Raw genomic sequence first — 143,766 nt, forward strand, 5'->3', positions numbered from 1 at the left:
TTGCAAAATTTAAATTTGTTTTCATGGATTACAAGAGCTTATAAAAGGGGATTAAACGAGTGTCTCCTGAGACCTAAGTAAATAATTTGACAGTGCTACATAACCCATACTTACTGATATTCCCCCAACCCTTCCATCAGGCACAGGTATCACTCCCTCCTTTGTGTACCTGATGTACAATATAAATTCAACAAATGTTGAATAAATACACAAAAAAATGCATCATATATAAACCAGGATTTTTAGTTAACTTTATCCTAGGCTGTTTACTCCATTTAAGATTATGAACTTCGGGGCTTCCCTGGTGGCACAGTGGTTGAGAGTCCACCTGCCGATGCAGGGGACGTGGGTTCGTGCCCCGGTCCGGGAAGATCCCATATGCCGCGGAGCGGCTGGGCCCGTGAGCCATGGCCGCTGAGCCTGCGCGTCCGGAGCCTGTGCTCCGCAACGGGAGAGGCCACAACAGTGAGAGGCCCGCGTACCGCAAAAAAAAAAAAAAGATTATTAACTTCTTGAAAATCAGGATCATATCTTTTACACTTTTATACCTTTCTTTTTACCTCCTATTGAGAACATAGAAAGTGCTCAATAAATATACTGAATCAATAGTTTTGAAATAAAATACACATCTATAGATGATTAACCTCAAATATTAACCAGTAATATTTATATTTTAAAACTATTTTATTAAAGAAAAAATTTTAAAGAGAGAAACAATTAAAGAACAAGTCAGTAATATTCCAACCACCTAAAGACAACCAATACTTGGTTTCTTTTTTTGAGAGGCCACATTTACATAACTTTTATTACAGTACATTGCAAAAATTATTCTATTTTATTATGTTATTAATCTCTTACTGTGCCTTAATTTGTACATTAAACTTTATCATAGGCATGATGTATAGGAAAAAGCATAGTGTATATAGGATTCGGTATTATGCAGTGGTTCAGGCCTCCACTGCGTTCTTGGAACAGATCTCCCGAGCCTAAGGGGATGACTGCTATATTGACTTTAGGCCAGGGAACAGTCTGAGCAGATTTGATTTTCAGAAAAATCACACTGGAAAACAATAGGGGGGAATGAATGGAAGGGATGAGTCTGGAGGCAGGAAGGTCAGGCTGGAGGCTACTGGGATACCACAGGGGAGATGTGCTGGTGCCCTAGACCAAGCAGGGTTGATGAGAAGGAAAGAGAGCTCCACAGCTCACACTGTACAGCAGGGCTAGCCAGTGACATTGGTGCCTAGGGCAGTATGACAAAGCAGCATCCCTTCAAACAGCATCCATTTTTAAATGGACACATCTATTTAGTGGACATGGAAAGAAACAAAGTATCCATTATTAAAAATTGCATGTCCATTTCTTTACTTTTATTATGTGTATCAAAGAGAACATTTCAGGGACTTCCCTGGTGGTGCAGTGGTTAAGAATCTGCCTGCCAACACAGGGGACATGGGTTCAAGCCCTGGTCTGGGAAGATCCCACATGCCGTGGAGAAACTAAGCCTGTGCAACACAACTACTGAGCCCGTGTGCTGCAACTACTAAAGCCCGCGTGCCTAGAGCCCGTGCTCCGCAAGAAGAGAGGCCACCACAATGAGAAACCCACGCACCGCAACGAAGAGTAGTCCCCGCTTGCCACAGCTAGAGAAAGCCCTCACACAGCAACGAAGGCCCAATGCAGCCATAAATAAATAAATAAATAAATTTATTAAAAAAAAAAAAAAAAGATAACTTTTCAGATCCTCTGGAATCAGAACCTCTCACATGGTGACTCACTTTGTTACCCAGCCGTAAGTGATGGAGAAATTGTGCAATACTTGCTTTTTATGCTTTTTTTTTTTCCTATTCCTAAGTTTTGGTTTAAAAAAATAATTGTACTCATGCATAAAATTTGTGTCCTGCTTTTTTTCACTTATTATATGTAATAACAATTTTGGTATTGTTGTGATGAGTTTTTATTTTTAACACTGTATAATGGTGTGTCCAGAGGATAGCTCCAGCTGCTAGGATACTGTGATGTTGACTTTTTGTGTCAACTAGACTGGGCCAAGGGGTGCCCAGATTAAACATTATTTCTGGGTACGTCTGTGAGGGACAGATGAGATTAGCATTTGAATCAGTGGACTCAGTAAAACAACTCCAGTGGATAGGCATCATCCAATCCACTGGAAGTCTAAACAGAACAAAGAAGCAGAGGAAGGAGAAATTCAGGCCTTTTGCCTCCTACCTGACTGCTTGAGCTGGGACATCTGTCTTCTCCTGCCCTTGGACAGGGATTTACACCATGCACTCTGGTCCTCAGGCCTTTGGGGATTCAGATTGGACTTCACCACTGGCTTTCCTGGGTCTCCAGCCTTCAGACAGTAGATCTTAGGACTTCTCAGCTTCCATAATCACGTGAGCCAATTCCTCATAATAAACCCTACATATAGATATATACACATACACACATACAATTAATTGTTTCGCTGGAGAACTCTGACTAATCTAGACAGTTCCTGCCACATAGTGGGCATTCAATAAATTAATAAATGAATGGCAAATATTAAGAATTACACTTCTAAAATATTTACAATTTTTATAGGCGAGAAATGGAAACTTCTTTGATGTTTGAAATTTGCATTGCTTTACTATGGAGGATGAATATTTTTATGTGTTTATTGATCAACTGTATTTTCTCTTTTGTGATTTTTTTTCATACTTTTTGTGCATTTATCCTTTGGACACTTCATTTTAAGGAACTCATCACAACTTTAATTTATTAATAAAAGTTTTGTGACTTTTGTTCCTAAAATAGATGTCATCAAATTAAGGAAAGAACTGGCAAAATAAAAGCAAATATTTGTAATCACAGAAAGAAAAGTACAAGCAGGAATAAATGTTAGTTCAAATATTTGATGACGCCATCTAGTGGAAAAGTGATTTTAATTTCTCTCTCTGAATCAGAGATTCCCAAATTCCAATGCCCCAAATTTGGTATTCATGGGACTTTATTAAAATATATATTCTAGCCTCCCCTCTACCCGGAGATTTCTAACTCACTTAATGTGTATAATAACCCAAGAGTTGTGTTTCAATATTATCCACATTGGAAACTCTAAAAATTCCATGTCACTTAAAATTAAGGTTTCCAGTGGTACATTGTGCTTTCCTTTTTCATCAGAATCTTCTACAGCTTCACCACAATAAGGAATTTTGCTGCTCTGATAACATTCTTTAAATGTGTACTCTGTGCCAGCCCCTAGGCTAACTGCTTTACTTGTATTATTTGATTTAATCCCTTCAACAACTCTAACAAGGTAGGTACTATTATTATACCATTTTACCGATGAGAAGATTGAGGCAGAGAGTTTCCCAAGGTCACAGAGCTAATACGGTGTGAGCCCAGAGCTCTGTGATGGGAAAGATCACAGCCCTGCCAACAGTCAAGAAAGGACTAACGGTTTTACAATTCTACCCTGTCACCTACATTCAGCTTAGTATACTACATGCAGAAATGAGTTAGATTTCTTAATTAGCGAGGGCTGTGTAGGGACATTTTGCAACTTCATGCTTATATGGTTTGGACTAATACTTCACACACTCACATGTTCCTTAAAACTTGGATGTTGATTGGGGCGTTATAAATTTGAAGATATTTTCCGTATTTTGCTGTTAGTCTCCATTTTTCCCCAATACTAATATAAATTAAACTGATCTGCTTCAAACCTTCTATGTGGATGCAAACTGAAACTAATTTATTTATAACTTGTTAGAAAACCCAGTTGATACTCATCTATCAGCCAGGTGAGGTGAGATGAAGCTAATGAAGCTTGTCTTAAGCATGCGTGTCTGGCCCTACCCACAGGGGTCCAAGGTTCTGGCCTGCGCAGCCTGGCCTGGGCCCACTCAGTGCCAGCAGAAGTTCAGCTCTGTGTCCCCATACCTCGCTGAAACTTACCTTTCCTACAGTTCACTCCTTCCCTAGGTATCAACTAACTACACCTGAAAAATTAATTCCTACTACTGCCCTAGTAGGAAATAATGTGAAAGTAATGTAGGAACTTTACAATAGACCCTCTTGAGGCTACATTCCTGACAACTGCCTATGCTGAAATCTTTTCAGCATTAGTAAACAAAAAGCATCAAATAACGTAGTGGATTTTTTTTTAATAGAGTGAACAAATAAAATAAAAGTTTCTCTACTTTTACACTGCTGAGTGCAAGAGAAATTTGAATATATAATCTTGTATTTGTACCTCTATATTCCTCACTCCCATCCCTATCTCCGAGGAACACAAAGTGTGAAATGATAAAGACCAATGAGCGAGAAAAGGTTCAATATTTAGCGAAACAAAGGGAAAAGAATGATGACTAACAAAGAATCTCCTAGTATACTGAACTAGGAAGAATAGAGAAAATAAAAGTAGATAACATTAACTGAGCATTAATTTGTCCCAGGCACTTTTCTAAATGCTCTTTGCGTGCATTAGCACATTTTAATCCCCAGGAGGGAATTTCATGGGGTAGGTACAATTATTAATCTTATTACACAGATAAGGAAACTGACTAGTTAGGTCATTTGCTGGAGTTATGGAACTGGTAAACTACGCACCCCAGAGCCCTAGCACTTATTTACTACACTATAATAAAGAGATAAAACGTGCATCATTTTCTTGGAGAGTCAGAGGCAAACCGGGGGCGAAAAACCCATTGAATGGATCACTCATTTAACTAACAGACGCAGTTATTGAGAGTCCTTGCTGTTTCCAAGCTCATTTATAAAAGCAAATCAGGTGTGCTATTATTATTACGCCATCGAGTTCACGAGGAGTCCCACAGGGTAAGAATCTGCACATCTTAGAGGTAAAGAGGACTAAGTCATTCTTTTCAGGTCCTTAAATGTTTTTAAATGAAAGGAGAAGAAAAAAAAAAGAAAAAGTCCAAACGATGCTACAGGAACTGTGGTATAGTAAAGATTTACATAAAACAAAGTAACGTTTTTAACATACCCAACAGGACAGTGTGTTTGAAACCTCATTTTGGTGATAACCACGTAGGTCCAAGTGTAACACTGTGTGACTCTGAAGTAGGCCACTGGCTTCCTGGCAACCCTGCGATAGGCTCTGGTGAAAACTCAAGACACCCGGCCCCCCTCCCCGCCTTAAGCACCGGTTTTGTTTGCAACGCAAACGCGCAGGAGAAGGTGCACGCCGCGCTCTCAACTACCGAGCGGTGTCGCAGCAAAAGCAGTCGGGTCCGGAGGGTCCTCGGAACCAAAGCGCTGGCCTCCACCTGTCGGGGGCAGCGTTTCCGGAGCACCGGGTGGGCGGGGCCTGGCCGCTGGGGCTGGGCTCCCGAGCAGCGCCTGCAGCGGCGCGGGTGGTCACGGGCGTGCAGGGCCCCGGTCGCTGGCTGCCAGGCCATGCCGCGCGGAGTTTGCGGCCGGCTCGCCTCAGCGCTGCGGGGGACACGCGCACAGCCGCCCGCGGTCGCCCAGAGGTGTGTGCACTTGTCGGTGTCGCGGCCGTCCCCAGACCAGAGCGAGCGGACGCGGAAACCGCCCCGCGCCTTTGACCCAGCGCTGCTGGAGTTCCTGGTGTGCCCGCTCTCCAAGAAGCCGCTCCGGTGAGGTTCGCCCGCGGCGGGTTTTCCGTCGCGGCCTCCCGTCGCGGGGAGGGGGGCGGGTGGACCGCATGGCCGTGGACCGCCGCCGAGCAGCCCTGGCAGGTCACTCCGGGCATGTTCTTGGCTGCCATTCCTTGGCCCCGGGGTCTCCCGCGGCGTGGGGAGGGGAGGCGGGAGGCCGGCGGCGCGCCGAGCCCCAGGCCTCCCAAACCGAACCGCCGACTCGCCGGCGCGGGCCAGAGCGCGTGTCGGTTCTCCCCCGGCCGCGCCTTAGAATCGCCAGGGCCCCTTTTTTTAAAATGCAGATTTCCAGGCACCCCAGGGCGGGTCGAATCGTTCGGAAGGCTCGCGGGCGGGGCTTGAGCAATGGCGCATTTTCTTAAAAGGACGCGAAGGGTTTCTCACGGACAGCCGGGTTTATGAGTTCGTAGGACTCAAGACTAGTCCACGGAGTTCCGATTTTTAAGCCAAAGCGATGAAAAATGCAGTGGCCTCCAGAGTCTTGTGAAAACGCCGTGTACGGCCTTAAGCATGTAAGCGAGGGGTGCCGCCTTTTTTTGGCTTTCAGTTATTGACTAGATGGCTTTTGTAAAGGCCTTCTTAACCTTTAACGTAGATCGTTAGGGTGAACACTACCGTTCCAGGCTGCTGACTCGGAACCCTGACACCAGGAAACACCGAAATGGCATCAGCGGTAGTCTTGGGGTGGCAGATTGCTAGTAATCTTTACCTTCATCTTTTTCATTTCTCTTTCAGGGCTTTTCTCATAACGAACATATGACTCACTCAGTTTTCTTAAACCTTGAAATTACCATTTGATCTCCCATTTAGCTAATTGTGTAAACAGCTCACTTGCAGATAACGCTGCGTTCCGGAGTCTCCTCATTTCTGCGCTCTCATCTCTCTCAAACTTCTGTGTTTCGATTTTTCAGTGGTTTTCTTTCAATGGATCGATAAGGCTGCTCTTTTAAGCATGTACTATAAAATAAAGAAGCTGAAATTTCCTCTAGGGTCTGTTCCAGTAGTAAATGAAGGGGGATTGTTTTGGGGTTGAAAAAAGTAATGAAGGGAGATTTGGATGAAAAGGGCAAATCTTTTCTGACTGGTATTTTTAAAAACTGAGGCACGGCTTGGGAATAAAGTGAAAATGAGAGAAACTAACTAAAATGGGAACAATTAAGAGACTCATTTTCTAAGAGAAATGGTTCGATGATCTATTACTGCTTTTAGAATGAAAAGCAGTCTAATTCTGCTTTTCTGGGATTAACTCTTATGTTAAGAACTGGATAAACGTTACTGTTTATTGAACATCAAGCTCTTCCAAGCACTTTGTTCTCCACGATTCATTTTGTTTTTCTTTCTCCCCCCTCAGATATGAAGCATCGACAAATGAATTGATTAACGAAGAGTTAGGAATAGCCTATCCAATTATTGATGGGATTCCTCATATGATACCACAGGCAGCTAGGATGACACGTCAAAATAAGAAGCAAGAAGAAATGGAGCAGCAGTAGATCATACTTAAAAACGACCACACACACAACTAAATCTTCTCAATACCACTCACCTTTTAAGAAGTCAGAGTGGCGGGTAATAAGTGGAGGAGAAGAATGTTTCTGTCTCTTCCTACGTTGACTGTCCTCATTCCGTTGGTCTCGTTAGCAGGGCTGTTATACTCGGCCTCTGTGGAAGAAGACTTCCCACAGGGCTGCACGAGCACAGCCAGCCTGTGCTTTTACAGTCTGCTCTTGCCGATTACCATACCCGTTTATGTGTTCTTCCACCTGTGGACTTGGATGGGTATTAAGCTCTTCAGGCACAATTAATACAACCAGAGCCAAGATGGTGTATCCTAATAATATACCTGAAAGCTGTCTGTCTCTGAAAGCCCAACTACATGGAAATACTGGACACCCACTTAATTTGCAAGAAAGGTGCTTTGCCTAGCTTCTGTCAGAGGTTTAGGACTCGGGGAGGCTTAAGCTGCAGAGGCTTCTTTATTGTACTTTGGTTCTGCCCTTGTTTTTTGAAGGTTCTCATTTATACCTGGGGTATCAGGAGAAACATTTCAGCAAAGTGTCTTGTTGGAAATTAATAGCCCCAGCCATCATCTGATGGCTTTATTTCTTATCCCATTCATAATTAAAAGTTACTAATTCGAAATCTTATACGTTTATGTTACATTCAGAGTCTGGTAAAGTCACGTGTTAAGGATGACTGAAGTAATTCCAGAGGCGCTCTGTTGGGGCAGCTGTAGAGAAATGCATTTGAACTAATGTGGTATATAAAACTGTAATAAAATGGAAACCATGTATTTGCCAAAATTTGGAGTTTGTAAAATTACCTTCATTTCTTTGGTATCACATGCTTACATTAATAATAATATATTGACATTTCCCATAAAACAATTTGTAGTTTTGTGGGGTTTTTATCCCCTTTGGTCACTAGAGTGTGATTCTAAGGAAGAGAAAATGTAAAATATTCTAAATTTTAAACTTAGAATTTTAGAGAGACACATAATAGCCAAAATAGAATAATTTCCCAGGAAAGTATGTGCCTCTGGAGGTAGAGGTGGGGTTGAAAGATGTGCAGATAGCTGATTATGTCCTATTGAGTTGAGGGCTACGTTTTGAGGCACATTTCAGTTTATTTTCCTGCCACAGGAGACCTATCTAAACAGCACTACTGAGGGCATGAGCATTTTACACATTAATAGTTCCTGATTTTCCAGAACTTTCAACAAGATTAATTAGTACAATAACTCTTTCAGAAGTGTAACATAAATATTTCAGTAGTTACCCTTAAGAAACCTAATAACTGAATAGAACCTTAACTGATTCTTAATAGAACCTTAAACAGAACCTTTAGATAGTGATTCTTCCCCTCCAAAAGACAATTAAAACAAGAGGTTGGATGTGTTTCCTGTTGGATTAATTCAATGTATATACTGTAGTACAAGTCATGTTTTAAAAACTATGGCAAGGACTTCCCTGGTGGCACAGTGGTTAAGAATCCGCCGGCCAATGCAGGGGACACGGGTTCGAGCCCTGGTCTGGGAAGATCCTACATGCCGCGGGGCAGCTAAGCCCGTGCGCCACAACTACTGAAGCCCACCCACTCTAGGACCTGAGTGCCACAACTACTGAGCCCATGTGCTGCAACTACTGAAGCCTGCATGCCTAGAGTCCGTGCTCCACAAGAGAAGCCACTGCAATGAGAAGCCTACGCACCGCAATGAACAGTAGCCCCCACTCACTGCAACTAGAGAAGGCCAGTGCGCAGCAATAAAGACCCAATGCAGGAAAAAAAAAAAAACAAACCTCCTCTATGGCAATATACAAATAACACGGAAGACAATAGAGGTACCCATCATTTCCTGAAATGGCATTCTTTTTAATTTGCCCTAAATCTCACTGTGGTCAGAGTGTAAATGAAAGAATCTTGCTGATGAAACAAGCACTGTGTTCTGAGGTCGACTGTGGCAATGACTGCACGACTCTGTGGCTGCACTAACCCCACTGAGTGGCACCTGTACGTGGCTGAGTCATATGTTACGAGACTTGTACACCAGTAAAGCTGTTACCAAAACAACCCAGAAAAAAACAGTATTGTACTAAACCCATTGAGTGGCGCCATGTACGTGGCTGAATCATATGTTACGAGACTTGTACACCAATAAAGCTGTTACCAAAACAACCCCGAAAAACAGTATCTGTATGTTCGGCATAAGGCTCAGCGGTTCCAAGTCACTTGCTGGAGTCAAATGCTAGTCAGAGACACGGACAATAATGGAATATAGGTCTTAAGCCTGCTGAATTTTGTCTACCATATTATGCTGCTTCTAGTGACCCCCTGAGATATGACACACTTTCTTGGGAATTCTCCAACAGTTTTCTCACGATCCTTTCCTAAGTTCCTCACGTTCCTTTCCTAAGTTCCTCACAAGCACATCATCCTTGCTTTCTGTCCGTTATGGGGATTCCTGCACCAGCTTCCCGCTACAGAATGCCACGCACATCATGACACTGACCTCACCACCTACAGCTGTCGCAGTGTAAACCCACCGTGAGAAATACGGCCTGATTCTTTCACTAACTGGGACTTCTCCCCACTCTTCCTCCCCAATAATTAGCCGACTCCACAGTGGCAGGGACCTCCTGCCTCTCCAGAGCCTCTCGGCAAGACTACCTTGCCTACTGTCCTCACCGCATCACTGTCGGGGACCATCTTTAGCCACCTTGTGAATAAACTCCTTCCCACCAGCTTTCTAAGCGGGGGTTTTCCACCCTGAGGGAGCAAGAAAGGACTGGTCACGACCTACTTTCCCTCTTCATTTTCTTCCGTTCCTGCAGAGTGGGCTTTTAAGGAAGGCTCTTTGAACTTCAGACTCTGCATCTGTGACATGGAAGTTGTCACAAACCTGGTGGGAGTTTTAAGTGAGGCAGGAAATAAGAAATTACATGGTACAGCCAAGAGCCATAGTAGAGTCTCACTACTATGTGTGGAAAGGGGACGGGAGTTTTGTGCCACTTAATGGAATGCTCCATTTGGAAGTGACTGCTATCTTCTGCACAAGCCACTAGGTGGCACTTTCAGCTAACTCCTGGGGCCACGGGCAGCTAAGCTCTGGGAAGGAAACTGAAAGAAGACTGTAGTTGGGGAATTCTGAGCTAGGTAGCCATATTCCACAAACTTATTAATTCACTCTCATGGCATCTACTAGACAGGCCTGACAGCTGCAGCGAATCCTGAGAAACGACTGGGAATAACCCAGACAGAGGAGGAGGTGGAACTGAAGACAGGAGGTGAGGAAGCAGGAGGGGTGCAGGTGGGGTGAGCAGAGGGTTCCAGGCAGAAGAAAAACCATGTGTGAAAACACAGGAAGGAGACTGCAGCCTGTTCAGGAAACTGAGCTGGTTACAAACGACAAGAATGGGGTACACTGTGTATGCAGGGCCGTGATGGGAGACCACGAGGCACGTCGGGATGGATTTGGGAACTAGAATAACAGTGTTAATGAGATTGGACGTTATTGCTTGATTTGAAAATTGTTTTGATATATGCAGCTGATATGGCTCTTCTTCCCAGAAAAAGGAAATAAAAAAGCACATGCAAACTTGCAGAGGTTTCATGTGTCATGGACCCCTGGGGTGACACGTGCTCATATCTGCACCAATACAGTAGCCACCAGTCACATGTAGATACTCAGCACTTGAATTTTCAATCTCATTTTAGCTAAATAGCCATACATTGGACAGCACAGTTCTACACTTTTTCTGCCACTACTACCAACGAGTTTTCTCTCTTCAAAATTCTTCAACAGCTAAACCTTAACTACAGCAGGGGTCCATCTTATTCAACGGTGCAGATTTAGATTTCTAGCCTCATGGAAAGTTCTACTGGACAGTGTTGGTCTAGATACAAGGAGACCAGTTGAGAGACAACCGCAGCGATGGGAGAGATGGTGAGAACCTCAACTAAAGCACTGGCAGTGGGCTTAGAGGGAGATGAGAATTAGAATTATCAAAACCTGACTGATACTTTTAACGTAGGGAGGGAGGGAGAGGGAGGAAGGGAAGATGGCAGTAGGAGGGATTGGTGGTACCATTCCAAGCTGAGTACAGGAAGATGGCCATCTTCTTCTTGAACATGCTGCGATGAAGGAGCTGAGAGGCATGCAGGTAGACACAGGCCACGCAGAACGATGGCTGCAGTGCTGGACTCTTATCAGTTCCTGTCAGGCAAAGAGAGAGAGAGATCTGGGTACCATCAGCATGGAAGTCATAACTGACTCCATGGCGACGACGAGCACGTGCAGACTGAGAAAAGACGCCCACGCTAGAACTTTAGGCTTTAGGTCGAGGGAGTGTAAGAGAAACATGCAAAGGAAATGAGGAAGCAGCGAAGAAAAAAGAAAGCCTAGCAGTTCATGAGAGTTTTGAGGAGAAAGTAGTCAACAGTTTCAAATGCAATAAATACCTTTAAGATGGAAATGGGCAAGTTTCCATTGAAATTTGCAATAAGAAAGTCATTTGTGACTTTTACTAGAGCAGTGTGAGAGGGAGAGCCACCACGTCAGCCCCTGGACGCACCACCCAGACGTTTATGAGGTAAAAAAATCCCTTCCATCTCACTTGATGCACTGGGTTTCAGGGTCACCTTGTTTTCACAGCCTAATCTGTATCACTACTAATACATCTTACATGTAAAAACAGCCATTCCAAAAAAGCAGGTAAACACACTGAACAGTCAGCAAGACTTTTATGTTCATTTCTGAGTTAACTTTATTTTTGAAAATATGTCCCGAAAGGGGGAAAGAGAGGTACAGTCAGCCAAACCCTCTGTTGCTGTTGATGGCTACTTGCAGCGCTTCTTCTACTCTTTCCATTGTAGAGTATTTAGGGAGGTAGAGGACACTAAAACACGTCTGTGCCCTTATGGGATCTTTCTCATTCAAATCTTCAGGACAGCGAAATGTTATTTTCATGTTCTTTAAGCCTATTAATTGAATTCTGTCCGTTCCTGTAAGAAACGCTACAAAAGAAGAATCAAAATGAGTGATCTGCTTCACAGAGACCAAAATTTACAGAGAGAAAAATGTGTTTGTTCAGAGACACTAATTGAGGGCCCCTGTGCAGAGTCCTACATTGGACTGCATTGGGGACCACTGTTAGCACAAAGTCTGACACAGTCACTGCCCTCAAGTAGCTTACAGTCTGGCTGGGAATATTGATTCTTGAGCAGGAAAAGACAAACGGCAAGAGAAAAATAAAAGGGTGTAAGACAGCAAACAAGGTGCCATGGAGTTAAGTACATTCTGAGTGTAAATGCTGTGGTTCAGAGCAGGGAGAGAGAATCAGGCTGGGATGACCGGGAAGACTTCCGAGAGTTCGGAATGAAGTTGAACCTTTAAAGGAGGGAAAGGTTTAGAGAGGCCACAAGGAGGCAGGTGAAGGTTCAAGGAACGGATGGAGAAAGCTGGAGGTGGGAGGTGCAGAGTAGGCTCTAGAATGTACAGACAAGGGGACTGTTTGGCACAAAGATTTCCTGTAAGCGTTAAGACTGGAGAGTTAGGTTGGGCTTCTGGAGAAGTCTGAATACTTTCCAACACCCATGTTATCCACAGAAAAAAGTATGAGCAGATAAACGTTTCTCAAAAATAAGCTAAGGAAGTTGAGTAAGAAAATGAGAGAGGAAGTCTTTAGACAGGTCTCAGGAAAAGCACCGAGTAGGCATAAAAGTGAGCTCAAAGTCTGAAGTTGAGGTAAAGGAGTGGACACAAATGACGGTACACAGCCTGGCTCATCCCACAGGGCCTGGGTAACTGAATGGTGACTCAACTACAAGAGAAGCCTCAATATTTAGCTCAAAGAAAAGAAGAAAAATTTAGAAGCAAGGCAGAATTGAAAATGACAGGAGAAAGACCTATATTAACATTTGTTTTTTGATGTTGGGACAACCTGGCATAAAGGACATTCCACTGGGCTAGGAGTGGCTCTGACAGCCTGATTTGTTGCAGATGGTACCCATGACACACAAGATTTCCTTACCTCACAGAAAAGACACGAGATTATAGATCTCCTCCTGATGCAATACTCACCAAGGAATTTTTTCTTTTCCTCCGAAGTCAATTTGTGTAAAGCCTTCCAAAACATCACTATGGTGGGATGTGAACTGTCATATCCTTGTTCGTAACGTGCATTCTAGAGAAAATGCAAAAAAAAAAAATTCAGGAAACAAACAAACAAAATTGTAATTCAAACCACTTGGCCTTTATGATGTACCTTTTCAAATGTTTCCCAGTCATAATCTGTATTTCCAATAATCACATCCTTGAGTTCTTCCGGATGGAAAAATTCAATAATCTCCTTGTCGCACACTTTGTAAAATCCTCTTTGAAACTCTTCATAAACCGCCTTTACAGAGATGTTGAAGATGTAACTGACATACTTAGAAACATAGTCTCTCCTTTAATGAAACAAAAGATGATTTCAGGTTACTGCACTATCCTGAACAAAACTGGGGGAGGGGGTGAAAAGGATGATAGAAATAAAGTAAGAAACAGTGGCCTTGGGGTCCTCCTGGCAGCTGCTGCAAAACCTTCCCCAAACAAGGGGAAGGCGGCCACCTGCGCCATCTTTGCACAGTTGCCGGTGTGCAGCCCCCTGATTCTCGAAGGAGGGTCTGCAGTGCCACGAGGGGGCTTGAGACATCCACCGGCGTGTTAGTCTTGAATAAAGCACGAGAGCTTTGGAAGTCCAGCTGGGGCAGTGCCCCTTCACAGAGATTCAGGGCTAGCCTGGTGACTGAAGGCCTAAGGTTTGGAATTCTCCTCTTGGAGAAGTGCTGTTGGGATGGCTGGTATGCCCAGGTAATGGGACAACAGGCTGGGACAAGAGGTGGAGAGCAGCGTGCCTTCTACCTGGGTACTCTGAATTTTGCTGACACAAAGGATGTCCTCCATCTGGTGTTGGACAGATCCTAGGAACTTTACATCTTTCCTGCATGAACCCAAGTGAGCAGCTGTCAGCCTCTGGGGGATGGGGGGAGGGGACTGCCTAGAAATTTGGGGGCCAAAATGAAGTAGGTGGCCTTTACTTGGTCTTATCAAAAGGATACCAATAAAATATTCTAAAGCAGAAAAAAAAAAAGAGCTAGAACATCTAATAATTGGGTGCTTACCATGTGTCATGAACTGTTAGAGCTGTTTTTTTCATGTATTGTCTAATTTAATCTTCGTAAAACTCTGCAAGGCAGGTTCTTATGGCATTTTGGTAAAGAGGAAAAGAAACTGAGACACAGTGAAGGTACGAGATTGCTCAAAGTCACACAGTTAAGAGAACTGACAGATAAGAAGAGAAAAATTTTCGAAGAATAAAACCATCCCTGTTATCTCTGGAGAATGGGCTTGGGAGACAGGAGAAACCTCCTATTTTATACTCTTTTGTATTGTCTGAATTTGTCAGAGTGAGTAATTATTTGTGCTTAAACACAAACAAAGAGGGGATTTATACATCTAGCTATGATGGAGTAGCTTGTAGCAAATGTTCCCAGCGATAAGAACGAGAAAAACCCAGGTAATATACAAAAGCACATCTAGCTCCACGTTTCCAAATCTAAGTCAAGACTCAAGAGGGCCTTTGGACTAAGAGACAAGGGAAGCTCCCCGAGGTGAGCCCAGCACTTAGCTTGCAGTTTCTGCCTTTGGGCACATTTGCCAATTCTTTCAGGGAAAGGGGCCAGGCATTCAATAATACTATGGACAAATGGGGGTATCGTCATAAAATACACCACAGAGCTAGAAATGTTCCATTTCTTGATCTGAATGCTTCTAATTTTGAACTTGTCTGTATGTTATAATACCAAGTTTTTTAAAATAAAGAATGCTCACTAGATACTTCTTTGCCACTCTGACCAACTATCAGGGGAGCGTTCTATAATCGCAAACTCTATGGCTCTAAATGGCATCCCATAAAGTACTGGGAAGTCAAGATACCACGGCAACATCTAATAATATTAACAAAACTAAGCGCCTGCTGTGGACCAGACACCACTGTGGACAACTCCAGGCACTGGATAAACAACGGTGAGCAAGACAGACCAAGATCCTGCCATCACGCAGCTCCTCAGAGCTACGGAGACACTGATAAGGAAACAAGCAAAAATCCTAAAGGTAGGTAACGTGTGACGTGAAAAGGAAAAGTAAAACTGGGTAAGGGGATAAAGAGAGAGAGCTCAGTGGTATAATCCTAGACAGGAAGATGAGGGAAGGCTTCTCCAAGAAAGCCATTTCCTTCCCAGCCAGCATACAAACCCTAGGAGACACACACATACATACAACATGAACTGACTCTCTGCCTTTTCGGAAAATGATTGAGAAAGGAAAATAATAATTACAAGGAATTTTTAGAGCCCAGTGAAATAAATGCAGTGTACAAACAAAACAAATACTTCACTTCTTTGTACCTACTTGTTAGCGCGGTCGACAGTTATGTGACTTCCATTAGGAATTAAGTCTACATCATTTTTGTCCCAATGCACCTGTAACCACAAATGAACTCAGTATCTCCGAGAGAATCCCGAAAAATATACTATCAACAAAAACACTTTGGAGCGTACCTCTTTTCCTCAAACCAGCAAGGTGGTAAAAAATTACCACCTTTATCATGCAGAACGAAAAATAAGTTTCTAAAAGAACTTGAATTATCTATTTTAACTGATCATATTGAATAAATTAATTGGACAGTTGCCGTAGCTCAGCATTCACTTTACATACTACAGACCTAGTATGGTCGATTTGCAAAACATGGCCACAGATTCCTCCCATCCTGCTATTTACGCAATGTGATTTTGCAACACCTCCCATCAAGAGGGCAAGTCTATTTCTTCGGCTCCCGAGTCCGAGCGTGGCCACGTGAAGTACTTTAGCCCACGGGACCTGACAGGAGCAAAAGCTTGAAAAGCAGCTGGTGTGCCGGGGCTTGCCATCTCCTACTCGCCATAACCCTGCAACCACTCGTGAAGAAGCCTCAGCTAGCCTACTGGAGGATAAAAGGCCACTAGAACAGAGACAGCTGTTCCAGCTGACACTCCCTCAGCCAACCGGCCTGCTGGCCACCAGGTGTGTAAGCAAGGCCACTGTGGGCCAGGCAGCCCGCCAAGTCAGCCCAGTCCAGACACCCACAGAATCGTGTCTGCTGCTTTAACCCACTAAGTTTAGGCGTTGTCTGTTACTTGGTAAAATCTAACTGATACACCCAGCTCATGAAAAATGAGGAAGAACACCTTCTGTACTAGCTTAATTCAGTGTGGTTTTTTATTAAAGGTAAGTATAAAAAAGGTTAATCAGATGAAATATGAGCTGTAATTTGATTTTTACTGTTACTCACATTAAAATGGATGTGAAATACTTCTCCAAAGTCATCGCCTTCATCATCCAGAAGTGTCTGCAAACTCCTGAAGAACAAATGATTTTATCCTTTAGATGTCAATAATCATGATGGCTAGAAACATCACCTAAAATAAATGTCAAGGGCACGCTTATTCCCAAGGTGGGAGGTCAGGTTCAGTTCACAGAACCTGCTTCTGTGTACTGAGAGTCTAACTCGGGCCTGACCTCAGCCGAAAGTGTGAGATTTGCAGGCTTATTTGCAATTCTGCAGGCTCCTCACACAATTCCCAGCTCTCTTCCCTCCACCCTATCTGGCTCAACCCAGTGACAGCAGGTTCCTAATTCAGAAAAGGATCACCAACATGCTTATTGATTCTGAAACTCATTCACACTGGTGTTACCTTTCTTTAAGCTTTTAATAAACATTACTTACAGAATAATAGATTTCCTTTTAATTATCAGGTATCACTTGAAATTTTTAGGACTGGGTGGGTCAAAGGACCTTCTCTATACCTCCTGTCCCAATATCTTCAAGCTTAAGACAGACCTGAAATTTGACCACCTTAACTGTGTCAAGGCATCTGTGAGAACAGAGGTTACATCAGAATGGAGAGCAGCCTGTCTTTATATTTCCACCTTTTTTATTTTTCTTAATTTTTTATTTTTTGGCCAGGCCATGCAGCATGCGGGATCTTAGTTTCCCCGACCAGGGATCGAACCTGCGTGCCCTGCACTGGAAGCGTGGAGTCTTAGCCACTGGACTGCCAGAGAAGTCCCTATAAATACTTTTAAAGTAATACAAGGCATACTATATTATGTGCTCCCTCACTCAGTTATTCATTCAACAAACATTTATTAAGTATCTGGTATGGCAGGGATAAGGGACGTAAAGCTGAGAGTAAGACATTATTATTGATTAAATCCTGAGACTTACAGGTAAGATATGCTGATAAAAATCTTACTACAGTGCTGTCAGCTATGTGCAGCTAGGAACGATGTAAATGGTACAGGTACAACTTGGGAGAGCTTGGTTAACTCCTTCTGAAGGGATGCGTGTCATCGGGGAAGACCTCTGGGAGAAGGTGGAATCCAAGTTGATTCCTTTTCCCTGCTGGATTTTTTATTACCATATTGTGCCAAAATGTTGGATCCTTTTCTTCTTTTTTTTGGCCATGCCACGTGCCACATGGCTTGTGAGATCTCAGTTCCCCGACCACGGACTGAACCCAGGCCACGGCGGTGCAAGTGCCAAGTCCTAACCACTGGACCGCCAAGGAATTCTCTAAAATGCTGGATCTTTTATTATGGTATCATGATAAAAACAGACCATGTTTTATTGTGCTTTGGGGGGGTTGAGGGAAAGTAATGGGAACTCAGCTGACAAAACTGGATTCATCATAAACTTGGTTCAAGATACTCTGTCTTTATATGTCCCTGTACAGCTCGTTTGCTTATCTATGGGTATGTTTATGAAGAACACCTGTGAACCTGACTCCCCAAACAAGAACTAAAACATTGCCAGGATCTTATACCTACCTACAGGGGGTACCTCCCTTATCCCATTTTTCTACCACCCCCAAAATGTTATACATATATCTACAGTTTGAAGAGTATCTTTTGTCTTTGCTAAGGTATCTCTTGATGAACAGAGAACTTCTTTCATCTTATTGCACTTAAATTTATCAGTCTTTCCTTTAACGTTGGTATTTTTATGTCTTGCTTGAGAAATCCCAGTGGTGAGAAAGATAACTTCCCGTATTTTCATCATCGTTGCATTCAGTATTTAAGTCCCTTATCCACACAGAGTTGATTCTATTATGTGATGTAAGGTATCTGTTCTCCTTTTTTTCCCAGGTGCATTAATTGAACAGTACTTCTGTTCCCACTGATCTAATATACTACCTCTAACAAACTTCCATGTGTATAGGGGTCAGGTTCTATGCTCTCCTGTACCATTGGAAAGCTTGCACCAATATCATACTGCCCTAATTAATACAGCTTTCTAATGACTCTTGATATCTGGTAGGCCAAGTTCCCCATCCTTATTCACCTTGCAAATTATTTTTGGCTATTCCTGGCCCCTTGTTCATCCATATACATTTTAAATAAGCCTTTTTTTTTTTTTTTAAAGCCTGCTGGGATTAAAATAGGAGTTTTGTTGAATATAGAGATAAGGGATTCTGAAAGCATAACCAAGACCAACAATTTCTGGGAATCCCTGAGGCCTTTACAGGGGGGTCCACAAGGTCAAAACTAATTTCATAATACTACTAAGACGTTACTTGCCTCCTTCACATTCTGTCATGAGTACAGAACAGAGTTTTCCAGAGGCTATATGACAGCTAACAGAATGAGCATGTATTCCTGTATTTAAAACATTTATCACTTTTAATTTCTAATATTATAAATACTGACAAATGTAACCGATATAAGTAAAAGCTCTTTGGGGTCCTCTCTTAATTTTTAAGAGAGTCTTAAGACCTAAAAGTTTGAGAAATGCTAATATGGATTTAGTGGTCTTTATTCAGTTTATGTATATTAAGTTATTTAGTTTATTAAATCTTCTTAGGCATAAGCATTATTTATGTCATTTTCAATGTTTTCAGTAAAAAATGACAAACTTATCTACTCCTTTCCAAATTTGGTGCTTTCAATATCTTTTTCCTTATCTTGTTAGTATAATAAGTATAACGATTAATAGCTGGATTCTGGAGCCAGTGTCTGTGTTCCAACCATAGTTCTGTCACTATGGGATCTGGGGCAAGTTACCTAACTTTCTTCCCTTTCCGTTTCCTCATCTGTAAAATAGGGATAATGATAATAACAGAATCATACTACTGTTGTCATTCTTTTAGAAATCCCCCTAGTATTCCATTGCATAAATATACCAAAAACATGAATTCCCTCACTGAAGAGCATTTAGGTAGTCTACATATTATAAACTATCTAATACAATGGGCGTTAGGAGACATATTTGCACGATTGCCTATTTCTAAATGTGAAATGTCTAGAGGTAGAATTGCTGGGTCAAAGCAGCAAACATGTTTTTTTTTTATTCTAAGCACAGTAGTCCCCTCTTAGCCATGGTTTTGCTTTCCAAAGTTTCAGTTATCTGTGGTCTACTGCAATTTGAGAATATGAAATGGAAAACGGCAGAATAATTCATCAGCTTTAAATTGCAGGCCGTACTGAGGAGTATGATGCAATCTCACACCATCCCTCTTTGTGCGGGAAATCATCCCTCTGTCCAGCGCATCCCACCTGTTGGGCATTCAGTAGCTGTGCCTCATGACCACTGTGGTATCACAGTGCCTGCATCCACGCAACCCTTATTTTACTTAGTGACGGCCCCAAAGAGCAAGAGTAGTGATGCTGGCAATTCGGATGGGCCCAAGAGAAGCCAGAAACTGTATGTTTTAAGTGAAAAGGTGAAAGTTCTCAACTTAATAAGGAAAGAAAAAATCAGACGCTGAGGTGGCTAGGATCTACAGTATGAAAGAATCTTCTATCTGGGAAACTGTAAAGAAGAAAAAAGAAACTCATGCTGGTTTGCTCTTGCACCTCAAACTGCAAAAGTTATGGCCACAGTGCATGGTAAGTGCTTAGTTAGGATGGAAAAGGCATTAGATTTCCTCAGTAAGACATTCTGAGAGAGGGAAACCACATTCACATAACTTTTATTACAGTATATTATTATAATTGTCCTATTTTATTACTAGCTATTGTTAATCTCATAGTGTGCCAAATTTATAAATAAAGTTTTATCCTAAGTATGTACGTATAGGAAAAGACATGGTATATATAGCATTCGGTACTATCTACGGTTTCAGGCATCCACTGGAGGGCTTGGAACGCATCTCCTGCAGATAAGGGGGAATACTGTACTGCCATACTGCTCTCTGACAAGGAGTTACCAAATTTACAATTCCACTCACAATTCTTGATATCAGAGTGAACCTTTTCCCAAATCCTTGCTGACACTACACAGCATCAGTATTTCCAACCACTGTCAATGTGAAGTCCGTATTAGCCTCTCACTTTAATATGCATTCCATGATCACTTAATTTATGATTATCCATGATCAGCTTAATTTATGAACCATTTCTATTGCTTCTTTTGTAGGTTACTTTCTTGTATACTCTGTCAATTTTTCTCATGGATGTGCAGGAACACTTTATTCAGCAGGGGTATTAACCCTTTCTATTATATGTTACCAATATGTTTTGTGAAGTGGTGGCTTGTCTTGTAACTTAGAAATAAGTTTTCATTTTAAAGATGATGACATAAAACAACTTTTAAAATAAACATCAGGACTTCCCTGGTGGCACAGTGGTTAAGAATCCGCCTGCCAATGCAGGGGACACGGGTTCAAGCCCTGGTCTGGGAAGATCCCACATGCCATGGAGCAACTAAGCCCGTGTGCCGCAACTACTGAGCCTGCATGCCTAGAGCCCGCGCTCCGCAACAAGAGAAACCACCACAATGAGAAGCCCGCACACCGCAAGGAAGAGTAGCCCCCGCTCGCTGCAACTAGAGAAAGCCCACGCACAGGGACGAAGACCCAACACAGCCAAAAATAAATAAATTTTAAAAAAACCAAAAAAACAACTTTGGAAAACATGTCTCTTTAAAATAAATAAGTAAATAAATAAATAAAATGAAATAAAATAAGCATCACTTGCAGGTTTTGCACCAAGGTGTAACCTGTGCTCTGTCATGACTGTCTCTACTCAAATAAACCAAAGGTTAATGAAAACGGTGAGAACTGACTATACGAAAAACCAACTTTTCTTAATTTTAGAAAGTTAAATTATTATCTAACAATTTGACAAAGTTAGAATCAGTTTAAAATACCCAGAATGCTACTATTGAACATGAAAATACTACTGGAATGTGTGTGTTTAATTATTTATCTAAATATATGTTCGATAGGGTTCTGAAAAAGGAACTGTGTTAACTTACTTTCCCAAAACAGGACTGAGTTCTTTCAAGTCTTCTAACGATGGCACTTGGTCCAAAAGTTTCTTAAACAGGGCCAGTGGGAAAGGGATGTTGGCAACATTGCGACTGAATAGGCAGAGTCCACACAGAACCCCAAAGAAGAAATAACTCTTCTTCTCAAATTTAGGCTGAAAAGAGGAAAAAAAAAAACCTTAACGTATTATGAATTTTTACCAGTACAATGGAGTGTTTATATTAGGTAAACCATTTCTCCCCTTTCACAAAATCAAATCACAAATTAAAACGAAAAATCTTGAGATAAGAATACTTAGGGTTTATATTCAATTATTAAGTCAATTTAAATCCCTGCCACAGTTCTGGTTACTGAAAGCATTAATAGTATGGGGGTGAGGAGATAGGAGAGATGTTGTTTAGGCGGAAAAGCTGCAATGAGTAGCAAATGAATCCTAGAGTTCAAATGCACAGTATAGCGAGTATGGATAACAATACTGTATTACAATCATCAAATTTGCTATGGCGCTAGATCTTAAATATCCACCACTAAAAAGAAATAATGATGAGATGTGATAAAGGTGCTAATTACCACTACAATGGCAATCATACTATAATATAAATATATCAAATCAACATGTGGTACACCTTAAATTTATACAATATTATATGTCAAATATATTTCAATAAAAAATAAAAGTATTAACAGGAATAGAAACACATTAGGCTCAGTAATCCTTATAAACAAAGTTTTTGCAATTTCTTTTCATAGGCTTTATCTTCAAATTCATTGGGGAAACAGAACAAAGAATGAGTGCCTAAGAAAGGAAGGGTTCATTTTTACCCATACATTCTAGAAATGGTCAATACATATATATTGCTTAAATTCTCTTGTGTGGACTTGGGAACCCAGGGCAAGAGGACCCCCATTTTAGAGAAAATAATCACTTTTTTAGAATTAAAAGTTACCTCCATAATTACATCAATAATTCCTCTCTCATAATACAACAGTCTAGACAACCTAATTTTCTATGGTATATCCCCATACCTCTTCTCTCAGGAAATACCTACACCAAGAAAAGAGGACTTACCTTGACAGGAAACCACATGTAGGAAGCCTCTTCAGGATATGTGAACATCCCATATTCTGGCCGGGTCATTTCTTCAAAGAGACAACGGAAAAACTCTGCTCTGACTCCTCCAGAGTTATATCCAATTTCTCCACTAAATGAAACCTAAAGAAACAGAGCAAATAATGCATCACTTCCAGAGCTCTGTGCTGCTACGCATTAAATCTCATTTAGTAACTATTTGTGGACCCAAGTATTTGGGAGGTACTGGAGTAAGCAAATTACTTGTGTTAGCGCACTGAATTTTCTTACTAATTCTAGGAGGCTCATGAGGCTTCAAGAATTTAAATAACTTTCCCAAGGTTACACAGCTGCTAAGACTTTTTTTAAAAATAAATTTATTTTTATTTTTGGCTGTGTTGGGTCTTCGTTGCTGCGCACGGGCTTTCTCTACTTGCGGCGAGCGGGTGCTACTCTTCGTCGTGCTGCGTGGGCTTCTCATTGCGGCGGCCTCTCTTGTTGTGGAGTACGGGCTCTAGAGCGCAGGCTCAGTAGCTGTGGCTCGCGGGCTTAGTTGCTCCGCGGCATGTGGGATCTTCCTGCACCAGGGCTTGAACCCGTGTCCCCTGCATCGGCAGGCGGATTCTTAACCATTGCTCCACCAGGGAAGTCCCCAGCTGCTGAGACTTAATCCTACGGGTGACAAACCTGAGAGCCTGAAGTCTTCACCACTAAACTGACCTCAATTGGCATCATTTTTATAATCATCAGGTACATTAAGTATAATGAAAATAAACATAAAGAAATCATAAATATCAGAATTTTCAAACAAACTGAAAAACCAGAGCACATGTATTTATTGGCTTGGCTGTTGATTCCATAAGGAGGCAGCAATCCCACCTGTTGACACCAATCCCTCCTCAAGATGATTCTATTATAACCCATCTTTGCTCCTTCAATTACTTGCTCTGTTCTCCTTTCTGCCTTTCCTTCTTGGAATCCTTCACTTCAGTTTACAAATATGTTAAGGTCTCCCTTATCCTTAAAAGAAAAAAAAATCTCAACACCATTGTTTCCAGTACAGACAATACTGGCTTCCTCTAATCTAGGTTGCCAAATTTTGGGGATTAATGTACACCAACTTCTAAACTTGTTTCTCTACTTAAATGCTTCTCTCCAAGAGGACCAAGAATCTGTGAATCCCCAATTCCAAGGACTTGAGTTTCTTACGTCTCATCCTGATTTCCCTCACTCATTTTACACTTCTGGCCACTTCCTCTTTCTTCACACTCTTTTCTCCCTTGCTTTCTCTTATGAAGCGCTATTCAAGCTTTCATTTCTCTCTTCTTTTTCATGCTGCCTTAATACCAGAAATTCCTGCGGCTCTATGCTGGCACTTCCATCCTTTCTCTTACCCTGCCCTTTATATGGGCAAGCTCCTTAACCTCACAAAGTGTTTTCCCACGAGATCATCAGAAAGATTAAATGGGATAACGCAGGTAAAATGTCTCACACAGTCTGGAAAATAGTAGCTGCTTATCAAATGTTACCTAAATTTTTTAAATGGATGAATGAAATATAAAAGTGGAACTAAAATAACTGAGTGGACTGGCTGGCTGACACAGTTTAGAGTCAAAATGAGTTCACTAGATTTTGTTTGTTTGTTTTGTTTTGCGGTACGCGGGCCTCTCACTGCTGTGGCCTCTGCCGTTGCGGAGCACAGGCTCTGGACGCGCAGGCTCAGCGGCCATGGCTCACGGGCCCAGCCGCTCCGCGGCATGTGGGATCTTCCCGGACCGGGGCACGAACCCGCGTCCCCTGCATCGGCAGGCGGACTCCCAACCACTGCGCCACCAGGGAATCCTGAGTTCACTAGATTTTTAAAAATTATCTATGTGCACAAATACACAGAAATGCCAACTCTAACTGCAAACTCATACTTTTAAAATAGTATCTTGAGTTTGGTCAAGTCAATCATTCTTTAATCTGAGTAGGACAAGTGATAAACTAATGCCTCTAATCAAAAACACTCTAATAAATATTATCAGGAAAATCCTGACTTGTCTTGATTAACTGGAGAGTCTAGAGCCTGACAGTTGGGCTGAAATCCTGGCTCTGATACTTATCAGTTGTGTCACCCTGGGATAAGTTACCTCATGGTTCTGCACCTCAGTTTCCCCATCTGTAAAAGGAGGGAAATACAGAACCTTCTACACAGTGTGGTTCAAAGGGTTACAAAAGTGTAAAGCTTTTACAGTAGTTCCTGGCATAAGGAAAACATTCATTAGATCTTCTAGTCATTATTATTCTGTGTCAAATATCTATTAGTGAGACAATTTATATAGTAGCTAAACCAAAGATCATTATTAATGAATACTCAGGACATGGTGATATCTACAATTATACCCTCAAAAAACTATGTAGTCAATAAAGAGAATGTTCTCTCTTCAACGAAGCAATCTGGGTTCCTGCAGAAGAGCAGAAACAAACTCTCAATTCTCCTCTGGGTCAACCCCATCTCACTGGAACCTTTAAAAGGTGATGACCAGCCGGCTTGGTCAAGCCTCATGAGGGGATGGACCTCTTAGGGCTAGTACTGGGCTATCTACCTGATCAGGTTGGGGGGAGGACGACCATTTCACCTGCTGCTCGTTAGCCAGACTGTACTGACAGCTCTCACCTGGAATTCACAGGTAACTGGGGAAACCTAGGGGAACTCCAATACAGATAACCCCAGCGGAAAAGGGAGATAATTCCCTCTCTGTAAGGCCCGTTATTACATTCTTTTATGTTTTCTGTCTTAGCGGCAAAAACATTAAGTAAGAATTATATTTTACCTGTAACTCCCTCCTCAGATCTTCATTCTCAAACTGATTTAGCTGATTCAAAACATCCTCAATCAAGTGACTCCTTCTGACTGTTAGATGAAAGGTGGGCAGTAAAGCAAGTTCAGACCTTTCTTGTTCCACAATGCCAGCCAAACTCACGAAAGCTCGCCATCGCTTCTCCTGGGAAAAGAAAAATGTTTCACTCCATTTCACCGTTTGCTCTAAGTAGAAATTTACAAAGTAGAATAAACCGGTTCAGTTTACTATACGCGCGTGCCACAAACGTTTATGAAAAGGGCCCCACATACACCCCTGGAGACAGGCTATATATTCAGTATTCACCCCCAGTGAGCAGAAGACACGAGACATAGGAAATGAAAAGCTCTGTGGGGCTGATTTGGGTGAGCAGGAAGGTGACCAACCGCGGGCTCCTCTGGACCACTGTATCCCGTAAACACAGTTGTGAACACTTCAGGGACCGACTAACGATCGTCAACAGGCTAAGAGACTGACTAGCGAGGCCGAAGCAGTGAGCTGAAAGCTAGTATTCTCATCAGGAAGAGAAGTTCAGACGTTTAGAAAAGAAGCCTGCCGCAGGAAAAGCACAGGATGAAAGACCTCTCTAAAGATATCCTTTTCTAGGAGGAAAACTCAGACAAGAGATTTTAGGGGACAGATAATCTACGAAGTTACCATGAGAGAGACAGACCCACAGACGGACAGACAGACACACAGACCGTGCACCTGGAACCAAATGGCAATCTGGGATCATTAACGTCTGTGTCTCTTAGCAAAACAGAGAGAAATCAAATGCCATTTCTATAAAAAAATTACCAGAAGCTTGTTTAGAATCAAGAGAGAATAGTTACAGGGTTGAAGCAAAATCAAGTTCTCGTATCTTTTTTCTTTCCATTTTCCTTTGTTAAATATTTCATTAATGGTCTTACTTGGCACTTATAAATCAATTTCCTATTTTGTTTTATCATGGCAACTGCATTAGGTAAAGGTATCTACTTTTATGACATAGATTTGAATATTATTCATGCATATAGATATACAGATGCATATATCAGCATAAAAGTGACAACAAGCGCTAACACTTTCGGGCACTTTGTGAGAGGCACTGTTCTAAATGCTTTACCGATATCAACAAATTTAATCCTTATAATAATGCAATGAGGTACATTTTCTGAGGCATTTTCAAGTGTACAGTTTTAAGTTCAAAACCCCTTGCTGGATACGCTGACAAACAGAACCAAGTCAGCCGATGACAGTAAGCACATCTGCAAGGGAAATACTTTTCACAAACCTTTATTATGGCATGATCACAGAGTACCAGCCATTTCTTTGGGTCTGAATTTCAAGAATCCTCTGTCACCTCTATTCCCACTACTATGTTTTCCCATTAGATTGGACCTTCTTATGTACTGGTGCTGATCCCAGTCAAGCCCACGTCTGCCATGCGTCTTTGAGTACCGTTCAGAAGACTACCGGCACCAACCTCAAGGCAAAAGCCCTACAGCTAGGCCCAAGCTCTGTCCTTTGCTACTGAGGCCCTAATATGCCTCAAGGCCAATCCAACTCAAATTGTGACAGCCTCTCTAGCCTTCTATTTTTTTTTTTTTTTTTTGCGGTACGCGGGCCTCTCACTGCTGTGGCCTCTCCCGTTGCGGAGCACAGGCTCCGGACGTGCGGGCCCGGCAGCCATGGCTCACGGGCCCAGCCGCTCCGCGGCATGTGGGATCTTCCCGGACCGGGGCACGAACCCGCGTCCCCTGCATCGGCAGGCGGACTCTCAACCACTGCGCCACCACCAGGGAAGCCCATAGCCTTCTTCGTTAGAGTATAAGCTTCTTGAATGCTATGACCACCACTGGTTTCACCAGTGGGTGGCTCCCTTATCACTCCTCTATTATACACTGGAAGAGGTACTCATCATTTGATTTGCTAATGAAAACAAAGAAATAGGCACGCATACCTGTATTTTTAAAAGTGAGTCTGCATACAGTAGCTTAATTTTCGACAGAATATTAAAGATAAATGGAAAATGACTGAATATGACAGGATAGTGGATGTCCACTGAAGTGCCCTAAAAATGGAAATGACAACAATTTTGATAAATGAAAGGACAGAGAAATCTTACGCCTTACTTCCTAGCCTTAAAGCCCTGATGGTTTCAGGTCTCAGTACTTATAGCCAAAGCAATCCAAAATGCTGGTCAGTAGGGCTCAGATATATAAAATTCTAAGGAAATGTTTTATGTCTATCAGTGAAAGGTATATAAACCTAGTGTTTTCAGTACTCATTTGATTTCACCATTAATTATAAACTCTGGACATTTTCCCAAAGAGTCTGTTCTGTGGCCACCTGCACTTCTGAAACGTGAAATTAGTTCAGATGCATTCGGTCAGCAGGGGACTGACAGAATGTAGATGGCTGGTTAGCTCAGACAAGACTCTTCCCAGGTAAAGGATGATGTGCTAGGAGTAGAATTAGAACCTTCAGGGAAAAGGTGAAAAAAATCTCAGATTACCTGCTGAACTGGCAGCAAGAGCCCTTTAGCTTTATTTTAAGAAAATGAAAAAGGAGTACTTATACCCAGGGAACCCTCCCCAAAGTTACAGCCCTATCCTGCTGGCTCCTGGTGAGTCACCGAGCCTCCTATACCTACCTTAAGAGCAAAGCTCCACTCCCGTAGGTGTTACCTCAGTACCACCGGTCCTCTAATCAGGGTGTGGAGAGATTTCTACCCTTCGGTTTTTGTGCATTTCTCATCTCGCGGCGCTGTCCACAGCCGCTTGCCTGGTTGCTCTGAGCTATCCCCCCAGGTAGGAAGCACTTTTCTGTCAGTGTTCTGGCTACAAAACTGCATCGGTTTTGAGGGGTCTGCCTTGCTTTTCCCATAAGCCCTGCTATTTCTATTGGGCAGCTCTGCAGAGTACAGGAAGTTTTGGAAATTCGTACAAAGTTACAGAACGAGTGCCTGTATTAACTTACCGACGATCAATACCCTCTTTAAATATGCCACACTTACTGCGTCCATTTTCCAGATGCTCCTTCTGTATGCATCTTCATAAAAATCAAGCAAGTGTGTGAGTTCATTTACTTTGAAGATATTTTCAGGCAGCTGACATTTAGTCTGGTTTACCTTAAATAAAACACCACCTGTGAGAAAGTTCTTTATATAAAGACGATTTTGCTTAATGGCTATAAATTAGATTATCAGAATAAACAGCAAGTTAAACATACTTTTAATGACCAGAATTAAGTTCTATCCAATTCCCCCACTGCCAAAGCCCCAAACTTTCAGGAGCATAAAGAATACCTAAGGTTTAATAGTAGAAATTGATGGTATGATGAAAAACTTCTACTTTTAATCCATAAAAAAGTTTTAAAGAAACTCAAGTGCAAAGAAAAATACAGTGTAATATGAATCCAAACTACTCTGGGGCCCAATACTTCATGTCATGTTCTTTCTTTCTCTTAATTTGCGGGGGGCGGTTGCCGCACAGTGCAGCTTGCAGGATCTTAGTTCCCCGACCAGTGCCACTGCACGGGGATGCTGTTTCATCCCTGTGACTAGGATCCTCAGGACCCCGCTGATCTCAGCCTTGCACTGTCAAGAGCCTCAGCAGCCTCAGAGTCATGGAGAAAGAGGGTGCGTCGTCTTCATGGATTCTTCCGGAGGTGTGGGGGGGGGGAGCTTGACAAACATTCTGACGTTGCCTGTTAAGAGTCAAAGGACAAAGCAGGATCCCTTCAAGATTTCTTCTGTTGCTGCTTCAGTATTTCTAGGAATTCTCTTTGTAAGTGGCAAACTCATTACAATACACTTTCCCTGAGCTCTTCAGTAAACTGCTCAATTTTTCAAGACCTGGAATTATTTTTTTGATTGATCTTTCACTTTTATATAAAACCTTTAAAAACAGCCAAGAACAGGCATCACTTTTCAGCAGTAGGGCAGACCTTTTTTTAAAGCAGTTTGATAGATTAGGCACTTTGATTCACTGAAAACAACCATAAATACAGGATAAACTGTAAACCAACATTTTTGGATGGAATAATCAGGTCAAGAACTAAGGGAAGGTGGCACTTCCCTTGAGAGTATCTGCCAAACCTGGTGAACCTGAACTTCAGTTTCCATGGCTGAGACTGAGAAAAGGAGACAAAGCCCAGACTCCGCTCAAATTAGGGAACCTTGCTTCATAAATCTGGGACCCAAAAGGGCTACCATTAGAGTGAACCAGGGTAACCTAGAGATGAACAAGCTCTTTCCTCCACTCCTGCATCAACCCATCCCCACCCTGACTCCAAGACCATGAGGCAAACTGTAGTTAAAATGGCGCTGGATGTTAACAGTTTGCATCTACCAACCTGAACCCCCCAGTCTATCCCCCCTCCCCCTTCCCCTTGGCAACCAGAAGTCTGTCCTCTACGTCTGTGGGTCTGTTTCTGTTTTGTAGATAAGTTCATTTGAGACTGGCACAACACTGTAAATCAACTATACTTCAATAAAAAAAAAATAATAAGATACATAAGTCACAGCCGTGTAAGGTACACAGGGAAAATAGTCAATATTTTATAGTAACTTTGTATGGCATGTAATCTATAGAGGTATCAAATCACTATGCTGTACACCTGAAACTAATATAAGTCAACTGTACTTCAATAAATAAATTAAAAAATTTTTAATTAAAAAAAAAATGGTGCTGGCATTGGGGGAAAAAGGTCACCTACAGAATTTGTCATTACAAAAGCACTCTCCCGAAAACTCACACACCAGATTCATACCACCTGGAGATCTAAAAAGCCTCAAGCCAAAATTTCAATCTTTATATTAAATGCTAATCTTTAAAAACTAATTTAATAGTACCAAATTGCTGGTGTCGCCAGGAGCCTGGCAGAAGCAAATTCTCCCTGAAAAGACCCAGCCCTCAAAGAATTCCAAAAGATAAAAGTTTCAAGGGAAATGTGCGCGCGCGCGCGCACACACACACACACACACACACACACACACACACACGAGTCACAAAATACATGATAATGAAGGAGCCATGAGGAAGATTCAGCAGAAACTAAAGACAGCAAAAACTGACCTGCAAAGACTTCAGATACCCAGAAATTATAAATGACCAAGAAAAAAAATTTAAAGAACCAATGAGAACTTCCAGAAGTGAAAAACATACTACTAGAAATAAAACTCAAAAGACAGTTTTTGTTCTTTTTTTTTTTTTTTTTTTTGCGGTACACGGGCCTCTCACTGTTGTGGCCTCTACCCATTGCGGAGCACAGGCTCCAGACGCGCAGGCCCAGCGGCCACAGCTCACGGGCCCAGCCGCTCCGCGGCATGTGGGATCCTCCCGGACCAGAGCACGAACCCGCGTCCCCTGCATTGGCAGGCAGACTCTCAACCACTGCGCCACCAGGGAAGCCCAAAAGACAGTTTTAATAGCAGACAAAAATCACTGAAAAGCTAATTCATGAACAGGAAGACAGGGCTGAAGAAATCATCCAGAATGGGGTAAAAAGAGACAAACAGATGGAAATTATGACAGGACGATTAAGAGACATGGATGACAGAGTGAGAAGATCTAACATACAAAATAAGTAGAATTTCAGGAGGAGAGAGTCAATACTTGTTTTGAATTAAAACGTGTAACAACTTGGAAATGGAGGGAACATCCTTTTACCTAGAAAGATTATTTTACAAAACCCCATAGTAAAAATGTTATTTAATAGTGATATTCAGAATTTTCCTTTAAAATCACCAACAAGATTAGGCACCTACTATCACTATGACTTCTAATCAACATTCCTCTTGAACAACTAGGGGTAGGAAGGCCTAGCCAGTGCAACAAGGCAAAGGAAAATAATAAAATGCCTAAGAATTGGGAAGAAAAAAACATTACGTTTTTCAAAGATATGATTGCACAGAAAACGCAAAAGTATCTACAGTTAAATTACTAGATATAATGCGAGAATTTAGCAAATTCACTGGCTATTAAAAAAATCAACATTCAGGGACTTCCCTGGCGGTCCAGGGGTTTAAGACTCCGAGCTTCCACTGCATGGGGCCTGGGTTCGATCCCTGGGTGGGGAACTAAGATCCCACATGCTGCACAGTACGGCCAAAAAAAGAAAAAAGAAAAAAAATAAATATTCAAAAATCAATGCATTCCTATAATCAATGCATTTATCTGCTGTTAAACCAACAACAGATAATACAGTTTTTAAAAGATACCATTTACAAAAACTTAAAAAAAGTTCAATACCCTGGAATAGATTTGACTAAAGATATCCAAGACTTTCATAGTAAAATAACAAAAACTCATTGAAAAACTTAAAACATAATCTCGTAAGTAGAAGAAACAGATACCATGAAGATTCACGACAGTAAAGATATCAATTCTCCCCAAAGCGAAGTACAAATTAAATGCAATTTCAATCAAATTCCCGGTAAGATCTGTGTATGTGTGTGTAGAACCTGAAAAGCCAATTCCAAAATTTATAGGGAAGAACCAAATGCCAAAAATATCCAAGATTCACTTTAAGAACAAGAGAGGAGTATTCCTTTTAGCAAAAGTATGAACAATATAGAGCCACATAAAATGATTAACAGTACAGAAAAGAGCCTGTACGTGAACCCCGCACACAGAAACTTGTTTTATGACAGTTCATATTACCTATCAGTGCAGAAAGGACAGAATTTCAGTTAAGCGGCGCTAGGTAATTGTTTTCATATGGAAAATAATAAAAATAAATTTTCAGTTGGATTAAACACCAAAGTGTGAAAGGCAAAGCTAACCTCAATACTCCCTTTAGACCTTGGCAGGAGTTGACCTCTGCCCTGGGCCTCTGATTTAAAGGTCTTTGCTCTGGGCTTCCTCCAGCCAAGCCCCTTCCCACAAGGGGTCTGCAGGGTCAACGGGGCCTGTCTATATGGAGCCCACTCATCACACATCCCCGTCTAGACTGAGCTCCAGAACCCAAGACCCACAAGTCCCTGCCCAAACGGCTCCAAGCCAGCCCCAGGAGCTACACAGGTTTCTCCCTCCACTTGCCCTTTGGCGAGTGGAAGTGTCACAGGAGACACACCCCAAGGCTCCAGGGCCCCAGGGTTGGCTAAGGAATGGCTATTGTGGGAGGTGGGATGGAACACAGAGACGTGGGCTGAGGTGTCCACACACGGCCACGTGACAGCCCTGGTGTGGGAGAAAACCAAGGAAGGAAGAGAAGCGCAGAGGACCTGGGGTGGGAGCGGGGAGGGTCCGTCGGAGCCTCCCCTTTCGCTGCAGAACTCTGTAAGGAGCCAAGGTTTCGAAATTCAAACCTGGCTTCCCCTGTCATTAGGAAGGTTTATTTGTCAAGGTGGGAAGATAGAGTATATTTTATTTCATTTAACACGTTGTTAGCTAGATTTCTAACCTTTTAAACATTAGACATATGGTGTATGAGCTTCTGTTTGTACTCCTCCTCTGGTCCCAGCTATCATCTCTGTTAGAAGACTATCTAGAGCAGCCCTCGATGCCAAATCAGGCCCTCTGCTTATTCTGTAAAGTCTCACAGATGCCTGAAATATTTACCATCTGGTCCTTTCCAAAAAGAAGCCCTCCAGATCCCTGATCCGGGTAACAATTTAAAACCCTGAAGGAAAAAAAAAGTTTAAAACAAAACACATGGAGTAAAGATCATAAAGGAATAGACTGACAAATTTTTTTGGCCATGCCGTGTGGCATGCGTAATCTTAGTTCCCTGACTGGGGATCGAACCCGTGCCCCCTGCATTGGCAGCGGGGAGTCTTAACCCCTGGACCGCCAGGGAAGTCCCCAAATTTTATCTACATTAAAATTAAGAACCTGAGTTTCGGACTTCCCTGGCGGTCCAGGGGTTAAGACTTCCCGCTTCCAGTGCAGGGGGCTCAGGTTCAATCCCTGGTCGGGGCACTAAGATCCCACATGCTGAGGGGTGTGGCCAACAAGTTAAAAAGAAAAAAGAAGTGAGTTCATCAAAAACCACCAAGACAAGCTATAAACTGGGACCTGATATTTGCAACACATATAATTGACAAAGGACTAGTATCCAAACTAAAAAGTACTGCTATAACCAATAAGAAAAAATTAAACAATACATTTAAATTGAGCAAAAGGACAGGTATTCTATAGAAGAGGAAACAAGTACTGCAATTTTAAACATGAAAATATGCTCTAATGCATTAGAACCAGGGAAATACAATTAAAATCATAATTTGGGGCTTCCCTGGTGGCGCAGTGGTTAAGAATCCACCTGCCAATTCAGGGGACACGGGTTCGAGCCCTGGTCCGGGAAGATCCCACATGCCGCGGAGCAGCTAAGCCCGTGCGCCACGACTACTGAGCCTGTGCTCTAGAGCCCGTGAGCCACAACTACTGAGCCCACGAGCCACAACTACTGAGCTCGTGTTCCGCAACAAGAGAAGCCACCGCAGTGAGAAGCCCACGCACCGCAGCGAGGAGTAGCCCCTGCTCGCTGCAACTAGAGACAGCCCACGCGCAGCAACAAAGACCCAACTCGGCAATCAATCAATCAATAAAGTCATAATTTGGCACGATTTCAATATGGCACTAAAACTATTTTCCAAATTTTAAAGTCAGACATGGGGCAACAGAATTCTCATCATTTCCTGGAGAGGATTTAAATTGGTCCAAACACTTTGGAAGACTACCCATAAATGACAACACAGGCATATCCTCCAACCTATCAATGCCAGAATTAGGGATGGAAACTAAAAACTAACTCTTGACACATGGACACCAAGAGATAAGTACAAAAATGTTGACAGTAGCATGTTTTCTCATAGGGGAACCCTCCCCCCAAAAAAGAGTTGCAAATAGCACATACTGTATATCCATCAATACTGGAATGGATAATTCTGGTAGAGTCACGCTATGGACTATGATACAGAAGTGAAAATGAAGTACAGACCTAAGTATTAATCTGGATGAGTCTAAAAAAACCAAACATGTAAGCAGCATGTATTTGATTCACATGAAATTTTGGAAACAGCGAAATTAAACAGCATCGTGTCAGGAGATACTTATGGTTATGAAAAAATAAAGAAGCGTAAGTGAATGATTAACGGAAAATCCAGGATCCCGGCTACCTCCGCGAGGTGAGGGTGTATAATCTGTGAGAGACACACAGGCATTTCTAAAGCACTAGAAATGTTTTCTTTTTTAACATGGGTGGTAGTTACACTGATGTCTGTTTTACTACTTTTCTTTAAACTGTATACAGATACTAGACACACTCCTTTATATGCACGACTTAATTCACAAAAAACAACATTTTAAAAATAACGGTACCAACCTCATGTTTCGTAGGAGTCTGCTTAAGTTTCAAGCCAGGTGAAACCAAGGGAATTTTTTATTGCAAAATGGAGATATATGGGTTTCTAAAACAGCACTTACCCTGTGCAGCTTTTTCAACATTTCTAGGAGAGTTTTAATGTGACAGTTGTTCTCAGCGGTCCCAGCCCAGTAATTCAGCTGAGCAATGACAGCTGTCTTAAACATATGCACCAGTCTGATGAAAGCAGATCCTTGCAGAGACGCCCAGTATTCCTCTGAGAGACACGGAGGTAAGTAACTGTCAGCATGTAACATTTCTCGGATTCTTAAAGGTAAAAAGTAGTCAATATTTTCTGAAACTGGTAGGATATTTTCATATATATTGTAGTTATAAAGACACATTTGTAATAATTTCTTTCAGTAAACACAATCGGAATTGAAAGTGTAGAATTTAATGTTCTCAAAAAAAAATGCCTTGACAGTAAGAGAGCCACAAATCTGATCTAATTAATTTGTTGGGGGGGAAAAAAAAAAAACTAGACAAAATTAATCAGTCACATTTTTTTGCCCAGAGGAAATAGCATACCGTATTAAAAACCAGATTAAGAACTATTTGTGATTACACGACTCTATTTTGCCCTCTCAGCATGAGTTTTTAACTCTTAAAAACCATCTTTCCGCATTGTATAAAAGAAAAATGCTTTAAACCAGCTTTTCATCGCTTACAGTGTGACAAAACATAAGAAAGAATGGACTTTCTTGGGCTGAATAGTTGTGTCAAAAACCTCATTAGAATAAAATCAAGCCCCTAGACCTAATTTCCAGTGTACTGGAAATACAGGGACAGGAGGAAACAATCAGACAAATCTAGATGTGAGACACTGAACAGGACTACTGACGCACGCTCTTTAAAAAAAAAAAAAAGCCTGTACAATACTTTTCGGGACAAGTGCAGAAATCTGAATATGGCCTAGATGTGAGGTAATATTATGGAATCACGGCTAATCTTATTAGCTGTGGTAACAATGTTGAGGTAATACAGGATTCCATATCCTTAGGAGATGCATGCTGAATATTATGGGTAAAATGTCCTGATATCTCCAACTCACTTCCAAATAGTTCAGCAAAAATAAAATGTAATCTGTACATCAAATGTAATCTGTACACACACGGCAACATGTTAACTGCTGTTGACTCTCAGGTAGAGAGCATCTGGGATTCACTGTACTAGTCTTTCAACGTCTGTGTATGAAGTTCTTCATAATGAAAAGTAGGGGGCAAAGGACCTCATGACCAAGCCACACAGGTATCATTACAAGAACGCTGAAAAGGGACTAGAACAATCCATCTTGGATGAACACAGTAATTATTGCAGCATGTTAGAATATGCTAAGACTAGGAACTAAAAACCATGAATGTGTTCACAATCACCTAAGTTTTGCCGTAACTTCACTAGGCATGTGTTTCCATTGAGAAGACAGTCATGTATTTTCAAATGTAAACCATCAATCTTACCCAGAACCTCTGACGACTGGCCACGCATTTTATAAAGAGCCTCTGCAAAAGGAATCACCAGGCTCTCCCAGTTGTTATAATCATGCATCACAGGACATTCTGGGAGAAGGAAGAAAACTCCTAAAGCTTCTTGATGTGGAGAATGAAATGGAAGATTTTTGAACAGAGTATCCCTGAGACATGTGGTTATCTGTGGTCAAAAAGGATCCAGGAAAAGACACTCAGAACACAGCAATTACTGTAATAAAATAAAGTGTGGAACCCGGAGTTTCATCCCACAGTGAAATTGGAGCAATCACTTGGTCTCTCTAAAACCCATGTTCACAACCCATCTCATCTAGCTTCCCCAATACCTAGGTGTGTAAACGTGTGACAAGTATCCTCTCCGTCCAATTGTTGGGGTTCATGAAGGAGATCAAGAAGAAATCACATGTGCAAGATTATACTGGATAGACTCAGAACTAAAAGGCAGCCCTCCCAATGATGGTCCACATTCTTCCCTCCAGTTCCACTAGCCCATCTCATTTTTTAAAGAGGATGTGTCAGAATCTCCCAAAGCAAAGCAAAAATAAAAAACAAACAAAAACAACGAAAATCCGCATGGTTTCCTGTTACCTTCTCACAGAATCACCTGTCTCATCACAAACTCTCTCCACCAAACTCTAGTTTCTAGCCCTTCCAATCTTCTTAGTTTCCCCAATTCAGAATGCACGTGTTGAAGAAAAATTCAAATGGAATTCTGAATGTTTATGTGTTCTGTGGGCTCAGATAATGGTAATAATTTGCCTAAAAGCCCGTTAAGAAGATAATCTAGTGTTTACAAGGTTCTTATTATTTGTCAGAGACTGTGCGAAGTAATTCACATATATAAGTTCATTTATCCTTGTCGTTTCTCTGTAACATAGATGGTATTATTAACCCCGATTCATAAATGAGAACTCCTCATGTTAGGGAAATTAACCTGCTGAGGGTCACAGAGCTAAGTGAGAATCTCTCCTGGATCTTTCTGACTCCAAAGCTCAAACCCAATCACTAAATTATGAGATACTAGCTAAATGATATCTCTAAATGGACAAAATCTTACAATTATCTATTTTCACATCAAAACATTCTATTGGGCTCCCACCACGAGGTTCAGTCTTCAGAGTCATATGTACAACTGACGGCTGCACGTGTCCCCCTCCTTCCTCTGGGCTCTTCACCATCCACAACCCCAAACCTCCCAGCCCTTTAGAACCACCGTACCGCTCTCAAGCCAGTTATACTGTTTCACATCTTGTGCCTTGGTGCACACCTTCCTGACTGCCTGGAATGTCCTTCCCCTGTAGGTACCTGGTAAACTCCCCTCCCCCTGGGCACCTTGTTTTGAGCACTCTAAACAGAGCTGACCGTTCACTGCCCAGGTAATGAATCAATTCATTCATCTAAAAATATTTATTAAACACCCAGTATGTTCTAAGCTGGAACTAGGGAAGACAACTGACACCTGCACATAGGTATCCGTCTCCTTCAGTAAACCAGGAGCCTCTAAAGACAGGGGTCTCACCACAGTTCCCTACGCATAGCAGTATTCAAATATTTGCTGAATAAATGAAGGAAGGCCAAGTCTGTGGGTCCATGTCACAGAAATCTCAAAACAGAAACATTACAGGTCTTCTGATCCAACTGTCCCATCTGAACCACTGGGAGACTGCTCTATGATTATGTTGCTTGCACTGTATATGATACTGTTCTGGCACAACTAAGGTATAATTAGCCTTAGTGATGAACTGGTCCAACCTCTTCCCTTCACAGATGCAGACATGGCTTTCTGTTCTTGGTGATCTTTCTACTAACTGCTGCAGGGTCCTGATAAAGGTGCATAATTAGGGATCCATTTTACATCAGACTCCTCATTGGGCAATGGTTCTGCCAAAGTTAACATAGTTAAATTTTCCATCTTCCCTTGAGAAAAGAGTGCGCGAGACAGAACCTGCAGCTAAGATACAGAACGCTGAGTGTGACAGACAGAGCAAGAGACCAGGTGAGGGAGCTGAGAGCAGGAAGAGAACAAGCACGAGACAGACAGAAGGAAAGAATAAGAGCCACAGAAGCAGAAGGAAAGACCAAATGGGGGTGGGGGGAGCCAAGAGAAGTGAAGGAGGGGGAGGGAGAGAGAGCGCGCGCAAAAACGAGCCAGAGACCCAGAAAGAAACAGATTGAGAGAACATAGACAGTACCACCCCTAGATCAATCAGTACAGTAGAACAGGGAAATAAATTAATAAAAACTACATTAGGAAAGGCTACCTTCATAAAGGAAGCATGCCTGAAGCATCCCCAAGAGGGAAGCCTAAAGATAGTAGTAACAGTGCTGAAACGAAGAAGCAACAATCTCAGAAAGGACAAGAATATTCTAGAACCTACAGAAAAGGAAGTGCAGACCAGGCAGTCCTTGGTGAGGGGGACATTCATATCAGAAAAAGTGTTTTCATTTCTATACTTATGTTTAAAATAACTGCAAATAAAATGTTGTTCTTATCCTAGTGTACCAGTCTCACAAATATTTTAATTATCTTCCTAAAGCCCTAAATTGAAAACATTCCCTCTAGGGGAGTGCCTGTACATACACGTGTATGTGTGTGTGGGCACCGATGAACTAGTTAGATTATTTGTAACCTAAGTGCCTCCTCTACCAGTTATTTCACCCTAAGTGGGGAAACTCCTGAATGGTAGCTGAGTTTAACTTAATCTGTATATGCCACAGGGTCTCAAAGAGTATCTGAAAACAAGATATTTCTTCTGAAATTTTGAGTTCTTATAAAAATGTTCCAGTGTATTTTCTTTTTCCAAGTAACAATCTGAAGAATACCACCGTGTTAGTAATCCAGTCCTTTTGGGTTAACTCCTTAAAGGTGTCCCTTGCTGCATTTAAGTCCAAATGAAGAGACATCGTTTCTTCAGCTATTCTGTGGAAGGAAGGTAAATGAAAAATGGATGAATAAGTAAATGGAAACGGACACTTCAAAATTAAATATTTTATTAGATTATTTATCCAGATGAAAAGTTTCTTCTCAAGCTTGCTTCATTTTAATAAAATTACTTTTTTCCCACCTTTTCAATAACTATAAAAATTTGACTGAATACAAACACAATTGAAAATATTAGTTGACAAAATGTGATTATTTCTGAAATGTCAAAAAATATCAAGGCTGCATTAACTATACATACGCTATCGGACTTTACATCAGATACTGTCTTATCTTAAATGAGTAATCAATAAATATTTATTTTCCAGTACAAAAAAAAAAAATAGCCACAGGAAAAAGGTAAAGGTATTTCTTGTTTTCCAGTTACATGAACTACAAGCAGGAACCAAAAAAGGGGTTTCAGAGCAGTAAATTTTTAGTAATCAAAGAGAAAATTACTAATGAAATGTCTATCTTAACTCAAGAATTACATTTATACTGGACTGAATATATTGTCTAAAAATAGACCCATTCTTTGTGAAATAATACATATATTTAGTGTCTGAAAACAGAAAAAGTTCTTTTAAATAAATATTATACCACTATTTAGGAAAAGAAGTACAAAGTCATTATTTCATAATACTTAAAAATTCAAAGAAACCTCAGTATCTAGTAATAAGGAAGTAAGTAAATTAAGGTACGCCCTTCCCATGGAATACCATGCAACCATTAAAATGATGTTATGGGGAAATACTGAATAATATAAAAATGGAATAAAATGGAAAAATGGGCAAATGTATTCAGTGCGAAGAAATGTATAAAACAATATAATCCCCTTTTTTGTAAAACTACAGATTTGCATAAAAAATATTTATACAAACACTAGCTATTACGCTTAAGTGGTGAATTTTGGCTGATTTCCATTTTCTTTTTGTTTCATGTCTTTTTTTTTTGACATTTTCTACAGCAAGCATATATGTGCTTTTGTAGGGAAAAAAAAGGTACTTTTTAAAAAGAGATAAAGACATACATAATTATTTTACCCTCAAACCATTTTCTTTACCATCTATCACAGTTTCTTAAATTGAGATATAATGGACACATAACATTATATTAGTTTCAGGTGTGTACAACATAATGCACTGATATATGTATAGCATATACTGTGAAATGATCACAAGTCTAGTTAATATTCATCACCACACACACTTACACATTTTTTTTCTTGTGATGAGAACTTGTAAGATCTATTCTCTCAGCAACTTTCAAACATACAATACAGTATTATTAACATAGTCACCATGCTATCTATACATAGTGTTTTCAACAGAATTTTAAAGTTATTATATATATTACCTTTCCCTTAAAAAACTTCCAGCCAGACATGCAGGAGATGAAAATATCTCTCTGATTTCCCTGTATTAGGAATAAGATGGTGGTTAAAACAAATCAGAATATGCCTCCTTGTAGCAGGAGACATGATAAATTGTCCTTCAAACTCCTCCCTCCATCTCCAATTTATCTGCATGTGGCCATGGGCATCTGAAAGTCTCATTTGCGAAATCTCAAAGTTTCAGAGGCAAACATGGGAAATAAAAAGATACGTACTCAGAGAAGCCAGAGGGGAAGAGGATAAGGCTTGACCTAGGATATTTTCTTGGACAAATAAAACACTCCCAACCCACCCAGCTTTCCAAGCCCTACTTATTTCTATTCCACTGGAGTAGAAACAAAAAAAATTACCAGAAATGAAAGGTGGGGATGTATGTTCAGTTGTGTCATAGAAGTACCGGCACCAATAGCTCCTGACCATTTGTGCTCTGCACGATGCAACTATTTGGTATAACTACTTTCCAGAATTAGGAAGCCATACCTAAACATGTCTCTAAAAGGAAATGCCTGTATAAATGAGTATAATTTGTACAGATGGTAGAAGTTCTGTCGTTGAGAGTAAGGTTGCCTAAGCTGTTCAGCTGTGAATAACAGCTCAACAAACAAGAGGCTCTAAAGTCAACGAGGGTTGAGAAACTGTAGACTATATTTCCTGCTCAGTATCACAATTAAACATATCAAAGGCCCAGAGAAGTCCTGCGATAAAGAAAGACGCCCCCATGGAGCTTACATGCTAAATTGTATGTGTCAACTTGGCTAGCCCATGGTACCCAGAGATTTGATCACACACCAATCTAGATGTTGCTATGAAGGTATTTTTTAGATGAGATTAACATTCAAATCAGAAGACTGTGAGAAAAGCAGATTACCCTCCATAATGTGGGTGGGCCTCATCCAATCAGTTGAAGGCCTTAAGAGAAAAAGTCTAAGGTCTCCAGAGGAAGAGGGAATTCTGCCTCCAGACTGCCTTGAGACTCAAGCTGCAATATCAACTCTTCCCTGGGTCTCCAGCCTGCTGTCCTGCCTCAGAGATTTTGTACTTGCCATCCCCTACAATTGCATGAGCCAATTCCTTAAAATCTCTCCCCACCACCCTCAAACACACCCTATTGGTTCTGTTTCTCTGCAGATCTCTGACTAATGGACCACTAGTGGACCACAAAATCTCACATCTCTGTATTGTGCAGAACCAGTTGGGGAAACACTGCTTTAGAGAGCTATATGAGCAGACAGACACTTAGGGTGCACCTTTTTGTATTCTGCCACTGTTTAGTCCCCACATCAGCAATCCATCTCTTTACAGTGCCTTCATTCAAGGTAGGAATTCTCCTCCTCAGATTAACATAGGAATTCTGTAAACAAACAAAATAGTAAAATACAGTAACTTAGACACCACAGAAATAGGTATCCAACTCTTAGGCATGTTCTAGGGATAGAGAGTAATACTAAGCATGGATAACATAGCTCTGCAAAAATCATACAGTAAGATTCTACCAAGGAACAATCCATCATTTGTCTGGTTGCCAATTTCTTGTCCAAGGGTGCTTAGATCCAAAGTAAGTTTCTCTGAATGCCCCAACACTGAACACTTTATACGGGTATGATCAGATTAAACTGAACATCAGACAGCTTTGAGTGGAGAGATCCTAAAAGGACTGGGTATAGAAGTAGCAGGAACTCAGTTGCCTTGGTGGAGTAGGATATGGAGGTTACGGACTGATTATTCATAAGACTATAAACCTCGGGTCTTTTTTAGTATTGGCTGGCAAAGTCACTTCAGAATATCAACCTGTTGGTTCACAAGCACCCTGACCAAAATGCTCTTGGCAAGGAGCCTCCCGAAAGGTAAGCAGAGTCTAAGGAAATCACACGTATCTGACATACACTAAGGGCACATCTGCTGACTTTTGTGAGTAAATACGTATGTAGTTTAGACAATAAAGGATCGATAACGTCTAACCATCCCCCAAACTCAGCCTAGTAACCTGATGATTTTGGAATTCACCAAATCTAGATTCTAGAACCTTCAGTTTTGCTTAAAATACCAAGTTATAAAACTTCTAGAGATCTATTTTTATTTACCTCTTTTTCCACCCAAAGCAAAATGCTTTGATCTCCTCCAGCAATCATTATTAACTCCTTTTCTGAGGAATGGCTTTCTGAAAGGGATTTACAAAAAATAAGAGTTTAGAAACTCATCTGATACAAATATACACATTCAGCCTAAATAATTTTAGATTCTTCTTAAACTGAGTCCTTTTACCTTTCTGACAGACAAAGACTCAGTACATTTCCTACCAATAAAGCAGAAATACACATCTACTTCAGAGTAAAGTCTAGTTAGCAAACATAGATGATTCGCAAGGTCGGCAACGTGCTATCGGTTTAACACACATAATTAACATAAATGCTTATATATACAACACAGTCAAACAAATACTTGATTAGTTAGCTGTTCCCTGGTTTAATTCAGCGCCTCTTACTAAAAACCCTATTTATTATTCTACAACTCAAGATTTAATCAACGACTACTGGCTGTGAAGGATGTAAGTACTTCAAAAGCCTATGCAAGTGGTTATAAGAAATCAGATATAATACTTGATCTGCTTAAGGAAGTAACCCGACTGTTCATTTCCCCAGAAGAACTGAGAGAATTCTGGTACTTCCGGTCACCACTAAGCTTTCAGAAACAAGTGACCCAAGGGCTCCGAGGCACTTCTACAGTGGAACGTTTCAGAGCGAAGGCTCTAAAGTTACACAGGGCACAGTTCACGTGTCCAGCCACAACCCTTCCCGGGCTAACCTTCTGCCCTCCAAGTCTCTGCACCCTCCAGCAGAAGACGACTGAGAGTACACATCTCCTGGAACTGTTTAAGGGCCGGTGAGCTAGGCACAGTTTACACTGCCTGGCATATGTCAGCTGCTCATCATTCTGAGGGTTTTATATGATTATGAGTCAATTTAATCAGGTAAGAAGAACAATCACTATGGAATTAATAGGTCCCTTGAAAACTGGAATCAGAGGCCGCATAGGCCTCTGAACCCATATAGTCTATTTTATGTTGTATCGTTTTAAATCCACATTAATCTTAACCTGAAGGGCTAAGGGAAAACTAATGGTTATTTCGACTTGATAAATTAGATTGGCTGTGTTACGCTGGTTACAAGTAAACGAATGAAAGCAATGTTTAGAAAACCTCCCTTCACAGTCAGACATTTCTTTTTTTGCCCACATTACATACTTAGAACAATCAGTTTCTCAACCAAGGTATTCATGCCGAATCCTGTGCTCCTAAAGAACTTACCAAATGTGAGTTCTTCATTTGATGACAATTTCATGGGACATGGTATCAGCTGATTATGTGTTCCACCGTTCCCTAGTTGTCCTTCTTTTCCAGAACCAAAAGAAAAGACCTTCCCCAAATCAGAAACATAGGCAAGTGTGTGCTGCCTATTAAATGAAAGCACATATGGTCAATTCTCAATTATCCACAATGATTAGAGTATGCAGCAATCCGGTAAACTGAAGAGATTATGCTACTCAGAGAAACAGCTAACCAACTTCCAATGGATGACATTAGCCACCTAGAAACTAAGAAACCTCTAATGTGTGGCTGAGATGATCGTGGAACCCCTAAGCGTGCTGAAGGCAATGATGCTGCACCCTGGCAAAGGACGTTCCCTTCATCAGAACAAGCACCACCTCTTGCCTTCTACTCCTTCTTTAGGCCTTGGCTTGAGTCACCACCTTCTGGAAGACATCTGAGTCCCTCCCCTCCCCATCCTAGAAGATAGCATTAGGTGATCCTCCCTGAGCTCCTGCTCTATTTCCCAAAGACCTTTATCATGCTGATTTTCTTACTGATTTGCCTGATGGCCTCTCCTACTATACAGATGTATAAGGAAAGAATCTGGCCTTACTCCGAGGTCTGGCTTTTGTCCTCACTTCCTGGGAGGTAATGTCTAAACCCTTAGAATTTTCCAAGTGATAGGAGTGTCTCTGTTATTCATGGTAGGCCCGCCCCTAAGACCACACCTAATAGTTTATCCAGGTGGCTCATGGAAGCCCCCCCAGCTGTATGTAAGCCCAACCTCTCGATACACAGAGGCTGGAGGCTGAGTTCAACCACATGGGCAATAATTCAATCAATCATGACTAAGCAATGAAACCCCAATAACAACCCTGGACTTGGGTGAGCTTCCCTGGTTGGCAATATACTTCAGTCGTGTAGCAGGCTGGGAGGAGGTAACACGGCCCATGGCTCCAAGGGGAGTGGACACCAGAAGCTCCTCATTTGGACCCCTTCTAGACTCTGTCTTATGCATCTCTTCCTTTGACTGGTTCTAACTTGTATCCTCCTCTTGTAATAAAAGTGACCATCAGTGTAGTAGCTTTCAGTGAGTCTTGTGTCTTTCCAGTGAATTTTCCAGTGTTAGTAGGGGTACTGCCTGGTTTGCAGTAAGACATTTCTAAGATGAGGACTCCTTCTGTAACACATGCTACTCGGAGGAATGTATGTTACGAAAAATCCAAAGTGGTGACAATGTTCCTTTGGTTAATGCAGAGATGGAGTGATGATATCAATGGATAAACCTTTCTAACTCATGTTTGTTCATTTTTTTCCAAATAAATAACTTTTTTTTTAAGATAAAAGTGCATTCGAACAGTTACAAAGGTATTTCACTAAAGGACCAACAGAAAGTAAATATATTTACACATTAAAAAAAATCAATGAAAGTAAATATCTATAGTAAAATATTTATTATGATTGTCTAATAATGTAAAATTAACCATCTTCACCTATCTGAAAATGTCTGATACCTTTATTTCAATCAAAGAAACTTGATGGAAATTTTATTAAACTACCTATCTAAATTTACTGTGCATATCTTACCAATTTTCATTGACACTTTACAACTTACCTTCCACATGCTATCTGGGTCACTCTATTCCCAACGAGTCCAGTTACCAAACAGGGTCTTAACTCATTCTGTGTTGAATTGTGACCGAGTTGTCCATACTTTCCAGCACCAAAAGTAAACACCAGCCCACCCTAAAGAAAGGGAACTTCATATCAGATTCTAGAGAAATATGACACAGAAGTAAACACTCACTGATGCAAAGGCATCAGTGAAAAATCAATAAAATCACCATCAAAGCAAAGCCCCCCAGTGATCAGGACAGTGCTGCATGTGGGCAGTGGTGACCTTTCTTTCCTGGGAAACGCTAGCTGCCCACATCTCCAGGTTCTAGTGCTTTCTCCACTACAAAGTGCTCTCCTGGAGTTACAGTCAGAGAGACAAGGGTAACGCACCTTTGTTAGCAGGGCAGTGTGAGAGCCACCACAAGCGAGAAATTCAACTTTCTGATTGTCCAGCATTTCAATAAGGGAAGGAGAATCTTTATCTAGGCAAGGGAAAGAAGAGTTCAAGTGACCCAAAGGAAATGGTGAATTTCACACTGGAGTTCCACCTACTGATAAAATACCCAGACCACTTCCTCTAGGCCCATCACAACAGCTCCTAACACACTGACAAGAAAGGCTCTGTGTTGGTACCTTTAGGTCTAAAAGCAGAGGTAGGCAGTGGTCAAAGGGCCACAGTCGGGGGCCCTCACCTGTGAAAGTGTCACTTTCACTTCCCAGAGCCCATTCTTCTCTTTTGAACCTGACCTGATTAGCCTTCATTGAAGCATACCTGGTATTTCCAAGTCCCATCTAGCATTACCCTTTTAATGAACATAAAGCTTCTTTTTTTCTTTCAAAGTCTCTACTACACTGTCCTTCCCTTACACTACCTCTTCTCTCTTTCACGATTATTTTCTTGTCCAGCCACTTAGAGATTCAGCAAAAATAAGTTCAACTGTCCTTTATTCCTTTTCCTCCTCTGAGTATTTTTCTAACACTGACTTAAGGGTTCTCCTGAGTAACTAGCATTGGACCATGTGAGGCAGAAATGCAGTTATCTGATCAGTAACTCTGGGGGGAACGTGTACATCACCACAGCTAATAAAGCAGCCGAGTTTGCCACACCTGAAATCTCTAACAAGGTGTTTGGGGTAATCAGAAATATTGCCATCTGCTTTGCAGAGGTAGCTCAATAATGCGAATTGTTTTGTTTTCGTGTGTGTGTGTACAGATGTAATGAATATCTTATGAGACTAGGACAGGTGAGTTTCTAAATAGAATTTTAGTATCCTTTTGTCCTAATGTAATTGGAATAATAGACATTTAAGTGCACAAGTACCTTGAAGGTCACTTCATCCAAACTCATCACTTTACAGAAAAAGAAAATAAGACCTAGAGAAAAGTAAGTGACTTGGGTAGGCCCTGAAATTAGTTAACTTCAAGTGGGAATCACAGCCCAGGTATTCTGATCCCCAGTCTGATGCTCTTTCCCTTTTTCCCACTTGGCCCTGACACACATCTCAGTTACAGCCATGACCTGCACACTGCACATGCGTGTCCTTTAGACCGATTCTGCCCTGAAGTCAGAGGGATAACCGGGGAGATCAGTGCTAATGAAAGTGGGGACCTGAATCATTTTTGCCAGGGAAGTCTGTGGTACATTCATCTCTTGTATGACAAACATGTATTTGTTTAGAATATGAATTTGAAAATATGTTTCCATACTGTCGGTGTGGCCCAGGCCCAGCTGTCCACAATCATTTCTTCCCCATGAGTAAATGTTTCCCGACATGGATAAGGCCATGCTGTGGGCTTCTCCTGCAGAAATCTGAACCAAGGGGACTCCTGAGAGGTGCTCCACGATCTGCGGTGTAGGGACCGAGGCAAATATTCTTCCAACTCCAAGCTGGCCGTCTGAGTTCTGTCCCCACGCAAAAAGCTCACCACCTTGACGTAAACAGAGAAAACGCTGTCTTAGTTAAGTTTAAAATGCAGCAGATATCACCCTAGGACATTATGTGCTATCCATACTATACCATCATGATCTCCTCCATTCAAACTGACAAGGCTGCCCAGATCCTCTCATGTCTGGGTCAGAAAAACCAGAACCTTCTCTTTAGCAATGACAGTTACAATTCCTTACCTCTTACCTCAAAGGGTAGTGCTATGAACTGAATGTCTGTGTCCCCCCAAAACTCCTACGTTGAAATCCTAACCCTCAGTGTGAGGGTATTAGGAGGTGAGGCCTTTGGGCGGTGACTAGAATTAGATGAGATCGCGAGGTGGAGGGCACACATGAATGGGGTTAACGCCCTCATAAATGGGTCCCCAGAGAGCTCCCTCATCCTCTCCACCTGTTAGAAAACTGGCCCTCACTAGACACCGAACCTGCTGGAACCCTGGCTTTGGACTTCTACCTCCAGAACCGTGAAAAATAAATTTCTGCTGTTTAAGCCACCCAGTCTATTTTTGTTATAGCAGCCCGAACGGACAAAGAATAAAGCTATCTGAATATATTATAATCAAATTCAAGAAACACTTATGTTATAAATCCCACAGGATGGGCCCATGAAAGATAGAAACATTCTACATTTGGGAAAATGAAACCTAAAACTACTTTTCTTTCTTTCCCTCTCCCACGTGCCTTAAGATGCCAAATAAATACCTTAAAAATACATTGAAAACCGCAGCACAGTATTTTGAAAGAGTGAGCATCTTCTTCCATTAATTGAATATATGGAACATATTTTTATTTTACTTATTTATTTTAAAAATTCTTATTGGAGAATAGTTGACCCACAATGTTGTGTTAGTTTCAGGTGTACAGCAAAGTGAACCAGTCATACCTATACACATTGGATCATACTTTTAAAGAAAAGTTCTTAGATATTATCTAATAGAGGTGACAGTATCTAATGGAGTCTAAAAAAATATACCGGAGATTTAACGTTTACTGAGCAGGACCTGGTGGGAGACAGAGGTTTTCCTTCAAACGTAATTATCACATGCCTATCAGCCACCAGGAATATTATGATACCACTAAGAACGATCAGTAGTTCCCTTTCTTGCTTTCCCAACTTTCATTCTTCCTAGATTGTGATTTACCAATTACAAACCCTGAACAACCCCTTCGCCCCACATCCCTAGATCCTGGGCTTCTTGAAGGCACAGTGTGTCTGTCTCATCTTCACCACCTCAACATGGTAGATACTCAAAATGAAAGATCCGTTCATAAAAGGATGAACTCAAACAACCAGTTTTTTCCAATACAAGTTTTATACACTCAAACCTTAACAGGGCCTTCAGTACAGGTCAAATACTTGATTACTTACTTCCCTTGAATTCCAGCTTTCATTCAGTTTATGTTTATATCTGTCCTACGTATTTAAAACATTTCTTTGATCCTGAATTCCCCCCTCTATCGCCTTCCTGTCTTAATTAGGTCAAGTTTCTTCAGGAAATACTCCATATTCACTACTTCCCTTCCCTACCATTATGGTATCCGATAAGAAACAGGAAGTAATAAAGGGCTGGGGAGAATCTCTGAATTCAAAAGGTAATGTTAAAACACGTCAGAGGCCTGCAAACTGGTCATAAAAGCAGACCCAAGGGATTCTGAGCTCCTATCATGGGAGCTAGAAGAGCACTAGGAAAAGGGAAGAAAGTTCTGGAAAAGGGTGGACCATGCCTGGTCCTGCTTCCAGAGAGGAGATTTTGATTATTCAGAATATTTTCACTGTTTCATATTTGAAAAATAAAAAAACATGGAACTTCTGAAATAAAGCTCTAGGCCCAAGAGGTAGCCCAGGTTCCATGTCACCAAACCAAACTTTCATGCCCCTGTAAATGCTCCGCTTGACCAGAAACACAGCATATGCAGTCAGCCAATCCCCAAACACCAAGTCTACGCTGCGCTCTACACTTATTTCCTTGTTCCTTGATCTTTCTAAACGTCAGCCAGGCAACCTTAGCCAATCATGCCCGGTTTCCGCGTTGAGGCTTCTAACACTAAACTCGCCCTTGCCCGAAACCCCTCGGGAAGACTGTTCCACTGCTTGTGAAGCCCTATACACTCTCAATCCATGGGTTCTTTTCCCTTAAATAAAGGACATCAAACTCGTTACCAAATTGTTTTAGTTTTGTCATTTGACAGAAGAAAAGGTAGGAATAATAATTATGAAAACCTGAAGATTTTATAGGTTCAAGAATTCTAATTTTGTATCTCCTTTAGTAGTGCTCTAGACCATATCACATTCAAAACCATACTTCTGTCCTCTTACAAAGTGAAGCACATACATTCTACTAGTTCTATACACACACACATTTGCTCCCTCTAAGAAACAATTTAATATTCCAGAAAAGTACCTTTTGAGAGTGCAAGCGAATGATAATCTCCGCATGTGATCTGAATTATATTATTTTTTTCTTGTAAAATGCACTGAAACCTGATGAAAGAAAATGTTTTATATTGATCACATAATGGAAGTCACAACATTGATGTAAGAATTATTAACTGTATTTAATTAGGATTGAAGCTCAAAACATTAAATTTACTGCTTCACATTCAGCACATCTAAAATTATTATAATAATAACATGCTTTAATTAGTGGCTTAAAAAGAAAATAATGTGCATTACAAAACTGTGGTAAGATGATTCTAAGACACTTTTGCAAACAATAATTTTATGATGCAGGAATAATACAAGATGAAAATAACTTCTAATTCACATGATCTACTAGTAAAAAGTCTCACAAATCATTCCATGATAATTCATTTTTTCCCAAGGTTGAAAACTATTTCTGTAAATATAACTTATAGTATTATTATGAGGGTTAAATGAGTTAATGAACGTGCAAGTCCAGTTTGGGGCTACGTGGACTGAGCAATCATTTCCTTTAAATGCCAAAGCAACACATGGTGCATGCAATGGGAGACATAAATTGATTTCTAGTTCATTGATAGAATTCACTTGTCCAGAATTCATCATTTACTTAAGATGTCACTGTATAAAGCAGGCGACAAGGATCATATAAAGTAACATCTTCCAACAAAAATTATGATTGCCTTTTGAGTAAAATTTAAATAATTTTTAATAAAAGAAAAAACCTTCCTTACCTTGCATGTTTTATGCTATAGTTGTACTCAAATGGTTTTCCATCTGAGGAGAGAACCAGCATGTGCTCTGCTCCTTGGTCCATGGAATGTATCTTCATTTTTTTCCCTAACTTAATGCACTCTGCAGAGCAAATCCAACCAGGAGCTGTCACCATTCTGTTACCCACTATTATTATGCATTTCATCATAATACACTTAAAACACCTGGAAAAAGTTTGCTTTTAGATTCCTGTTCAAGAAGTTCAGAAAGAGAAACTAAATTTGAAGAGCTAGAAATGAAAAAGGCTGTAAGAAAATATATCTTAATTTTTGGACAACACAACTCTTTTTTTTTTTTTTGGTACGCAGGCCTCTCACTGTTGTGACCTCTCCCGTTGCGGAGCACAGGCTCCGGACGCGCAGGCTCAGCGGCCATGGCTCACGTGCCCAGCCGCTCCGTGGCATGTGGGATCTTCCCGGACCGGGGCACGAACCCGTGTCCCCTGCATCGGCAGGCGGACTCCCAACCACTGCGCCACCAGGGAAGCCCCCACAACTCATTTAAAAAGTAAATATATTGTGTATTCTGAGATACACTCTTTCCAAAAACAAAACAAATAACAATAATAAACCCCTCCTGACGCTCCATCTAGAAGCCAAGGCCTATATTCTTAAAAGGAGACATTTGGTTTGGGGGGACGATTTTTAAAAAGGATGTTGTTAAAAGAACTGTTATTGGCATCAGTGCATATTTAGCCCTTTATAAAAGTTAAAGATTTAAAATTGTCCACTATGCCATTTACTCTTATTTAATTTGTTCACAAAAAGTAGGTTAGATTTGGGACCCTGTTTCAGTTTTCAGTTCTAACGAAAAAAAATTTATTCATGTAAAAATATCAAAGCACAAACGACTTCATAATAAAAATGCTAAGAGAACCAAAACAGTTTGGTAATAAAGAAGAAATCGCCCAACAGACTAAAGTTTTTTAGAGACCCAGCATTTCAAATCAGTTGAAAAAAGGGAGGGTTTATTCAAAAAAAGGTATTGGGACATCTGGCTAGCCAGTCTGGAGAAACAAATCAATCTAGATCCCCCTACTTCATTCCTTAAGTCAAAATAATTTCCAAGTGTATCAAAAATTTTAGGTTTAAAAGTAAAATCTTAAAATTTGTATAAAGATGAGAACATTAAAAAAAGAAACTGGATTGTGAATAGCTTTCTAACATAACACAAAATGCATACGCCTCCGTAAAAGACTGATGAAGTAGACAATAAAATAACCTTAGCTAAAGGCAAGTCGGGGAAAATTTTACAACATATATGACCGACAAAAGGCTCCTCTAACTCAATATTCAAAAACTCTTCGAAATAAATACGAAAAAGATGACAACTCAATTTTTTCTTTTTTTTTTTTTTTTTTTTTGTGGTACACGGGCCTCCCACTGCTGTGGCCTCTCCCGTTGCGGAGCACACGCTCCGGACGCGCAGGCTCAGCGGCCATGGCTCACGGGCCCAGCCGCTCCGCGGCATGTGGGATCTTCCCGGACCGGGGCACGAACCCGTGTCCCCTGCGTCGGCAGGCGGACTCTCAACCACTGCGCCACCAGGGAAGCCCGACAACTCAATTTTTTAAAAAGCCAGGCAAAGATATGAATGAACAGGCAGTTCACCAAAAAGAAATGCGAATGACCCACAGAAAAAAAAAACCTCGACTCCGCTCAAGTTAAAAGTAAAACGAACAAAAGTAAAATATCATGTTCTTCACTCAACAGAAGGGCAAATTTTTAAGTGTGTGGCCATTTGCTTTCCCGCCCACCTGTAGAATGGGAGCTACGGACACCGGACCTAATCTCTACAGAGTTTACCACGGAGAAGTGCAACTGAAAGCACTCTTTAAAATGCCTGCAAACATCGTCACTGAGAACAAGATAACGCGAAAGAGGTTCTCCAAAGACTCCAAATAGGAGCGGACCGAAAAAGGGGTCAGTGAGAAACACACTTGGAACAGAAACCAACGACAGAGGATGGCTGGCTGAGATTAAGATGCTGCCGGTACACTCCCTCCGTGCGGTCGGCGGACGCAGCCGACTACTCCTCGCCACCACCCCGCCAAACTCCACGCCCACCGGGCTCGGGGCGGGGAGAACTCAGGGATGCTGCCCGAGCCAAGCGCGAAAAGCCCCCGGGCCGAAGCGCGTCTGCGGCCTCCGCCGACCGCTGCGGCGTCGGGTCCCCTTCTGAATGTCCTTCGCGGTGAGAGAAGGACTGCACACCCACAAGTCGGGCCACTCTGCAGAGAAGCGTCCCTGCTGGCCCCGACCGCGACTCCGACCCCGCAGGCGCCGACCCCGGCAGCCCACCGCACTCACACCCCCAGCCCGCGGCGGGAGCGCCGAGCGGGCGCTGCGCCGCCCCACTCACTCGGCTTCCTGGTGCCGTCACTCCCCGCCGGCAGCTGGTGGACCTCGACGCCGGCGCCGCCGCGCTCCAGCACAGCCAGGCGTTCGCGCGTGCAGCACATCTGGCGCGTCGCCTCGGTCCTCCGGGACAGCGCGCTGCGGAGCGGGTCGGCGCTGGGGAAGAGCCAGAGCTTCGCACCCCGCAGCTCCGCGGGCCGGGACGCGGGGACTAGCCCGGACGCCAAGCGCGCGCCGCCGCCCCGCGACCTCCTCAGTGGCCTCCGCTCCATCACCGTTTTCCCGGGCTCCACGGCAGTGCCTCCGCTCTCCAGACCTTCGGAAGAGACCGAGCTGTGACGAGGCAAGGAAAGGGGGAGACGGCCGCTGCGAGAGCGCCCACGGGCCACGAAGCGTCGCGGTGCGGAGGCGGAACGAGCGCAACGCACGACGGCGTCGAGGACCCGCAGCCTCCCTACCCCGCCCCTGCCCCGACGCCGGGCTTCCAATGTGCTGTTTGGGGGCGGAGCCGGCAGTGTCAGAGAGAATCGAAACTGCCTTTTTTTTTTTTTAAGTGGGCGGAATCGAAAAGGAAAAGTTAAAGGGAAACTCTATGACTCACGACTGGCTCGGACGGTGGCCAGAGTAAACAGGAAGCTGGCCGGTGAAGAGGTGGGTGGGCAGGGCTGAGAAGGTGTCCCCGGGCGGGCAGCAGCCACCTGAACTGGACAAGGTGGCCTTCGAATAAACACTGCAATTCCACTAGGAGGAGCCCTGACACAGACGGACGTGCAGAATTTCCAGAAACTATGGTGGCCCGGAGAGCTGAAATTTGTTAAGCATTCTGTTGGGGGCTCTGCCGCAGTCTCGTGGTGAAACTAGTGCCGTACCGTACCACGGCCCACGCTGCGATCCCTGCAACCACTGATCTGCTGTCAATAAATCTTTGCCTTTTCTAGAGTTTCTTAGGAATGGACTCAAACTTGTGCAGTCTTTTGTGTCTGACTTTTTTCACTTAGCATAAGGCTTTTGAGATTCATCCTGTAGTGTTTCATCAGTAGTTCCCTCTTTGTTATTGAGTGGTATTCTATTATATGGATATACCACAATTTCTTTATCCATTTACCAATAGGCAGGCTTTTCAGTCCTTTCCGGTTTGTGCCCACAGAGAATAGAAGTGCTGTGAATACTGTGAACAAGTCTTTGAGTGGATAAATGTTTTCATTTCTTTCGGGTAAATACCTAAAAATGGAATTGCTGTGTCATATGGTAAGTACATGAATATCATTTTAAGAAACTACCAAACTTTTCTAAAGTGCTATACTATTTTGCATTCCATCCAGCAGTTTATGGGAGCTCCAGTCCCTCTGTATCCTTGCCGACATTTGGTTTGGTCAGTCTTTTTAATTTTAGCAATTCAGGTAGTCTAGAGTACTATCTTATCGCAGTTTTAGTTTCCATTTCCCTAACGATTAATGATATTTAGCATTTTTTCAGGTGCTTATTAGTGCTGATCTCTGTCTCTTATTTGGTGGTCTGTTCATATCTTTTGCCCATTTATTCGATTGCTTATTATCTAAGGGTTTTTATATGTATAACAGAGTTCTTTTTTAATATTTATTTATTATTTTATTTGGCTCTGCTGGATCTTAGTTGCTGCACATGGGATCTTCCTTGCAGCTTGCAGGATCTTCAGTTGCAGCATGTGGGATCTAGTTCCCTGACCAGGGATCAAACCAGGGCCCCCTGCGTTGGGAGCGTGGAGTCTTAACCACTGGACCATCAGGGAAGTCCCTGTAATACAACTCTTTATGTTACATATAAAGCCCTTTATTAGACATATGTTTTGAAATGTTTCCTACCAGTCTGTGGCTTGCCTTTTGATTTTATTAAAAATGTCATTTGAACTAACACAATATTGTAAAGCAACTATACTTCAATTAAAAAAAAGCTATGATAAAACTAAAACAAAAAAATAAAATTACATGAAAAAATGTCATTTGAAGAGCTTAAGTTTTAATTTTGATGCAGTTTATTCATTTTTTCTTCTTTATCCATTTTTGTTTTTCTCTTACATAGTTCATGCCTTTTTTGTCTTACTTAAGAAATCTTTGCTTGACCCAAGGTAACAAAGATTTTCTTATATGTTATCTTCTAGAAGTTTTATAGCTTTAGGTCTTTGTTACATTTCAAATGAATTATTCTTTATGATGTGAGGTAAGGGAAGAGGTTCATTTTTTTATTCTTATGGATTTCCAACTGTTCCAGTTTGGAACAGTTCCACTGATTGGCGTCTTTGTCAAAACTGTTGGCTATATGTGATTCGATTTACTTCTGGATTTTTATTGTGTTCCATTATCTGTATGTCCATTTTTTTAAAAAAATTAATTAATTAATTTATTTTTGACAGTGTTGGGTCTTTGTTGCTGCATGCAGCCTTTCTCTAGTTGCAACGAGCAGGGGCTACTCTTTGTTGTGGTGCATGAGCTTCTCATTGCGGTGGCTTCTCTTATTGAGGAGCACGGGCTCTAGGTGCGTGGGCTTCAGTAGTGGTGGCATGCGGGCTTCAGTAGTTGTGGTTTGCGGGCTCTAGAGCGCAGGCTCAGTAGTTGTGGTGCACGGGTTTAGTTGCTCCGTGGCATGTGGGATCTTCCCAGACCAGGGCTCGAACCCATGTACTCCGCATTGGCAGGTGGATTCTTAACCACTGCACCACCAGGGAAGTCCTGTATGTCCATTTTTACTCCAGTACCACACTGCCTTGATTACTGTAGATTCTAATTAAGTCTCAAAATCAGTTCACTCAACTGTTCCACCATGGTCCTTCTTCAATGTTGTTTTGCCTATTTTAGGTCCTTTGCATTTCCATATACATTTTAAGATCAGTTTATCAATTTCTACAAAACAGACTGCAAGGATTTTGAAATTGCACTAAATTAGATCAGTTTCAGAAGAACTGACATGCTGATAATATTGATTCTTCTGTCCATGAGCATGTCTCTCTCCATTAATTTAAAGCTTCTTTAATCTCATTCAGCAATATTTTCAAGTTTTCAGGGAACAGTCGAACATATTTTATTAAATTTATCCTTAGTATTTCTTATTTTTTGATGATATTGCAAATGGTACTTTAAAAAAATTCAGTGTATGATTGTTGTGAGTATATATAAATGCAATTAATTTTCATATTGACCTTGAATCCTGACACCTTTCTATATTTACTTAATAGCTCTAGTAGTTTTTTTGTATGGATCCCTTTGAATATCCTACGGATACCCATGTAATTTATAAATAAGATAGCTTTACTGTTTCCTTTCTAATCATTATGCCCTTTCTTTTTCTTAGTTTGCCTTATTGTGTGGACTAGTACATCTAGTACGATGTTGAACAGAAGCGATGACAGACATCTTGGCCTTGTTCCCAATTTTAGTAGGAAAGCATTTGGTCTTTCACCACTAAGTATGAAGTAATCAGGCTGAGGAAGTTCCTAGTTTTCCAAGAGTATTCATCCTGCATGAGTGGCTATTCATCCTGCATGAGTGGCTGTTGAATTTTGTCAGTTTTATTCTACCTCTATTGAGGTAATGATGTGATTGTTTTTTCTATTATAGTGAAATATAATGGATTTTCAAATGCATTTCTGGACTAAATCCCAGTTGGTCACAAGGTAGTATCCTTTTTATATTTTATTGGGTGTTTGACACGTTAAAACTTTGTAGAAGATTTTTGTGTCTGTTCATATGAGAGATGCATGTAGTTTTCTTTGCCTGTAATGTCTTTATCTGGTTTTGGTATTAGGGTAACGCTGGCAACAGAGAATTAAGTGGGAAATGTTCTCATTACCTTTATTTTCTGAAAGAGTATATAAAGAGTCGGTGCTATCTCTTCTCAATATGTATAGTACGCTTCACCCATTTGCCCAGAAAAAGTAATGTTGGAGTTGAAAGGCCTGAAAAACACAACCCAAAAGTCAGGTGCCTAAGGATCCCTAAGATATAGAAGTTACCTTTTCCCTTAAAATTCAAATAGAATACATCTGGGCCTTCATTCCATTTATTGTAGAAACTAGATATATCCAAAATAACTATGGGGATTTGCTGGGGGCTTGTGTTTCTACTAACCACCTTACATTCTAGTGTCCTTGGTGCATTCTCTATGTCTGTCCTGTCTGTCCTCAGATGCCTGCCCTCTTTGCACATCAGCACCCCAGTATGAACTTCACCCCACAGCTTCCTTTCCCAAAGTACCACTGACACAAGGCTTCTGTGTGTGGTTTGGGATGACAATAGGCATTTATAGAATAGCGTACACTTTAAAATTTAATATGAGATAGAAATGGCCCACAAAATTCATTTCCACCATACTTACATCTCTCCTTTAATTCATTGTATACCATGATGCTGAAAACATTTCATGTTCTTCATTTTTGTCCAACTGTAATTAAATGGGAGTTCCTTGTTGGGCTTAGCCTTTAACCAAAATAAAGAATGCTTCTTGGAACACAGCAATTAGCATAAGTCATTATTCATTAAATTAATAAATCCCTTAACATTTAGATTTTTCAAATAGATTGTTTGGCTAAAATCAAAACTCTGGAGACATTCCAGAATATAAAAATATATATCTATGTGCCTCAAAAACATGTTGAATTAGTTTATAGTTTTATTTTTTTGAACTTCAGCATGTCTTTCATATTTGCAGACAGTGTTTATTAGATGTACAATTTTTTTTTTTTTTTAAGGCGGGCCTCTCACTGTTGTGGCCTCTCCCGCTGCGGAGCACAGGCTCCGGACGTGCAGGCTCAGCGGCCATGGCTCACGGGCCCAGCCGCTCCACGGCATGTGGGATCCTCCCGGACCGGGGCACGAACCCGCGTCCCCTGCATCGGCAGGCGGACTCTCAACCACTGCGCCACCAGGGAAGCCCCCTAGATGTACAGTATTTTAAAAATATCTGTTAGCTTTTAACATTTAGTATATTTTTAAATGATAATTATTGTTCAGGAAGTAATTCAGTAAAAAGCAAGCATTCTCATAGCAAGTTTAAGGATCAGGAAATGTTGATTCATTAAAAATGTTATCCTTGACTCATCATGTTATTGTTTATCCCAGCATTTGTCAGCTTATTCTAACTAAAATCCGTCAACACTTTGTACTAAGAAAAACAGAAGGATCGAAGGGTGAGAGAACCTGAGATCTGAGCCTCTCAAAGGTCACTATGACTCTGTGACCGTGGGTGACATAAATCCTTTGTTGCTGTTGATGGCTACTTGAAGTGCTTCCTCCATTCTTTCCATTGCAGAATATTTAGGGAGGTCCAGAATATTATGACAGGTCAGTGATCTTGAGAAATCTCTTTCACTGAAAGTTTCAGGACAGCGAAATAGGATTCCCACCTTCCGTATGCTTTTTACATGCAGCCTTTCATTTCCTGTAAGAAAAACTAAAAAGAAATAAACTTTGGTTAAGAGAGGTCATAGGAAGAGCAAAACTTAAAATGAAACGGAAGAAATCAGTCACTTCACTCAACAAATATGTATTGGGTCCCCTTGTGCAAAGAGAACTACATGGGACCATGTGGAGTGAAAAAAAATCATGACATTTGGTCTTGGTCCTTGATCTAGTGAGTTCATGATCTAGTTGAGGGGAAATTATATACCTGAAAATATAACAGCAAGATACAAGGAAGTTTAGTTTAGCTCAGCTATATGAGGAGCTAACTCAAGGCAGGGAGAGAGGCTGGGGTGACAGGGAAGCTTCAGAGGTCACAGCTGGCTAGTCAGTTCTCAAGGAGATGAGCTGGGTGCCATTCTAGGCAGGGGGAAAAGCCCAAGAAAAAGCCAGGGGCAGGAAAATGTAAGTGAACTCACTGAACGTACAGCCAACAGAACCACTGGACTGGGCTTCCCTGGTAGCACAGTGGTTAAGAATCCACCTGCCAATGCAGAGGACACAGGTTCGAGCCCTGGTCCGGGAAGCTCCCACATGTCACAGAACAACTAAGCCTATGCACCACAACTACTGATCCTGCACTCTAGAGCCCACGAGCCACAACTACTGAGCCCGTGTGCCACAACTACTGAAGCCCACGCGCCTAGAGCCCATGCTCCACAACAAGAGAAGCCACCGCAATGAGAAGCCCATGCACTGCAACGAAGAGTAGCCCCCGCTCGCCACAACTAGAGAAAGCCCGGGCGCAGCAACGAAGACCCAACACGGCCAAAAATAAATAAATAAAATAAATTAAAAAAAAAAAAGAACCACTGGACTGAAGCAAAAGTTTCCCATTAAGAGAGAAGACTGGGGCTTCCCTGGTGGCGCAGTGGTTGAGAGTCCGCCTGCCAATGCGGGGGACACGGGTTCGTGCCTCGGTCTGGGAAGATCCCACGTGCTGCGGAGCGACTGGGCCCGTGAGCCATGGCCGCTGAGCCTGTGCGTCCGGAGCCTGTGCTCCGCAACGGGAGAGGCCACAACAGTGAGGGGCCCGTGTACTGCAAAAAACAAAAAAAAAACATTAAATCTAAACTATAATCTGGCTTTCATTAGTACTCACAGAAAAACGTATGCCAAGTACTTCTTTAATGCATCAGCTTCATCATTTAGAACTTCTTACTTGGTTTAAAACATTATATTTATTATTCTTGTAAAATTTCAAAAGAAATAAATGTTCAATGGAAAAAGTTATGGACAACTTAGAAATGTATAAAATGCCATGTAAATTTCTTCTCCTCCACCTACCCACTCCCTCTTCCTGGAACTAACCTCTATTTATGGTTTGATTGGTAGACCCACTGCTAACACAGACACTGCGGCGTCGTGGTGGAAATTATAAAAAGGAGCCCCTTCCTCTAGACCAGTCATTCTCAACCAGGGGTGGTTTTGTCCCCCAGGGAACATTTGGCAAAATCTGGAGACATATTTGGTTGTTAACGACTGAAGGGAGTTTTGCTACTGGCATCTAGTGGGTAGCAACCCCATAGGCTGCTAAACATTCCTACGATGTCCAGGTCAGCGCTCCACAACAAAGAATTATCCAGCCCAAAATGTCAGTATTGCCGAGGTTGAAAAACCCTGCTCTACACTGTCAGAGCACATGGCGTCAATCTAGCCAGTTTATTCTTCCGATAACAATACATGAGAAGAGAATACTTCCCCCCCATCTGCTGCCAACTCTACATTTTATGAGAAACTTTTAACAGTTGTCAATCTGTAAGCAGACAAATATCTCATTTGCATTTGCATTTTCTTGATTACTAGAGAGGTTGAGCATATTTTCATTTTATTATTATATATACACACACACATAGCCATATCTATATCTATATCTATATCTATGCATCAGAGATATTAATCCTTTGTCTGTCATGTGTGTTCCCAGTATTTTCCTCACAGGATATAGTTTGCCTTTTAACTTAGAACAAGTATTTTTCAAACCTTAAAAAATAAAGTTGATGACACGCTGATTTATTCAAATAAATGAAATGATTAACTAGGATTTATTTAAAACAAATATAGCATGCATGATTCTCATTAAGAAGATCATGTACTATCCAAAGCGACTGCTTCCATCTGGATAAGTTCGAGAGACCAGGCCAGAGCTCCGTTTACTGTGCTGGTTGATAATTAAGGGGCATTTGGCTTTTCTCCATTTCTAAATGTTTACTTGATTATAAGTCATGCCAAAATCCAAATTCATCTAAAGAGCATGCACAATTATTGAAACTGAAGACCTTGTCTGTGTGTATAACATTATTTATATTTAAACTACTGAGACTGACTCCATATATAGTCCTAGAAAAGCCATTATATTTACTTACTTCCCCAAAAGAGGACTGAGTTCTTCTAAATCTTCTAATGATGGCTCTTGGTCCAGAAGTTTCTTAAACAGACCCAGTGGGAAAGGGAGGTTGACAACGTTAAAATTGTACAATAGAGTCTACACAGCATCCCAAAGAAGAAATATCTCTTCTTCCCAAATTTAGGGGGGAAAAGGAGAAGGAAAAAAATCCTTAATGTATTATAAATAATCAATAATCCAAAGGGATAATTAGATTAGTAAAAAAAAGGTTTGCTTCCCTTTTCTAAAAGTCAGAAATTAGAAACAAAATGGGCTTCAGGAAAATCAAAATTTGAGGTTCTTACACAGGCTATAATACAAAGTAAATTTCTTCCATAAGCTAAAATACAAATTTTAACAGTTCAGGATACTGAATAAATGAATTTGCATTTTGTTACTAATAGCACATCTGGAATATGAAAAAACATGCTCAGATAGCCTTATAAACCAAGGTTTTCACTATTTAATTTTACAGTCTTTGTCTTCAAATTCATGTACAAAAATGACACCAGGAAGGAAGGGTACACTTTATCTACACCTGCAGTGGGCACCAGGCATGTCAGGTGTGTGCCAGAGGAGTGTTCCCCTGTGATGCAGCCTCGACCTAGACGTGCTTACAGGGATAAGCATATGGGTCAGGGAAGGTGACCGATGCCGTTGACTGTGAGGGTCTGTGGAAAGGAAGGAAAAAGTCCTGATGAAATCTCTTAAATTTGTATAGTGCCCTAAAGTTTTCATGGTGCTTCACACTTTGATATACCTTGTTTTGATCTCACAGCACCTCTGGAAAGCAGGCAGAACAGAAATTATGACAGTTGTTTTATAGGTGAGGAAACTGAAAACTCAGAGAGGCTAAATTACACAGCCATCAGCACTCAAGACTAAACCTCTGGGTTTCTAATCCCACATGGTTGCTTCCTTCCCTATCCTACTGTGTTTCTCAACAACTATTACACTTAAAATCAGCAGCCTATAATTTCAAAAAATTGCTGAAGTTCCTGGTGTTTTAGTCTTATCGCTCCATCTACATATATAAAAATTTCAAGAGGAAAGAGACTGTGTTACACACTAACTTGAATCTTCTACAATATTTAATACAATGTGGGAACCTCAAGAAACAGTCAGCAAAACTTGTTGATTGATAAAAATCCTACCACTGGCACACCTTGGCCATTCCTATCTTTTAGAGGTTCATTCTTTCTCAGAAAGATACAAAACAGGGCTTCCCTGGTGGCGCAGTGGTTGAGAGTCCACCTGCCGACTTAGGGGACACAGGTTCGTGCCCCGGGCCGGGAAGATCCCACATGCCGCGGAGCGGCTGGGCCTGTGAGCCATGGCCGCGGAGCCTGCGCGTCCGGAACCTGTGCTCCGCAACAGGAGAGGCCACAGCAGTGAGAGGCCCGCGTACCGCAAAAAAAAAAAAAAAATCTGGGCCTGCGATTCTTCTTTTCTAACAGCTCCAGGTAATGCTGGAGCTTCTGCGCTGTGCAGAGTGTTTTGAGTAGCAAGGCTTTATGTGACCTAATTTCACATTAGTATATGTTGTGTTCGTGTTACAGTATATGGTATACTTTTTTTGTTCTGAAAAACCATAAGAAAACAAATAAAAAACTTACATTGACAGGAAACCGCACGTAGAAACCCTCTTCAGGATATATGAACATCCCATATTCTTTCTTGGTCATATCTTCAAATATACGGTGGAAGAACTCGGACTGCACCCCTTCTCCCACAGGACGAATTTCTTTAATAAATTCAACCTGAGGAAAGAGAACACAGTCCCAGGTCCAGATTTAAAATATAATGCCTTGACCTTTACGGAAAAGTTTCAAACCTGCCATCACCAGGATTCCCAGAATCTGCTCTCCTTACCTAACTGTGCTCTGCTCTCCCTCGATCTGCTTCTGAGCAGCGGATGCCATGAACCTAGTTACTGTCAGATTACTGAATAGTGAGTGCATGGGTCCCTTCCACGGCTACGTGAACCAAGTGAAGCGGGATTCTAGCGAGGCTCAGCATTCTCCAGTTATGTCGACCCGTGTCTTGAACCAAATTTTGATGTGCTTCAAACCCCTGGGCCACTAAGTTCCTCAATTCTTCTATCTTGTTTATCTTCCTCTAATCATTCAGGCTTTAAAACCTGGGCTCCAGTCAACAATTATTTGGTTTCTCCTGCCTCTCCCCTCACTAGGACTTAAGATAAACAGCCCTCCCCATCAGCCTGGGCATGACACCTTTGTAGGAACCTTCAGAGCTGACTGCCCAGAATGCTCTTGTGGGCGTCAATAAGAACAGGTCCCTCTTTTCTAAAGTCTATCTCTGGGCTTTGTACTTGAGTGCTGTCCTGGGTTTCCTACTACCTCTCTAACTACTCCTTCCATCCTTCCCTTTCTGTCTGTTTCTTTTTATCTTTTTAATACAAGTCTCAGCAAGCTTCACTAAGAGTTCTCTTTCTCTTCTGTTTGCCTAGAAGATCTTACTGGCACTGTGATCAACCAACTCCTTGGCCACTGTCCATCATCTCCAAGGGCCTGCCTCACATTCCATCCAGAGATCCCAATAATAAATTAAACTTGCTTCTGATTTTCCTATTTCTGCTCATTTACACTAGCAAGTCCACCTTTGCCACGGTCAGGACCTGCTCATAAAGGGCCTTGACAACCTTGCCTTGTTCAGAGTCTATATTTTGATTGGATTTGTCTTGAAGTTTGCCTTCTTACCTCTTTGTCATCTCCTGCAGGCAGAATCATTTTCTATTGATTTCCTCATAATGAAGATTTGAAGGAAAATAGGTACAGAGGGAGACAACAACTAGAGAGTCTGGCTTATAAAATAGTTTCTGTGTTTTCCATTAGAGTCCCTATGCTGGGGAGCATACCTCTCCTCTCTGAGGCCCACCCTCAGGTTCTGACTTCTCTGAGAACTTAACTCTTCCCCTCATGGCTGATATCAGGAAAAGTCCCTCCCTTCTGGACAGATGCCAGCCCTCACCTACAAAGTTAGTCATTATTCTGTGGGCAAACGATCTGAGGTACCGCACAGTGAAAACCCTACAGGTGCCCACAAAGGGTGAAGTGAAGGATGCCGAGAACTGGAACCAATATACTGGAAAGTCTACGACTAAAACTAGAGCCAAAAGGTAGGATAAGTACCTGTTGCACCTGCTGCTTGCTGATCGCATTCACAGCCCCAATTCTCCACCCCTCCTTGACCCAGGTCTCTTGTGTGTGACTTTGCAGGTCCCCTCATTAAAGAGCCTGAGTATATTTTGCCAGCCCTTGACCTGAGCTCAGCCATGTGACTTGCTTTGACTAAAGCAATGTTTGTCATGTGACTGGGCTTCCTGTCTTGTACCTCTGACAACGCTGTGAGAACATGTTTGCGGGTCCCAGGAAGAAGATGGAAGACGTAGGAACCAGGGCCCCGGGCCAAACTGCCGTAGGCAGGCCTAGCCTAGATCAGCCAATCCCTAGCTAACTCGCAAACAAGTACACAAGTATAGACAAAACCTGCAAAGCCACCCAGATGAGCTCAACTTAGATTAGCAGACCCTCAGCTGAATCGCAGATCTATACAATTATTATTTTAAGTCACTGTGCTTTGGGACGGTTCATTAAGCAGCATTTCTGTAGCCATAGGTAACTAATAGTTAACTCATAGCCCCAGTGTTCAGTTAAACACCCCATAGCTTTTCTCTGAAGGGGAAGCAAGGAATCCTGGAAACCATTAGGCTGATAACTATAGTTGCAAACATGGGCTCTTCCTGTGCTACGTTATATAAATTTTTCCCTCCCACATTGGTAAACGTATCCAAGGAGGCTTTTTACTGCATCACTGATATTTTCCGGAGGTCAGTGACTTCAGCTTGGCTTAACTGACGCAGAGCATCTTCAACTAGGTGACTCTGTCTGACTCCAAGTGTAAGTGGAGGGGATTCATCCTTTCCTTGCAGAATTATTTGCCCAAAATCCATGCAGTCTATCCCTTCTGATTCCTAGAAAAAGAAATATTTTAGGAATCCTCATAGGAATAGTAGGAATTGTTTAATATTTCAAATAAACATATTTTATATAGCACACATTTATGCCTACCATTGCTATATACACTCATATTGTAATTATTTAAGGAAAAGAACATCGTATCTATATTATGGGAGATAAAGAGATGGCAGGATCTGTGGCATCTAGGAACTGTATATAGGGGATTACTCACCATGGATGTACAGCTAAGTAGTCTCAGATCACTTATCATAGGAAACATAATCCTTACAGGCAACAGTGGTATTAAACATGCTGAAGCATTCATCTGGTGTCATCCACTTCGCAGTCTTGCCACCATAATCCTCAAAAATATAAGGGCAGGGCTTCCCTGGTGGCGCAGTGGTTGAGAGTCCGCCTGCCGACGCAGGGGACACAGGTTCGTGCCCCGGTCCGGGAAGATCCCACATGCCGCGGAGCAGCTGGGCCCATGAGCCATGGCCGCTGAGCCCGCGCGTCCGGAGCCTGTGCTCCGCAACGGGACAGGCTGCAACAGTGAGAGGCCCGCGTACCGCAAAAAAAAAAAAAATTAATTAAAAAAAATAAGGGCAGTGGAGGAGCTCAGACGTGTCAGATGTAGGAAGAAGACTAGAGGAAAGGCTTTCCCAGAGAAAATCCACTCCTCTACTTCAAATACCTGTGATCCATCTACTGAATTTGCATAGGAACTCCCTAAAAAGATGTCACTGGTGGCCTCATTTTGTAGCTAGCATTCTTCTTGGCCACCCAATACAGTACTTCCATGTAGCTTTTCTGAATTCTCAACATTTCCTTACCAATTTAGTCCCATAATCTTGATTCTGCTGAACTCCCTTGGATTAGAAATCAGGTGTTGGACTTGCTATCCTTGCTTTGACCTCAACACTCCTCTAGGGCTTCTGCTTTATCCCAAGGACAGTAAAGGAGTATTTAGGATTTATAAACCAATGCAACCCTCTTGGGGCCTGTCCTGCAATAGTGACAGCAAGACAGGTGGATAACAGCTGTGCTATCCCAGGTTTCCAGGCTGAGTGTGGTTGCCCATATAAGCCCTCTACCAGCATCTGAGACAAGTGTGCCTGTGGCTCTAGGCTTGGGAAAGCCCTGTCCCAGACCTCTGCCACCACTAAGTACTGGGACTGTGATACATGATGCTCCTAGATTCTTCTGCTTATTCCTTAAGATGTTTGTTGTAAAGAAATTCCAGGTTTGCAGGGAAATGGAAAAGTGCCATTTCTGGTCCTTCCTGCTGGTGGGTCTTCTCTTCCTTTGGTCCAGGAGTCTGCAGCTCTGGGATGCGTCGTGATTCTGACTGCCGAGCAACGTGTCCTGCGGCTCTGAGTGACACGGAGTGTCCAGCAAAGCCCTCCACTGACTATAGCAGGGAGAGGTGTATGTGGCCTGTTGTAGGCCCCCCTTCTGTCACCTAGCCAAGAACTGGACTGGAAACCTGCAGCTTAACTTATTTTCCAGTTCCTCTACTCCCATTCTCCATGTACTGGTTTCCCCTCTCTACATTTATGCATTTGAATTGGTAATACAGTTCGGAGCTTACAATTTTTACTACATCCATCATCTCTCCCTTGGAAGACAGGATTCTGGCGTATGCTTTCTAACTTCACCCTTGACAGCTACAACTAGAGTTTTCTTGTCCTCAAATCTTCCCTAATGCTTCATAATATGCAACCTGCCTGGGTCCACTGTCCACGCAACCCTCATTAACACAGTAGATAGGTTAGATAGAGCGCTGCTGTAGAAGAAAGTACCATGTAGGGAAGGACTTTTTTAAAGGACACTTACGGGGCAGTTAGGCTTCTCAAGGAAAGACAATCTATTTTCTCTCATTACCAGGGATGTTAGGAAAATTTTTAAAAGGGGTAGCTGGGAAACAAAAGAGGAGATGATTCAGTCAAATCTCCTTGTAAACATGCTGATGACAGACACTAATAACCTCAACTAAAGGAAGAGTCCTTATTTACAGAATGCTTTTAGCAGGATGTACCTTGTCCATCTAGGTTGCTTATTATAAAGAAGCATGGAATTTATAGATTTATGGGGCATGGCTCACTGGAAAATGTCATGTAAGCTATATAATTAATAGGGTACATAAAGGAAATGTTTGATAACTGAAATGGCTCATTTTGTGCATGTGATGTCCCAGACCTCTCCATGTCTCACCATGTGAGTCTTTAAAGTACAAATATCATAGATAAACAGATACAAACCTTTCCTGAGGAATGGCCTAGAAAACAAGCCTCAGCAATCAAGAAAATGTTTGGGAAATCTTCAGCATAATGTCTGGGGGTAGGGGCTGGGATGAGGATTATAGATACATAACTAAAAGCTCAGGCTGATGGCGATAAGAGACACAAAACAGCATGCAAATGTTGTGTGGGAACAATACAGCTACGAGAGAAGAAGCAGAAGGGAGAGTAAGTGGAAAGCAGAATAAACTCACTGAATAAAGAAGATGTGGCACATATATACAATGGAATATTACTCAGCCATAAAAAGAAACGAAATTGAGCTATTTGTAATGAGGTGGATGGACCTAGAGTCTGTCATACAGAGTGAAGTAAGTCAGAAAGAGAAATACAAATACTGTATGCTAACACATATATATGGAATTTAAGAAAAAAATGTCATGAAGAACCTAGGGGTAAGACAGGAATAAAGACACAGACCTACTAGAGAACGGACTTGAGGATATGGGGAGGGGGAAGGGTGAGCTGTGACAAAGTGAGAGAGTGGCATGGACATATATACACTGCCAAACGTAAGGTAGATAGCTAGTGGGAAGCAGCCGCATAGCACAGGGAGATCAGCTCAGTGCTTTGTGACCACCTAGAGGGGTGGGATATGGAGGGTGGGAGGGAGGGAGATGCAAGGGGGAAGAGATATGGAAACATATGTACATGTATAACTGATTCACTTTGTTATAAAGCAGAAACTAACACACCATTGTAAAGCAATTATACTCCAATAAAGATGTAAAACAAACAAAAAAAGAATAACCTCACTGAATGACTCACAGGCACTATCCAGGAAGAAGAGATACCACTTGCGGCTTACAAATCAAGCTCCAAGACTCTTAAGCAAATATGAAAATCGAAAGACTAACACTAAGAACAGAGTAGTAACTAAAACTGGATTGAGGAAGAGAATGAAGGGAGTGGGAAAGAACAGTTACTAGATAATTTCAGTATTCCTCATAGTAGAAGAACAATGAATATTAACTAAAGAGTATGAGGATTCAGGGACTTCCCCGGTGGTCCCGTGGTTAAGAATCCACCTTCCAATGCCGGGGACACGGGTTCGAGCCCTCTTCGGGGAACTGGGATTCCCACATGCCGCAGGGCATCTAAGCCTGCGTGCTGCAACTACTAAGCCCATGCACCACAACTAGAGAGCCCACGCACCACAACTAGAGAGCCCACGTGCCGCAACTACAGAGCCCACGCACTCTGGAGCCCACGCCACAACTACAGAGCCCACCTGCTCTGCAGCCTGCATGCCACAACTTGAGAGAAGCCCGCAGGCCACAACTAGACAGGAGCCCACGCACTGCAACGAACAGCCCGCACGCCACAACTAAGACCTGACGCAGCCATAAATAAATAAATTAAAAGAGTATAGGATTCAGGCATTATGTAATAATAAGAAACATAATTAAAATTAAACTGAAAGGTCATGATTAAGCCATCATATCTGGAAAAGATCACAAAGCTTAGTAACACTGCATCGGTGAGAGTGTGTGAAAGAGGCTTTTCATACGTTGCTGGTAGCAACATAAGTTGGTACAACCACTACATACAGTAATTTGGCAACATTTAATTATTAAAGGAAAAAGATTAAGCATCATTCTACCTTCATATATGACTGATATTTTTCAGGGTAACCAAATGGCCCTGACTGACAAGGAAAAGTTCTTTACAGAATTCCAGTTAATAATTTTGGAAGGAATGATAAGATCAGAAATATCACCATTTTTCAAACTTTAACAATGCAATGGATTAAATTATTCATTAAAGGTTGATGGAATGCATGTATCTTTTCAAATTCAACTATATACACAGGAGTGGAATTTCTGGGTCATATGGCAATCTCCCAATTCATCCCATCCCCACCTTTCCCCCTTGGTATCCATATGTTTGTTCTCTACCTCTGTGTCTCTATTTCTGCTTTGTAAATAAGATCGTCTATACCACTTTTTTCAGATTCCACATATGTGCATTAATATACGATATTTCTTTTTCTCTTTCTGACTTATTCACTCTGTATGACAGTCTCTAGGTCCATCCATGTCTCTAGAAATGACCCAATTTCATTCCTTTTTATGGCTGACTAATACTCCATTGTACATATGTACCACATCTTCTTCATCCTTTCCTCTGTTGATGGACATTTACGTTATTTCCATGACCTGGCTACTGTAAATAGTGCTGCAATGAACACTGGGGTGCATGTGTCTTTTTGAATTCTGGTTTTCTCTGGATATATGCCCAGTAGTGGGACTGCTGGGTCATATGGTAGTTCTATTTTTAGTTCTTTAAGGAATCTCCATACTGTTCTCCATAGTGGCTGTATCAATTTGCACTCCCACCAACAATGCATGAGGGTTCCCTTTTCTCCACAGCCTCTCCAGCATTTACTGTTTGTAGATTTTTTTGATGATGGTCATTCTGACTGGTGTGAGATGATACCTCATTGTAGTTTTGATTTGCATTTCTCTAATAATTAGTTACGCTGAGCAACTTTTCATGTGTTTGTCAGCCATCTGTATGTCTTCTTTGGAGAAATGTCTGTTTAGGTCTTCCACCCATTTTTTGATTGGGTTGGGTTTTTTTTTTGATATTGAGCTGCATGAGCTGTTTGTATATTTTGGAGATTAGTCCTTTGTCAGTTGTTTTGTTTGCAAATATTTTCTCCCATTCTGAGGGCTGTCTTTTCGTCTTGTTTATGGTTTCCTTTGCTGTGCAAAAGCTTTTAAGTTTAATTGGGTCCCATTTATTTATTTTTGTTTTTATTCTCATTACTCTAGGAGGTGGGTCAAAAAATATCTTGCTGTGATTTATGTCAAAGAATGTTCTTCCTATGTTTTCCTCTAAGAGTTTTATAGTATCTGGCCTTACATTTAGGTCTTTAATCCACTTTGTGTTTATTTTTGTATATGGTGTTAGGGAGTGTTCTAATTTCATTCTTTTACATATAGCTGTCCAGTTTTCCCAGCACTACTTATTGAAGAGACTGTCTTTTCTCCATTGTATACTCTTGCCTCCTTTGTCATAAATTAACTGACCATAAGTGTGTGAGTTTATTTCTGAGCTCTCTATTTGGTTCCATTGATCTATGTGTCTGTTTTTGTGCCAGTACCATACTGGTTTGATTACTGTAGCTTTGTAGAATAGTCCAAAGTCAGGGAGCATGATTCCTCCAGCTCTGTTCTTCTTTCTCAAGATTGTTTGGGCTATTACGCATCTTTTGTGTTTCCATACAAATTTTAAAATTACTTGTTTTAGTTCTGTGAAAAATGCCATTGTTATTTTGATAAGGGTTGCATTGAATCTGTAGATTGCCTTAGTTTGTATGGTCATTTTAACAATATTGATTCTTCCAATCTGAGAATACAGTGTATCTTTCCATCTGTTTGTGATATCTTTGATTTCTTTCATCAACGTCTTACAGTTTTCAGAGTACAGGTATTTTGCTTCCTTAGGTACGTTTATTCCTAGCTTTTTATTCTTTTTGATGTAAATGGGATTGTTCCCTTAATTTCTCTTTCTGATAGTTCATTGTTAGTGTATAAAAATGCAACAGATTACTGTATATTAATTTTGTATCCTGCAACTCTACTGAATTCATTGATGAGCTCTAATAGTTTTTTGGTGGCATCTTTAGGATTTTCTATGTATAGCATCATGTCATGGGCGAACAGTGACAGTTTTACTTCTTCCTTTCCAATTTGGATTCCTTTTATTTCTTTTTCTTCTCTGATTGCTGTTGCTGGGACTTCCAAAATGATATTGAATAAAAGTAGTGAGAGTGGGCATCCTTGCCTTGTTCCTGTTCTTAAAGAGAATGCACTCAGCTTTTCACCATTGGGTATGATGTTAGCTGTGGGTTTTTCATATATGGCCTTTATTAAGTTGAGGTGGGTTCCTCTATGCCCACTTTCTGGAGAGTTTATATCATAAATAGATGTCGAATTTTATCAAAAGCTCTTTCTGCATCTATTGAGATGACCGGATGGCTTTTATTCTTCAATTTGTTAATGTGGTATATCACATTAATTTGTGTATACTGAAAAATCCTTGCATCCCTGGGATAAATCCCACTTGATCGTGGTGTATGATCCTTTTAATATATTGTTGGATTTGGTTTGCTAGTATTTTGTTGAGGATTTTTGCACGTATGTTCATCAGTGATATTGGCCTGTAATTTTCTTTTTTTGTGGTATCTTTGTCTGGTTTTGGTGTCAAGGTGATGCTGGCTTCATAGAATAAGTTCCGAAGTGTTCCTTACTCTGCAATTTCTGGAGTAGTTTGAGAAGGACAGGTGTTAACTCTTCTCATAGCAGCATTATTTACAATTGCCAATATATGAAAGCAACCTGTGTCCATCAATGGATGAGTGGATAAGAAAGATGTGGTATATATATACAAAGGAATACTACTGAGCCATAAAAAACAATGAAATCTTGCCATTTGCAGCAACATGGATGGACTTGGAGGGCATTATGCTAAGTGAAGGAAGTCAGACAGAGAAAGACAAATACTGAATGATATCACTTATATATGGAATCTAAAAAATACAACAAACTAGTGAATAAAACAGAAAAGAAGCAGACTCACAGATAGAGAGAACAAACTAGTGGTTACCAGTGGGGAGAGGGAAGCAGGGAGGGGTAATATAGGGGTAGGGGAGCAAGGGGCACAAATTATTAGATATAAAATAAGCTACAAGCATATACTGTACAACATGGGGAATATAGCCAATAGTTTATAATAACTATAAATGAAGTATAACCTTTAAAAATTGTGAATCATTATATTATACACTTGTAACTTATATAATATTGTACACCAACTGTGATTTAATTATTTATAAAAAGTTTGATGGGAAATACTACAATGGAAGAATGTGTTCACCACCTGAACCCACTGATTAATCTCAGCATGAACAAAAGTGAAGCAACCAGAAATAATGTACTGAAGTATGGCGAGGTGAAAAGAAATTGGGCCTGGGATTTGCTTTAAAATATTACACTTTAGCAAAAATAGTAACAATTACAAAAATAACAAAAATGACAAATGAAGAAAGTATGGCAAAATGTTAATGATGGCTGAAAATTTGTGCTGTGGTTTAATACAGCATTATCTATATTTTGTATATGTTTGAACATTTTACATAATAAAAAAGTAAGACATACATACCAGCATTTTTATATGGGAATCAGCTTGCAATAATTTAATTTTGGAGAGCAAATTAAAGTCAAATAGAGGGCTTCCCTGGTGGTGCAGTGGTTGAGATTCCACCTGCTGATGCAGGGGACACGGGTTCATGCCCCGGTCCGGGAAGATCCCACATGCCGCGGAGCAGCTGGGCCTGTGAGCCATGGCTGCTGAGCCCGCGCGTCTGGAGCCTGTCCTCCGCAACGGGAGAGGCCACAACAGTGAGAGGCCCACACACCGCAGAAAAACGAAAAAAAACAAAAAAAAGACAAATGGAAAATCACTGAAAGTAATGGGACTGAGGTTTTCTGTAGGTATCTAATAATTAAAAAGAGATAACAGTTTTGATAATCAAAAGAAAAGGAAAACTTCATTCATTCCTTTACCTCACCACCTTAAATTATTTAATTCCACACTTTTTAGAATTTGTAAGAATCTATATTAACTAGAAACCAATTTCTAGGAAAATGCATTTGTTTTGTGACTGAAAGGTGTTTAAGTTTTCCATGATCATCTACTTTAGCAAATTCAACACTGCAATGAGGAAATTTTCAAATCTTAATTTATCAGAAAAGATACCTACCTAGCTATTAACGTGTTCTCCCTTTAAAGTATGAAAAACTTCAGAAAGTAAAAATGATATTCTTACCAGGTTTTTATCCCTACAGATCACTCCTCTTCTCTCTTCATAAAAGTTCAACAAAATGGATAGTTCATTTATGTTGAAAGCATTTCTGGTAGTTGACAATTAGCTTTGTTTACCTTAAAGAGAATATGACCTGTGATTTTCATTTTCTATCAATAAGTGATTTCATCTATTTTTATATATGGCTAGCATATAGATAATTAGAATAGAGCTCTATAAACCCAATGCATTGGTCAATGATGAAGTAGAGTTCTAGAAAACTTCCATTTTTTGATCCATAATTTCTCCAATTTTTACAAATATTGTAAAAGGTATAAAACATTGCCAGTGGAGATTAGTAAACCAATTCCTGGGGCACAGGTTCACTAGAAACAGTTTCTAGATCTTGAGGATAAAAGCACAAAACAATCTAAGGTACTTTTGACAAATTCATCCCTTTCTCTATGAATTAATGAATATTAATTTAGCACACACTATTTATCAGGCATGAGACAAAACATACGCTAAAAATTGTCCTGGTTTATACATCGTTTACTGTCTAGAAGAGTAGTCAGCAAACTCTTAAATTCAGATAGTAAATATTTTGAGCTTGGGATCATACAGTTTCTGGTGCAACTATTCAACCCTGCCATTTTGTAGCATGAAACACCCTTAGACAATAAGTAAATAAGTGAGTATGGATGTGCCTCAATAAAATTTTCTTTATAAAAACAGGAGGCGGGCTTCCCTGGTGGCGCAGTAGTTGAGAGTCCGCCTGCCAATGCAGGGGGCGCGGGTTTGTGCCCCTGTCCGGGAAGATCCCACATGCCGCGGAGCAGCTGGGCCCGTGAGCCATAGCCGCTGAGCCTGCACGTCCGGAGCCTGTGCTCCGCAACGGGAGAGCCCACAACAGTGAGAGGCCCGCGTACAGAAAAAAACAAACAAACAAACAGGAGGCTGCCCACGGGCACAGATTGCCAACCCATGATCTAGTAGGTAAAAACAAGTAATCAGGCACCTAGGATACAGTTTTGATTGGAGAAGGATATAAGGGGCTCAAGAAGGCTTCCCAGAAGAAGCAATGCAAGAAAATCAATGTTATAAATAAGCCTCCATCACATCCAATTAATCCAAATTAATCCAAGAGATAGAAGGCAGGAAATAAGAAATCTACAAATGTAAATTAAGGAAATAAAAAGCAGATATATAGGAGAGAAGATCAACAAATTTAAAGGTTGGGTCTTACAAAAAAACCTTCCTGGTAAGACTGAACCAAAAAAAAAAAAAAAAAGATATATATAACTAATATCAAGAATGAAAAATATGATGAAACTACAAATTGTAATGTCCACTTTTTCTAAACAAAAGGAGTCCATTACCAAACATCTTTTTAAGTCGTCATAAAGTTTCTTACTTTTTAAATCTCCAATTATTTTATGTCAAACATTTCCTTTTTACTTTTAAAAATATTTGACTCCTCAGGATTCTTATTTGTCTTTTTAAAACTCTAACTGGCCATTCACAAAAGCATCAAAAACAATAAAATACTTAGGAAGAAATTTAACCAAGGAGGTGAAAGATCTGTACACTGAAAGCTATAAGATTATGATGAAAGAAATTGAAGAAAACACAAATAAATGAAAAGATATCCAATGTTCATGGACTGGGAGAGCATTGTTAAAATGTCCATACTACCTAAAGCCATCTATAAACGCAATGCAATCTCTCTCACAATTCTAATGGCATTTTTCACAAAATAGAAAAAACAATCCTAAAATCTGTATGAGACCACAAAAGACCCTGAATAAACAAATCAATCCTGAAAAGAAGAACAAAGCTGGAAGTATCACATGTCCTGATTTACAGCTATACTACAAAGCTATAGTAATCAAAACGGTATGGTATTGGCAGAAAAACAGATGACTAGACCTATGGAACAGAAACAAGAGCCCAGAAATAAACTCTTACATATTTGATTGACTAGTATTTGACAATGGAGCCAAGAATACTCTCTGTGGAAAGAATAATCTCTTCCATAAATGCAACTGGGATAACTGGATAACCACATGCAGAAGAATGAAATTGAACCCCAATCTTACACCACTCAGAAAAATTATCTTAAATGGATTAAAGAGTTAAGCAGAAGACCTAAATCCATAAAACTCCTAGAAGAAAACATCAGGGGAAAGCTCCTTGACATTGGTCTTGGCAATGATTTTTTTGGATATGACACCAAAAGCACAAGCAACAAAAACAATAATTAATAAATGAAACTACATCAAACTGAAAAGTTTCTGCACAGCAAAATAAACAATCAACAAAATGAAAAGGCAACCTATGGAATGGGAGAAACAACTTGCAAACCATATATTTGATAAAGGATTGATATCCAAAATATATACAGAAGTCATATAACAGAGAAAAAAATCAAACAATCCAATTAAAAAATGGGCAGAGGAACTGAACAGATATTTTTTCAAAGAAGACATACAGATGGCTAACAAGTACATGAAAAGGTGCTCAACATCACGAATCATCAGGGAAGTGCAAATCAAATCCACAATATGGTATCACCTCATACCTGTTAGAATGGCTATCATTAAAAAGACAAAAGGTAAGTGCTGGTGAGGATGTGGAGAAAAGGGAACCTTTGTGCACTGTTAGTGGGAATGTAAATTGGTGCAGCCACTATGGAAAACAGTATGGAGCGTCCTTAAAAAATTAAAACTAGAACTACCATATAATCCAGCAATCCCACTTTTGAGTATATATCCAAAGGAAATGAAATCACAATCTCAAAGAGATATCTACAGCCCATGTTCATTGCAGCATTATTTAGAATAGCCAAGACAGGGAAACAACCTAAGTGTCCATGGACAGATGAATGGATAAAGAAGATGTGGTATACACACACACACTGGAATATTATTCAGCCATGAGAAACAAGGAAATCCTGCCATTTGCAACAACATGGACGGACCGTGAGGACATTATGCTAAGTGAAATAAGTCAAACAGAGAAAGACAAATACAGTAGGTTATCACTTATACACTTAGAATCTAAAACAGCTAAACTCATAGAAACAGAGTAGATTGGTAGTTTCCAGAGTTGGCGGGATGGGGGAAATGGAGAAATGTTGGTCAAAGGGTACAAACTTCCAGTTATAAGATGAATAAGTTCTGCGGATCTAATGTACAGCATGGTGATTATATTGTAGTTAACAACACTGTACTATATAGTTGAAAGTTGCTAAGAGAGTAGATCTTAAGTGTTCTCACCACAGTAAAAAATGGTAACTATATGAGGTGATGGAGGTATTAGCTAAAGCTATGGTGGTAATCATTTTGTAATGTATAAGCATTTTATAATACATAAGTGTATCAAATCAACACATTGTACACCTTAAACTTACACAATGTTCTATATCAGTTATATCTCAGTAAAGATGGGAAGAAATACACTACTTTAGAAATATCAGTGTATTATTACTTCTGAAAAGCACTAACTTTTTTTTTTTAAATAAATGTATTTATTTATTTAGGGCTGTGTTGGGTCTTCTTTGCTGTGCACGGGCTTTTCTCTAGTTGCGGTGAGCAGGGGCTACTCTTCGTTGCGGTGCACGGGCTTCTCATTGAGGTGGTGTCTCTTGTTGTGGAGCACAGGCTCTAGGCACGTGGGCTTCAGTAGTTGTGGCACGTGGGCTCAGTAGTTGTGGCTCGCGGGCTCTAGAGCCCAGGCTCAGTAGTTGTAGCGCACGGGCTTAGTTGCTCCACAGCATGTGGGATCTTCCTGGATTGGGGATCAAACCCGTGTCCCCTGCATTGGCAGGCGGATTCTAAACCACTGCGCCACCAGGGAAGTCCCAGCACTAACTTTTTTTTTTTTTTTGGTGGTATGCGGGCCTCTCACTGCTGTAGCTTCTCCCACCGCGGAGCACAGGTTCCAGGCCCACAGGCCCAGCCGCTCTGTGGCATGTGGGATCCTCCCGGACCGGGGCACGAACCCGTGTCCCCTGCATCGGCAGGCAGACTCTCAACCACTGCGCCACCAGGGAAGCCCAGCACTAACTTTTGTACATAATATTTTCTCCTATTGAGATTGATATTTTGTGGTGAAATTTGCTTTGATTGCCAATTGAGCAATTTATATTTATAAAAGCATCTTACTTTAGCTAATTGTTTTTCAACTGAACAATATCAATTTAATTATTTTATTTAAAATGCTCTGGCTCCTCCCTATCCTCCAATAATCATTAGGTTTATTAGTAGCTTTAGGTTACTTCTGGATTATGTTCTATTATGAAAATGCTGAATCATTCTCCTAGCTGAGTATTTGTACCTCTAATATATTATATATAATATGTAACATATTCCACCAGAGTTTATCCAGTTAGCAAAACAAGCAAAATTCTGAATTATTAAGGGCTAAATAAAATATTTTCGTTCTTGATGTGCAAAATAAAACAAAAAAAGCCTCCAAATGACTAACAACTAAGGGATCTTGATTTAGTTAAATGGTATATACATTCCTTTAAATGAACCCTTACCTTATACACTTCTTTCATCACTTCTAGAAGAGCTTTAACATTGTGGTGACTGAATGGTTTCAGTCCAACAAAACAGGTGAGAGGCGATGGCAGTTTTAAGCATCTGGACCAGTGTGTTGAGAGAGGATGCTTGCAAAGATGCCCAACACTGCTCTGAGGGGTGTAAAATCAGCCATGATAAATATGCACCCCCCAAAAAAACTCCCTCAGCTTCTAAGTTCTTTAATGTAAAAAATAGCTCATATTTTCCACTTCTGATGGCATAACCCATAAAATATCTTTTAGAAGGATAACATCCTGGACAACATTCATTATTCACAGATCTGGAGAAAAATTTTTTTTCCCTGATTAAGTATCTTTGGAATTAAAAGCTCAAATTCAGGCTTCTGAAAAAATTTGTTGATAGTTCATATTTATGCTTGATTACTTGGTTGACTTCATGATTTTCAAACTGAAACTTCCATAGTGTATCTATAAAGTCTGAAAACATACATAGGTGAATAAACAAATACAAACGCACACACACACACACACACATACACTCAAGACATATAATGTCATCAAGGACATTTTTAATCTGTAAAAAATAAAATAATATTATCTATGTTTTCAGACTGTATGAGCACCTTGTATACATGGATATATTTTTAAATTAGCTCAGCAACAATATTTTAATATCACTGAGGTTACAAACTGAATTTTTGTACCTTTAAAAGACAATTCTCAAAAACAAACATATCAAGTGTTAAAATATATTTTCAAACTAATGTAACTAAAATAGTATGACCCAGATGCATGAAAGGCAGATTAATTTAGCAGAGACTTCACAAATGGACCCAAATACACATGAGACTTTAGCATATGATGAAGGTGGCATTGCATATGAGTGGGAAATGAAACAGATCATTTAATGAATGTGTGACAACTGGAAACTGATCTGAAAAAAAATGAAGTTTCATCAAGATAAACTCCATATAGTTCAAAGAGTTAAACATAAAAATGAAACAATGTGCGGGAGGGATAAATTGGGAGATTGGGATTGACTTATACACACTACTATATATAAAATAGATAACTAATAAGGACCTACTGTACAGCACAGGGAACTGTACTCAGTACCCTGAATGACCTGTATTGGAAAAGAATCTAAAAAAGAGTGGATATATGTATATATATAACTGATTCACTTTGCTGTACAGCAGAAACTAACACAACATTGTAAATCAGCTATACTCCAATAAAAATCAACTTAAAAAATGAAACAATAAAAATTCTAATAGGAGCATGGGAAATCTTTAAATTTCAACATGAGGTAAACTTTTTGAGGTATGACCCAAATTCAGAAACTATAAAAGAAAATGTTAATATAGTAGGCTGCATAAAAATGTTTAAAAATAATTATGCATGGCAAAAATACAACAAAATAAAAAAAATTTTAGTAACCTAAAGAAAAAAATTGCAACTCATACTATGGATAAAGAATTGTCGTATATGTATAGCTGATTCATTTTGCTGTATAGAAGAAACTAACACAACATTGTAAAGCAACTATACTCCAATAAAAATTAATTTAAAAAAATAAAATAAATAAGTGATATGGGCAGATGTGGCCAAAAAAAAAGAATTGTCTTAGTAGTTTAAAAGCTTCTAAATAAAAAAGAAAGATACTAACAACAAATGGAAAAAGAGGTAAGGGGGAGAACTGATAGTTTCTAGAATATGATGTACAAATGGAACTGAATATAGGAAAACCAGCACAACTCCATTCATAATGAGAAAATTCAAATTAAGAGATTCTTGGGGACTTCCCTGGTGGCACAGTGGTTAAGAATCCACCTGCCAATGCAGGGGACACAGGTTTGATCCCTGGTCTGGGAAGATCCCATATGCTGCGGAGCAACTAAGCCCATGTGCCACAACTACTGAGCCTGTGCTCTAGAGCCCATGAGCCACAACTACTGAGCCTGCGTGCCACAGCTACTGAAGCCCACACGCCTAGGGCCCGTGCTCCACAACAAGAGAAGCCACTCCAATGAGAAGCCCGCGCACCGCAACAAAGAGTAGCCCCTGCTCGCTGCAACTAGAGAAAGCCCACGGGCAGCAGTGAAGACCCAATGCAGCAAAAGAAAATAAATTAAAAAAAGAAAAAAAGAGAGAGAGAGATTCTTGGGAATTCCCTGGCTGTCCAGTGGTTAGGACTCCACGCTTCCACTGCAGGGGGCCCAGGTTTGATCCCTGGTCGGGGAACTAAGATCCCACAAGGAGCGTGGCCTGCCCAAAAAAAAAAAAAAAAAAAGAGAGATTCTTCTTTTCAGAATGGTATAGACCAAAGTTTGGTTCACACTGTGGAGAAGTGTGTGGGCTGATGCTCTCATATTTATTGATTAAGTGTAAATTGGTACATCTTCTGTCAGAGCTATGTTGCCCAATTCCAAGGGTGACAATGTGAATGGTAACCACTTAAAGTTGGACAACATGGTGGCCCTGACTTCTGTGGAGGGTCATTTGGCAAAATCTCTCAAGATTTAAAACGCACATACAATTTGACCCAGTAATTCTGCTTTCTGGACATTTCCCTGCCCGTGTAAATTTATGTATGTACAAAGAAATGCATGTTAGAACTGTTATAATAGCAAAAATTTACTTATATCCTCCCAATAGAATACTACTCAGCCATTAAATGGAATGAGGCAGTCGTATAGGTCCTGCAACATAATGATCTCCAAGGTATACCGTTTAGTGAAAACAGCAAGTTGCCAAAGAATGTATGCTACCATTTTTAAAGAGAATTATTATTTCTATATGTTTTTATATAGAGAATATCTTTCAAAGGTTACACAAGAAACTCTACTCTCTAACTGCTTTCTGAGAGGGGAACTAGGTAGCTTATAATTCACCATACATTTCACCTTCACACCTTTTAAGCTTTGGACCTTGAACATTAGCTCAAAGTTGTAAAAGGATATCCCATGGCATTGAATAAAATAAAAAACAAGAACACAAAGTTAAACATTTTTTTCCTCACCTCTGGTCAAAATGTCTAAAGTTTTAAAACAACATAAAGTTTTAAAGTATGGATTTATCTTGACTGGATACTCTATGGTTATTAAATTCTGATGTCAAGGCCATGACCAAGTCTAAGAATTACACATGCTTTGTGATGATAGAGTAATGATTATAATAGCTTTGAAACCGAGCAGGACCCTATGGGGCGCTCCCAGGTACAAAAGGCTTTCCCGTGCCTCCTGTTTCTTGATTGCAGGAAAAAGGCTTCAACCTCCGAGACCTTCCCTGGGTTCCAAAGGGCAGATTCACACTGTTACTAATTAGGAAGTGAGGGAATGCAGAAAGGAAGGAAAGCCAGTCCGGAAACAATAGTGCAGAGATGGGGCAGGGTCCTGGTTCCTCCTCAAGGGATATACAAGACAGTCTGACACATATCTCTGAGTGCTTCTACAGGAACTAAGACCCCAACCCAGGTGGAAGATGGTAACTTCAGGCTGACCATAAGCACTTGAACCCCAGACTGGTTACAACCAGAAAGCTGATGACTGAGATTCCTAGAGCACCATCCTGTTACCTCACCACCAACCAGTCAGAAGAAAGTCACACCCTCTGCAGCCCTCCCTGAAAATTTGCCTTTAGAAACTCTTCCCTGAGGCCCATCAGGGAGTTTAGGTCTTTTGAGCATAAAATGCCCGTTCTCCTTGTTTGGCCCTTGCAATAAACCTTCCTCTGCTCCAAACTCCAGTGCTTCGGTTTGTTTGGCCTCACTGTGAGTCAGGCACACAAACTTGGATTTGACGATAGCTTTAGGTTAATCTTTTCAATAATGCACATACCACATATTCAAACATTTGTGTAGTATTTTGCAGTCTATCTAAACTTTGCTACAACTTCTACTTCAGACAGTGACTCTCTATTGAGAATACAGATAAAGTGACATAAAGGTAATCACACTTACTCAGGACTTGTGAAGATTGGCCAGTCATGTTAGGAACAGCCTCTGCGAACGGGACCACCAGAGTCATCCAGTTCTTAGGATCATGCATGACAGGACACTCTGGGAGCAGAAGGAAGACCGATAAAGCTTCTTGGTGTGGAGAACGATATGGAAGAGCTCTGAGCAGAGGATCCCTGAGACGTGTTGTTATCTGTGGTTGAAACAGGATCAGGGAGAGGCCCAGAATATATATTAGACACAGAGTATTACAAGAAAGAAGCTATGGGACCAGAGGTTTCATGTCCACTATGTTCCAAATGGAATAATCATTTAGTTTTCCCGAAACCTACTATTCAAACTCCATCACTCCTTGTTTCCCAAATGTCCCTGAAGTAGTATGTGAGAACCATCCACCCTATTTTATATTGGGGTGAATGAAAGAAATAAAGTGAAATCACACGACGGGACATACTGAATGAATCATAACAAACGGTTGCTCAGTTAGAAGGGATCCATATCCAGATCTATCTGACCTAAAGTTCTACCGTGGCAGAGAAAATGCCATACGTTCACCTCGCCAATCCTATGTCATCTTCCTCTGGGGCTCGCAGGCAGATGGCATTGCCCAGCCTCCCCTGCAGTTAGGTGGGCTCATGCGACCGGGTTCTAGCTAACAGAATGTGAGGGAAGGCAATGTGTGACACTTCCAGGCTTGGCCCCTAAAGCCTCCCATGTGACCTTTCATACCCTCTTTCCCCATCTGCCAACCAACACAAAAGACCTACTGGAGAATTTCGTGGCCCTGGGGCCTAGAATGACAGAAAGGAACCTGAGTCACCCCGGAATGAACCTGGGCAGAGGGGGGGAAGGGTAGTAGAATTTGCCACCCCCAAATATGCCACCCCAACATGAGGGTTATTTTAAGCTGAAGGCAAGTGAGAAAAAGCAGACATGGAATGAGCTCTCTGGCCTCTCCCATCCACCTGAAAACAGAACATAAATTCCCCTTGTGAAGGTGCCCTCCTGTCCCCAACTTCCCGTACCAGGAAGGGGATAACAACCTGACTAGCAGAGATGAGCTGGCGCTGAGGAAGACTCTACACCACAAACCTTACTAACTAGCCCTTAGCTACCATTGCTTTCTTCATTTATTTTCCTTCCCACCATTTGCCAACCCAGAAGCTCAAAGTCCGTATCTTTTGTCTTCTCGCTTCTCTACAAAATTACTGTTCTTCACTAAGATGCTTTAGAAGCCCAAGTTCTAACCAGTCCTTAAAGTTACTCATCACTGAGTATTTCCATGTATAAGTGGGATGCCCATGTTAATAAACCTGTTTTTCTCTTGTTCATCTGTCTTTTCTCAGTGTAATCTGTGAGGCCCCAGCCAATGAAACTAAGGTAAGGAGAGGAAAAGTAATTTTTTTCCTTCCCTACAGGTGCCTCCTATCTCAACCCTCTTTGGACTTTGGTGTGAGAAAAGAAAAAAAAAATCTTCACTGTGTGAATTGGCCATTGAGATTTGGAAGTTGTCTGGAGAAGCTTATGTTTGGAGGAGGTAATCAAGAGGATGTTGACCCTCAAGCTGGGCCTGGGCAGTCACATGGTCCTCACCCACTCCCGTCTGTTCGGAATGCATGCTCTGCCCACTGTTCCCATAGTGGGAGCTGTTCCAAGGATGCAGCCTTGAGAGAGTAAGGTGTTGCTAAGACTATGTGGACAGTATATGTGACTGAACCCAGCAGTTAATGCCTCTATATGAACTTCAGGATTCGGGCGGGCAGGTACAGATCTACTCATCTTGCGGCCACCCAACACAAGCCTTGTAAGTTCCCTTGCTTATTAAACCTGCTACCTTCCAATCTGGAGGGGCTGCCTCTTTCTTCAGTCCTTCCTTGTCCTCTGAGCACAGGGGCCGGTTTCTGAACCAACAGCTTATGTATTCTCTCTAACAGATCTTAGATACTCTTAACTGTGAGTATCTGCCTCCACATGTCCTAAGGATTAAGTAAGATGATACATGCAACAATAAACTGTGAAGTACTGTATACTAGTATTACACTGATGTTCTTACAGTTTTTTTTTCATATATCCAGAAGAACATGACTTCTGCGGAATGCTAGTAGGTGTACATGGGAAAATAGTGTCACAAAGTCAAATAACTTTGAGAAAAATAGGGTCAAAAAAGCTAGATTTCTTTCAGTATATGACATCATAGAGTCTTTGATTTACTTACGTGCATCACGACTCCATAATAGTATGCGGTGTTCCTAAAGCTGCTTCACTAAGAACCCCTCTTCATAGAGCATTCTGTGAAACTAATGTTTCTTAGAACTCACACTGGGAATAGCTCCCCAAGTGATCTCCCACATAACCTAAATATTTATTTTAAAAATATACCTGATCACATTTACTATTCTTACTTTTTCATCTTGAAAATAAAAATAGGGACTTCCCTGGTGGCCCCGTGGGTAAGACTAAGCGCTCCCAATGCAGGGGGCCCAGGTTTGATGCCTGTTCAGGGAACTGGATCCCACATGCCGCAACTAAGACCCGACATAGCCAAATAAAATATAAATAAATAAACAAATATTTTAAAAAGTAAATAAATAAAAAGTTTCTACTGCATATTAAGGAACACTCTCCCCCATTCCCTTCCAAATGTAGGGACCCAAAACGGTATAAAGATGATTTTCAACTGAAGATGTCAGAGATACAGCTGTTGTGAGAAGCCTTCAGAGCTTTTCTCATCTAACTAAAGGCAGAGGCTTCAAAGAGTGAAGCAGCTACAAATCCTCTCCTGGGTGGGCAGGTGAGCGAGCTTCACTGCCAGGAAAAAGACCCCGCACTTGCACTTGCATGAGAAATTGCAGAAACAAACCTTATCACAAGCTATCCTATCTTCCATGTGTCCCCCTAAATGCCCATCTGTCTCCCAGTGGAAATTGTTTCATTTATTTCTCCCCCTTCCCTAAAGTTGGTATATAAACCCTCATCCCTGGCTGCTCTTCACGAGTAGAACTTTTCTTTTCTGTTAATCTATTCTTAATCGGTAGGTCCCAAAACATATGAATCCCAAACTAGTACTCTTTTCGTAAGTTATACCTCTCAAGCACTGTTTTTCTCATACTGAAAATAAAAACACTGTATCTACTGTACATTTAAGCATGCACAGCGCCTAGTACAGTGTCTGGCATATAGTAACCTCATAAGAAACACTAGTCCCTCCCCTATCACACTTCCCTCTCACTCAACTCCTAACAAAAGTAAACTGTAATCATATCGGTTCCTGTAAAGAAATTCTATTGATCTATTTCTCAAGTGAATATTGGTTATTACCAAAGAAGAAATCCATTCTTTTTTTGTTAACTTCTCACCATTTCTAAGTCCACATCAATGGAAATAGTTTCTCCAGATTCTCTTTGGATGCAAGAAATGCAAAAAAAACACATAAACAGATGTAAAGGAATATTCCTAACTTCATATACCATTAGGTATAATTTTATTTTACTACATATCATATATTATCTTTTTTATTAAAGCTTGCATTCTTTCAAAATAATCAATTTACTTGGCACAAAAAAGAGTTATAAAATCTATGTTCTCCTAAGAGAGAATAGGTAACAATTTATTATCTCAAGTTTGGGCTGCAAGAATAGCAAAAGTTTACATGCTGCGTCTGAGTGCTGAAACCATTTACCCTCACACATAGCCTGCGCACTGAGAACCTACCATCTATATTTATATTACTTTGGGATTCCACTGTTTCATTAGCATGACTTTACTATTCCAAGACACCCTTGCCCAAGCAAATGGCTTGATTGTTCATTTTAGGAACTTCCTGAAAAGATCCATTAACTCTACCACAGAAAGCAATCAACAGTTTACGCCCTAAAATTCTTCGCATCTCTTGTCTCAAAATCCTTGCCTTAGGCTTCCCTGGTGGCGCAGTGGTTGAGAGTCCGCCTGCCGATGCAGGGCACACGGGTTCGTGCCCCGGTCCGGGAAGATCCCACATGCCGCGGAGCGGCTGGGCCCGTGAGCCATGGCCACTGAGCCTGCGCGTCCGGAGCCTGTGCTCCGCAATGGGAGAGACCACGGCGGTGAGAGGCCCGCGTACCGCAAAAAAAATAAAAAATAAAAATAAAATCATCCTTTCCTTGCTGTTTCCAACCGTCCCGGACTGTAGTATCTTTCCTCAATCCTGATGAAGTCCCCAATCCTCCCCTCCCACACTGAAAGACCTGCCTTAATCCAAACTGTTGATTTAAAAAAATCCAGACCTGGCCATTCTCCTCAGAAATACTACCAAGGCTTTCTTTGTCTAGGTGTGGCATTTCCCTGGGTTGTGTTGGTAATATTTGAGGAGCTTGCACTCTGTAGGACGATTTGTCTTTATAATGTACTATTGACTATTTCATGCTTGCTAGATTAACCAATCAATTGTAATACTAGGCCTAAAACATTTATGCAAGTGCCAAAACAGAGTACTGTAAATTTCCCCGTAAAATAAATTCTCCTTTGCAGCCTTTGGCATCTTAAGATCAAACCTTCAGGTTTGTCACTCCTGGGAAGGGGACATGGAGACACTTTAGAAAGATAATTTTCTTAGCGTAGAAAAGATTCTCCTCTAGGTAATGAGAATTAGCTTGAGGCTACAGTGGGGAAGAAACAGGATACATTACATGGTAGAGTCCCCTCCTTTCTAGGCTAGAAGGATGGCAAGAAGAGGATGGCAAACGGGAGAGAAAGCCGGCAGAGGGAAGCAGTGTCTTGATTTCTCATCTCCTGCCTTTGGCCGGGATGTGTAGAGATGAATAGGGATGCCTCTGGGGACTCTAGAATGATAACTGCCTCGTGAGCTGCGGTGGGCAGGCATGACACTCATCTTCCCTGGGCTTCTCTGGTTCCCAGGTGAAGCTGTTGGACCCAACAGTTCCTCCAGTCTCCCTGAGGAATGGCTGGGAATGCAGCTGGGTTAAGAACCAAAGGGACAATGGCGGGGGGCGGGGGGAAAGGGAGGGCAGGTTACTTAGAGGCAAGAAGTACCTGCAACAGGGGTTAAGTGAATAGTGAGTACCGCCTAGCGGCGGATGTGTACAGCTATCTTCTGAGGCCAAGTCAACAAGGGAGGGACAGGACCTGACCTAGCGAAGGAGGACGGAGAGGAGTGACACCCGCTGCGGACAGACCTGCAGGGTACCGGCCTCCGGAGAAGACAGAGGGCAGCCTAAGGGCCCCTTTATGCTACTATTCCCCCTCCCCTTCCTCGTTACTGCTAAAGTAATTAAACAACGAGGCCATTACACTGCAGTGGCTCTAGTACCATGGTGGCCTATAAAAGCAACCCAAAATCTAAGCCTGTAAATGCCTCAAAGTTATGAATCAAAAGCTAAGGGCAACCAATCACAAAAAGCCCAGTAGGCTTTAAGTTATAGCCAATCAAATAATTTCCTTTCTTTGTTTCTGTACCGTCTCTGTATGTCTCTCCCTGAGCTCCTCTCGCTGGTGCACTCTTAGGCAATTCTGAATTGGTGCTGCGTGATTCAAATTGATGTTCGCTCAAACAAACTTACAATTTTTAATATGCCTCACTTTATCTTTCAGTAGTTCCCAGGTACAGTATTGGAGCGCATAGAGGGAGGCGAAGAAACAGAAGACCAAACATTGAGCAATTTAAGAGAGGAATTGTTTAAACTACTGAATCAGACCAAGTGTCAAACCAAGTAGGAGAGAAGTTAGATTCTCCTCTGTGGTAGTAAGACTAGTTAAAGATAAAATAAATAGAATCTGTTTTCCTTACTGATCTCAAAATAAGAGCTTCAGAGCACAGGCCTGGCCTCTAAGTACAAAAGCAATGTTAGAATGAACTGATCGCTCCTAGATGCAAAGATTCTGAAAAAAACACCATTCCTGCCAATCAGACAGCAGAGGAGGGCAGGGCAGAGGCAGTGAACAATGTAAATTAGAAATTACAACTTGCAGTGGTCCAATAGGAAACTACTTTACAAAAATGGGAGAATTCTGTAACAACCTATGGAGTTTTCAATGTTGGATTGTTTTTTGTTCATAGATAACAAAATTCACATATTAAAATGACTGAGTCGAAACATTTCATTTTAAATATCCCCCAGTGTTTTAAATAAAGTTAAGTCTCATGTAAGTGTTACCTTTTCTTTAAAAACTTTCAGTCAGACAAGCAGGAGATGAAAATATCACTCTAATTTCCCTGCAAACATAATAAGACAAGGTTAAGTCACAACATACCATAAGCATATCCCTTTTATCTTACCGAATACTGTATGTAACTGATGACGTGGAACCATTGTTAACGAAAATAACTGCTCTCTTAAGAGTCCTCCAAATTCTGGGTATACTTTGTGCATGTGACTGCTAAGTCTTACCAAAACCCTTCATAGTTGATTTGATCAAGTCATCTAGATTTAAATAAAATGCATCCTTCTGAAAACAGAAACTTCTGGAGCTCCAGTGAATAAACTATGAAGCTATAAAAACAGTCTGCCCTGAGGAAGGCTTTGTGGCACAGAAAGCATTTTTGATTCACTCCTGCATCTTCCTCACCTACTAAAGTGCCTGGCATATTGTACATCCTCGATATACCTCTGTTAAAGAAATGATGAATGAACGAATAAAATGACTTCTTCAAACTAAGAGATGGTAGAAGAGAATCATGATTAAAATGCAAATGCCTTCATGACAAAGCCAAATCCTCTCTCTTATGTCTAGGATAAAATGACCAAGGCTTCAGAACCAAATAAAAGTGGTTTCTCCTTTTTTTTTGGGCTGTGCGACACGGCTTGCAGGGTCTTAGTTCCCCAAACAGGGATCGAACCTGGGCCCCCAGCAGTGAAAGCGCAGAGGCCTAACCCCTGGACCGCCAGGAAATTCCCAGTTTCTACTTTGTCAGACAGAGCCACCTCTCAAGTCACTTACTTCATGCTCTGCACTTCCTCTTGCCACTGCCATCCATTTTTCTGTCAGCAACTGGTTAATTCGGCTTATTTCTGGCAGGGTTTTCCTGGAAACACTGGTGGAACTAGTATACTTCTAGGAAGAAAGAAAAGAATGATCAGGAAAACACACACACACACTAAGTAGTGAGTAAAACACAGGTGGGAGATGGGCCCCCATCCTCTCAGACAGTGGGGTTTTGTGGGAGGAGCCACAGCATCAGACTGGCCTGGCTCTCCCATTTCCTAGCCTTGGCCACTTAGCTTGGTCCAAGCCTTAGCTTTGTTATTAAAAAAATGAGATAACACAAAAGAACTGAAAACAGGGACTCAAACAGATACTGTATGTCAATATTCATTGCAGCATTATTCACAATAGCCAAAAAGATGGGAACAACCCATGTCCAGCAACAGCATCAACAGATGAACATGGTACATCCATACAATGGAATATTACTCAGCCATGAAAAGGAAGGAAGTTCTGACACATGCTGCAACATGGATGAACTGTGAAAACGCTATGCTGAGTGAAATAAGCCTGATACAAAAGGACAAATATTGTACAATTCCACTTATACGAAACAGGCTAATTCATAGACAGAAAGGGTATTAGAGGTTACTGGGGTTACAGGTAGTGGGGAATGGGAAGTTATTATTTAATGGTTAAAAGTTCTGCTTAGGGAGAAAAAGAGTTTCTGCTGGGGGTAATGAAAAGAGTTTTAGAGGGAGATAGCGGTGATGGTTTTACCACGATTAAAAAATAAGATTAAAAGATATTAGGTATACAAAGCCTTTGGATTATAGTAAGTACTCAGTAAATACTAGTTTCCTTCTGCCCTTTAATCATCCACAGGCTTTTGCTTTTATGTCAGTGGTTTTCAAACTGATAACAGAATCACCTAGTGATCTTGTTAAAGCGTAGACTGCTGGGTCCATCTCCACAGTTCCCGATTCAACAGGTCAGGCGTGGAGCTCAAGAATCTGCGTCTAGCAAATTCCCAGGTGATGCTGAGGCTGCCGATTTGGGGACCACATTTTTGAGAACCATGGTTCTATGTAATATTTGAAACCAAATGGCTCAACCAGAGGTGTCAGAAATCACTGTCTGGAGAGAAAAACCTGTCTTTAACATATTCTTCCAAGGACATTAGTGCTCTGCTCTGTAATATACCTCTGCTTCCACTAACTTATAGTAAATCAGGGAATTCTGCATCGCTTCCACTAACTTATAGTAAATCAGGGAATTCTGCATCGCTTCCACTAACTTATAGTAAATCAGGGAATTCTGCATCACTTTTGTTTAATGCTTAGCTAAAGACCTTTTGAAAAAGATGTATTACCATGACTCCCAAAGTTCCCTTCACTGTCTTGATCTGAGTCCTGGGTGTTCCCTGGAGTTCAACCATGAGGAAGCTTTTTTCCCTCCACCATCCCAGGGACCTTAGGACGATGAGGCGCTCACAGACCATTTCTTCTACTTTCTTCTTCAAAATCCCGGCTCCTCTGAAGCACATAACAACAGACTATATCACCTGCCAAAGTCCTAGTCACGACCCTTCAATCACTGAAAACTTTAGCACCTTGCTGACTGCCTTCCTCAGCACATCCACGCCGGTCATCATTCTTCCTGTCCTTCTTGGCAACTTCATACTTCATGGACCCAGTTTGTTTCCCCTCTTGATCTCTCAGTTCTTTATCTTGTCTCCACTCTTTTCCTCTGCTCCGCTGCAGCCACCCAGGCTCTGGGGCGGGGCTTCTAAACTAACCCGACTGGCACATTGCGTCTGATAATTCTCTGTTGTGAGCGGCTGTCTTCTGCGTTGCAGGATGTTTAGCAGCAGCCCTGGCCTCTACCCACCTGATGCCAGTAGCAGCCACCCCGACATACATGCCCCTCCCTCAGGACAACCTCAGCTGAGCGCAGACATTGCCAGATGTTTCCAGGGGCGCAAAACCACTCCTAGTTGAAAACTATTGCCCTAGATAAAGGTGATATTCTGTACTTTATAATCACCAGTAATTGTTCCAGGGACTTCCCTGGTGGTGCACTGGTTAAGAATCTGCCTGCCAACGCAGGGGATGTGGGTTCAAACCCTGGTCCAGGAAGATCCCTCATGCCACAGAGCGACTAAGCCCGTGCGACACAACTACTGAGCCTGCGCTCTAGAGCTCGTGCTCCGCAACAAGAGAAGCCACCGCAGTGAGAACCCCGTAGAGAAAGCCCACACGCAGCAACAAAGACCCAACGTAGCCAAACAAACAAACAAAAATTGTTCCACCTTCTAAATTTCCATTAGAAACATTCTCCTCTCTGATCATCATACACCATCCTTCTAATTCACTGACTTCAGAGTGGAACTCCCAGGCTAACATTCTTTGATGCTGGAATGAGTTAAGACTTGGGGGCTGTTGAGATGAAATGAATGTATTCTGCATGCAAGAAGGACATGAATTTGAGGGGGGCAGTGGCAGAACATTATGGACTGAGTGTTTTCCCCCCAAATTCATATATTGGAATCCTAACCCCCAATGTGATGGTATTAGGAGGTAGGGCCTTTGGAAAGTGATTGGGTCATGAGGCTGGAGCCCTCAGGAATGGAACTAGTGCCCTTTATAACAGACCCCAGAGAGCTCTTTCACCCCTGCTCCTTCTGCCACATGAGGATACAGTGAGAAGACAGCCATCTGTAAACCAGGAAGCAGGCCCTCGCCAGACATCAAATCTGCCATCATCTTTTTTTTTTTTTGGCCACACTGTGCAGCTTGCGGGATCTTAATTCCCAAATCGAACCCCGGGTCACAGCAGTGAAAGTGTCGAGTCCTAACCACTGGACCACCAGGGAATTCCCAAATGTGCTGTCATCTTAATCCCAGACTTCCCAGCCTCCAAAACTGTGAGAAATAAACTTCTGTTTATAAACCACTCAATCTATGGTATTTTGTTACAGCAGCCCGAAGAGACGAAGACACTTTAGAGTGGAATCCACTCCAACATTCTTTGAGGCCACTGGGCTCTCCAATTCATCAACCCTATTGTTTGTTCATTATCCATCCTACCCAGCTTAGGTTCTATGGTCAGCAGGGTAATCAGTCATTTGCAAATATCTCCAAGTCTTCTGTCCCTTTCCTATTGTACTTACCTAGCAAAAGTCCACCTGTAGTTAACCTTCAATCTGAATTATTCCAAAGGAATCCAAGCAGCTTAACATCAATGGAGAAAAACAAACAACTGTGCCGACTGATTTCACCTTATGCCCTACAACCACAGATTTCAAATGCTTACTCTATACTGTCTCGTAATCTCCCACGATGTTCACTGTCTCACTCTGAGTCACTATTGCACACTTTCCATTTATTCCTAAACCTGTAGCAATCTTCCTCTGCTTCACTAAGTTTCAAATAAGGACCGTGCCTTGTGCATCACTGAGAAAACTGAAACAATCAGGGAAGAACTAATCACCTTCCCACAAGCAACCTACCCTCACCTCCACTGTTCCTCATCTGAACAGAATAAAAATTTCTGCCCAAAGCCCTACGTGCCACACTGGACCCTTGGCCCTGCTTCCTGACTCCTATTCTGGGACAGCATTACCTCTACAATTATTCCCTCTTTCTCGTGCATCATCACTTTCTCCTCCTGAACTGGATCATTCTCACTGGCATACAAACATACCTTAATATCACCCATCCAAACAACAACAGAACTTCTCTAAGTGGGAAACACAAGAGAAGAGAAGGACCTACAAAAACAAACCCAAAACAATTAAGAAAATGGTACTAGGAACATACATATCGATAATTACCTTAAACGTGAATGGATTAAATGCCCCAACCAAAAGACACAGGCTTGCTGAATGGATACAAAAACAAGACCCATATATATGCTGTCTACAAGAGACCTACTGCAGACCTAGGGACACACACAGCCTGAAAGTGAGGGGAGGGAAAAAGATATTCCATGCAAATGGAAATCAAAAGAAAGCTGGAGTAGCAATACTCATATCAGACAAAATAGACTTTAAAATAAAGAATGCTACAAGAGACAAGGAAGTACCCTACATAATCATCAAGGGATCAATCCAAGAAGAAGATATAACAATTATAAATACATATGCATGCAACATAGGAGCACCTCAATACATAAGGCAACTGCTAACAGCTATAAAAGAGGAAATAGACAGTAACACAATAATAGTGGAAGACTTTAACACCTCACTTACACCAATGGACAGATCATCCAAAATGAAAATAAATAAGGAAACAGAAGCTTTAAATTACACAACAGACCAGATAGATTTAATTGATATTTATGGGACATTCTACCCAAAAACAACAGATTACACTTTCTTCTCAAGTGCGCACAGAACATTCTCCAGGATAGATCACAACTTGGGTCACAAATCAAGCCTCAGTAACTTTAAGAAAATTGAAATCATATCAAGCATCTTTTCTGACCCCAACGCTATGAGATTAGAAATGAATTACAGGGAAAAAAACGTAAAAAACACAAACACGTGGAGGCTAAACAATACATTACTAAATAACCAAGAGATCACTGAAGAAATCAAAGAGGAAATCAAAAAATAACTAGAGACAAATGACAATGAAACATGATGATCCAAAAACCTATGGGATGCAGCAAAAGCAGTTCTAAGAGGGAAGTTTATAGCTATACAAGTCTACCTAAAGAAACAAGAAACATCTCAAATAAACAATCTAACCTTACACCTAAAGGAACTAGAGAAAGAAGAACAAACAAAACCCAAAGTTAGCAGAAGGAAAGAAATCATAAAGATCAGAGCAGAAATAAATGAAATAGCAACAAAGAAAACAATAGCAAAGATCAATAAAACTAAAAGCTGGTTCTTTGAGAAGATAAAAAAATGTATAAACCATCAGCCAGACTCATCAAGAAAAAGAGGGTGAGGACTCAAATTAATAAAATTAGAAATAAAAAAGGAGAAGTTACAACAGACACTGCTGAAATACAAAGCATCCTAAGAGACTAGTACAAGGAACTCTATGCCAATAAAATGGACAACATGGAAGAAATGGACAAATTCTTAGAAAGGTATAGACTCCCAAGACTGAACCAGGAAGAAACAGAAAATATGAACAGACCAATCACAAGTAATGAAATTGAAACTGTGATTAAAAATCTTCCAACAAACAAAAGTCCAGGACCACATGGCTTGACAGGTGAATTCTATCAAACATTTAGAGAAGCGCTAACACACATCCTTCTCAAACTCTTCCAAAAAACTGCGGAGGAAGGAACACTCCCAAACTCATTCTCTGAGGCCACCATCACCCTGATACCAAAACCAGGCAAAGATACTACAAAAAAAGAAAGTTACAGAAAAATATCACTGATGAATATAGATGCAAAAATCCTCAACAAAATACTAGCAAACAGAATCCAACAACACATTAAAAGGATCATACACCATGATCAAGTGGGATTTATCCCAGGGATGGATGTATTCTTCAGTATATGCAAATCAATCAATGTGATACACCATATTAACAAATTGAAGAAGAAAAACCATATGGTCATCTCAATAGATGCAGAAAAGGCTTTTGACAAAATTCAAGACCTATTTATGATAAAAACTCTTCAGAACGTGGGCATAGATGGAACCTACCTCAACATAATAAAGGCCATATATGACAAACCCACAGCAAACATCATTCTCAATGGTGAAAAGCTGAAAGCATTTCCTCTAAGATCAGGAACAAGACAAGGATGTCCACTCTTGCCACTATTATTCAACATAGTTTTGGAAGTCCTAGCCATGACAATCAGAGAAGAAAAAGAAATAAAAGGAATCCAAATCGGAAAAGAAGAAGTAAAACTGTAACTGTTTGCAGATGACATGACACTATACATAGAAAATCCTAAAGATGCCACCAGAAAACTACTAGAGCTAATCAATGAATTTGGTAAAGCTGCAGGATACAAAATTAATGTACAGAAATCTCTTGCATTCCTATACACTAATGATGAGAAATCTGAAAGAGAAATTAAGGAAACACTCCCATTTACCACTGCAACAAAAAGAATAAAATACCTAGGAATAAACCTACCTAGGGAGACAAAAGACCTGTATGCAGAAAACTATAAGACACTGATGAAAGAAATTAAAGATGATACAAACAGATGGAGAGATATACCATGTTCTTGGATTGGAAGAATCAACGTTGTGAAAATGACTCTACTACCCAAAGCAATCTACAGATTCAATGCAATCCCTATCAAACTACCAATGGCATTTTTCACAGAAGTAGAACAAAAAATTTCACAATTTGTATGGAAACACAAAAGACCCTGAATATCCAAAGCAGTCCTGAGAAAGGAAAATGGAGCTGGAGGAATCAGGCTCCCTGACTTCAGACTATACTACAAAGCTACAGTAATCAAGACAGTATGGTACTGGCACAAAAACAGAAATATAGATCAATGGAACAGGATAGAAAGCCCAGAGATAAATCCATGCACATATGGTCACCTTATCTTTGATAAAGGAGGCAAGAATATACAGTGGAGAAAAGACAGCCTCTTCGAAAAGTGGTGCTGGGAAAACTGGACAGGTACATGTAAAAGTATGAAATTAGAACACTCCCTAACACCATACAGAAAAATAAACTCAAAATGGATTAAAGACCTAATTGTAAGGCCAGACACTATAAAATTCTTAGAGGAAAACATAGGTAGAACACTCTATGACATAAACCACAGCAAGATCCTTTTTGACCCGCCTCCTAGAGAAATGGAAATAAAAACAAAAATAAACAAATGGGACCTAATGAAACTTCAAAGCTTTTGCACAGAAAAGGAAACCATAAACAAGACCAAAAGACAACCCTCAGAATGGGAGAAAATATTTGCAAATGAAGCAACTGCCAAAGCAGTCTTGAGGGAAAAAAACGGAGCTGGAGGAATCAGACTCCCTGACTTCAGACTATACTACAAAGCTAAAGTAATCAAGACAATATGGGACTGGCACAAAAACAGAAACATAGCTCAATGGAACAAGATAGAAAGCCCAGAGATAAACCCACGCACCTATGGTCAACTAATCTATGACAAAGGAGGCAAGGATATACAATGGAGAAAGGACAGTCTCTTCAATAAGTGTGCTGGACAGCTACATGTAAAAGAATGAAATTAGAACACTCCCTAACACCATACACAAAAATAAACTCAAAATGGATTAGAGACCTAAATGTACGACCGGACACTATAAAACTCTTATAGAGGAAACCATAGGAAGAACACTCTGTGACATGAATCACCACAAGATCTTTTTTGATCCACCTCCTAGAGTAATGGAAATAAAAACAAAAATAAACAAATGGGACCTAATGAAACGTAAAAGCTTTTGCACAGCAAAGGAAACCATAAACAAGACGAAAAGACAACCCTCAGAATGGGAGAAAATATTTGCAAACAAATCAACAGACAAGAGATTAATCCAAAATATATAAACAGCTCAATATTAAAAAAACAAACAACTCAATCCAAAAATGGGCAGAAGACCTAATAGACATTTCTCCAAAGAAGACATACAGATGGCCAAGAAGCACATGAAAAGCTGCTCAACATCACTAATTATTAGAGAGGGTGTGGAGAAAAGGGAACCCTCTTGCACTGTTGGTGGGAATGTAAATTGATCCAGCCACTATGGAGAACAGTATGGAGGTTCCTTAAAAAACTAAAAATAGAATTACCATATGATCCAGTAATCCCACTACTGGGCATATACCCAGAGAAAACCATAATTCAAAAAGACACATGCACCCCAATGTTCATTGCAGCACTATTTACAATAGCCAAGTCACGGAAGCAACCTAAATGCCCATCGGCAGATGAATGGATAAAGAAGATGTGGTACGTATATACAATGGAATATTACTCAGCCATAAAAAGGAACATAATTGGGTCATTTGTTGAGACGTGGATGGATCTAGAGACTGTCATACAGAGTGAAGTAAGTCAGAAAGAGAAAAACAAATATCATATATTAACGCATATATGTGGAACCTAGAAAAATGGTACAGATGAACCGGTTTGCAAGGCAGAAATAGAGACACAGATGTAGAGAACAAATGTATGGACACCAAGGGACAAAAGTGGCAGGGGATGGGAGTGGCAGTGTGATGAATTGGGAAACTGGGATTGACATGTATACACTGATGTGTATAAAATGGATGACTAATAAGAACCTGCTGTATAAAAAAGAATTAAGAGAGATATTAAAAAAAAAAGAATGCAAAGAAGCTTTAGGAAAAGCTTTACCAGTTTGGTTGGTGCACATTTTCCTTTTCATGTTTGCAAAAGCCTGATGCATGATAAAAATATATGATCAATTAAGTCTAAAAAAAAAAAAGAATACAAATAGGGCTTCCCTGGTGGCGCAGTGGTTGAGAATCCGCCTGCCGATGCAGGGGACACGGGTTTGTGCCCTGGTCCGGGAGGATCCCACATGCCGCGGAGCGGCTGGGCCCGTGAGCCATGGCTGCTGAGCCTGCGCGTCCGGAGCCTGTGCTCCGCAACGGGAGAGGCCACAACAGTGAGAGGCCCGCGTACCGCAAAAAAGGAAAACAAAAAAAAATCAAGTTCTTCTGATGCTACTCAGAGAAATGCCAACACATGTCAGATTTCTGTAAGTTATTCCATCTAAGTTTTCTTTTTAACTTTAAATGCATTAAAATGAATCCCAATGCATTAAACTCAACAGGTATCATTCTTTTTTTTTAAATATCTTTATTGGAGTATAATTGCTTTACAGTGGTGTGTTAGTTTCTGCCTTATAAAAAAGTGAATCAGCTATACATATACATATATCCTCTCCTCTCTCTTGTGTCTCCCTCCCATCCTCTCTATCCCACCCCTCTACGTGGTCGCAAAGCACCGAGCTGATCTACCTGTGCTATGCGGCTGCTTCCCACTAGCTATCTATTTTACATTTGGTAGTATATATTACTCCATGCCACTCTCTCACTTCGTCCCAGCTTACCCTTCCACCTCCCCGGTCCTCAAGTCCATTCTCTACATCTGCGTCTTTATTCCTGTCTTGTCCCTAGGTTCTTCAGAACCTTTTTTTTTTTTTTTTTTTTTTCAGATTCCACATATATATGTGTGTTAACATACGGTATTTGTTTTTCTCTTTCTGACTTACTTCACTCTGTATGACAGACTCGAGGTACAGGTATCATTCTTATTCAAAAAATTACTTCCTGATGACACATAGGAGATCCAGGAAGACTTTTTTTACCTTCTGATAATGCCAGGGAGTGGTAGCATCCACAGGAGACTTGTATAATTTTCATACCAGTCAGAGTTTCTATCTTCCTATAATAAAAATGATACAAAATCTATTAATCCTTCTTCAGATTGGGCCACCAAGTGGACTACAGATATTTTAACTTATTTTCTTGTATTTCTGTACTATTGGATTGGCCAAAAAGTTCGTTCGGGGGTTTCCATAACATCTTATGGAAAAACCCGAAGGAACTTTTTATTCCAAAGCCTTCAAGCTATTTTAACATGTCATCAACATGTACAAAGGTGCAGGGCAGAATCCAAAACAATATATAATTCAAAAGTGAATTGGGCTTTTGAATTATTGGGCTTTTCACACATTGTATAATGTACTAACTTTTATGCTATACTTATCAGCCTAAAAGAAAAATAAATTTCTTCACACACATATAGTCCAGGGCTTTAGAATTTATAGAGTACTGTCACCTACAACACCTAGCTCACCCTGTGAGATAAAGATACCACTAGGTTGATTCCTATTAAATTGCCATTTTTGTGGATCAAAAACATAATTTCACACGGTTCAACCTAGGAAAACTCAAAGAGGCGAACTGGTATCAGTTGTAGAACAGCCTCAAACCTTGGGCTTTTTTTTTTTTTTTTTTTTTTGCGGTACGCGGGCCTCTCACTGTTGCGGCCTCTCCCGTTGCGGAGCACAGGCTCCGGACGCGCAGGCTCAGCGGCCATGGCTCACGGGCCCAGCCGCTCCGCGGCATGTGGGATCTTCGCGGACCGGGGCACGAACCCACGTCCCCTGCATCGGCAGGCAGACTCCCAACCACTGCGCCACCAGGGAAGCCCCTACAGCAATCTCTTATACAATTTAATGAGCAGAGAAAGTAACAAAAGGTAACTTCCTAGCATTAAAAAACATGCTTTTGAAAATTTCCAATGCACGTAATTCATGAACACACAGTTCAGACTGCTTGTCATATCATTTGGCCTAGGAAGCTGTGTGTGAGGATGTGATTTTTTTCCCCCCGATTTTACTAAGGAAAATATTAGGATCCAGTGGCTTACGACAAGCCAAAAGGTTATGTCGGGAGGAAAACCTTTCCTCTTCCAACTTGTGTCCCATGATCCGGGACCTTCAGATTAACTGAGTATATACAGATTAACAGGAGAAAAGGCAAAGTTTACCTACATGTACAGACAGGAGCTCCCAGTAATGGAAAATTTGTACAATAGCCTGAGTAGAGGTGTACATATACTAACTTAGCAAAAGGGATTTATTTAGGGCTTCAGTGGGAGAGGATGGAAGGTTCAATTGGGTTTTTGATGCTGATCAGGCAGTTTGTCTTTACAACAGCTGAATTCATAGGAAACTCCCTCAAAGGGGGGTTAATGGCAGCTGTATTTTCAGGAGACCCTGTTTTAGTCAGGTAAGATGTCTCTCTGTGAATTTTCTGTAGCTCAAAGATTTTCGCTTTAGGGCTCCCCTGGTGGCGCAGTGGTTGAGATTCCGCCTGCCGATGCAGGGGACGTGGGTTCGTGCCCTGGTCCGGGAAGATCCCACATGCCGCGGAGCAGCTGGGCCCGTGAGCCATGGCCGCTGAGCCTGCACGTCCGGAGCCAGTGCTCCGCAATGGGAGAGGCCACAACAGTGAGAGGCCCGCGTACTGCAAAAAAAAAAAAAAGATTTTCGCTTTAAAATAATCTGTACACCAACTCTGGAGGTCCAAGTGGGTCCCACAGTTACTTCCAGTACCTAAGATTAAGATCACAGGGTCACAGGTTCTCACTTCATGCTGCCCTGCTCTTTCATAGCCTCTAATTAAATAACAACTGGTGTTATACCTTGTCTTCCCCCCTCCTTCCCTCACTACACTGGAACCCGGGAGGTTAGGGACTGTGTTTGTTATAGTCATCTTTGGACCCTGGTATCTTGCACGGTGCCTGGTACATGAAACTCAAAAATACTGAATGAATAAATGAATGAATTAAAATACGTACTTAGGCATAAAATTTATTTCCTTAAATTCTCCAATTCCCAGCTGTCCTTCAGAACCAGATCCCCACGCGAAGACCCTTCCTTTGTGACAGCCAGCCAGGGAATGCTCCTTTCCACAGCTGACCGTACAACATGTAGAGTCCCCAATGCCGGAATTCGTTCTTTAGGAACAAAAACAAAACCAAACCTCCCGTAAGATTGTTCATATAATACCAAGTTTAAGAAAGTACTTTTCTTCAAAAGGAAGGGTCACTGGGATTTCCCATCTCTTCCAATGACTTTTCAATCAAGGCCTAAGGTCCACCTTAAAGGTGTGAAGGAAACAGGCTCAGTGTGTGGCACTGTCCTTATGGGAATATGGCTGCTATTTAAAAGGGTGGGCATGTGGAGGAGGGAACCTGTAAGGACTTGCTGCCCTAACATTTCTCTATGAGGGTGGAGTCAAAACCCAGCCAGATAAAGGAGAGAAGATGGGATCACCCCTCCTCCATTCCTCTGACTTTCCAGCCCTGAAGAATGAGAACAGTGCATCCTTTGCTAAGGGCAGGGAGCCTGCCTGAGTGTGAGAGGCAGATGCCAGAGGCACTCACAGTGAAGCGTGCAGTAACATGCCTCCCAATGGGCCAGATGTGCCCACAGATGAAAACCTGAGCACATTTCCCTACAGGACAATCCAAGCTGTTCTCCCAAAGCGTTTGTCTCTGAATTATCGGAGGTTTGAAGTTAAGCACATCATTACCGGTAAAGTTTTTGTTAACACTTAAGTTTTCTTTTTTAATCTTGTCATCTTATCCTTTTCAATGATTTACTGTGCAAACTATGCAACGATAAAAAAATTCCCAAAGATTCATATACTCATGGAGGTGGAAACTGGTACCTTCTTCCTGGAGAAGAATTTGGCTTTAAGTGTCACATTGTCCCTAATTTCCACCTGAAGGGGATCAGAATATGCCACCCCAAAATATGCCACTTTGGCCTAAGGATGACTTTGAGATGAAGGCAACTGAGAATCAACAGATGCAGGAAGAGTTCTCTGCCTTCCCCTTATCAACTTAAAAGCATAAATTTGTGAAGTTGGCATGAATTTCTCCTGTGAAGGTGCACCCCCCTTCCATACTGGGAAGAAAAGAATGCCTCTTATCACCAGAGCTGGCACTGAGATGAGTCTGCATAAACAGCCCTTAGTAAAGTAACACTTATCTTCCATTAGTTTCCCTCATATACTTCTTTTTTTTTTAAGATGTTCATTACTTTTATCTTTTTTTTTAAATTTGTTTTATTTTTGGCTGCGTTGGGTCTTCATTGCTGCACACGGGCTTTCTCTAGTTGCGGCGAGCAGGGGCTACTCTTCGTTGCAGTGCGCGGGCTTCTCATTGCCGTGCCTTCTCTTGCTGCGGAGCATGGGCTCTAGGTGCGTGGGCTCAGTAGTTGTGGCGCACGGGCTTAGCTGCTCCGCGGCATGTGGGATCTTCCCGGACCAGAACTCGAACCCGTGTCCCCTGCACTGGCAGGTGGACTCTCAACCACTGTGCCACCAGGGAAGCCCCTCCCTAATATATTTCAAAGACACTTCTCCACAATTGATCATCCCTCAAAACCCAAACCCCCTGTTCTTTGTTAAATGGCATATAAGCTCCTAAGGCTAACCACTTCTTGAGTTTCACTTTTCTGTGAACTCCTGTGCACATAAAATATTCATAAAGTTGTAAGGTTTTTTTCTCGTTAATTTGTCTTTGTCAGTTTAGTTCACAGGCCCTCAATATAAGAACTAAGAGGGTAGAGGAGAAGTTTTTCCTCCAGACACATCTTTTGGAATTTATTTTAAGTAATCAGAAATTTGGTCAAATATTTACTTACAATAATGTCAATCATACTATTATTTATAAAAGGCCCTGATGAGATAAAAACAAACTTCCACAAGAGGAGAATAACTGAATTGTACTGTCAGAACCTGGAACGTTACACAACGATTTAAAATTTATTTTAAAAAATATATAATAAAAGGGCAATATGTTCATGATATTATGTTTGACGAAAACACAATTTACAGAGTTAAATTCTGCATATATAAAACTGTATAATGACATGATTTTATAAAGATTAAATGTATAATAGGAAAAAAAGGCCAAAAAAATGCATCAAAATATTAGTTGTCTTTGGGTGTTAGAATCGTAAGCGATTTCTTTCCCTGTGTCTCTACTGATATAATAATCAATAATAGCAAAATGCTATTATACATGTTTTTAATCTGAAGAAAAAAGACGCCCTAGGGTATTTCTGAGGGAGTTTCAGGTGTCCAAACCACAAACCACGTTTGCAAGGTCACTCTGTTCCAGACAGATTCGCAGAGGTAAGGACTGGCCCCAAAAAGCATCTCCGTCCAAGGGAACGCTGCGCAGTTTAGCGCAACTTTCAGTTTCGTTTTGAAGACGGAACAACTGGAAACCGAAACAAAGCCGAGGCGCGTCGGGAAAACGAAACGGGAAGCGTTGCGCTCAGGCTGCGCGGAGCTCCGTTCTCCCGTCTCCGGCGGCACGCGACCCAGCAGAAGTACGGGCCGCTCCCGCGCCCAGCCGCCTGCCCGAATCTGTGCGTTCTGCCAGCTGCGGCGCCCAAAGGCTAGGGACGGGTGCGCGCTGACTTCCCAGGAAACGGGAGGCTGGGTGAGCCGCGCCCTCGCTGGCGTCCCCCTGACGTCCAGCTCGCCCCCCGCGAACGGCTTTCGGGGGTCGAACCTGAGCGCCAAGTGTTGAGGAGCAGAGGGACCCCGGAGGAAGAGCGCCTCAATGTGCATCCTATCTTAGCTAAGCCACTTGAAAGCGCTGTGACTCTGGGCAAGTTACTTCCCGATTCTGTGCCTCGGCTACCACGTCTGTGAAATGTGGACAGTAATACAGCGAATCTAATGTGTTAGGATAATGTAACTGATAATAAATTGTGTTAGAATAATGCCTAGAGTACTTAATAAAAGCATCTGCGTGCCAGCCCTTTTTTAGACGGTTTTTGGCACTGGAAATGCAAAATCCTCATGGTGCTTACATTCTCCTATTTATAAACAGATAAATAAATATTTTGTATCATGTCGAGTGGCAACGTGAAGAAAAATAAAACAGTAAAGGAATGGAGGGTGAGGGCAGAAGGAGCTAGATTTTTTTTTTTTTTTTTTTTTGCGGTACTTAGGCCTCTCACTGTTGTGGCCTCTCCCGTTGCGGAGCACAGGCTCCGGACGCGCAGGCTCAGCGGCCATGGCTCACGGGCCCAGCCGCTCCGCGGCATGTGGGATCTTCCCGGACCGGGGCACGAACCCGTGTCCCCTGCATCGGCAGGCGGACTCTCAACCACTGTGCCACCAGGGAAGCCCAGAACTAGCATTTTTTGATAAGATATCAGGGAAGACCTCTCTGATGAAGTGACATTTGAGCAGAGAGCCAATGGGACCCGGGAAATGAGGGAATGAGTCATTCTCATATCTAAGCGTGCAGGGTGAAGTGGAGCATTTGGAGGCTTTTGAAAAGAGAAGTGATGTGATCTGACTTTAGTTTTAAAAGAATTATTCTGGCTGCCATGTAGAAAATAACAGAACAAAGACGGAAGCAGAAAAGCCAGTTAGGGGAAGCTGCTGTAGGAGCCCAGGATAGAGGCTGAGTCCAGGGCTGAGGTGATATCCTAGAGGGGAGGAGAGAAGAAATGATCACAGTCAACATGTTTTAAAAGTCAGAGTCCACAGGCTGGCTGATGAACTGGAAGTGGGAGGAAAGAAGGAAAGGGATTAGGATTACTCCGAGGTTGGCCTGAGCAACTGGGGTGAAAGGTGGTACCCTTTACTGGAGTGGGAACCCCGAGAGAGCCACCAGTTTGGGGCTGATGGATCAGCAGTCCAGTCTGTTAATAACTGTGAGACGCTTATTATACAAGGAGGCAATAAGATCAATCATTCTGGAGTTGGGGAGAGACACTGAGGCAGTCATCAAACTGGGAATCGTCAGTGTCGATATGATACTTAAAGCCAGAAGACTGAATGAGATCACCTACGGGGTAAGTGTGTTAAGCGTGTAACAGAGGACTGATCTCAGGAGGAAAACCAGGAAGGGCGGTGTGCATAAGCAAGTGAAGAATAAGGGAATGATTAAGTCTTGTCAATTGCTTGTGGAGCAAGGTTGAGTGTTGATCTTTAGGTTTGGCAAAATGGAGGTTATTGGTGACTGACAGCATTAGCCATCACCAGCATTTTTGTTTTGTTTTTCTTATTATAGCATCCATTTATATACTCTCAGCTCACCTCTCCTTACTACTATATTTTAAGTAAAGACAAGAATAAATGTCATATGCTTTTCTACCTCAAGAGGGTCTAGCTCGTGGTAGAGGCTAATAAGTATGTATTGGACAAATGGGTTGATGAGTGGTGAGTAAATGAGTATCAGGCATACTTCTGGTTCCATTTCGTTATGTACCATAGGTAACCTTTTTCTGAATACTAATTTCCTAAATGTTTATCACTTTCTTTAGGCATAAGACACCGAGCCCTCACATTATTTCTTTAACATGAAATCTGCTGGAGAACTAAACTGTAAATGTACTGTATCATTTTGTGTCTCCACCACCTAGCACAGAGTGTGTCACATAAAAAGAACTCAATAAATGTTAGTGAGATAGTGAATAAATTAAAGAAATTGAGAACATTTGAGAAAGATGTAATCCTCGATTCATCTGTGTTCATGCGCTTGGAAATAGTAGCTCCCAGTTACTGGATGTCTACCATGTGTTGACTATTGTATATAAAATTTCCAATTTAATTCTTTCAACAGCTTTTCTCAGTTAAGGTTCTTTTGGCTGCAAGTGACAGAAAATATGACCTCAGCTCGCTTAAGCAAAAGGGAAATTTACTGGTAGATTGCATTATTATTATTCAGAAATATTTGCTGCCCCTCTCCACCCTATGGCATCAAGCTTGAGTATGTGAATTTGTTCTGGCCAATGGCATGCAAGCAGGAAGCATCCTCCAGGGAGATGGTTTAGGAGCTAGTACTTATTTTCCCTACTATTCTCTTTTCCCTCTATTACAACTGGTGATTTTCCAAACAGAGCTTGCTCCATCATTCTGGGTCCCAGATCAAAAACATCTAGCAGAGTTGCAGCCATCCTGTGTAACTAAGTGAGAAATAAATCTTTGTTGTTGTAAGCCCCTGAGCTTTTGAGTGTTTGTTATCACACAGCATAACTTAGCCTCTTCTGACAGTCACATAACTGAAAAGTCCATCGTCATGGCTGATTTTGGGAAGTGCTGTCAACAAGGGCTTATACAATGTCCGAGTGACTCCACTTCTCTGTATCTCTTCATTCTGCCTCTTGCTAACAGGACTTCATCTTCAGGCTCCAAGCAGTGTAACTGCACAATTCCAGAATCTCCTCTGAAGTGGCAAGAGGGTTACAGCAGCTCTAACCTTTATATCCAGCTCTCAGCTTCACAGCCTGCGGACAATCTGCTCACAAACAAAAGCCATGGTGTTTAGCCATTATGCTCTCAATGGCCCAATTTGGGTCACATGTCCACTCCTGAGCCCATCAGATCTGCCCGCAAGAATCTCTCATGAGCACACGTTCTGAGAGTGTGGAGTAAGCAGATTCCCCAGTGAAAGCTGGGCATGTTGCTGGAAGAAGTGGGGGATGGATGCCAAGGAGATAAGCAACAAGGATCCTCTACATCCATCACGGAAACTAAGCAGTATTATCATTCCCATTTTGTAGGTAAGGAATCAAGGCTCAGAGAGTTTTGCTAACTTGTTTGACGATACGTGCATATAAGTGGCAGGGTTTTAACATTGACTAATTTGACTAGAAAGCCTATTTAATTTCTACTATAACATACCTGTTGACCTTTAACAAATAGAATGCCATATATTTCTCCAGCAAAGGTGGGTTTGTTTGGGATCAGCGAAGAATTGCAGTCTGGGGTCTGCAATCATGGTGAGCCATGTGCAAATCCCCCCATGGCAAGAGAAGGAGAACACTTTTACAGAGGGAAAAGGAAGTTGGGAGGACCGTAGTAAGCTAAGAGTCCATGGCTTTTCATTGGCTGAGTCCTTGCCAGAGAAGTCCTTTTTCTTCCTGTTGGGCTCTGCTATTGTCCAGGGCTTGAGAGCTCCCCCTTCTGGTATCCCAAGTCCATTTAATTGAGGTTTGTTATAATAATTTTTGCACACTTTTGAGTCCCCGACCTCTCCTCTCAGGCCCCCTTTGGGTTAATGGCACATCCTCACAACCCTTCCATCTAGATAATTCCAGTTCATCGTATATTCTCTCCCCATTGCAAAATCCTCCCCTAATCAATTAGTTGCTGAAGGATGTAGGCTCATATCAGTGTCACATTTTCTATCCACTTTATATCTCCACCACTCCTACCCTGGTTCAGTTCTTTTGCAATAACATCTCACATGTCTGTATCTCTAATATCTGGCATCTCTAATCAATCTTTTAGTTTCTCCTAAGAGTTATCTGCAGAAAACACAGTTCTGATCATGTCACTTAACTGTTCTAATCGTTGTTGGCCTATTGCTACAGAAACAGTACACACAAAATCCTTTGTGTATAATTTAAGGCCCTCCATGATCTGCTTGTTTGATGTTTCCAGCTGTATTTCAGCAACAATTACAGACATATCTTGTTCTCTCTCTCTGTCTACTGTCACAACGAACAACTTGCCTTTTCCTCCCTGATTTTTTCCAAATCCATCCCTTTGTTCACTTTGAGAAGAGGAATTTCCTCCTCTCCATTTGTTTACAGAAATAGTATGTCTTAAATGCTTCATCTCTGTGAAGTTCTTCTTGGACTCCACAACATCAATTACCCCCTTCTGGGCTCCTACAACAAATGATGACCTCAGTACGCACACACTCCCATGATTTCACTCTGTATGGCTATGTTATTTCACCTTTGCCCAACCAACTCCAGGAGGGACCTTAATCATCTTTGCAGGCTCACCAAATCCTAGTGTCTATTACACAATACATGCTAAATATAGTGCCTGGCACTTAATAGGCATTCAATGACTATTAGGTGAATTAATTAGGTAAAATTCATGGTTAATTTTTTTTAATATTTACTGAGTGTCTACTAGGGGTATAACAAGGAGGGAAAAAATAATAATAATTACTATTTACATTAGTATTTACTTTAGACTTTATAAAGTCCTTCCAGCTGTTTTACTCGCTGTGTCCTCATAAGCACTGAGTAAGCAGGCATGAGAGGAAACACTGTCCCTGTTTCACATATAAAGAACTTAGGCTCAGAGAAGTCAAAGTGATTGGTCTTGAATTACAGATCAGTGAGTTGACTAGCCCATGGTTTTTCTTTCCACTTTATAACCATGTCTGATGAGCTTCCCTTTCTCAGAGAACACACTGGTAAAAAACAGAAAAGCAACAGATATTGATTGTCACTGTATCTTTTTCTTTTTTTTTTTTGCCATACGCGGGCCTCCGGACGCGCAGGCCCAGCAGACATGGATCACGGGCACAGCCGCTCCGCGGCATGTGGGATCTTCCCGAACCGGGGCACGAACCCGCATCCCCTGCATCGGCAGGCGGATTCTAAACCACTGCGCCACCAGGGAAGCCCTGTCATTGTATCTTTAAAATCAGACTTTGAAGATTATTTGTACCTAATATCTCATACCAACAGACTATTTTCCTTTTTTTTTTAGCTGATTTTTCCCTAACCGTGATTTATGGAGGACAAGAGAATGAGAAAAGGGAAAGAAAATAAAATTTCTTAACTACCCACCAAATGCCAGTTTCTCGCACAATACATTTCCCCATTTTGGTTTGGCAACCACCCTGTAACGTGCCATGTATTATAGCCCATACAGATATGAATAACTGCGGTCTCAGAAAATTGTAGTGACTTGCTCAAGATAAACAGTAAGAGAAATGCAGGACCAGATTCAAATCACGCCTCCTTCTCCACCCTCTTTCCACCAAACAGCACTGACTCAGAGTGACGTGAGAAGGATGTTAGGAAGGGGATGAGAGAGAGGACGAGCTTACAGAAGGTCATCATGGAACACATGGGGTTGAGGGAAGCAGAATAAACCAGGTAGGAGGAGGGGAAATGGGCCTGAGGTCAATCCTTGAGGATCAGCTGGAAGGACATCTGAGAAGAGGGAAGGGTATCGCATTTCCGTTGCTTTCCTCTGCCATCGTCTTCCTAGACCCACTTCTGCTTAACCCCCAATGCTTCTGAGTTCAAAGCCCATCTCCATGCTACTTAGCCAGGACAGCCCTTAGCCGGGACAAATAAACGGAAAATAGACTGCACCCCATGTATTAGCTTGGTTTATGATCACACTCTAGCTGCCATCCCAGCCACCTCCGGAAGGCTCCCTGGAAAATGTCATCCAGTGACTCTTCACAAATGGACAAGACAATTAGGAGAGCCAGTACTAGTCAGTGTGAGAAGAAACCGCCTGCTCAAACCCTAACCTTTCAGGCTCCTTAGAGATAAGAGGTAGTAGTTTTGAATTTTATCTCTAGGTGGCAGTATTAGCCAACGTGATCCTTTACTCTTAGGCAACACGTTCATCTATTTTTTATGGTTGGCAAATTAATAATGGTTGACATCTCTTTTCTATAGGTGATCTTATAAATATCCACAAGGATGTTTGTAATTTTCTTTCCCATGCTCATTGTAAGGTATTGGTATTTAAATTACTTAGAAAAAAAATGACAAAACCCTACTCTCACGTATATCACTGCCATAATGCCTTACATTGTAACACTGCATTTATCTGGAGTCTACCTGCAATCTCAGAGCTCCAAAACATAGTCCTGAACTGGGAAGAAAGAGGAAAAGTGCCTCTGAATCCTAGAAATCGTTGCCACTCAAGCCAGGGTATTCTAAACATGTTACGCGATAACAAATTGAGGACTGCCCGAGGTTTGTCTTTAAAACACTGCTTAACTTAATTGGTTAACCTATGAGAACCAGTGAAGTTTTCCTTGTAAGTTAGGATGAGTTTTGCCTGCATATAATTAAAATGCCAAATAACAGTGATGTAACAAGATACAAGTTTATTTCTCTCACACATAAAACGTCCTGAGATATGCAGCCAAGGGCTCCTGTGGCACCTCCATGGTTTTTCAGGGACTCAGGCACCTTCTATGCGTTTCATCTGAGAACCCAACTTCCACCTTCAAGGTCGCCTCATGTTCCAAGGTGACTGCTGGAGTTCTAGCTATCACAACTCTATTCTAAGCAGCTGGAAAGTAGGAATGAGGCTGCTATCCCCCAAACCCCATGCAAGGCTTCTGCATACACCCGATTAACCAAAACTTGTTTATAAGTAGCTGCGTAAGATACTGGAAAATGTAGTTTGTAGCTGAGCATCTTACAGCTCCAAATAAAATTGGCATTTTGTTACCAAGGAGGAAGGAGAGGATTATTAGGTGGCAATGAGCAGTCTCTCTACAACCAGCAAGGAATTTGAGATGTTTGGTCCAAACATATACAGCAGACAAGGCAGCTTCATGGGCGTGTGACCAGTGTTGTACACTGAGAGGGTCCTGCTCTCAGAAGGCCCTGCACTTAGTTTAATGTTCTGTCTTAAAATTTTTAACAACTTTACCTTTGAACTTGTGTTTTATAAGTGCAGTCTGATGTAACACTGGAATATGCAAGTGAGCAGGGGAGATACATGCAATATGTCTGCTACTTCTTGCCACCCTGTTCACATATAGTGTTCAAGGTGCCCCATGAGCACAAAATCCCATTGGGTCCATGACGTGCGGGAATTCAATGAGACTCAAAGCTAGTATAAGGTAAGTAAGCAGGTTACATCTACGACTGAGTAATAAGTAGGGACACTGATAGCCCCTAGGGGCCACACTTTCTTTTTGAACAAGAACTGGGCTTCCAACACAGAAGGAAGGCAATGGCATTCGAAGAAACACAAAGGAGCAAGAAACCCGACCACACCATTCCTCACTCCCATTTAGCTCTCAGTGTTAGGCAATCACTTATGCTGAAAATGCTGATATAGAAAGAAAAGGAGTCACTGTGGAGAACAGTATGGAAGTTCCTTAAAAAGCTAAAAATAGAGCTACCATATGATCCTGCAATCCTACTCCTGGGCATATATCTGGAGAAAACCATAATTTGAAAAGGTACATGTATACCCCAGCGTTCATTGCAGCACTGTTTACAATAGCCAAGACATGGAAGCAACCTAAATGTCCATCAACAGAGGAATGGATAAAGAAGATGTTTTATACACACACACACACACAAACACACTCACCCCCCACACACACACACTCACCCACACACACACAGTGGAACATTACTCAGCCATAAAAAAGAATGAAATAATGCCATTTGCAGCAACATGGATGGATCTAGAGATTGTCATATTAAGTGAAGTAAGCCAGACAGAGAAAGACAAATATTATATCATATTGCTTACGTATGGAATCTAAAAAAAAAAACATACAAATGAACTTATTTCCAAAACAGAAAGAGACTCACAGACATAGAAAACAAACTTACGGTTACTAAAGGGGAAAGGGGTGTGAGGAGAGGGATAAATTAGGAGTTTGGGATTAACATATACATACTACTATATATAAAATAGATAACCAACAAGGACCTACTGTATAGCACAGGGAATTATATTCAATATTTTATAATAATCTATAAGGGAAAATATTCTGAAAAAGTATATATGTATGCATATATATATATACACATATATATGTATGTATAAATGAATTGCTGTGCTGTAAACCTGAAATTAACACAGTACTGTAAATCAATTATACTTCAATAACAAAATTTTTTAATTAAAATATGTAAAAAGTCCAAAAAAATTTTGATTGTCCCCATAATGAATACTTTCATACTTTCACTGAAATATCAAACATTATATTCTTTCAAAACTAAAAAAAAAAAGGTTTCCTGTATAATTTTGAGGGTTACTTTGTTAAGCTGGTTAAGTTGTGAATATGTTAAGCTTCCATCTAGTCTCAGTAGTGGTAGAGGAGGAACTCTATTATTTTTAGAGATTCTCAGTGACTAATTTTTTCATTTACAGCCCTAATTTATTTAGATAAACTTCAGCTCATAAAGTCTTTCCTGGGATTTGAGGGTTCACTTGAAAGCTAAGTAAATTAAGAGAAGAGTCAATGTGGGGAAAGTGAAACTGCATTATTTAATAAAGAGTTTAAATTATGAAAGGAAAGAAAAGATAGGGCAACCCATAATTCCTTTTCCTTCCAGTCCTTCCTTATCATTAGTCCAAAATTAGAGTGTTGGTAGAACACGTGGGAATCAAGAAGTGGAATAAAACAGTTGAGTTAATTTGGGGCAGTGGTTCCACTATTCTGATAAGGATGAAATACACTTATAAATAAGAGCTACAAAATATAAAGTGCATAATTTTTATGATTTTGCATACAAGTTAAATGTTTGTATTTGCATTTAAAACTGGTGTTGCACAATGTAAAGGTGAACGGTAGAATTCATGCTAATAATTTAAAATTATATATATATTTTTGAATAAGATTAAGCAAATAGAAACACCATGACAAATTGAAAAAGACTGTGGAAGATGACCTCACCAACACCAAACAAACAACCAAGCAATAAAGCGAAAGACTAATCACCAAGATGTGGATGTTAGAATGTTTACTATTATTCTTCACCAAACAAACAACTACAAAAGGAAAATGTCAGCAAATTTCTTCCAGCAAGCTGAGACACTGGGAGTGTCTGCACAGACCAAGAGAGCGACCTCGTCGGTTTCAGCAAAAACCAGTAGGTTTGGGCTTCCCTGGTGGTGCAGTGGTTGAGAGTCCGCCTGCCGATGCAGGGGACATGGGTTCGTGCCCCGGTCCGGGAAGATCCCACATGCCCGCGGAGTGGCTGGGCCCGTGAGCCATGGCCGCTGAGCCTGCGCGTCCGGAGCCTGTGCTCCGCAACAGGAGAGGCCACAACAGTGAGAGGCCCGCGTACCGCAAAAGAAAAACCAAAAAACAAAACCACTAGGTTTCTATTTTTTCCTGCTTTTACTATTTTGGTAATAGGAACTGAAAGAAGTATTAATAGCACATGGGAAGACCTCCCCCACCAAAGAAATCTGAAATACATAGTAAATGTTTTTTCGCTCTTTTGTTGATTTTAGATGCTGGTGGTAAACTTCCAAGAGTTGTGATTTTTTTTTCAAAAAAATGTATGCCCTTCTTATTAATTTCTAGGATGAAGGGAGAACAATATTTTGCTTTCTAATGTCTGAAAATGAGCAGTATGAAGTTCCTCAAAAATTAAAATTTTTACCCTTGAAAGGAAAAGATGAGAAAAAAAGAGATTGTAGAAGAAATTTTTAAAAAATTATATTTTATACCTTTAATTGACCTTTTTTTCCTAGTCTTTGAACAAGTGGCTCTGAATTTTCATTTTGCACTAGGCCCCACAAATTATGAAGCTGGCACTGGTGTCAAGGTTTAATAACTCAGACTATTCAAAGACATTTATTTTCTAGAACTTACATAAACTTATTCTCCAGCCTTTGTGCTACAAAGAGTGGGCAGTGATCTTAAGTTTATCATTTAACTATCTCCATCTCTTCTTGTTTGAAATGTTGCTTTTCAGGTAAATACTCCATTTTCAGACATTTTCTTCCTTCCCACTCCCTCCAGCCCTGTGTCAATAATGAAAGTTTGGAAGGAAAAGATAAAGTAATATAGCCAAGTCAAAATAGAAGGCTGTTCCCATTATAGATTTCATCAGGAGAGCTCATCATTGTGTCATGAAAGTTTTATGAGAATTTTTTCACACTAGTGTCCTTAACTATTACTAGTTTATAATATGCAGGAAAAGTCAAATCAGAATATAGAAATTCAGTAAAATATGATGTCAGAAACAGTAATCATGAGGAAAGGAGAGTAAAAATAAAGAGTTTTTTAAAATTAGAAATTAAGATATCAGCAACTTAAAATAACCACAAATAGATAGATTACTAATAATCACATATATATAAATTAGTATATAACCACAAAACAAAAACATCTATAACAGACACACACACAAAAAAAGAGAGAGGAATCCAAACATAACACTGAAGATAATCATCAAATCACAAGGGAAGAGAAAAAAAGAAGAAAGGAGCAAAAAAGAACTACAAAAACAATTAACAAAATGCCAATAAGTACACACATATCAACAATTACTTTAAATGTAAATGGACTAAAGGCTCCAATCAAAAGACACAGAGTGGCTGAATGGATACAAAAATAAGACCCATATTTATGCTGCCCACAAGAGACTCACTTCAGATCTAAAGACACACACAGACTGAGTGTGAGGGGATTGGAAAAAAGGTAGTCTATGCAAATGGAGATAAAGAGAAAGCCAGGGTAGCAATACTTACATGAGACAAACAGACGTTAAAATAAAGAATGTTACAAAAGACAAAGAAGGATATTATATAATGATCAAGGAATCGATCCAAGAAGAAGATAAAACAATTGTAAATACATATGGACCCAACATAGGAGCACTTAAATTTATAAAGCAAATATTAACAGACATAAAAGGAAAAATTGACAGTAACACAATAATAGTAGGGGACTTTAATACCCCACTTACATCAATGCACATATCATCCAGATATAAAATCAATAATGAAATACAGGCCTTAAATGACACATTAAACCAAATGGACTTAATTGATATATAGAACATTCCATCCAAAAACAGCAGAATACACATTCTTTGTGAGTGCACATGGAACATTCTCCAGGATAGATCACACACTAGGCTATAAAACAAGTCTCGGTAAATTTAAGGAAATTGAAATCATATCAAGCATCTTTTCCGACCACAGATTATGAGACTAGAAATCAACTACTAGGAAAAAACTGAAAAAAACACAAACTCATGGAGTCTAAGCAAGAAGCTACTAAACAACCAATAGATCACTGAAGAAATCGAGGAAAAAACTTAAAAATACCTGGAGACAAAAGGAAACAAATACACAATGATCCAAAAACTATGGGATGCAGCAAACGCGGTCCTAAGAGGAAAGTTTAAAGTGATATAAGCCTACCTCAGGAAACAAGAAAAAAATCTCAAAGAAACAACCTAACCTTACATCTAAAGGAATTAGGAAAAGAAGAACAAACAAAACCCAAAATTAGTAGAAGGAAAGAAATCATAAATTTCAGAGCAGAGGGACTTCATGGTGATCCAGTGGTTAACACTCCATGCTCCCAATGAAGGGTGCCCAGGTTCGATCCCTGGTCAGGGAACTAGATCCCACATGTCACAACTAAAAGATCCCACATGCTGCAATTAAAACAATTAAAAGAATAAAATACCTGAGAATAAACCTACCAAAGGAGGCAAAAGACCTGTGCTCAGAAAACTATAAAACACTGATGAAAGAAATCAAAGATGAATCAATATTGTGAAAATGACTATACTACACAAAGCAATCTACAGATTTAATGCAATCTCTATCAAATTACCAATGGCATTTTCCATAGAACTAGAAAAAAAAATTTACAATTTGTATGGAAACACAAAAAACCCCGAATAGCCAAAGCAGTCCTGAGAAAGAAAAATGGAGCTGGAGCAATCAGGCTCGCAGACTTCAGACTATACTAAAAAGCTACAGTAATCAAGGCAGTATGGTACTGGCACAAAAACAGAAATATAGATCATTGGAACAGGATAGAAAACCCAGAGATAAACCCACGCACCTATGGTCACCTAATCTATGACAAAGGAGGCAAAAATACACAATGCAGAAAATACAGGCTCTTCAATAAGTGGTGCTGGGAAAACTGAACAGTTACATGTAAAAGAATGAAATTAGAACACTCCCTAACACCATACAGAAAAATAAACTCAAAATGGATTAAAAACCAAAATGTAAGGCTAGACACTATAAAACTCTTAGAGGAAAACACAGGAAGAACACTCTTTGACATAAATCACAGCAAGATCTTTTTTGACCCACCTCCTAGAGTAACGGAAATAAAAACAAAAATAAGCAAATGGGTGCTCACTTCAGCAGCACATACACTAAAATTGGAATGATACAGAGAAGATTAGCATGGCCCCTGCACAAGGATGACATGCAAATTAGTGAATTGTTCCATATTTTTAAAGCTGGGACAAAGTGAGAGAGTAGCACTGACATATATACACTATCAAATATAAAATAAATAGCTAGTGGGAAGCAGCTGCATCACATAGGGAGATCATCTCAGTGCTCTGTGACCAGTTAGAGGGATGGGATAGGGAGGATGGGAGGGAGACGCAAGAGGGAAGGGATATGGGGATATATGTATACATATAGCTGATTCACTTTGTTATACAGCAGAAACTAACACAGCATTGTAAAGCAATTACACTCCAATAAAGGTGTTAAAAAATAAAAAAGATTGTAAAAAATGGTGAGTAAAACTGCTATTGCCTTACCACAAATCAAGGCGATAATACCCAACTGTACTAGTTTTTATCACTATGTTTCTGATGAAGCAATAAAAGTAATAAAGTTTTAAGTTTCTACCCTTAAGTAAATTAAAAAAAAATCTGTGTCATAAAATGATAAGTACAATTAAAAACATTTCTTGGATACCCAAGTTTGAAGACTGTCTTGAGGAACAGCAATTAAGCAACTGTATGATGTGCAAACTGAATTAACTACTTTATTCATGGAATATTTTTACTTGAAAGAAGAGCTGACTTACAAACCATGGTTATCCAAAATCAGGCTTTTGGCAGATATTGTTTTGAAAATAAACAAAGTGAGACTGTCACTTCAGGGAAAACCATGGACAGTATTTGTTGTCAGTGATAAAATTAGAGTTTGAAGCAAAAATTAGAATATTGGAAAAACTGTGAGCTTGGTACCTTCTCAATAAAGATTTTTCTGATGAGATAAAAATAAATAAATAAACAAATGGGACCTACTGAAACTTAAAAGCTCTTGCACAGCAAAGGAAACCATAAACAAGACAAAAAGACAACACTCAGAATGGGAGAAAATATTTTCAAATGAAGCAGCTGACAAAGGATTAATCTCCAAAATATACAAGCAGCTCATACAGCTCAATATCAAGAAAACAAACAACCCAATCAAAGAAAGGGTGGAAGACCTAAATAGACATTTCTCCAAAGAAGACATACAGATGGCCAACAAACACATGAAAAGATGTTCACCATCACTAATTATTCACCATCACCACCAGGGAAGTTCCGGATGAACACTCTTTGACATAAATTGTAGCGATATTTTTTTGGATCTGTCTCCTAAGGTAAATAAACAAATGGGACCTATTTGAATTAAAAGTTTTTGCACAGCAAAGGAAACCATGAACAAAACAAAAAGACAACCTACCGAATGGAAGAAGATATTTGTAAATGATATATCTGATATATTTGCAAATGAAAATCTGATAGTATTCAAAATATACAAACACATACAATGCAATATCAAAAAAACAAACAACCTGATTAAAAAATGGGCAGAGGGACTTCCCTGGTGGCGCAGTGGTTAAGAATCCGCCTACCAATGCAGGGACACAGGTTCGAGCCCTGGTCTGGGAAGATCCCACATGCCACGGGGCAACTAAGCCCATGTGCCGCAACTACTGAGCCTGAGCTCTGGAGCCCGTGAGCCACAACTACTGAGCCCGTGTGCCACAACTACTGAAGCCCGCATGCCTAGAGCTCATGCTCCTCAACAAGAGAAGCCACCGCAAGGAGAAGCCCGCGCACCGCAACGAAGAGTAGCCCCTGCTTGCCGCAACTAGAGAAATCCCATGCGCAGCAATGAAGACCCAACACAGCCAAAAATAAATAAACAAATTTATTAAAAAAAGAATGTGCAGAGGATCTGAACAGATATTTTTCCAAGAAGACATAGAGATGGCTAACACACACACACAAAGATGCTCAAAATCACTAATCATCAGGGGAATGCAAACCAAAACCACAATGAGCTATCACCTCACACTTGTCAGAATGGCCATTATCCAAAAGACAATAAATAGTTAGAGTTGGAGAGAATGTGGAGAAAAGGGATGTCTTGTGCACTGTTGGTGGGAATGTAAATTGGTACAGCCACGATGGAAAACAGTATGGAGATACCTCAAAAAATTAAAAAGCGGGAATTCCCTGGCATTCCAGTGGTTAGGACTCCATGCTTCCACTGCAAGGGGCATGGGCTTGATCCCTGGTGGGGGAACTAAGACTCCATAAGCAAGTGGCACAGCCAAAAAAAATTTAATTAAAATAAATTAAAAATAGAACTACCATATGATCCAACATATCTACTCCTGGATATTTATCCAAATAAAACAAAAGCACTAATTCCAAAAGATATATGTAACCCTATGTTCACTGCAGCATTCTTTATAACAGCCAAGATATGGAATCAACCACAGTACCCATCAATAGATGAATGGATCAAGAAGATGCATTACACTGGAATACAATAGAATATTACTCAACCATAAAAAAATTGAAATCTTGACATCTGTGACAAGACGGATGGACCTGGAGTATATTATGCTACATGAAATAAGACAGAGAAAGAAAAATGCTGTATGATTTCACTTATACGTGGAATCAAAAAAACAAAACAAAACAAATGAACAAACATAACAAAGCAGAAATAGAGATAGATACAGAGAACAAACAGGTGGTTACTAGAGGGGAAGGTGGTTGGAGAAGGAAAGAAATAGGTGAGAGAGATTATGACGTACAAACTTCCAGTTGCAAAATAAATGAGTCTCGGGTACAAAATGTGCAAGGGACTATAGTCAATAACTATGTAATATCTTTGTACAGGGACATACTATAACTAGTCTTATTGTGGTGATCTGTTTGAAATGTATAGAAACATCAAATCACTATGTTGTATAACAGGAACTAACATAGTAGTGTAGGTCAATTGTACTTCAAAAACAAACAAACAATCTCATAGTAAAAGAGATCAGGGCTTCCCTGGTGACGCAGGGGTTGGGAGTCCGCCTGCCGATGCAGGGGACGCGGGTTCGTGCCCCGGTCCGGGAAGATCCCACATGCCACGGAGTGGCTGGGCCCTTAAGCCATGGCCGCTGAGCCTGCGCGTCCGGAGCCTGTGCTCCGCAACGGGAGAGGCCACAACAGTGAGAGGCCCGCATAGCGCAAAAAAAAAAAAAAAAAAATAGAGATCAGATTTGTGGTTACCAGAGGCAGGGAGTAGTCAGGGAGAACTGGATAAAGGCACTCTAAAGGTATAAATTTCCAGTTATAAGATAAATAAGTACTAGGAATGTACTTATTTACAACATATACAACATGATAAATATAATTAACACTGCTGTACATTATATATGAAAATTCTTAAGAGTAAATCCTAAGAGTTCTCAGCACAAGAAAAACAATTTTTTAATTAAAAAATTATTTTTCTATTTCTTTAATTTGTATCTACATGAGATAATGGATGTTCTCTAAACTTACTGTGATAATCACTTCATGATGTATGTAAATCAAATCATTATGCTGGGGACTTCCCTGGTGGTGCAGTAGTTAAGAATCCGCCTGCCAATGCAGGGGCACGGGTTCGAGCACTGGTCTGGGAAGATCCCACATGCTGTGGAGCAACTAAGCCCGTGCACCACAACTACTGAGCCTGCGCTCTAGAGCCCGCGAGCCACAACTACTGAAGCCTGCATGCCTAGAGCCCCTGCTCCGGCACAAGAGGAGCCACCGCAATGAGAAGAATAGCCCCTGCTCGCCACAACTAGAGAAAGCCCACGTGCAGCAATGAAGACCCAATGCAGCCAAAAATAAATAAATAAATAAATTTTAAAAAATAGTTTAAAAATAGAGATTTAAAAATAATCATTATGCTGTACACCTTAAACGTATACAGTGTTGTATGTCAACGATATCTCAATAAAACTGGAAGAAACAATGAATACATACATTTTTTAAAAAGAGATATGTAACCACTGTTGCCCACCTTGTGATCAGAGCTCAGTTTACTTAAAATGTTTTCCCCCATGCCCTTGGCATCAGAAGTAGGTTTGTATCTCCTTAGGTTGCTACATCAGAAGCTGAGGATTATTTCTTCTAAGACCCACAAGTTTGAAGCAGGTGCCTCGTTATTATTTACGCATCACTTTCTTCTCTTTTAGGAGTAGTGATATGAATTAAAATATTCTTGTGGTGGGTGAGTTGACAATACAATGGTATAACTTTGCTTTCTTATTGCAACACTTCCAGTAATAAACACATTGACACTTCTCATTTTCTCAACTCCCAAGTAGAACTTTAAAATATTTCCTTCCAAATTTCACACTCCATCAAAAAGAAATTGTTTCCTACCTAATGAAAAAAAAAAAAACCCACTGTCTAGTTAAGGAAGTATTCGTTATAAGTGGTTGATAAAGTCCTAAAAGGGGAGCGGACTCCCTACATTGTTCTTGTGTTCGCTTTCCATTCATTCATTTAATTTCCATTTACTGAGTACCCCACTTATACAAGGCACCACTTGAGAAACTTCATGGAATTTGTGCCCCAAGATGATTAACTGTCACAGACCAGATGAGACATGTACATTAGTAACTATAATAAAGGGTATATATGAAGAGGATCATGGTTGGGAGCAAACAAAGGGTTATAGGCACTCAGAGAGGGAAAGGATCTTTTTGGCCAAGGAAGTCAGGGTAAGTTTCATGGAGGATGTTGCCACTGCATAGTACCATAAAGAATGTGGAGAATTTCAACTCATAGAAATGGATGCAAAGGAATCTGAAATGGAGACTTGGCATGAACAAAGAGACACAGGTAAGGTGAAATATGTAGAGTGGTTTCCTAAATAACAGTCAAGTTTTAAAGTCAAAAATGCCAAAGATCTTTAAACCCATCTGCCTGAGGAGTTTGACTAGGCCAATTTGCCTGGGGCCTGGAATGGATATGGAAGTACAGGTAACCAGGTAGAAAGACAGGAGACCAAGGCAGGCTTGGGAGGCCAGGCCCTCAAAATGAATTCTACTAAGCAATGGGGAACCATTGAAAGGAATGGAACACAGGAGCACCAAGATTTCAGCCAAATGTGTGACCTGATTATTTTATATTTAAATCTAGAGAAATTACTCAAATGTCAATTTAGGTCAACAAGAATTTGTCGCGCACTGACCACAAATACCAGGTCCTAGGTTACATGCTCTGGAGTTCAGGCGTTTGAATATTTACCTTTCTGATTTCCTACCTTAATGTAATTTGATAAATAATAAAATGAAATACGATGTAGGTATAGATATACAATAGCCATTCAATTTTAAAGTGGCCTGTAGAGGTTGGGGGATAGAAGTAGAAAAGATTTAAGAGAAAGAAAACAGAACACCTTTGGAGTGAGTGTCACGTGTCAGACGCTGCTATGAGCTTTACACATTATCTCATCAATGCAGCATGAATATTAGACAGTTTGGGAGGAGTGAGGGTGGGAAGGTGATATACAGAGATGAGGCAAGTACAGAAGAGAGCTGATGCCTCAGTCTTTTTTTTTTAATATTTATTTATTTGGTTGCAGCAGGTCTTAGTCGCAGCTCACGGGCTCCTTAGTTGTAGCACGTGGGCTCCTTAGTTGTGGCAGGTGGGCTCCTTAGTTGTGGCAGGCAGGTTCCTTAGTTGTGGCATGCAAACTCTTAGTTGCGGCATGCATGTGGGATCTAGTTGCCTAACCAGAGATCGAACCCGGGACCCCTGCATTGGGAGCATGGAGTCTTATCCACTGCGCCACCAGGCAAGTCCCTGATGCCTCAGTCTTACCAATGAGGTTAAACTCCTATAAATTCCTTTCCAGTTACCTCTTGTACGTTTCGTTTTATTTCCACCACTTAGGCTCAGATGAGTTTGTGAACTTTTCTGAAGCTCAGTCCCCTCATCTGAAAATCACAAGAGCCTTATGTAAAATCCCTAGCAGACTGCTTGCTACCTTAGTAGGTATTTAATCAATGACCATTCCTTTTTCCTCTTCTATTAATGGAAAGAGGTCAAACAGGTCTCTGTTTAACCCGAGGGTTTCTTTTAGTAAATTGATGAATCAGGAAAAAGTAGGGGGTATGACGGAAGTACATGCAAAGGCAATGGGATAACAATCTTAGCAATCACGTGGCACAAAAATGCCGCTAATCACAGGGTAAAGGAGGCAAGAGAGCATAGATAATCTGTACATCCCATCAAAACGATTACCTCCCTCAGATTCAGGGGGCCCGTCCTAAGAATGTCATCAGTCCTGTTTGACTATTTGAAGGCTGATTGTAAGAGAAGACATACTCATACTAGATAGAGTTAGTCAGTTCCTGAGTATCAAGCTTCCATCATATTCTCAGCTCTGGACTGGGCGCTCAGAAGGATTTACAGAGGATAAGGAATCTCATCTGCAACGGAATACGTACACATACAAAACAGAGACAAGCTAGAATTAAGAACTAAAACCTGTGGTAGAAATTCAGAGGAAAAGAGAAGGCCACACCTGGCCAGTGGAGTCAGGAAAGAAGAACGACCTTGCAGGGATGCTGGAGAGAGAAGGTAGGGCAGATTCTAGACAGAAAAAGAAACAAGGTCAAAAGCAGGTAGTGGGCTTCCATGGTGGCGCAGTGATTGAGAGTCTGCCTGCTAATGCAGGGGACATGGGTTCGAGCCCTGGTCTGGGAGGATCCCACGTGCCGCGGAGCAACTGAGCCCGTGAGCCACAGCTACTAAGCCTGCGTGTCTGGAGCCTGTGCTCCTCAACAAGAGAGGCCGCGATAGTGAGAGCCCCGCGCACTGCAATGAAGAGTGGACCCCGCTTGCCACAACTAGAGAAAGTCCTTGCACAGAAACGAAGACCCAACACAGCAAAAATTAATAAACTCCTACCCCCAACATCTTAAAAAAAAAAAAAGCAGGTAGCTAACGATGAACCTGGTGTGTTTAGGGGACGGTGAGTCTGTGCGTATTTGTGGGAGGAGAGGAAATCAAGTTTCAGTAGAAAGTGTGGGCCAAACACAGAGGCCCTGAAAGTCTGCACTGAATGTAGTAAACTTGGAGGTGTTTGAGCAACCACAAGAGGTGAGAAAACAGTACTTTTATTTTTTATTTTATTTTACTTTTTTGGCCAAGCCACATCTGGGATCTTAGTTCCCCAACCAGGGATCAAACTCATGCTCCCTGCATTGGAAGCACGGAGTCTTAACCACTGGACCACCAGGGAAGTCCTGAGAAAACAGTACTTTTAAAAGAGCCTCCTCAGGGCATCGGCCCTATAGTTCAAGGCTTCGCAACCTGCTCTGCCCCCTGCTTTTGTATGGCCTGTGAGCTGAGAATGAATTTTACATTTTTAAATGATTGGGGGGGGGAAATCTAAGGAAGAATAATATTTTGTGACATATGAAAATTATATGAAATTAAATCAACTATATTTCAATTAAAATTTTTAAAAAATTAAAATTAAGTAAAATAATAATTTTATTTCTTAAGTAAAATATAACTTAAGAAAATTTAACTTAAATCTGATCAAGCTTCTAGATTAAGTAAAACAGATTAGATAAAACAAAAAAAAGGAAATTATATGAAATTCAAATTTCAGTGTCTATTAATAAAGTTTTATTGGAACATCATCACTCTCACTTGTTTGCTTATTGTCTATGGCTGCTTTTGTGCTCCAGTGGCAGAGTGTGACAGAGACTGTATAGCTTGAAAAGGCTATGACATTTACTGTCTAGCCATAGCCGAAACTGTTTGCAAACCCCTGGTTTAGACTGACACTGGGGAAACAGGGAGAAGAGAGAGCATCAGGGTGGGGACTAGGACAAGGTGAGTGAGGCACTCTCTTTGGCCACAACATTTAAGGGGAAGCGGTGCCGAAAACACTCAGCCAATCAAATAATATTTTAATGCAGTATTTTTAAAATTCAAAAATAATGACAAAGACCCATGACGGAAATCTCTTTCATTCCTATACACTAACAACGAAAGATCAGAAAGAGAAATTAAGGAAACAATCCCATTCACCACTGCAACAAAAAGAATAAAATACCTAGGAATAAAACTACCAAGGAGGTAAAAGACCTGTACTCAGAAAACTATAGGACACTGAAAAAAAGAAATCAAAGATGACACAAACAGATGGAGAGATAAACCATGTTCTTGGATTGGAAGAATCAATATTGTGAAAATGACTCTTCTACCCAAAGCAATCTACATATTCAATGCAATCCCTATGAAATTACCAATGGCATTTTTCACAGAACTAGAACAAAAAAATCTTAAAATTTGTATGGAGACACAAAAGACCCTGAATAGCCAAGGCAATATTGAGGGAAAAAACAGAGCTGGAGGAATCAGACCCCCTGACTTCAGACTATACTACAAAGCTACAGTAATCAAGACAATATGGTACTGGCACAAAAAACAGAAATGTAGATAAATGGAACAGGATAGAAAGCCCAGAGATAAACCCATTCACCTATGGTCAACTAATCTATGACAAAGGAAGCAAGGATATACAATGGAGAAAAGACAACCTCTTCAATAAGTGGTGCTGGAAAAACTGGACAGCTACATGTAAAAGAATGAAATTAGAACACTTCCTAACACCATACACAAAAATAAACTCAAAATGGATTACAGACCTACATGTAAGACCGGACACTATATAACTCTTAGAGGAAAACATAGGAAGAACAGTCTTTGACATAAATCACAGCAAGATCTTTTTTGATCCACCTCCCAGAGTAATGGAAATAAAACCAAAAATAAACAAATGGGACCTAATGAAACTTAAAAGCTTCTGCACAGCAAAGGAAACTATAAACAAGAGAAAAAGACAACCCTCAGAATGGGAGAAAATACTTGCAAATGAGTCAACGGACAAAGGATTAATCTCTAAAATGTATAAACAGCTCTTGCAGCTCAATATCAAATAAACAAACAGCCCAATCCAAAAATGGGCAGAAGACCTAAATAGACATTTCTCCAAAGAAGATATACAGATGGCCAAGAGGCACATGAAAAGCTGCTCAACATCACTAATTATTAGAGAAATGCAAATCAAAACTACAATGAGGTATCACCTCACACCAGTTAGAATGGGCATCATCAGAAAATCTACAAACAATAAATGCTGGAGAGGGTGTGGAGAAAAAGGAACCCTCTTGCACTGTTGGTAGAAATGTAAATTGATACAGCCACTATGGAGAACAGTATGGAGGTTCCTTAAAAAACTAAAAATAGAATTACCATATGACCCAGCAATCCCACTACTGGGCATATACCCAGAGAAAACTATAATTCAAAAAGACACATGCACCCCAATGTTCATTGCAGCACTATTTACAATAGCCAGGTCATGGAAGCAACCTAAATGCCCATCAACAGACGAATGGATAAAGAAAATGTGGTACATATATACAATGGAATATTACTCAGCCATAAAAAGGAACAAAATTGGGTCATTTGTAGAGATGTGGATGGATCTAGAGATTGTCATGCAGAGTGACGTAAGTCAGAAAGAGAAAAACAAATACCGCATGTTAATGCATATATGTGGAATCTAGAAAAATGGTACAGATGAACTGGTTTGCAAGGTAGAAATAGAGACACAGAGGTGGAGAACAAACGTATGGACACCAAGGCGGGAAAGTGGGGGGGTTGAGGGGGGGTGGGATGAACTGGGAGATTGGGATTGATGCATATACATCAATATGTATAAAATAGACAACTAATAAAAACCTGCTGTATAAAAAATAAAATTCAAAAAAAAAATGTTAATCTCCTCCAAAAGCACCCTCACAGAAACGCCTAGATTAATGTTTGATCAACATCTGGGCACCGTGGCCCAGCCAAGTTGACACATAAATTTAAACATCACACAAGATAATAAAATTAATTTACAATCTTAAAAAAAACCAAAATGACTCACGACGAACAAAATAACAATATTTACATAAAGATAGGATCAATGACAGTGGTGCATTGTGCCATATCAGAGACTCAGGCAGAAGGAAAATTAGTAAGTATTGAGAGATTTGGTGCCCCCTTAAATTTTACATGGGAAGCAAGTGCTTCCCTCATCCCTAACCTTGGCCCTGGCGTCACGGTGATATTCTGGAGAGGGTCGGGATGGTTAGGGACAAAACAGGGTGGCAGAACGTATGAAGACTTAGGAGTAGATTTCAGATCTTAGGTCTCAGATCTCCACTTTAAAGGAGAGAATTTCACCCATTTCACCCAAAGTTAAAGCCAAAACTTATAAGGCTCTACAATCCAGCCACCAGCCCCTCAACTCTCCAATACTATTCCTAACTGCTTCCTTGCTTGCTTCCCTGAAACTACTGAGATTCCTTACAGTCCCTTCACAATGCCAAGCACGCATCATCTCAGAATCTTTGCACCCTCGGTCCCTCTGCCTGGAGTCCTTGTCCCTGACATGCACGGGGCTCGTGTCTCGCCTCCTTCGAGTCTGTGCTCACGTGTCACCTTCTCAGAGTGGCCTCTCCTGACCACACTTTTTAAGGCTAGACCCACCCTTTCACCCCAACCCCTCCCTGCTTTATTTTTTACATTGCATCTCTCGGCCTCTAAATATTATAGAATATAATGATTTTCCGGGTTTATGGTGTCCTCGCCTCCTGCGCAATTGCATGCTCCACAAAAGCAGGATTTCTGTCTGCTTTGCTACTGAGGATGCTCAGTGCTTGGGTGAGAACGGGCACCACATCCCTACCCAATGGCTGACTGAACAGATCCTGTAGAATGCATGGTGCAAAGGGAAAGGAGGATTGCTCTCTTTTACGTCTAGGGCATTACTGCTACTAACAGTGAGTAAAGAAACTTCTCCCTTAAACGAAAAGGACACTGTCCAAAATGTGAAAATTCTCACAGCTGCCCCCCTTGACCTGTTGATTGGTCTTCCTGTACACTCAGTTTTCCTCCCTCTTGAAATTCTTTATTTCCTGCAAAATCCTAAGTTAACTGCTCTCTTCTTTCAAGGGTAACTTTAATCACAACAGCCAACTCTAGAGACACAGAAAAGGCAATCAGTTATTTGTCTGTTGTTTAGCTGTAAAACTGTCTTTTCTTCTTTGACATTTTCCTTGGTTCTGTTATCACGCGTGCCTTTCTGTTCAGGGCTGAGGCAATCCGTCTGCAAGCCAGTACCCTCTTGCTGATTCTGCCAAGAATGAGTCATAAGTCAGTCGGCTTGCTCACTTACACCTGATAACCCTCCTTCTCAGAGTCCCTGCTTCTTTTAGCCTGGTATGCAAAGTAGCAGCTAGTCGCCTGGCGATCCCCAGGCAGCTGAAAGCCCCCTGGGTAGGGGAGACACGAAGAAGGAAGGAGTAAGCTGAACTTGACTCGAAGGTTTCCGTCCTTAGTCTTAAAGAAACAAAGGTTTTTCTTCCTAATTGCAACCTGTCCAAAGAACCTATTTTCCCATCACCCTGCATATTACAGCTATGCTGAGAGTTATTAAAATTGGAACATCAGGGCTTCCCTGGTGGCGCAGTGGTTGAGAGTCCGCCTGCCGATGCAGGGGACACGGGTTCGTGCCCCGGTCCAGGAAGATACCATATGCCGCGGAGCGGCTGGGCCCGTGAGCCATGGCCCCTGAGCCTGCGCATCCGGAGCCTGTGCTCCGCAACGGGAGAGGCCACAACAGTGAGAGGCCTGCGTACCACAAAAAAAAAAAAAAAAAATTGGAACATCAAATTTATTTTTATACAGAGGGAATAATCAATACATGTACTTTTCTAATACGGCCTTAAATACTACCCCAAATTTTTAGCTATTTTTTCCCTCTCCTACCCTAAAATATATGTATTTTCTAATAGTTACCTGTCCATTTAATAGCAATAAGAGTACATCAAATTGCCTAGGTCAGGTGTCAGTAAACTTCTGTGTATTGAGGGGCCAGATAGTAGATGTTTTAGGCTTTGCAGGCCATACAGAGGTCCTATGATGGAAGGAAGTATGGCACCCTTGAGAAAAAATATTAGAGGGATTGAAGAGAGTTAAGACGTGCTAATGAGAGCTAACATTTGTGGAGTACCTATTAGTAAGATCTAAGCACTTTACATTGGTCCTCACAACAGTCCCAAGTGAAAGATACTACTATTATTCCCATTTCAGAGATGAAAAAACTGAGGCACCGAGAAGGAACCAATCCAAGGTTACAGACTTAGTAAGTGGTACAGCAGGAATAAGATTAGTTTGGAGAAGCAGGATAGGACCAGAACATGCAGTGATGCACAGGCCTAGTTAAAATTTTTTATTTTTTTGATAAGAGAAAAAAGAAGTCACTGAAGTGTTATTGAAGGAGGAAAGCTGTGTGTGTGTGTGTGTGTGTGTATGTGTGTGTTAACGTGAACGTATTTGCATTTCAAAACAATCACTTGAACTGTAGCATGAGAACTAGTTGAAAGGATAGGAACAGTGGCTACTGAGAAACCAGTTAGGATGTAAATGCTGTTGTCTGGGCAAGAGCACGAGGTGATGGTAGCAAGACTGGGGAGACGGCCCTGGAGGAGGACAGAGTGGATGTGTCTGAGCTACATTTTGGAGAGCAAGTGGGTGATAAGGGATAAGAAGGTAACAAGAGCCATGTGTCAAGGATGATCCATAAGTGCCTGGCTTGTGTAACTGGATGGATGATGGTGTCATTCTCTGGCGCAGAGAGCACAGGGAGAGGAGCAAACCTGGGCTTGGGAAAGAAGGCCATGAATTTGAGGTATTTTGAGGCATCTCCACTTGGCGATGTTAAGAAGTCAGTTGTATTTGTGGGTCTGGAGCTCAGAGAGGTCTGTGCCAGAGATCTGAATTTGGCAGCCGTCTGTGACAAGCAGGAAACATGGAAATGGATGAGAGCAAGTAAGGAAAGTGAGGAGTGAGAAGATTGCCTAACATGTAGTGAGGGAACCCAAGTTTTCCTTGGCCTGGATTCAGCTCTTCACACCTCTTTTCCCTTACTGATACACACCCCCGCTTCTGAAAGAGCAAAACATGTCCAACCGTTAATCAGGAGGAGAAACGTATCAAGAAAATTTAGGTGGAGAACACGCGGAAAGCACCTTGCCAAACAGCGTTCCCAGAAGCTTGGAAGAATTACTTCGGCTTCCGCAGGAGCTTGTGGTACAGATATGGAATAACTTGAGCATTCAGAGAGGTGGACTCTTTTTTCAAGTTATGATCCCCAGAGCTATTATTTCATCCATAGCCTGCTACGCATTGCACATTCACCAAGGAAAAATACACATCTAGCCCTTACACCGGCTATTCGTGCTATTATTAAAATAGCTCTGGGGCAGACACTTATCCATCATGAGAATTTTCATGAGATAAAAATCTGAACTTTAAAGAAGAGCAAAACAAACTCTTAGTTCATAAGCCAGTGAGGATGAATGTTTCCATCTAAGTTCATTAGTGAAGTTTCTTTCTCGTTCTGATAGGGAGTTGTGAAGTAACTGAGAAATGCGGTGATGAATAAGAGAGGGGAGCTGGATCAGCCATGCCAGTATTTCTGGACTGTTCAGGCAGCAGTATCAATAGAGCAAACCATTATAACTCCAGTTTTGTGACAATCTGGTCACGTCTGTTAAGAGTGTATGTAGGGTTTCCCTGGTGGCGCAGTGGTTAAGAATCCGCCTGCCAATGCAGGGGACATGGGTTCGAGCCCTGGTCCGGGAAGATCCCACATGCCGCGGAGCAGCTAAGCCTTTGTGCCACAACTACTGAAGCCCACGCGCCTAGAGCCCGTGCTCCGTAACAAGAGAAGCCACCACAACGCGAAGCCCGCGCACTGCAAGGAAGAGTAGCCCCCTCTCGCTGCAACTAGAGAAAGCCCGTGCGCAGCAACAAAGACCCAACACAGCCAAAAATAAATTAATTAAATAAATTGAAAAAGAAAAGAGCGTATGTAGAGTGAGTCAGACACATCGCAGCAGGAAACAGGAAACAGATGGCGCACTCAAATTAGGGTAGTCCAGATAGGTTGATTAAAGGGACTCTTTACAGAAGTGTGGGAAGCACAGAGGAAAGCGTCGAGCATAGTGCAGTATCCTGGGGCCTGAAGGGACGTGTGAGAGAATAATTAACAAAACCCAGAAAGAGGAACGCAAAAACGTTTTGTGGAGAAGGTCACCTCGAGAGGATCTGTGATCCTTGATGGAGGGACACAGCCCAGCTTCAAGCGATCCTGCAGGGAGGCAACCAGCAGAGTAAATACCCTGAATGTTCTATCCTTGCTGGGGGCCCCATCAGCCAAGAGCTGATTCAGGCCACGCAGGTCAGAGCCTCCTGGGGCAGAAAGCAGGGTGGAGAAGGGTGGGGAGGAACTGGAGAGAGAAACAAAAGGCAGCAGCACAAAGAGGAGGACTGGCGGGGGCTTCCCTGGTGGCGCAGTGGTTGAGAGTCCGCCTGCCGATGCAGGGGACACGGGTTTGTGCCCCGGTCTGGGAAGATCCCACATGCTGCAGAGCATCCGGAGCCTGTGCTCCGCAACGGGAGAGGCCACAACAGTAAGGGGCCCGCGTACTGCAAAAAAAAAAAAAGAGGAGGACTGGAAAATAAATAACTAAAATCAGTGGATAGAAGTTCCAGCAGTAGGGGTGGGATGGTGGCAGTGAGGTCACATAAGGAAGCCCAAGAGGCTGGCTCAGAAAGTCACAGGTTAGCTTTTTGTGTCCATAATAACATGGCAAGAGCAATTCTAAAACCAGTGGAAGTGATCAGAGTAAAGGTGGGTGACCACCTTTCGGAAATTTTATAGAAATTAAGCAGAACCACGTCACTGCTAAGCATCCTTTCAGAGCTGTGTACTATGGTTCTGTGTTTGTTGGAAAGAAAGTCAGGTAAAGTTAACATCTTGGCAGAAGTACTAAAAGAAAGACGTAGATTTTCTTTGCTTTTAGTAAAATGGATATGTGAAAACCCATTACCAAACTGAAAAATCCCTACGTGCAAAAATATTCACAGCAAAGCGCAAAATGCTGGGCCAAGCTTCATTTCTAACAGGTGGGGAATAGTTAGGAAAATTACAGTATGTTTGTCAACACAATATTGTGCAGGATCAAATAATTATAAATAAACAATCATAAATACAGGAAATCACGAAACAGCATGGAAAATGAATACAATATAACGCTAGGTAAGAAAAGCAGGATCTGAGCAGTGCACTCAGCGGCCCCGCGGATCTGTCTCCTGCTTCAATAGTGTTTGGACGGAACAGACCCAGGGACCACGCCCTTGCTCCAGCCTCTGAGCACCCTCAAACCTTTCCTCCGGTCACAACCTTCCGAATCAGCCACTCAGCGGTCCTCGGCCACCGGGACCAGACAACAGCATTTTTTTTTTTTTTTTTTTATTGGTACGCGGGCCTCTCACCGCTGTGGCCTCTCCCGCTGCGGAGCACAGGCACCGGACGCGCAGGCTCAGCGGCCATGGCTCACGGGCCCAGCCGCTCCACAGCACGTGGGATCTTCCCGGACCGAGGCACGAACCCGTGTCCCCTGCATCGGCAGGTGGACTTTCAACCACTGCGCCACCAGGGAAGCCCCCAACACCATTTTTTGAGACTAACTCCTTACTACCGATCAACCACAAGCTCCTAGATTCGTCAAAATTATTCCAAGGTGGAGGCCACTGTCCCCGTCGTGGTCAACATGCATCTGCAAGCTTCTGACACCTACCTCGCTCTGGGCTTCTATTTCAACCACGACGATGTGGCTCCGGAGGGCTTGGGCCGCTTTTTCCATGAATAGGCTGAGGAGAAGTGCGAGGGCCTAAGTGTCTCTTGAAAATGCAAAACCAGCATGGCGGCTGTGCCCTCTTCCAGGACGTGCAGAAGCCGTCTCAAGATGAATGGGGTAAAACCCAGGACGCGGTGGAGGCTGCCATTCTCGGGGAGAAGAACCTGAACCAGGCCCTTTCGCACCTGCAGGCCCTGGGTTCTGCCCCTGCAGATCCCACCTCTGTGACTTCCTGGAGAGCCGCTTCCTAGAAGAGCAGGTAAAGCTCATCAAGAAGATGGGCAAGGGCTTCCCTGGTGGCGCAGTGGTTGAGAGTCCGCCTGCCGATGCCGGGGACACGGGTTCTGTGCCCCGGTCCGGGAAGTTCCCACATGGCGCGGAGCGGCTGGGCCCGTGAGCCATGGCCGCTGAGCCTGCGCGTCCGGAGCCTGTGCTCCGCAACTGGCGAGGCCACAACAGTGAGAGGCCCGCGTACCGCAAAAAAAAAAAAAAAAAAAAGAAGATGGGCAAGCACCTCTGCAGGCTGGCTGGTCCCCACGCCGGACTCGGCCAGCATCTTTGAAAGGCTCACCCTCAAGCACGACTAGGCGCTTCCAGAGCCCAGCGGCCTCTGCAGAGCTCCTCTGGTGTCAGGGCTTCTGCCTGAAGCCCCTCTCTGCAGCCGCTAGACAGCTTTTTAAACATCCTGGAGCCCTCTCCCAAGTCTTGGACCAATGGAATCAATAAAGCTTTTTGCAGGAAAAAAAAAAAAAAAAGCAGGATTTCAAGTTTTATAATACTCTGCTCACAATTTTTTAAAAATATATGAAAAAAATCTTGAATGAAATTACCAAAAATTAAAATAGTTTTATGAAGGTGGTAAAACAATGGATGGTGATCCTTCTTATTTTCCAAGTTTTCTGTAATGTATGATCACATTTAATTTAAAAAACTTTATTCAGTATTGTTACGTCAAATACTTAAATATTTTTCATTTTTTTTATTTAAAAAATTTGTTTAGTTATTTATTTTGGCCACGCCAAGCGGCTTGGAGGATCTTAGTTCCCCGACCAGGGATCAAACCTATGCCCCCTGCAGTGGAAGTGCAGAGTCCTAACCACTGGACGGACAGCCAGGGAATTCCCTGTTTCATTTATTTTAATTACAAGTTAAATATATTATTTTAAAATGCAATAAAAGTTGTACCTTATGGAGGGCTGAAATTTTTCTACATCTTCATCTGGATGGAGGTTACCTGAGTGCATACCTAATAAAAATACTTGTGTTATTTATGACTGACACAAGTTATGCATATTTATATATGTACATGTATATATGTTATACCTCAGTAAAAGAGTTTTTTAAATTGTAATCCACAACACGTTATCTAAGGTATACTGGATAAATGAGGCTGACTGTAATTCTTTCTATATTTACCTTCATTTTATCAATACGACACAGTATGATATTCCTGATTTTTTTTTTTTTTTTTTTTGTGGTACATGGGCCTCTCACCATTGTGGAGCACAGGCTCCGGACGCGCAGGCCCAGCGGCCATGGCTCACGGGCCCAGCCGCTCCGCGGCATGTGGGATCTTCCTGGACCGGGGCACAAACCCGTGTCCCCTGCATCAGCAGGCGGACTCTCAACCACTGCGCCACCAGGGAAGCCTTATATTCCTGATTTTTAACCTCAAAGACAAAAAAAAAAAAAAAAATCTTATAGCATTCCTACCTATCATTGTCTGTTTACTGGAAAACCCTTGTCTCTGGATATAGTACCAAGCTGTCTTGATTGACAAATTGGAAGTCATGACAACAGGATGGTAGGTAATCCCTCAGCCCATAAGATTTCTAGTAATAATAATAGAAATAAAGAGAGAAAACACAGATTGAGACTGGGGATGAACTGCTATTTGAAAACATAAGAAAAATGATCTCCATTCATATTACCACTTGTCATTTTCTTGGTACTTTTTATTCGGAAATTCCTCACAGTAGAACCTATAGGACACAGACACAAAATGCAGTAAGGTCAAATCTTTGTCAGAAGTGGTGCTGGGAAAACTGGACAGCTACGTGTAAAAGAATGAAACTAGAACATTCTCTAACACCATACACAAAAATAAACTCAAAATGGATTAAAGACCTAAATGTAAGACCGGACACTATAAAACTCTTAAAGGAAAACATAGGCAGAACACTCTGACATAAAATGCAGCAGTATCTTTTTTGACCCACCTCCTAGAGTAATGAAAATAGAAACAAAAATAAACAAAAGGGACCTAATTAAGCTCAAAAACTTTTGCACAGCAAAGGAAACCATAAACAAAACAAAAAGACAACCCACAGAATGGGAAAAAATATTTGCAAACAAAACGACCAACAAGGGATTAACCTCCAAAATATACAAACAGCTCATGAAGCTCAATGTCAAAAAAACAAACAACCCAATCAAAAAATGGGCAGAAGATCTAAATAGACATTTCTCCAAAGAAGACATACAGATGGCCAAAAAGGACATGAAAAGATGCTCAACATCACTAATTATTAGAGAAGTTCAAATCAAAACTACAATGAGGTAACCTCACACCACTCAGAACGGCCATCATCAAAAAGTCTACAAACAGTAAATGCTGGAGACGGTTTGGAGAAAAGGGAACAATGCTACACTGTTGGTGGGAATGTAAATTGGTATAGCCACTGTGGAGAACACTATGGAGATTCCTAAAAAACCAAAAATAGAGCTACCATTTGATCCAGCAATCCCACTCCTGGGCATATATCCAGAGAAAACCAAAATTTGAGAAGATACATGCACCCCAGTGTTCACTGCAGCACTATTTACAATAACCAAGACATGGAAGCAACCTAAATGTCCATCAACAGAGGAATGGATAAGGAAGATGTGGTACATATGTATAATGAATATTACTCAGCCATAAAAAAGAATGAAATAACGCCATTTTCAGCAGCATGGATGGACATAGAGATTATCATACTAAGTGAAGTAAGTCAGACAGAGAAAGACAAATATATGATATCGCTTATATGTGGAATCTAAAAAAATGATACAAATGAAGTTATTTATAAACAGAAACAGACTCACAGACATAGAAAACAAACTTATGCTTTCCAAAGGGGAATGGTGGGGGGAGGGATAAATTCGGAGTTTGGGATTAACATATATATGCTACTCTACATAAAATAGATAATCATCAAGGACCTACTGTATAGCACAGGGAACTCTACTCAATAATCTGTAATAAACTATATGGCAAAAAGAATCTAAAAAAGAATGGATATATGTATATGTATAACTGAATCACTTTGCTGTACACCTGAAAATAACACAACATTGTAAATCAACTATACTCTAATATAAACTAAAAATTAAATTTAAAAAATCTTTGTCAGAAATTAGCAATCAGAGCCAGAGCTAGAACATGAGAGTTTTCGAAACACAGTCCTGAGATTCAGATGTGCTAGCTATTCTGTGCTTCTTTAAAAGGCCAGATCCCAAGAATATCAGTCTTCCCAGTGGAAGCTGTCTTTTTATTAAAGTTGGTGTCCATTTAAATGTAAATTTTTGAGTTATTACTAGAAAGAGTATATCTAATATCTCAGACTGTAGGTAGCAATCTCTCCCCAAAGCTACCTGACTGGAGATACTTCCTGATGAACAGGGATATCCTAATTCAAACAAATTGTAAATTTCAGGAACTGTTTTCAGAAAACGCTTAGCTTACTCTCTGTGACCTGGAACAATGCGCATTTGGAGATGTCAGCATAAAATGAGAAGTATCATATCACTTTCCCTTGTACCTCTGGCTCGTGTATGCACATGACTTTTTCACTATAAGCCTGTAAAGAAGGTCACTTACTTTCCTGTGTTTCTCATTCTTCACGATTATCACATAAGATGTTTGAAAATATTAAGTAATAATATTATTTGAAGACTCTAAATGCCAAGCGCCCAAATTTACCCTATTTCTTTTTTTCCCCAGCTTTATTGAGATATTATTGACATATAAGCTTAAGATATACAACATGATGATTTGATACCTGTATAATTTGCAAAATGTTTATCACACTAAGGTTGGTTAACACTTCTGTACCCTCCCATAATTACCATTTTTTTGTGTGTGATCCCTGATTTTTTATTTTTTTAATTATTTTATTATTTTTATTTTATTTTATTTTATTTTTTGCTAGCAGAGTTGCAGTCCTTTCAGGAGGCTCCAGCAGAGAATCTGTTCCCTTGCCTTTTCAGCTTCAGAAAAGAGCTTACTGGAATCAAGTGCTAGGACGGACTCCCCTGTCTCAGCTTGGATTGTATGCACACCTATGAACAAATCATTGTACCCAGGAGAAACTGTTACTCTTCCAAGGCTGGCATGCCTAACGTTTCTACTTCTGGAGCCAGTGAGTAGCTTTAACTCCATCTGAACTACATAATGTAATTCTTGAAGGGACTAGTTCTCCAGCACAAACAAGGAAAATGAGGTGCTTTTAGCAGTAGTAGGACTAAGCACTGGTCACGCAAAAACAAGCAAACACAAAAAACCAGTTGTCAGATTCACAGAGATTAAGAGAAAACACGTTCACATTTTTGCTATACAGTCAACCAGGCTGCTTGGTCCAAGGGTTACTGAGTACTGAGCACTGGGTGTTGTGAAAGATGCAAAGATAAGCAAGACAAAGCCCTACTCTCTAGGAGCAATCGTCCAAAGCTTTGCTTTCAAACTTTAGTGGGAATAAGGTTCCTTAGGGAACTTGTTTAAAATGCAGGTTCTGGGCTCTCTTCCAGACTTGTTAAATGAATTTTTGGCCCTGGGTTCTGAGAATCTTCATTGTCTTAAAGCAGGTGATTCTAATGCAGGTGATCTCTGAACAATACTTTGAGAAACACGTGTATAGGAGGTGTCAGCACATACACATACACACAAAAAATGATGATACAAGGAAGAAGTGGAAATTCTCGAGAGTTTCAAATTGTGTGCTCCAAGGGTAAAGCAAGCAGGGCGTAGTCTCAGCTGTGAGAGATGAATGAAGATTTGGTGGCCATAAAGAGATACATTTTGGTTTTTAATAAGCAGATGAAAGAGCAAGGCGTTCTAAGTGAAGCAGTGTGAGTCAAAGCACAGACCCCTAGGGCCCTCAGTCATCCTTTTTAGAGAGTGGTCTGAATAGGATAAAAATTGCATTCTTGGTAGTAGGCTATAAAAATAACTTAATGCCACCGAATCTGTATACTTAGAAATGGTTAAATGGTAAATTTTGTTATGTATATTTTACTTTTTTTTTTTTTTAAGTAACTTAAGACCTATTGGTGGAGGGATTCTATCTATATGATAGAAATTCGGCTTGCGTCTGGAAGCCCTGATGGTTGGAATCCTCTCAACACTTAAAACACAGCAAATGATCATGGCCTTTTTTTTGTTGTTTTTAAGATTAATTTATTTATTTGGCTGCGCCAGATCTTAGTTGCGGCATGCAGGTTCTTCAATGCAGCATGTAGGATCTAGTTCCCTGACCAGGGATCGAACCCAGACCCCCTGCATTGGGAGCACGGAGTCTTAACCGCTGGGCCACCAGGGAAGTCCCCAGGGTCATGGTCTTTATCAGCAGGAACGTTGTGCAAATATTTGCTCCCTGCTTAGGCTCAGTCATCAGAAAGGATGGGGAGCCCTGGCACTGGGGCAGGATTCTGGAGGCTCCTGCTCTGCCAGCTGCAGACCTTCTGGCAGAGGTCCCGGGGGAGGGGCAGGGCATCCAGGGCAGTGAAAGGCACTTGGGGGTTCAGGGAAGCAACTGCTTTACCAACTGAAATGGAAGTGTTTCAATATTTTCAGAACTGGTCTGACTGTATCAGTGTAAACTGGCTGAACACCAACAATACTCCTGGGTGTTTGGGGCATTGTGTTCTATTTCCAGCACCTGTTTAGCTGCAGGAACGCTTAAAAAGAAGGCTGGATTTGTCTTTTCCTAGCATATCTTACCGAAATGGATCCTCCTCTACAGTTTCACTTTTCCTCTTCTCCAACCTTTCTACCTGCAGTGATCCCCATACACACACTCCCAGGCGCCCAGTTCCCAAGAGTATACCTCAACACCAACACCGGAATGTGTTTCAGGTGCTTCCCAAGTCCCCAGATCAGTCCTTCAGCATCTCCCTTACACACCTACCCAAGCTCTTCCCTTATATCAACTTGCCTGACAGCCCACCCAAGAAACAGACCTGATAAATCAAGATGAAGACTTGTACTTCTAATGATGACCTGTGAAGGCCTCTGTTGTCCAGAGTGGTAGACACACCCCTGTTGCTGTAATTTCCAGGAGAATGGTTGCTGGGGTTAGGAGCTATTTTTGAGAATAGAGTCGTGTGACATGGCTCATCTCTTAAAGCACATCGTGAGGATTTCCACTCGCAGATGACATTTAGTACAGCCGCCCCTCAAATATCTTTGCCCAAAGGAGGCAGGATGACTAAGTAAAATAACATTCACCAAGAATCCCAGAACTCCAGTGACTGCAACCTCATTTTACATGATCCCAAATGTGTCAGCACGTGTTCTGTCTCTAACCCCTTTCCTTTCCCACACTCTCTCTTAGGCAATGAAACAATGGAATTAAAAAGGTGAAGTAGGGCTTCCCTGGTGGCGCAGTGGTTGAGAGTCCGCCCGCCGATGCAGGGGACGCGGGTTCGTGCCCTGGTCCGGGAAGATCCCACATACCACGCAGCGGCTGGGCCCGTGAGCCGTGGCCGCTGAGCCTGCGCGTCCGGAGCCTGTGCTCCGCAACGGGAGAGGCCGCAACAGTGAGAGGCCCGCATACCGCCAAAAAAAAAAAAAAAAGGTGAAGTAACCAGATGCAATCAGGTATCCTGAATTGGATCTTGGAACAGAAAAAGGATATTAGTGGGAAAACTGGTAAAATGCAAATAGATTTCTGTAGTTAATAGTATTGTACCAATGTTAATATTTTAGCTTTGACAAACATAGTATGTTATATAAGATACTAACATTAAGGGGAAGCTGGGCGAAGTGTACATAGGAACTCTCTGTACTATCTTTGCAACCTTTTTGTCAATCTAAAATTATTCCAAAATAAATTTTTTTTAATAAATTTATTTTATTTATTTATTTATTTTTGGCTGCATTGGGTCTTCGTTGCTGCGCACTGTCTTTCTCTAGTTGCAGGGAGCGGGGGCTACTCTTCGTTGCGGTGTGTGGGCTTCTGACTGCGGTGGCTTTTCTTGTTGCAGAGCACGGGTTCTAGGCGCACAGGCTCAGTAGTTGTGGCTCGCGGGCTCTAGAGCATGGGCTCGGTAGTTGTGGTGCACGGGCTTACTTGCTCCGCGGCATGTGGGATCTTCCCAGACCAGGGTTTGAACCCGTGTCCCCTGCATTGGCAGGCGGATTCTTAACCACTGCGCCACCAGGGAAGCCCCCAAAATAAGTTTATTTTTAAGAAAGGTCAAGAAGGAAGAGAATCTAGTCCATAATTAGATTCCATTCAAAGAATGACTGCATTCCAATGATGCCACTAACACCCTCGGTGTAAAATCTTCCTCCAGGTCATTCAAAGCAAGGCAAACTGGCATTCTGGTGTTTTAGCAACAGCCCACAATGCATAATTGTTAAAAACATTGCACAAAAAAAGCAGTCCAAAAAACAATTAGAACAAAACACTAAAACATTTTAAAGAAAATATGTTTATATTGATTTAGATTACAGATATGAAGAGAAAAATTAACCCCAATAGTTGATTTACTTTTGAGAATACCTGTGGATTTCATCAAACTGTTGCTTGAAGTACCTCCAGGAATGAGACAAGGGAAAGGAGGGGAAATGTATACGTTTGACTCTATATACTTTTTTTTTTTTCCTTTTTGCGGTACGTGGGCCTCTCACCGCTGTGGCCTCTCCCGCTGCGGAGCACAGGCTCCGGACGCTCAGTCTCAGCGGCCATGGCTCACGGGCCCAGCCGCTCTGCGGCATGTGGGATCTTCTCAGACCGGGGCACGTACCCGTGTCCCCTGCATCGGCAGGCGGACTCTCAACCACTGCGCCACCAGGGAAGCCCAACTCTATATACTTTTGTACTGCATGACTTTGAATTTTCATTTTCATTTTTTTACAATGAAAATGTATTATTTTTATAATTGTTTAAACAAAGATTTTTTCTTTCCAGTAGCAGGTTATGTATCATGTGGAAGAGATAGCTATGTTTGAAATGGAACACCAGCAACAATGATAACTATAAAATAAGAGAAAGGCAGTAATCAAAAAGAAAGAAAAACAGGGAAGGAAGTTTGCTAGAGAACACATCCAAGATGTTCATGGTGCTTATTACATATAAGATGGATTTTTTCACTTCTGTATTTTGTTTTCTATGATCAATATGTGTTTTTTCATAATTAGTAATATTTTTTAAATTAAAATTACAACCTATACATACATGTATTTATCAAAATTTTGGTACATGTACACATGCTCCTACGTGGCTCTTTACACTTGAGTAAATGGCAAATTTCATAATATTAATCATAAACTAGCTTCAGAAAAAATTCCTGTATCAAAAAAAAAAAAAATAGGCCTCAAGACCTTGGGCCTTGATGCCTAATTGGTTTAGTTTCCTTTTCAAAGTTATTTAGAAAAAATATTTAGCTGTGTACAAGGGCTGCTTTCCAAAATTCTAGAAGTAATGCTCAGGGAGATGCTGTTTGGATATTTCTGTGAAGTGTCTGAAACCAAACATTTGCGAAGTATTTTCGAAAGAAGTACTTCAAACCTCTGGTTTTCTCTCCCTGTGGTTTCTGTTCTCATCTCCCCTTGAACATCCTGAGGCACTGCAAACAAAACAAGCCCCAAGTCACATCCAACCTCTTAGCTCCTTCCCAGTCCCAAAATTCTCCTCCTCCAACCTTGCCCTGGAACAGATAGCTAGTGGGAAGCAGCCACATAGCACAAGGGAGATCAGCTTGGTGCTCTGTAACCACCTAGAGGGGTGGGATAGGGAGGGTGGGAGGGAGACGCAAGAGGGAGGGGATATGGGGATATATGTATACGTATAGCTGATTCACTTTGTCATACAGCAGAAACTAGCACACCATCGTAAAGCAATTATACTCCAATAAAGATGTTTAAAAAAAATTTATGTTGTATATATTCCAAATATTAATAAAGCAGTTTCATTGGAAAAATAAAAAAAAAAAACAGGGCTTGATTCTCTCCAAAAATAACTGATTCTCTCCAGTTAGATCTGGAGGGGATTTTGCTTCCCCCACCCTAGGAAAGCACTGGAGCAGGCGGGTCGCATTCTCAGAGGTAAGGGGAACATAAACGCCAGGCAGAGGAGGAAGCTCTCAGGGAAAGCCGTGTGGCAGCAATAGCCCCCTGGAGCAGAGGAGAGAGAGATTAGCAGCTGAAGTGAGTGTAAACTTTGGAAGGATATTTAAAGGGGATTTTTAGGAAAGTCGGCCTTGGAATATGCTGCATCCCCCAGCCTTACCCCAGAATGGCACCTTCGTCCCAAAGTCTCTAAAAAACCTGAGTCCTCCATTTATTGGCTGTATGGCCCTGGGCAAATCAATGTACCTCTCTGTTTATTGATTTCCTCATCTGTAAAATGGGGATATGATTGCACCTACTTTATAAGGGTTGTTGTCAGGATGACCTGAATTAATCCTATTCCATAACTCAGACAATGCCTGACTACACTGTAAGAGCTACATAGCTATGTATGAGTCAGCTACTGTTTTTCTGGGCCCTCATAGTTCAACTAAAGCTGCTTTTAATGTACCCTGAGCAGACTGGCTCAAAAGTTACCTTGTAGGGCTTCCCTGGTGGTGCAGTGGTTGAGAGTCTGCCTGCCGATGCGGGGGACACGGGTTCGTGTCCCAGTCCGGGAAGATCCCACGTGCCGCGGAGCGGCTGGGCCCGTGAGCCATGGCCGCTGAGCCTGCGCGTCCGGAGCCTGTGCTCCGCAACGGGAGAGGCCACAACAGTGAGAGGCCTGCGTACCGCAAAAAAAAAAAAAAAAAAAAAGTAACCCTGTAGATTTGAGCTGCTATTTCAAGTTGGGTGACACGGCCCACCCAGTCTCCTGACCACTCCTTGCTCCCAACCTTAAGCAGCACCAAGTGCTGTTGCTCCATCTTTTATTGATTGATTGATTTTTGAAGTCTTTATTGAATTTGTTACCATATTGCTTCTGTTTTGTGTTTTGGTTTTTTGGCCGTGAGGCATGTGGGATCTCAGCTCCCCGACCAGGGATCGGATCGAACCCACACCCCCTGCATTGCAAGGTGAAGTCTTAACCACTGGACAACCAAGGAAGTCCCGCTCCATCTTTTAAAATGTCTCCATCCTCTCCTCTCCAATGCCTTAAGTGATTCATTGACTCTTGCTTAGATGGCTGCGATAGCTACCAACTTGTTCTTCCTTTTCTCAGGACCTTCTAACCTTGATATCCTTCAAAATGGTGCTAGAGATTCTCTAGAATACAGATCTGTACACATCATCCCCCAGCTTAAACCCCTCTGAGCATGTCAGCAGTCACTGTTTTCGACTCAACCTCTGATCCTTAAGTCCTGCTATTTTCCACCCACCTACGTCATCATTGTCAGTAAACATTTTGCACTAGCGTGACTCCAGGCTTTTCCATGTGTTCTCTCTTTTCTATGGATTGATCTTCCTATTATTCTGTAACTAATAAGTTGCTATTTACCTTCAAGACACTAATAAAAAATTTCCCTTCTGTGTTTAATCTTTCTCAGCAACCCTAGGCAAAACTCGTCATTTCTTCGTCTCTGCTTCCATTTCACTTGGTACATAGCCCTGCCTTTGCACTTAGCCGGTTGTGCTGGAATTGTGTGTTTATGGTCCTGTCTTTCTCAGTGGAATGTGATCCTCTCAGTGACAGAGACGGTGACTAATTCCTTATTGGCCAGAACCGTGCCCACATGCCTGGCACATCAAAGATGTTTAATAACAGTGTGATGAGTGGATGAATGAATAAAGGAGTGGATCAGGTGACATCTACATTGGTAGGAGAGTAAATACAGTTAAAAAAAAAAAGGTAGCAAGTAGTATACAGGATCCACCAATAGCCTTGTGACTTTGGGTAAATTTCTTATTCCTTGTGCCTCAGTTTCCTCATCTACAAAATGGCAACAATAAACCTTCACGGTTGTGTGATGATTAAATTCATTAATAAACGTAAAGTGCTCAGAAGAGTGCCTCTATGTGCATTAGCTGCTGTTGTTTTTTTTTTGTTTATGGAGAGAGAATTATTGTAAACTCCATGAGAGAGAGGCACTGTGTCCTGACTTATCATTTAATTCCTAACATCTGCCACAATGCTTCATATAGAACAGGAACTCAATAAAGATTTGTGAATAAATATCAAAATAATTTTTAAAAGAACAAAAGAGAAAGGAATGAAAAAACCACCAACCAAACAAACAAACCACAAAGGGCAAATGGGAATGCATTTGGCACAAAGTACAAAGATGCTGCTAAGTCAACTCAGTTCTTCACCACTGGGCTAGATGACAAGGTGTACTTGGAGTCCCTGAATCTTTCCTTTAACCCTCATGAGAACTTTGACTCTGTCCACCTCAGTCAAGAGTGTTTTTTTAAAAGACAGTGATGGGGAGGGACTTCCCTGGAGGTCTAGTGGTTAAGACCCGGAGCTTCCACTGCAGGGGGTATGGGTTCAATCCCTGGTCGGGGAACTAAGTTCCCTCATGCCCCTAGGTACAGCCAAAAAAAACCCCACAGAAAGACAGTGAGAGGGAAAGGGATACTGCATACAGGGAATGATTTAACACAAGACATTAAGAGCCAGGAGAGCCTGTGTTTTCTTCTGCAGCCCACGGAATCATGACCTGCTGAAGCCACATGTTCTGATCCTCAGCTTGATCTATAAAAATCAAACTCTAGGGCTTCCCTGGTGGTGCAGTGGTTGGGGGTCCGCCTGCCGATGCAGGGCACACGGGTTCGTGCCCCGGTCCGGGAAGATCCCACATGCCGCGGAGCGGCTGGGCCCGTGAGCCATGGCCGCTGAGCCTGCGCGTCCGGAGCCTGTGCTCCGCAACAGGAGAGGCCACAGCGGTGAGAGGCCCGCGTACCGCAAAAAAAAAAAAAAAAAAAAAAAAAAAATCAAACTCTAAGTACGTGCATGCCTGCCTGCAACCAGGCTATGCGATCATGACTTCAACAATCACTTGTCACCTGCATTGCAGGAACAAAGTCAAAATGTAAGGGTATTGTCTCCGTTTACACTACTATACCAAATCACCATAGACTGGGTGGTTTAACAACAGAAATTTCTTTCTCACAGTTCTAGAGGCTGGAAGTCTGAGATCAGCCCAGCATGGTTAGGTTTCGGTGAGAGCCCTCTTCTGGGTTACAGACTGTTGTCTTCTCATCATATCTTCATACGGCAGGAAGAGAGCCAGCTGGCCTCTTCTTATATAAGAAGAGCCTTCATCATGAGGGCTCCACCCTTATGACCTAATTACATCCCAAAGGCCCTACCTCCAAAACTATCACATTGTTATCAGGGTTTCAATATATGAGTTGGGGTGGGAGGCAGATGTAAATGTTCAGTCCATTGAAGGTGATTTGTTTCTTTATGTGTGGAGAGGAGGGGCAAAACTTCATCTCTCCCCATCTTAGGTTCTTAGGTTTTCGGCTGGGGCTCTTTAGCAAAAAGACAGATTAATAAGGGAAAAACAGTTTATTCATGGGTGCAGTACACATCATGTGGGGAAAAACTTAACATGAAGAGTAACTCAAAGTGGTGGCTGAGTAGTCTGGCTTTTATATAACATATTCAACAAAGAACAGTACATTTGTAGCAAAGTCACAGGACAAAGGAACATAGTTTTAGGCTTCCAAGTGCAGCAAACTGTGGGAACGTAAATATATGGGAGGAAACTAATGAAGTCAGGTTTGTCTGTGGATTCCCCTGCTGCCGTCTCTGGGCTCATAGAACTTATCTCCAGGAAAAGGAGAATTTATATCTTGCCTATAGGCGGAAAAGGGAGCAACTAGGGAGAGCCTTTCCTGTGTTCATTGCTTCTCAACTGCCTTAAGCTCAAAATAATGTTTAGGTCAAAGAGGTTTATTTTGTGGTGATGTATTCTGGTCTCCTTCATTTACTACCCAAAAAGGCCAAGAGAAGGAGAAAAATAAATGGGAAGAATTACTCTGTCTCAGTCCACTAGTTTGAACCCCAAACTAGAAAAAGAAAGCCAAGGGAGAAATTATAACCAGATTATAAACTCCATGAGGAGACTGTCAAAGTATAAGTTTCAAAAAGTTAAAAATACCATTTTCATAAAAATATATAATGAACATATGTCAAAGATTTTATTCAACTAATTAATAGGGAGCCAGCAAGA

The 143,766-nt window shown here is 41.3% G+C and overlaps 4 protein-coding genes and 1 non-coding gene across 7 annotated transcripts; 3 read left to right on the top strand and 2 right to left on the bottom strand.

Annotated features, from left to right (window-relative positions):
- Positions 1–5,301: 5,301 nt before the first annotated feature.
- PYURF (PIGY upstream open reading frame) lies at positions 5,302–7,123 on the top strand. The gene is made up of 2 exons (XM_022582318.3): positions 5,302–5,609; positions 6,982–7,123. Exons 1-2 carry the CDS (start codon positions 5,407–5,409, stop codon positions 7,121–7,123), a joined length of 345 nt encoding a protein of 114 aa, XP_022438026.1. The 5' UTR covers positions 5,302–5,406.
- A 96-nt stretch (positions 7,124–7,219) lies between these two features.
- On the top strand, positions 7,220–8,929 carry PIGY (phosphatidylinositol glycan anchor biosynthesis class Y). Its single transcript, XM_022582316.2, has one exon. The coding sequence runs from the start codon at positions 7,220–7,222 to the stop codon at positions 7,433–7,435; it is 216 nt and encodes a 71-aa protein (XP_022438024.1). The 3' UTR covers positions 7,436–8,929.
- Positions 8,930–11,853: 2,924 nt separating this feature from the next.
- On the bottom strand, positions 11,854–53,368 carry LOC111179054 (E3 ISG15--protein ligase HERC5). 3 transcript variants are annotated; one of them, XM_022582307.3, is made up of 23 exons: positions 52,957–53,367; positions 50,556–50,676; positions 49,805–49,884; positions 47,165–47,386; positions 45,848–45,939; positions 45,456–45,586; positions 43,838–43,983; positions 42,615–42,691; positions 41,781–41,884; positions 40,497–40,556; positions 39,044–39,140; positions 36,194–36,383; positions 34,799–34,953; positions 28,387–28,500; positions 27,331–27,441; positions 25,362–25,532; positions 22,546–22,689; positions 21,464–21,630; positions 16,499–16,565; positions 15,580–15,650; positions 13,394–13,577; positions 13,210–13,312; positions 11,854–12,143 (listed from the first exon to the last, which is right to left on the bottom strand). In XM_022582307.3, the coding sequence occupies exons 1-23, from the start codon at positions 53,222–53,224 to the stop codon at positions 11,938–11,940; spliced, it is 3,081 nt and encodes a 1,026-aa protein (XP_022438015.1). In that variant the 5' UTR covers positions 53,225–53,367; the 3' UTR covers positions 11,854–11,937. The 3 variants fall into 3 exon arrangements, with proteins under 3 accessions (XP_022438015.1, XP_022438016.1, XP_022438017.1); XM_022582308.3 differs by having other exon boundaries at positions 39,047–39,140; positions 52,957–53,366; XM_022582309.3 differs by lacking the exon at positions 27,331–27,441 and having other exon boundaries at positions 52,957–53,368.
- A 7,111-nt stretch (positions 53,369–60,479) lies between these two features.
- On the bottom strand, positions 60,480–64,586 carry LOC111178994 (putative E3 ISG15--protein ligase HERC6). Its single transcript, XM_089912483.1, has 3 exons — positions 63,488–64,586; positions 62,384–62,527; positions 60,480–60,809 (listed from the first exon to the last, which is right to left on the bottom strand). The coding sequence occupies exons 1-3, from the start codon at positions 63,515–63,517 to the stop codon at positions 60,744–60,746; spliced, it is 240 nt and encodes a 79-aa protein (XP_089768609.1). The 5' UTR covers positions 63,518–64,586; the 3' UTR covers positions 60,480–60,743.
- Positions 64,587–114,643: 50,057 nt separating this feature from the next.
- Positions 114,644–114,750, top strand: LOC115802551 (U6 spliceosomal RNA). Its single transcript, XR_004023018.2, has one exon. It is a non-coding gene; the product is annotated as a U6 spliceosomal RNA (small nuclear RNA).
- Positions 114,751–143,766: the final 29,016 nt, after the last annotated feature.

Source organism: Delphinapterus leucas, chromosome 5 (genome assembly GCF_059928025.1).
Source record: "Delphinapterus leucas isolate spDelLeu-1000000601 "Yukka" chromosome 5, BTC_Dleu_Yukka2, whole genome shotgun sequence".
NCBI lineage: Eukaryota > Metazoa > Chordata > Mammalia > Artiodactyla > Monodontidae > Delphinapterus > Delphinapterus leucas.

Bases quoted from the DNA above. Each gene is read 5' to 3' on its own strand.
- PYURF (XM_022582318.3), top strand. From the start codon at position 5,407: ATGCCGCGCGGAGTTTGCGGCCGGCTCGCCTCAGCGCTGCGGGGGACA. The intron at 5,610-6,981 runs GTGAGGTTCGCC...CTCCCCCCTCAG, and splicing joins CTCTCCAAGAAGCCGCTCCG to ATATGAAGCATCGACAAATG.
- PIGY (XM_022582316.2), top strand. From the start codon at position 7,220: ATGTTTCTGTCTCTTCCTACGTTGACTGTCCTCATTCCGTTGGTCTCG.
- LOC111179054 (XM_022582307.3), bottom strand. From the start codon at position 53,224: ATGGAGCGGAGGCCACTGAGGAGGTCGCGGGGCGGCGGCGCGCGCTTG. The intron at 47,387-49,804 runs GTACTTTTCTGG...GTTTACGTCAAG, and splicing joins TTCGCTTGCACTCTCAAAAG to GTGGTGAGCTTTTTGCGTGG. The intron at 45,587-45,847 runs GTGCGTTACCCT...CCCTTTCTTTAG, and splicing joins ACACTGCCCTGCTAACAAAG to GGTGGGCTGGTGTTTACTTT.
- LOC111178994 (XM_089912483.1), bottom strand. From the start codon at position 63,517: ATGATTCTGCCTGCAGGAGATGACAAAGAG. The intron at 62,528-63,487 runs GTAAGAAGGCAA...CTCTTTCCTCAG, and splicing joins CTGCAGGAGATGACAAAGAG to GTTGAATTTATTAAAGAAAT. The intron at 60,810-62,383 runs GTAAGTTTTTTA...GGTCTGTTTAAG, and splicing joins ACGTGCGGTTTCCTGTCAAT to AAACTTCTGGACCAAGAGCC.